General features: G+C 44.2%; 3 protein-coding genes across 4 annotated transcripts; 2 read left to right on the plus strand and 1 right to left on the minus strand.

Moving 5' to 3' along the window:
• The first annotated feature begins 35,400 nt into the window (after nt 1–35,400).
• ZDHHC15 (zinc finger DHHC-type palmitoyltransferase 15) lies at nt 35,401–51,898 on the plus strand. 2 transcript variants are annotated; one of them, XR_009115094.1, is made up of 13 exons: nt 35,401–35,542; nt 38,400–38,426; nt 40,516–40,610; nt 41,262–41,382; nt 42,380–42,449; nt 42,806–42,838; nt 43,910–44,030; nt 45,176–45,308; nt 46,476–46,602; nt 47,153–47,262; nt 48,386–48,468; nt 49,387–50,435; nt 50,778–51,898. XR_009115094.1 is itself a non-coding variant. In XM_058032344.1 (12 exons), exons 1-11 carry the CDS (start codon nt 35,401–35,403, stop codon nt 48,427–48,429), a joined length of 1,023 nt encoding a protein of 340 aa, XP_057888327.1. In that variant the 3' UTR covers nt 48,430–48,468; nt 49,387–51,898. The 2 variants fall into 2 exon arrangements, 1 of the variants encoding a protein (XP_057888327.1); XM_058032344.1 differs by having other exon boundaries at nt 49,387–51,898.
• Nucleotides 51,899–56,372: 4,474 nt separating this feature from the next.
• Nucleotides 56,373–70,176, minus strand: UPRT (uracil phosphoribosyltransferase homolog). The gene is made up of 7 exons (XM_058032345.1): nt 69,887–70,176; nt 63,720–63,762; nt 60,398–60,467; nt 59,294–59,356; nt 58,113–58,274; nt 57,504–57,602; nt 56,373–56,768 (listed from the first exon to the last, which is right to left on the minus strand). Exons 1-7 carry the CDS (start codon nt 70,174–70,176, stop codon nt 56,662–56,664), a joined length of 834 nt encoding a protein of 277 aa, XP_057888328.1. The 3' UTR covers nt 56,373–56,661.
• Nucleotides 70,177–76,903: 6,727 nt separating this feature from the next.
• Nucleotides 76,904–113,999, plus strand: ABCB7 (ATP binding cassette subfamily B member 7). Its single transcript, XM_058032613.1, has 16 exons — nt 76,904–77,077; nt 83,141–83,218; nt 84,621–84,707; nt 89,704–89,823; nt 96,939–97,071; nt 98,324–98,592; nt 99,753–99,841; nt 100,638–100,725; nt 101,349–101,523; nt 102,918–103,075; nt 103,603–103,766; nt 103,918–104,047; nt 105,014–105,185; nt 108,693–108,796; nt 110,334–110,441; nt 113,007–113,999. The coding sequence occupies exons 1-16, from the start codon at nt 76,904–76,906 to the stop codon at nt 113,223–113,225; spliced, it is 2,268 nt and encodes a 755-aa protein (XP_057888596.1). The 3' UTR covers nt 113,226–113,999.
• The last annotated feature ends 7,897 nt before the right edge of the window (nt 114,000–121,896 follow it).

The raw sequence follows: 121,896 nt of genomic DNA on the forward strand, positions 1-121,896 counted from the left end.
AGAAGAAAATGTCACGCAGACTGCCAAGAAATATCAGATTTTCCATCCCAGCTGTTTTCTGATTAAATGGCTGCACCATGAATTTAAGTGGGCTGTTCAGCTGCACTTGGGGATGGTTTGCCTTTTGTTTATCCCTCTAATGTCATCTCAAGCAGAACCTCCACTTTTCCTCCCTCTCAGCAGAGGATTTTTTGGTGGGTAGGTGCAGCTGAAATGACACACTTGCTTTTCCCTTTCTGCACCCCAGAATGTTGCTGTGCTCACTCCAGGGGAAGGGGACACAAACACAGTAATACTCACACTATGTACTGGGCAAAGGAACAGTGAAATTCTTTCTTTTTTTCTTTTTTCTATTTAAAGACAGAACAAAACTGTTCAGAAAACTTTGGAAAGGGTTTAGATGGCTAAAGGAGATGGTGGTGCTCCTGTTCCTAATTTCCCAGGTCTTTTCAAAAGCACAGAGACTTAATCCTTGACACTGCAGTTCACAAACACCCTCAGGTCTCTTCCAATGCCCTTGAGAGCATTTTGGAGCCATGAGCAGCAGAGTTACCATTGCCTGTGTGAAAAATAAACCCTGGGTTTGGTGCTGCTCTGGGGGAGGTGTGAGGGGCAGGTTTGGTCACAGGGCTCTTTCTGACACTACATTCCAGAGTAAAAGAAGATGCAGTTTGGAGAATTGATGACCCCTGGGCTGCTGGGGTGGACAAGGACTTCCAATAAATTCAAAATAGTGATGGAGAACTTGCAGGTCCCTAACAAAGCATGAAGTAAAGACAGAAAAGATGATAGTAGGACACTGTTTTGTGCAAGTTGAATGATCTTTAGTCTATTGCAAGAATGGAGCAGATTAAACTGGGGGTTTATCAACAGCAGAGCCATTTAATAGACATGCAACAGGGTTACTGCTGTTTTGACATTTGTCTCTGGCAAAGAACTGTCATAAATATGAAAAATATCCATGACAAAAAGAAAAATTAGGTACCAGCAAGTGAGCTGAGAAGAGCACAGGTCAGAAATGTGGGTGTGAGTGAGCTCTGAGGAGCTGCTGAATCCCTGTGGGATGTGTGGTTTAGAGAGTGATGGCTCAGGAGAGGCAGTGCTGGGGTGGAGGAAGGCTGGGAACACATTGCTCTAGGCAAAGAAACAGAATGAAAACCAGCAGGTAAGAGAATTCCAGAGTTAGACATTAGTGAAACTTGTTAAAATGCTGATAATTGTTCACTAGAAGAGATTCTTTAAGGAGAGTCTCTGTTGTTGTAGATTGCAAAATCCTGTTGGGATAAACACCTGTTAAAATTGTGTGGAGCTGTTCTAGCACCACATCTGGGGCTGAGCTCCATTTTCTGGGCACTATATAAAGAGTCTGTGCAGAAATGAAACATCCTATTTCCATTACAAGGCAACATGAAGAAAGTTTTCATTTTTGTCCAGCTGTGCTTTATAGGAAATTTAATAGCCCAGAATGATGTTCACTTTGTCTTAGGTCAGGAAACAAAGACTATTGTTAGAGCTGTGCTATATCCATTAGGAAGTCACTGCCCTTTGTAATTTAGGCTGTGCAGTAGGAGTGGATATCTTAAAGGTATCAAAAACAGAAGGACACCTGATTTAATAAGAAAAATACAATTGCTTCTAGCAAATGTCTCTCTACTCTTTGTCTACAGCTAGAATTTTGGCCTTTCCCCTTGTCCATACATGCATGTGTGCTAAGAAGATTTCAAGCCACTGCAGTGTCTTGTTTGGAGGATTTAATACAGAGCTGTGTTTGAGATGAGGTTCTTCCACTGTCAAAGGGTCATCATCAACATGGCTCTCCTGGGAGAAAAACCAAAACATCCCACCAAGCAGCTAGTCTGGTCCACATATTTTATTTACTTATTTATTTGAATTTTCCCCCTGCTCCTTGAAATGTGCCCTGGACAAAGTGAGTTATTTAGGGGTTTAGATCCAAAATTTTTGTTGCTATTCACTAAATATGCCAATTCCTAATCTGTTCTATGTGCTGCCATGTTTATTCATCTTGCCAAGCACCTTCTTTCTTCTATTCAAATCTGATAAAGTCTTCTAGAAAAATCTTTTATCAGTACTTCAGAATGAGCTTTACTCACGGGTATCACTGTTAGCAGGAGAGTTGTGTTTGCCATGAGAGAGGAGAAACCTTCTGCCGCTCACTGCAAAACATTAAATTCTCCTATTTCTGCACTTTAAAATATCAAAATTTTCAGTGTTGACCCCAGTACTTGTCCTTAAGCACCTGCCCTTGCCCTGCAACTTGTTTTGAATTCAGCCACTCTGACAGTACAGCACCAGCACTAATGGAACACACTTGGACTTGTCAGCACAGGGAGTTGTTATTCCTGAGTGGAGAGCAAACACAGATAAATAAACTGCTTCATTTCAGAATTAATCCAAAGGGGAATGGATCCCTGCAATGAATCCCCACTGGCACAGGTGGTTGCTGTTGTTCTGTTTGACCAGTCTGTTCACCTCAGAGTGCTGCTAAAACGATTTTGTTACAACACCCTCACTTTTTTTTCTTTTAAAATATTTATGCAACATTTTCTTCTTGAAAAAAACAGTATTTTTGCATTAAAGGATTTGAAATTGACCTGTTCCCCAGACATATGAGCAACAGGCTCGTGGTTTCTTCCCCAAAACTTAATCCTGCAAGCACAGCTCAGATGGAGCGAGCCCTTAGTCACAGAGCAGTTTGTTTTGACAGTCCTAAATGATCCATACAAGTCACCCTTGCTGTACAAGAATTAAGTAATGTCTCCATGTCAACACTTTGTAGAGAGCATGCTGAAGTTAATTTGCACCCCAGGTCAGAGCCCAGATTCTTTCAGAGGAGTGACATTGAGCATGACTGGTTGGATTTGTGTAGCCCTTGGCAGCGGGGTTGGTGTGAGTGTCCCGCGCAGGACCTGTGTGAAACCAGAGCACAGAGCTGCTCACAGCCTTGGCCTTGACTCATGACTAGTCCCAGAAATTGTCCAAATTCATTTCACTGCTGTGCACATCAGCAAGTGAAGAGCTGTGAAATTGCCAGTGGTAATTGCCATCACTTGTTTGTGATATTTTGTGTTTGAAAGATAAATATAAGTCCCCCCAAACATCCTTGGTTTCAGTGTGCTGCCTATGGCAAAGGAGATCCACAGCTCTTCCTGCACTTCCCTGCTTTTGCTGTCAAAGTATGCAGCCAGAAACTTTATGCAATCACAACTCTGTAGAGAGAGTAAAAATCAATGACAAACATCACTGTAACCTTAATTTTCCTGTCATTTACCCATTTAAAATGATGCTTAGAATTAGCATGCAATCAAGTATTATCTTCAAGAGAAAAAATAATTGTGCAGAGTCAGATCTTTCTTTTTTTATGTGAATCATCCTTAATTGCCTGCATTCAACAAAGGACAATTCAGTTTGTATGGAAATGGAGGAGATTTCCAAGGGAGAATAGTGTTAGCTATAAACAGTTCCTTCTTGATGGAGCTGTGATGGACCAATATCAACAGAGCCACCCCCAGCTGCTAATTATTTCAAATTTATCTAGCAAAACAGAAAAGACCTGGAAAGGGACCCATTAATACCCATCCTGTTATGCTTTGCATGGAATTTTTGATGCAGAAAAAAATTGATTGTAATTGTGATTTTGCTCAGCCATTGTTCCTCTGTTCCCAATAAAACTGGCATTTTTTCCTTTATTTTGTTATAGCAATAGCATGGCAGTTATCTGAAGTTTTTGTAACTCAGCCCAGTGATTTAGATTGGGAACCTGCTGGTGAGATTAGCCACAAATTTTTTTCTTACTGCATTTTCATCAATGAAGAGTTTCATGCTGTAGGGATTGGAACCATATTCCATGGGGATGGAACCCAAACTCACAATTGTAAATATCTTCTGTAGTGTTTGCAATCTTGCTGCTGCCAGCTGCTGACACACAAAGTGTGGGATTGGGATTTCCCAAGCCCATGTGGTTCATGGCAGAGATGTTCATCAGGGCTTTCATCCTTTCAGAAATTCTCTTTGTTTTTTTCCTTTGTATGTAAAAGTCATCATGAGCAGAAAATGATGCCACTATGAGATGGGAGTAGATTAAAAAAAAATACTGGAAACTGTGCTTGAGAAAAGGGATTAAGGAACATCCCCTGTGCCATCTGTGAGGTGGGAGGGTTGACCCTAAAATCAGCACTGCTAATGTTGCTGCTTGCTAGGGCTGCAGGTGGGCTGTGGTGCTTTTCTTTTGTGGGCATCCAAGAGCTGCAATTCCCTGGGGAAAGGGAGGCTTTGTTATGAGAAGCAATCCCATAAAAGGGACTCACTTTTTCCAAAAGGTGCCTTGTACTTGCTCTAAGATTGTTGCACTGTGTGGTGATGAATAACACTTGGAAGCAGATGTCAAAGGCATCAGTGCTCAGTGGAAATAGTACATTTTTTCCATTTTATGTCTAGTTTAGACTATATTAAGGAGGAGGGAAAAAATTTAAAAGCTGAAAACATGTTGAAACAAGTTATGGTTGTAACAGAACTGACGACAGCCAGGAAATTCCAAGTTAGGGTCCTCACTCCATCTTCTCTGGGCACTCAGAATAAAAGTTCAACATCCAAGCCCTTGGGTTAGTGTTGGTCCCAACAGCTCCAGCCTTGTTATTTGCTATGATGTCTGTGCCTGTTTGGTGCTGGCTGTTTTCCTCTTTTCTTTTGATCTTGCACAAAAACGTCTGAAGTCCCTGTTCTGCACCATGTGCCTTCATCCCAGCTCAAAGCTGTTAGGTAACTATGAACTTTGTAAACACTGCTCTAAAATGCTCTGCATCTCAGAAAGGTCACAGAAGGTTTGTTCTAGAGACAAGAATGAACACAAATATGAACTTCTATCACTGTTTATTAAAGCATGTGATATTCACATAAACATTGCAATATTTTCTTTGCATGTGTTAGTAATAAAAACATTCCGCATTACTAAAATATGAATATTTAAATCATGTCATGTTGTTTTTTCTTGAAGGTAATATCAAATTTTGCTCAAATGTTGACAATAAAAACTGCTCTGAATGGGTTTGCTTTGATGGCACAGAGCAGTTCCATGTAGACATGGGGAGGCCCAGGCCAGGTTACACATCAATAAATGCAGTATGAGCATGCCAGCCTTGGTGCCTCTGCCCTGTTTACCCTGCTCCTCTGATGTGGCTGGATTGTGCATTTCTGCCATTTGTTAGATTTGGGAAGGTGATATTATCTGGGGACTTGCAGGTCATAAAGATTGTAGTCAGAAGTGAACTCCTGTGGTCACGTACAGCAGTTATGGATCACCAGGCTTAATCCCTGTTCAACAGGAAGAATCCTGATCTTACAGTTTCCACTGATTCATCATAGTCTGTCTTCACTTATTCCAATAGTTGGTAACCAGTGTGTCTAAATTTGCTCCTTAACTCCTACTCTGTGTTTGTGCCCACTGGACTTAAAAGCATTCTTGTCTCTAGACTGAAATGTTCCTCTTCTTGGATTTCTTCTATTTTTTTAGGTACCTAAAAAGTTAGCACAGAATTCTCTCCTTAATAAGTTAAACCAGTGTTGCTCCTGGGCTTCTTTACCCAGAACAAATTTTGTTTTTAATCCTGAACCAAATCAAATCAAGATCAAGGCAGATTTTGTTGATACCAAATGTTGCGGTGGTACCTGCACCAGTACCATACCCAGAGATGATGTAAACCCACTTCCCATGTGGGATATTCCACCTTTGGGAGTTCTTGATTACTGGGTTATGCAGTGTGATCCCTGCAGAGGATCTGGAGGGGCTGTGGAGCAGAGGGAAGTGGCTGCAGCAGGGCTGGGGCTGAGGCTGACACAGGGTTTGGCTGCTCTGGGGGTGCTGCTGTTGCTGAGCTTCCCACGTGCTGCAGATCACAATCAGTGACCAATCTCTTCCTGCTTCCTCCTCCCACCACGTTCTTTGTACCCATCTTTGGTCTGTGTTCATTGTTTGTTTCTTCCAGTTAACAATAGAATGTGTTCATGCATTCTCACAATTACTCTGGGATTGAGTAGGCAGGTACACTTCTGACTCCCATTTAAATGCAGACAAATGCCATTTAACCTATTTGAATCCTCTTAATATCTACCATGTTGATTTTGTCTTTCTCCCTTCTCAATAAGCAGTTGATGTTCAGCCAAACCAGTTTTCTGTACACCTCCATTGATTTGGATTAATTAGGAATCCTCTTTGAGCTGCATGGGTTGAAGCACTGTTATCCCTATATTTTTTGCCTGGGAAGTGAGGCTGACCAGGCTGTCTTTGCCAGACTGTCCAACCTACCCTTTTTGGAAAACTGGCACACCACCAGCTTTCTTTTAGTCCTCTGGAAATTCCACTGTCTTTCAAGAATTCCAAGTATTCCAAGACTTACGATGTCGTGCGATCCTGGATCCAAACTCCCCACCACATTTCCCTTCACAAAAATAACTATGAACTTTCTAAATTAAATTTATTTCTTTAAAGCATTTCCAAAGGTATAATGTTTTGTCTTCTATTGCAAAACCTAAATTTGAAGCCGAAAAGTTAGTTGGCTTTATCTTAAAAAACATGTTTTTTAAAAGATTCTCATTGTTCTACCCAAGCAATTCCTGTCTGTGGTATAAATAATTGTTTTAGTGTCTATTATGCTTAAGTACACTGTGTGAAGAAAGTGAAATTCCAGCTGGACATGTGTAGATAATTAATTTTGGGAGCAAGTTGTATCTCAAAGTATACAGGGTTTGAATTTTCTGTTTGAAGTAAAATCATTGTTTATCTACACACAAGGCACTAGTGTGTACTTGCTGAAGGAATACCATCCAAAATACACTTCAGAACAGGTGAATTTTAAATAAACAGAGAAGCTGGACTCCCATGAGATGTTTAGGGCAGGGAAAGCCATAAATTATCAAAGTGCCTAAAGAGAAAGGAAGGCTTTAAAGGACAAGTGTCAGAAGGGCTCTGGGATCACTTGGAGTTATTTGTTAGACTGAGAGCAGGGGTTTGAGACTTCAGGGTTCTGAGGAGGAGATCCCAGCATGGAAAGAGCAGGGTCAGCAGTGAGGACATCCTGGTGGTGCAGTCTGGGGTCCCACTCATGGGAAGGGATGATCACAGCTCCTGTGGGTTTTGAAGACACGTTCTAAAGCTCAAAAATCTCTTGTCTGCAGCTGCTCCTCTTCTCTTGACCTCTTGATGTGAGTGGGAAACCTTTTAGCACATGAGCAGGTCCTTCAAAGGTCTTTGAGGAGCAGAAGCTGCAAACAGGACCTGGGCCATCGCTTGTCTGAGCAAGCTGAAGGATCCATGTGAATTACAGCCACACAACTGTATTCTCCTCATATAACTGTGTTCTCCTTTGATAAAACTATTTGTTCTCAGAAAACCCTACCAATGGAGCAGATGTTTGCTCTCAATAGATGTTGAGAGGCCAGATGTTTATTCCCAATTGCACCGGTTCGTGCTAGAAGCTTTTAGTTTCCCTCAAGGCTCGATGCCTTCAGTGGTTTGGTTTCTCTAAAATGCCATTGCAAATTGTCACACATGAAATTAATGTCAGTTATTGTCTATTTAAAACTGAAAGTGCCTCAGTGGTGTATGTACATGGCTTACAAGTTTAAAGCATTTTAAACCCTGTAACCTATTAAATGCAGAACAGTTTTGTAGCATGAGAACCACTCTGTGTTTTACAGCTGAGGGAAACTGATGAATAAAAAACACCAGTGGCAGAGCTGGTGGGAAAACTCTCAAGTGTTGAACATCAGGGCACCTTCAAGGACCCTGATTTTTTAACCTCAGCTCATATGGCTTCTATTATTTATTGCATTTCACTTTTTTTAATATTAAAAGATGTTATCCTTGGTGAACTTCTGTTCAGCAAATGTGCTTTCTGCCTTTAATCTGTTACATGCAACCCAGATTTCCCAAGGTTACTGCCAAATAATAAACCCCTATGAAAATGGGCAAAACAACCAAAATGAACCAAAAGGAGATCCAAGATGAGTTTCCCTCATCCCAGTTTTGTTGTCAGGGAACATGAGGACTGATGTGACCTCAATGGCCTAAATGGAATATTTGGAAGTGCTGCCTTTTGAGAGCACAGCAAATCTCCAGCCTCCCTGCCAGCTCATGCTGCTGGTTACGTGTGGCATTTGTGGGTGAGAATGAGTTTTTGATGCTACCTTTTATTAAACTGGAAACAAAAATCAGCTCCAGTCTCACGCAAGCTGCTTCCCATCCAAGGATCTGAGCAGGCAGTCCCATGGGATATTTGGGGTTGGGTGATGGTGGACATTGTTTTGTGATGTCCATCCAAAGGCTGTGATATCTGCTCCTGGTTGGGAATTCAGCCCTGATTCATCAGGCAGCCAGAGGAGGCTGCAAAACATCACTTGGCCCTGCAAGTGCTCATGGTGCTTTTTTAGGTTAGGGGTTTCTGTCCCTTTTCTTCCCCACACAGTTTCAGAGACATTTCTAAAACTTGATAAACTAAAAATAGTATTAACAATCCAGATGAAAATTCATGATCTTAACTGAGATCTGGTTTAGGTTTTAGGCTTTGTTAAAAATCTGCAAATCAAAACCTGCCTATTTGTGGTTTTGCAGGGACCTCACAGTGAAATCCTGGCTGCCAGGGCAGCACCCAGAGCCCTGTGACCCTTCTGCAGGGCCACTGCCACCCTTCCCCAGCCCTCCACACCCCACACCATCAAACCTTGGGAAAATTTGGTACTTACAGGTCTAGCACAGGAGTTGAGGATTTCAGCTACTCCTCTGTATGTTTGGGTCTTCAGTTTTGGTGGGAAATCTTTATTCTGCCAATATGCTGCTCACACAGCAGGATACCAAGTGTTCTCACTTCTGAAAGTCTTTGTAGCTGGAGCATGAATTTATTGTCTCTGAAAACAGAGTTGATCTTAAATTGGGATGCTTTCAGCTTTGCCAACCTGAAGCTCATCAAGTAATTAACGCACAGAGTTAGTGAGTCTTTGTTGTCATTATCTGTAGATGGTTCCCAAAATGACTTTGCTCCCTACCAGAGCAATAAGTCTTCCCTTGTACTTCTGTGAACATCTGCAGTCCCACAGGAAAAGATCCTGCACAATTACAGTGATGCCTTTTTCCAGGAAATATCTGCAAATTGTGTCAGTCAATCAATAAACAAAACTCCCTCTTGTTTTTATCTTTGGTTCTTGTAAATGCTACGGTCAGAGCACTGCCTCTATTGGAAACTTCTTTTCCAAGTGCTGTAAGAGTTTGGGAAATGTGTCAAACATCCTGAGCAGCTGCTGAGCAGAGCCCTCGATCCCTGTGTGCTTTGGCACCGGGGGGATGCACAGGAGCAGCGAGTGACTGGAGGAGCAGGGCTTTGAAGTCTGCCTGGTGATGTTATATTATTCTTGGCTCTCTGCACTCTGGAAAATCCACTGCAGAGAGTTCTCAGTGCTGCTGCAGCACACAGCTTCTCTGGAGCCTGGGGAAGGGTGGTTTCAGCATTGCGTGCCCTATGAAACACCTCGGGCCTTTTGCTGCTGAGATTGGGTTCTTTTATTCCATTCCCATTAGGAATGGAATAAAATAACGTTAGGAATAAAATAACATTTTCAATTCTCATTAGGAATTGAATAAAATTCCCAAAGGAATTCCCATTTTTCCCTTTATGATTGGAACAGTTTCCCGGTTTGTTTCTTGGGGTGTTTCGACCCCTCCTCTGCATTTGCAGTAGGGTTTGTAATGACTTAATCACAGCTGAATTTTCTGCTTTGTAATTGGATTCACCTACACCTCACACTTGAAAAATAGAATTACTTCACCTTCTATTGCATCTTCCATCTACAGCTGGAAAAGCTCTTTACAACCTGTAATGTACTCAAGCTCAAAAGACAAAACCACAGTTCTGGGGAACTTAATAATTGGAACATGGGGTGTTTTCATGGTTATCTGAGTGGTGGCCTCTGAGAGATGGATGGGAGGCAGTGAACTCTGGCTGAGGAAGGTGCTGTGCTACAATAACTCCTTGTGAGGCAGCAGCCACCTGTGCTTTGAGCAGGAGTGTGTGTAAGGCACTGCAACTCTCTGAGTGGCCAAGTGACAGCTGGGCTAAGCTGTATCTCAAATTCACTCCAGTGCTCTCCCTTTAGCCAGGAGAAAATTAAGAGTAGAGAAGATTCAGGGAAGGGGCAGTGGCAGGAGAGGGGACATGAGATGATTTAAGACACAGGAAAATGCTTTTTTCTCAAGGCAGACTTGAAAACCCATAGGGCTGTTCAGGAGAGTCTGAGTCTCCCTCCAGCTGCATCCCAAGGAGTCATCCCCCTCTGGTACAAATAGTGTAGTTTGCACTCTTAACTAGAAAAGCTTGTTGAGTCCAAAGTGCCAAATTCTGCTTGCCAAATATTGCTACAGATCTAGAGCTTTTTTTCTTCTTCTGTTTCAAATTTTTGGGTTGCTACTTCATGGCTTGGTAATGTTTTCCTACATGCACCCTGGCATTCCCATTTCTGTCCTTCTTCTTATTATTATTGTTTGTTATTATTAGTGGTCCTGTTGTTATTTCAGTGAATGCCTCACAGCTGCATTTTTCTCATCTTTAAATTGCAGTACAACATTTTTAAACCCATTACATTATAATCATAACCTTCCTGACTTGAATGAAGTATTTCCTTCAGAGCCTTCTTTATAGCTCCATGTCTGAAAACACCCACATGGCTCAAACCCCAAACCAAGCTGTAGATAAACAGTGCATCTCAAACTGACCTTTGGTTGTACTTCAAGACAAGTAGAAACAATAAAGGACAAAGGAATTCTCATGGACTTGTAAACCATGGTGAGCCTTTGGTATGGGCACAATGCATGAATTCATTCAAAATTTGTAGCAGAACCCAAAAATATTTTTTTATTTTGCAAAGAGTCAAACTTTATAAAGAGCTTCACAACCTGACTGCTTAACCATGTCAAGTATTATTGCAAATGAGTCCCAAGCCATGTGAGCAAAGGGTATTGAAGCAGGCTCTGAAATACTACTGATCCACATTGCTGCTTTTCTCTCTCTTATTTCAGATGTTTTTGTCTTGTTGTGCACATTAAAGGGATGTGAAGGATTTTTTCTGGACTACTGTCAATTAAAGATAAATATTATTATTGATAAGATGCACAAAGAATGGAAAAGAGCTCAGTTGTTCTCAGTGTGGGCATTAATCATTGTCAGAGGGGGTTCAGCACTTGCTGCTTTGACTTGTGACCTTCCAGTGGGAGCAGTTGCTGCATTTCTGCCTTTGTGCAGCTCAGGGGAGCTGGCTCAGATGGGGTTAAAGATCTGGGACTGGCACATCAGGCACATGTAGCTCATAGGTGAGGAAAAAAGGAAGGAAAATAGGAACAATAGCAGGAATGGATGTAGGAGAAGTTAAAAGCTTCTCCTTGAGTTTGTAAGTAAAGTATTTCTGTAGTTCACCAAAATCTAATTCATTATTTTCTTTTCCTGAAGCAGTAGGGGCAGAAGAGCACTGAAAAGGGGCTCCTAGGCCTTTAGGAAAAAGGAAATGTTTAAAAAAGCAATAGACTAATGCCAGGAAGGTGCCAATGGCTGCAGATGGGTCTGAGCATCCCAGAGCTGCCATTAGGGACAGTGGGGAGCTATTGGGACACTAATTTAATGTACTTGTGCACTATCTCCAGTCAATGTGGCTGGATCTATTCCTTCTTTTTTAGTCATCAGAGTTCTGGGATCTCAAGTACTGAGATTTCACAGAAACAAGAAAACCTCAATGTAGAGGCTCACAGAAAATAATTTATTGCCACACTCCTAAAATGGTTTTATCAGCCTATGGTTTGTTACTTGAAAGACAAACAGGAGTTTAAATGTAGGACAGATATAAATTCACAAAGCAGAAAAGTTGCTTCACCTTCTACTCATCAATTTTAACATTCTCTTGTGTCACTGCCTGTTTTCCTTCTTGACATGGAAGTCACCCTGTTGGCCTGCAGGAGGTGCTGAGCCACGAGCAGAGGGCACATTTTACTGTGTGACAACAGAAAATCAATGAGGCAGCACTTCAGTGAGGAAACAGGGCTGTGAGTGTGTCACAAGCATTGACAGGGCTGCTCTGGCTCTGCAGATCTTCTCTGGCCCCCTCTGCACTAAAGTTTTGCTGCTTTCACAGCAAGAGGTGATGGCCAGGTGTCCTCAGAAGCTCCTGGTGCCAAGACAGCTCCTCTGGGCTCCCAGCACAGCCAGCTCAGCTCTGAGGTGTGACCGTGCTCACAGGGGGACCAGGATGAGGGAAGAGACAAGAATCTGACTCCATGTTTCCAGAAGGCTGATTTATTATTTTATGATATATATTACATTAAAACTATACTAAAAGAATAGAAGAAAGGATTTCATCAGAAGGCTAGCTAAGAATAAAATGGCAAAGAATGATAACAAAGGCTTGTGGCTCAGACACAGTCCAAACCAGCTGACTGTGATTGGCCATTAATTAGAAACAACCACATGAGCCAATCCCAGATGCACCTGTTGCATTCCACAGCAGCAGATAACCATTGTTTACATTTTGTTCCTGAGGCCTCCCAGCTTCTCAGGAGGAAAAATCCTAAGGAAAGGATTTTTCAGAAAATATCATGGGTACATTGTGGGTCTTGTTTGGTGTCAGAGACACCCTCCTTCCATCCTGCTCTCGTCTGGCAGCACTCCCACTCCTCTGCTCCTGGGAAATGCAGCATCTCCCCAGAGCCTGGGGTTGTTTCCGAAGGATCCTTGCAGCTGCTGAAGGCACCAGGGGTGCAGGGCAGGCTTTAATTGCCCGTGCAGCAGCACCTCTCCAAGCACGTGCTCCAGACAGCCAAAGCCCCAGAAATTTGATGCTCCATGTGAAGAACACAATGTTCACCTGGTGCTGGCTGCCAAGACTTAAAGGATGATTTTTGAGACCAGGGCAGCCTATAAACTCACACATTAGGCTGAGTCACTGTTCTGGCAGGATAGCTCTAATTTCTCTTTATATAAACTTATCTCCAAAGTACTTTATCATCCAGCAACTGCTCCAACACAACAGCCTCTGAATGGCTGAGCATTGCAGAAGCAATTATTTACATCAGGTGGGGGAAATAACTCTGTGGTAGGTCTTCCAAAGAAATGAAGCAAACCCAGATATTTTATTTTTGTGCTTTGTTTTAGTACCCAACTCCCCTTTGGATGATTCAGATCTCTCAGTTTTCCACGCCAATTTGTCTTATCCTTCCCAAGAGCATTGGGTCGGTCCATGCAGCTTTTCAGAAAGGCTCCATCTCTTCCACAAACATAAACACACTGACACCACTCAGAGATGGCCCCTGGTAAACAAGAATGGTAATTGCTGGTAATTATAGGCCACGAGGAGGAGGGAGGCACTTAAAAGAAGCTGCAGACGTTAGAAGAACAATTTGTAGCTGGATTAAGCTGGAATAAACCCAGGTCCCAGGAGTGAAAAAACAGCATTTCTAAGCCTAAAGCAACACTTGTCTGCCAGTTAGCTTGGAGTGTGCAGTGCCCAGTTGTAGTTCCAGGCTCACTGGAAGCATTTAACAACCAAACATTAAAGGGACAGGAGCTTAACCCTTACATGCTGGAGGCCTGAGTTGTTTAGGGTTTTCTACTTGTATGTATGAGTCTAGGAGGGTGTTTAATAATTTTTTAACTTAAACATAAACAATTTTTTTTTTCCATAGTATCTCATGAACATTACTTGCTTAAACAGCCACTTGAACAGTTAAAAGAACTAAGCTGAAATTCTTGGATTTCACTGGAAGGGCATCCTGTCCCTATCCATCAAGGTCTTGTTGCCAACAGTTTTGCCAGAGATTTTGTTCTGAAGAGTGATGGATGGGCAAATGTTTGTTAAAGTGTTTATTGGAGAGATTTTGTTCTGAAGAGTGATGGATGGGTAAATGTTTGTAAAAGTGTTTATTGGAGACTTTTCTAACTCCAAGAGCACATTGGCCATGATGCTTATCTTGACAGACATTGAAAGCAGCCATGCAGGACAGGTATATTGTGATTTTGGGCTGTGAATGCTTTGCAGAACTTTTCTCTCCTGGAGTGTTGGTATTTCCAGACCTGAGGGGATTGTCAGAGGTCAGAGTTTTGAAGAAATTAATCCCTGTTTTGGACTATCCCAGAGTCTTTATGTCAAACAGCACAGACAGTTTGTAGCGCATGGTTTGTGCACTTGGGTAGTTTTTCCTTTTCCCCCTTTTCTGGCTATGAATGCAAAGAGCAGATGCAAACCTGAGGTTTTACAGAAAAGTACTCACAGGAAAAAAATTGTCCTCACAAAACCTGGGCAAACTTTAAAGGGGGCTGGAAAATGATTGGCTTCATCAGCATAACTCACGACTTTAGATAAATATACACAGCAGAAGCATAGTTTAAAATTATTTTCCTCTGCAGATCCCTGCAGAACTCCCTTGCAGGAGCTGATGCCATCAGGGGTTCTGGAAGGAAAATACTCTGTCCAAGGCTGGGTTTTAGCAGAGTGCCTCAGAGGTGAGCTGCAGGACAAGGGCATGCAGGGTGTGAAGGGGAGGATGGTGTGGGGTCCATCAGGATCTTTTTTAGGTGCTACAGAAAATACTCATGGAACTGCATCCTCAAGTTCTAATTGTAACCTCCTAGAGCATTCTTTAAGGCATGCAAACAGATTAAAGACTTGGCAGTCTTTATATAATAACCATTTGTCTATATGAAGTATTCAGTGTCTTTTTAAATATTCACTTTCTAAGAAAACAAATGGAGCAAAGAGGAAAATGGAGCAGAAGAAATCATTTCAGGCTTAACGTATTTTGGGTTGTTTTTCAGTCGTTGCAGTTACATTTTCTGAAGTTTTCCTTTACAAATGCCAAGCAGATTAGTCCAGCTAGCTGCTTTCCCAGCCTAGCAGCCTCTTGCAGGGTTAAAGTAAAAAAGCAACAATTGCTAAATCTTTTAATTTCTGGGCCTCTCTGAACGTGCTGCTTGTTAACCCCTGAGGACTGCTGAAACATTTGTGCTCTGCAGGCTCATGGCCAAGCTTAGCATGCCACAGATGAAGTAATGCCATACCTGTCCATCTGTTTGGCCTATTGCTTTACAATATTTGGAATAAAAATTGAATTTCATCTCATTTTCTCTGACGTTGTTTAGAAATAGACCATTCTGACATGTCAGAATGAAATGCAAATCACCCCTTTAGCAAACCAAAGTGTGATTTCTGACTGATATTTTGCAAGGCCTGACTGTTATGATTGCTACCCAGTTGCATATCCTCCCCTTCCTCCAGCAGAAAATGTAATGGAAAACGTAACCCTGACAATTACATACAGATGGCATCATCCCATGATTTCAGCTCTGTGTGGTGGCTTAGATTTCTGTGCTACAACTGGTGTAAATTAAATTGTAGTCATCCCCTGCACATGGATTATATTGTATCTGCAGCAGCAGTGAGAGCTGCACATCTGCTGGGTGAGAGGCCGTGCTGGCATTATTCAATTTATTTGCTTGGGACACATTGCAAGTGCCAGTGAGGGCCCAGGGGTCCAGCTGAATTTGCTGGAGAAATGTCTGGGATCACCCCAGCCAGGATTTATCATCTCTGTGTGGTGACAGAGCAGGCTGGGCTGTCATTTTTTCTTCATCTTCTCCCATGCTGGGAACAGCAGCCTTTTCCAACTGGGGCTGTGGGATCTGTTATGGGATTGTTCACGGGGAGAGAGGTTGGGTTTGTCAAAGCAGAGGAGGGCAGGGAGGGAAACAAAGAGTCTGCACCCTGCCCACCCTTGAAAAATCAATTTTCTCTCTTTTTCTGTCTCACAAATGCTTAATTCTTCTTTGAAAACAATCAGAGTAAGGAAGGCCATGGTGTCCCTGAGCCACACAGGGACAGCCACCTTGGCCAGCACTGCTGTCACTTGTCCAGTTCTGCAGCCTCAGGAGACTTGGTCTGAACTGGGGGAGAACATCTTTTAGAGGCAAGATGAAATGATTTTGGGGCTCGTCAGAAGAGCCAAAACATCAGCACTAGAGCTTGATCCACCAGTGTTCCCAGGGCTCTTCTGCAGGGATTCAGCTAATTAAAATGACTTTTGCCTACATTTTCCTTTACTGCTTCAGGTGGTTATAAGAACCTTCATTTCATGTCCCCAGCTATTCTAATGTGTAAACCAGATGCTCTGTTCCACTCCAAAGTGGCAGCATTTCAACACTGGATCAAATGATCCTCCTGCACAAGATCTGTTACTGGCTTGTGCCTTCGAAGATTGTGGCAAGAATTTTAATGAAAAGTCTAAGAATAACATGAAATTTTAAGATTATAAGCCTTTGTGCAGTATGAAGTGCTGGTTTTATTTGATTTTACCTTCTTTCCATTCCATGGGTATGTGTGTGTTTATGTGTGTATATATATCTCAATAAATTAAATTAGGAACTCTTTCTAAAGACCAGGCTGTGTGATTCATGCATGGGAAAAGGGACAATACCAAACATGTGAGTTGTTACTGTAAGATTATGAGCCCAGTCTTATTCCCAGGGAAATTGGTTTAAAGCAAGGCCTACATCCTTAATGTTTTCTACAGAAAAGCCTGAGACAGTAACCTTAGGAGAATGAAATGTGAAACCCCCGGGGCAATTTAAGTAGGGCCACAGTTGAAAAGCAGCAAGAACAGGTTCCCTTTGTACTTGTCTGAGCTGCACTTGGCATCCCTTGGGGCAAATTGGGAGAATTTCAGCCTTCAGTGTCTACACAATCCCTCATTTTTCAGGAGGGAGGCTGTTACAGAGGAATGCGCTCTGTTCTTGAGAGCCTGGACTGGAAGGTGATCACTGATTAAAGCAGAGGCTTTTGATTAAATGATGAGGCTACTTTAGTGATTAAACACACACAAAAAGGTATTTTGGAGGGAGCCTTCTGCAGAGCTTGGGTAGGAGCTGAAGTAGAAGGCTCAGTGGTGGTTTTGGTGGTTGGGAAGGTGCACGGCTTAGAAGGGGAAATTACAGTTTCAGGATGATGCCAGTATTCATCTGTAAGTGGATCCCTGTTTATTTTTGTTTCCTGATATGCTGTCACAGGCCTGTATTGTATTTACCTTCCTGACTGCAGACACACTGCTGCGTCACTCATCACAGATAAAAGGCTCCAGTGTCCTCAGGTAATTACAGAAGTTTTATTAGCTGTGGTGAAACAATGATAAAAGGTATCAGGCCTTTGATTCCATCTTTTGGAAGGCAGCCTATTTTTTTGTCCACATTTTCCTTTTATTGGAGCAATTTTTTTAAGGACTGGTAATTTTTTAGGAGTCAAACTACCCATTTTCATGAAGCTTTTACCCACATTGTCAAGGCACTGACTTCTGCAATCACCATAATTAGCACTGCACACAGAGCCACTGTTGCAGAATGATTCATTAGTGGGACTGCACTGAAATCTCCTACCCAGGACTCTCAGTGCACAGGATCACAGAGGTTTTGTTCACCAGGACAGGAACTCCAGTTCATGTGTAACTCTGCTCTGGTTTGTGTGTGCAATCCCAGCTCTGTGGAACTCCTATAAAATCGTGGAAAAAGGCTGTGTTCTGCTCACATTTGTTTCTATGTATTTTGCTGAGTTGCTATGCTTGCATTTTTTAGTGTTTACATGCTGCAGTGATGTAAAAAGCACAATGTTATGGGGGAAAGGGCAGGGCTTGCTTCAAATTATCATTGAAAGAAAGAAAAAAAAATGCAGAGAAATGTCAGGAGATCTTGATGAACATGTTTCTGCGGGAACTGGAAAAGAGACCAAGCCACAAAATTGAGAACTAGATCCAGATTCCATATCCTTCAGCCTCACCCCTAAGGGGATGAGAAATTCTGAGCTCAAATACCACAAGTTTGGATGGAGTTTCTTGACTTCAACCCCTCTCTCCACAGCCTGGTTCCACTGATAACCTCTCAGAAATGTCAATGGAGCACCACCTCTATCTGATTGTTGTATCTGAGCAGAACAAGAAGGTTTGCAATCAGATTAGGCATAAATGTGATTTCTTCCTATTTTTTCCATCACATGAATGCATTGTTTGAAACAAGCAGTTAGGCTAAATATTACTGAGTTGCCTACAAAAACATTGTGAGATGTTTTCTGCTTTTAAATTCAAACTAAAAAAAATCATTGAACTTGTTTACACTCTGGCCCTTTAACCGATAAAACATAAATTAGTGGTTGTAAAAGATGGGCAAACATGTCAGCTTTTGGACTGAAACTTAGAGGGTTTTTAAATCTGAAAAATGAATTTGATTCCAAGCCAAACCAACCCACAAGCCAATACCAGAAGCTGCATTTAACAAAATAATCCAGCCTTTCCTCTCAACTATTTAGATAAATGAATATTTATGTCAGAAATTTGTGATAATGCTTTTTATTTCTAAATATCTCGATGACATTAAGTGAGAACTAGTTGTAACATATCTTTGGGTACCACAGAATTTCCCCTCCCTGCATAGCAACATTTAAGACAAATCAGAAAAAAAAATCTTCCTGTGAATTTTAAGGTCCACATGAGTGTTGTTCTAATAATTAAATGGAAGTGGGGTTTGGTGTCTCGGGTTGGCAAGAAGGGATCAGAGGATGTGCTGGTGCCAGAGGTTCATGACCCAGCTCCAGGTACCTGCTGGGATCCCCCAGGTGTGATCCAAGCACAGAGATTGATGCATTTTGTCCTTCAGTGTTGAACAGAAAATGGTCTGTCCCTGAGCCTTTGCTATTCTGCTGCCTTACCCCAGCTGAGACTTTCAGGAGCTTTAGTCATTTAATTTATTATGGAAAACTCTGCTAATTATCTTCACAGGCAGAACGTTCTCTTTCCCATTTTCTTCTTCTGGCTGAACTCAGCACTGGTGAGGCCTCACCTGGAGTATTGTATCCAGTTCTGGGCCCCTCAGTTTAGGAGGAACGTTGAGATGCTTGAGAGTGTCCAGAGGAGGGCAACGAGGCTGGTGAGGGGCTTGGAGCACAAGCCATGTGAAGAACGACTGAGGGAGCTGGGGTTGTTCAGCCTGGAGAAAAGGAGACTCAGGGGTGACCTCATCGCTCTCTACAGCTTCCTGAAGGGTGGCTGTGGTGAGCTGGGGGTCGGGCTCTTTCTCCGGGCAACAACAGACAGAACAAGAGGACACAGTCTCAAGCTGCACCAAGGGAGATACAGGCTAGAATTAAGGAGGAAGTATTTTACAGAAAGAGTGGTCAAATACTGGAATCATCTACCCAGGGAGGTGGTAGAGTCACCATCCCTCGAAGAGTTTAAAAAAGACTGGATGTGGCACTTGGTGCCATGATCTAGTTGAGGTGTTAGAACATGGGTTGGACTCGATGATCTTAAAGGTCTCTTCCAGCCTTGAATTTCTGTGATTCTGTGAATTCCTCTGATCAAATAGAAATGACACTGTACAACAATGGGAAGGAGGAACCACATTTCTTACTAAGGGTAGCCAAGACATAAAAGATGAGATAAAGAGACTCAGGAACAAGAAACATCACATCAGCCTGATCCTGGCTGTCTGCCTGTGCCTTTTATCCTCTATCACAATGGTACCTGCTTGTCAGAGGTTCTGTATCACTGGTCTGCTGCCAGATCAGCTATGACAAAAGGGAGTTTCCTTTCTGTAAAGAGAAAATAACAGCTGAACAGGCAAAACTACATCTTTTGGGGGGGGAAATTATAGAATTATAATTACAGAATTATTATAGAATATTTTAATCAGAATTACATATGAGTCAGCCATACCTGCTCATTAGAACTGGCCATATCTGGGCATAGAATTGGCTTTCAATAATAATAATGTGTTTACAACTAATCCTAGTTCAATACCTTGACTTAGGTCAATTAGTTTATTGGTTAGGACTAGGAATATTAAAACCTTTGAGTAGAAGTCTCATTTCTTTCACTGTTTTACTCTTTTTACATGTTGCAATTCATTTAAAAAGACATCTAGTAGATAAGCGTGATATTCAGGTAAATTTAATCTGATCTGAGTTCTGCAGAGCTACCTTGTCTTCACCTGAGGATCTCTGGTCATTGCACCAGAGCAGCAGCAACTGAGCTCTGAACCATGGGAGGATGATAATTATCTTCAGCCTCTCTCCAGAGATTCTGTCCTTTGACAGGACTTCCACTAATGTCCAAAACGTTGCCCTAGTAATGACAATTACCTGATTTGTAAGGAGTTTTTGGTTTTTAAGGCTGTCTGTCCCGGGTTTGTGCTCTGTTCTGCCCAGGAAGGGGCGGTGGGAGCCCAGGGGACCGGGCAGGAGGCGGCTGCAGGAGGAGGAGGAGGAGAAGGAGGTCAGGAGGAGGAGGAGGAGGAGAAGGAGGTCAGGAGGAGGAGGAGGAGGAAGGTGCTGGAGGAGGTCAGGAGGAGCCGGGGTTCCCCCTCCCAGCCCTGCCAAGAGCCAGGGCCGGTTGGTGGGGCACAGGAAGGGAAGGGGCTGAAGGTGTTTGGAGACTTAAATCATCACAGCTGCCTTTTTCCACCCGGTTTTGTTCTGCCTCCTCTGAATTCCGACACCTACACAGTGCTCTGTCTTTTCAAAACAATGTTGGAGTTCCTGACATTGAACTCTGCAAACAAGTGTGTTCTCAATTAAGGGAAGAACTCCTGCCCCCCCTGCTCCATCCCAGCCTTGGCTCAGATGTGCTGGCCTCCAGAGGAATCACACCAGCACATTTTTCACAAGGTTTCCCCCTCCCAAAATCCCATCGAATGGCTGTTTCTTATAAACCAATGGAGATAATTTCATGGCTTTTCCCTTTCATGGCCACCCACCTCCTTTCCCCAGCTAGCTTTGATATAAAAAGACAAATCCTTTCCCATTCACATCAAAAGCAGGAGGGTCGCCCTGTGTCACCTACCCTGGGATTTTGACTCAAGCTTTTGGAACAAAATTAATGGAAAGAGCAACTTGGTTTTAACTCCACCACAGTGTGTGTCACCGAGAGTTTTCAGGGTCATTGACAGATCAGTTTCATAGACCAAACAGATAAATAGGCACAAGTTATTCTTTATTATTATTGTTCATAATTTGTTCATGCCATAAGTGTGCTGAGAGCACTGCAGGGATACCAGCCCTTCCTCAGGGAACACAGGGTCTAAGTTGGACATATGTTTTGTATATTTTCAGTGTGTATTCAGGCACCTCCAGCACTGGATAGGCACTTTTAAAAACAAATTTGAAGTAATAACAATAACATGCTGAGTGATAACAACAGGCATGAGGGTGAGAGGAGGACGAGGGTTACAAAAATAAAGATCATGTGAATTGTTTGCTTTATGTCACACATGAGGCTTGGGATCTCTCTGTTTTTCTTTGAATGCTTTTGTCATTCCTTTCTCTGTGGCAAGAGAAGCTGACAGACTTCAGAGGCAGAGGAATTGCTGCTGGAGTGAAGGAGCAACGAGGCAGAGGAAAGGGGCTGCTCCTGCTGATACCTGAGAAACCTCTGGCCTTGCTGCAGGCTGAGGGCTGACATAGAAAACAGGAAAAAAAGTCTGAACACAATTTCTACCATCTCTGGTGCATGAGGGTGTCCCTGGTACGAGGCTTAACACTGATTTTTTGAGGATCAAAACTAGAAATACCTTTCTTCTTTCTTATTCCAGCTGCCTCTAACAACAGTGAAAGTTTGTGAAAGCAAGAGAAAAACTGAGTGAAGTTCCCAGGACTCAGCACTGATAGTTCAGTGCTCATTCTCTACACATACCTGGTGCCTTTCCCTGAATCTGCTCAGTGCTTGGAGCAATCCCTGCATATGGTGGATGTTTCTAAGACACCTTTAGCCCCAGACAACTGCTGGACACTCTGCTCTTCTGAGTGGTTTAGTCTTTCTCAGATCCATCCTTGAGCATCCTTCCTGGGGCATGATCCCAGGACCTCTGGGTAAAGCCCTTGCTGTTGCTGTTTGCTCCTCTGGGGCCTCTGAAGAGCTGTTTACACACTGGAGGATCTCCTGAGGAGCACAGACAAGTCCCAGCTCCACACCACCCTCCCTGCCCTGGGCAGAGGGGACAGCCCAGCCCCAGCACAGATCTGTGTTTCCATCTGCCCTGGTTGCTGGGCCAGCCCTTGGACAGAAGCAGGAGTCATTTGGACTCTTGGTGGGGGTCACTGGCTCTTACTTTGTCTCAAAAAGTGGGGTGTAAATTTACTGCTTTCTTTGACAAGATTGCCATTACACAAATGCCTTTTTGCCTGTGCCTTACATCCTGCAAATCCCTTCTATTTCAGCACATTCCCACCGCTGCATTCCCAGTGCCAAGGTCTGTGCCTGCCAGGAGATGTGGGCTATTTCTGCTTTTGTTTCCAGTTAAGTCTATTTTTTTCCCTCATCAGTGCTTGAGAAATGCTGTGGCCTGTAGAGATAGAACACATCTCTGCATTTTCTCCATTGTGTGAAGGAGTTAGCTGCTAATAAAGCCAATTCCTTTATCAGATGCTGTTTGCAAAAATATTTGTAACACAGGCTGGAACTAATTTTTTTATCAGCTATTTGCTTCATGTGGGGATTACAATGGGCTGTGCTTCATCTGATAACTTTTGCAGCTTATTAGATGTGAATTTACTAGCTGTGAACAGTTGAATAATATAAAACTCACAGAAGAAACAAGCTGCACCATCACAAGTGTAACGATCTCTCTTAAATTAGCTCTGGCTGAAGTTGATATTTCACAATCCACTAAATAGCTTTCTTATGGATCATAAGATGAAGATACTCTGAGTGAGGGTTTGTAATAGCTTTGGTATAAGGTGAACACTTTCTAACAGATCATGACATTATCAAAGTGCTATTTGAAATTGACTCCATATGCTGCAGCAATGCTGTGCGATTTCACCCAGAATTTCATTTTCAAATGTTTTCCATTCAAGTTCACTGAGGGTAAATTGGAAACACTTGGGTATATCCCACTTATGGACCTGTTAAGTCCCACTTAATTTTAACATGTGGATGTGCAGAGAGAGAGGAAGGAGAGGGGAGCTGTAGGATGGGGTGAGCAGGAATGACTCTATCTACTGATGGCTTTGGAAAATCTGAACAATGTGGGTTGGGCAGGGGTTGCACAAGCACTGCTGTGAACACCCCTCACCAGGGCATGACTTGTGGGAAGGATGGGATTTTACTCTGGAGGGGTGAGATTCAGCCTTTGGCTCTGCCTGCTGCAGCTGGAGCAGGCACCAAGGAAGAGCCAAGGTAGAGCTGCACTGGAGCTGTGCTGGGGCTGGCAGGCTCTGGTCTGGCTGCAAACCTGCCCTGCCAGAGCAGGATCTGCTCAGGGTGTTCTGAACCTGCCCTGCCACAGCAGGATCTGCTCAGGGTGCTCTGAACCTGCCCTGCCAGAGCAGGATCTGCTCAGGGTGTTCTGAACCTGCCCTGCCACAGCAGGATCTGCTCAGGGTGCTCTGAACCAGCCCTGCCACAGCAGGATCTGCTCAGGGTGCTCTGAACCAGCCCTGCCACAGCAGGATCTGCTCAGGGTGCTCTGGGCTGGCTGCAAACCTGCCCTGCCACAGCAGGATCTGCTCAGGGTGTTCTGAACCTGCCCTGCCAGAGCAGGATCTGCTCAGGGTGCTCTGAACCTGCCCTGCCAGAGCAGGATCTGCTCAGGGTGTTCTGAACCTGCCCTGCCACAGCAGGATCTGCTCAGGATGATTTGGGAGCAGGGCCGGGAGTTGCTCACTCTGCTTTGTCAGGCTCTGCAAGGCAAACATGGTGATCTCAGTATAATTTTTTTGGTGATTGTTGGACAACAGATGCATCATTGGGTTTAAATTATTTCCTTTCTTTAGAAGAAACTGTATGAGGGACTTTATTTTGCAAAGAAGGGTTCAAGTTTCTTATTTCACCAACGAGAGGAGCTGAGGACGGGACCAAAGTGCTTCAGTGGCCACTGGCTACAGAGATGAGGAGCTTTGTTACACTTGTAGCTAATGGCAATCCTTTTGTGAACATTCTGCATCTGCTGCCAGCAATGGGTATAAAAAATGGGACTTGGTAGTAGTACTAAAGAATCTTTTTAGCTATTTGTGTAAGATATTATAAAGTACTTTAATTTGGATCCCTGGGGCTGGACTCGATGATCCTTGTGGGTCCCTTCCAACTCAGGATTCTATGGATCATGATAATTAATTCAATTTAACAGGTTATTTGGAATAATGCCTGAAGGGGAAAAGTGCAATTTTCTTAGTGCTAGTTCAGTTCTGCATTTACATTTATCTGTGATATTTAATTATGGGCAGAAACACTGACTATTATTTGCATTAAGTATCTCAGTACCCGTCTGGTCCTATTAAATATATTCCATTTTTCTGGCGCTGATAGTTGTTTTTGTAGGTTAACCACATTCTCTAAACGTGTGGGTTTTTATCACACTATTTCTAGCAGGTTTTCAGTGCCAGACAGGACATCTTTTCCCTAAGGGGAAAATTTGAAGAGAGCTAACTGGGAGATGGGAAGCAACAGCATCACAGCTCCACCACATCACCCAGCAGAACCCACGGCAGGGGAGGTGATTGCACAGCTTATCCATGGCTGCAAGGGTATGGTTCTCATTTGGAAACTGCTGTTCATCTAAAATCTCCAATTCTTCTGCCCTCAGCCTGAGTGTTTCTGAGTTTTGCAGCAGGGCCTGGAGTGGAGCCGCACACGTGCGCACCTTTACATCTGGTGTTTTATGGATCGTTTGGAGGAGCTGTTACTAAGCAGCAGCTATATCAGGGCTCCATTTTATAAAGAGGAAGGGCTGTGTTACTCATTTTGTTTCCAAAAAATTCATTTGTTTTGCATTCCCAGAAGGTACTTTTATTCTCCCAGAAAGGTCAAGCAGAAACATTGATGTAAGTCCTGTTTATGGCAATTTTGTTAGATTTCCAGCAACTGCAATGGAACATATTTATAACAAGTGTGTTTCTCTCTAGGGTGATACCATTAGTCAAAATATGCTTTCTCATATTTCCTCTACATAAACACAAATATGTTTTAAGATTCAAACTCACTGGTCTTGAGGATTCCCACAGCCACATCTCATTAGAGGTTCAGAAGGCTGCACTAGCCATGGTTTCAATTTGGGATGAAAAAGTTTTGTTAGGAGAAAGAACTTCAAGCAAACTAGAAGGGTAAAAAACAGGATAATATTCCATGTGTGGGCTGTGGTCCTGAACAGCACAGCAAGCTTGAGAAGTCCAGTGCTTTAAACACACAAGTTGTGATTTGATGTGCTGAGGATCCAGGTCTGGGCTGGGATTTGTGCTGTTTCTATGTGAGCAGCATCTCACAAACTTGCACTCAGCGTGCTCAGGATCCAGCTGCCATCTGTGGTGCAGTGCAGCCACGGCCTCTGCTCTCTTCAGGTATCCCAAAATACGTGGGGTCCTAGCAGAAAGTGTAAGGAAGCAAACTGTGCCCTGCCACAAATGTCAGGAACACACTTGACAAGTAAAATTGATGGCTGGGAAGGAGATCAGGGGTTGAGAAGATCAGAAGTTGGGACTGACAACCATGGGGATAAAATGAGTTCTGTATCTCCACTTCCATCTCATTTCTTCACTCACAGAGCTTCTCTTTCAATAACCCTAGTGTTAATCTGGAAAGAGTCCAGAAAACAAGGTAAAAATCAGTCTGAATCAAGCTGAAATGACGTTTTAGATTTCAATGTAATAATGAGCTGGCCACAAATTAATTATTGAAAGCAAAGCCTTCTGTGATGCCTTAGGAGGATGTGTCTGCAGTGTGTGTCAGCTACATTCCTCCATGTACATCTCAGTCTGAGCAGAGCTTGGTACAGACACAAAAAGACACATTTATGGGAATTTTAGAACTCTGGTACCTTGAACTCTACATTTAAATGCAATTCTCACTGATGTATGTGGAACAAAAGTGAATAAAACTGGAAAGTGCAAAACCTCTTTTTTCCCCTCTCCTCCTGCTCCAGTTGAAGAGCAGCTGTTTGAAATGCAGAGGCCCCCCTTCCTGGGGTCTACCAGCACATGCATTAACTATTTTTTGGCAGCAATATCTCCAGCTGATCTCCATGTCCTAGGACCTCAGTGAGTTGAAGCAGGATTTCAGGCCCAAGTTCCAAGGAACAGCATTAAGGGCGTTGTTATGTATCGCTGTGTTAAAAACACTCACTCCAATTCAGCAGGAAAAAAGCTGGCAGAGCCCTGCCTCCCCTGCTCTGCCAATATTTATGAGCACTCTGGGGGCTCATCGGCGCTGCGAGGGAAGAGCGAAGCGAGTGCTCAGATTATGTTCCGAATCTTTGGGGCCAAAACTTGTTTTTTTTCACACAGCATTTCAAGAAAATGATTTTGTTTTTCCCACAGATTAGAATGGACAATTGACAATAAATTGCATTTTTCTGAGGGTCATCAGCTATCCTTCCCAACACCCATCACATCCCTTGCAGTCACAGTTTAGAGGGGTTGGAGCTCGGATAAGGCAAGAGAAAAGGGATGTGGGCTGTCAAAGGTGGGTTTGACCAGCAGCAGCCACTGCACTATTGTTATATCTTTTTGTACATTGAAGGCTAAAAGTGACAATGTCAGGTATTTGAAAGTGTCCTAGTTTTGTGTGAAATAGATTTATTGGAGATTCATAACAATGAGAACAAAACATTCATCACTGATGGACTCAGCTGTATCACAGTGAATAGGATTTGCTGAAGCTAAGACAGACCCCATGGCAGCTCAGAAGAGAGAAATAATGTGCTAGGAATAGAGAACAATTTAAATTACACAATCCTCACCAAATCTTCTTTAGGATCTCATTAATGGAATAAGAACAGGGGAAAAAAAAGTGATGGAGAAACAGAGCTGAAGAATTAAATAAGGGTTTGGGAATCACTTTCTGTGCAACCAACTTTCTGACAGCTAAAAATAAGTTTAGAAATAAAGCCGTGTGGATAACGTGGTCTTTTCTTCTGATTGCATTAGTTGCACCCCATCATTGTGGATTTCTCTACACCTCCAGCTTCTCTACCCCAAAGTCTCTATCAGACAATGAAAGCAAAGGAAATGTATTGGAACTGAAGACAAAATACTAATGAAGAAAATGGATGTTATCTCTAAAGTGTAGTAAAATTCAACCATTGGAATACTATGGACAGAGCAATGCAGAGTCTGCTGTGCACAGCTGAGAAGACACATTCTGAGATGATTCCCACTAGAAAATGTTTCCCTGTGTGTACCACAATCATGCTGGGGTCTGTCTCTCACTGCTGGGGTGGTTGAACATTGTGAAAAGAAAAACAGAGGGGAAGATTGTCATGATTGACAAGAGATTAAAGGATTAAACAATAATAACTTGGATAAATGACAATTAAGGATGAGAAAACTTTCGGAAAGTAATTGAAGTTGAGCTCTGCAGAGCAAGTAGAACTGCTCAGGGTTTTTCATGGGGCCACAGGTGGAAACTGAGAAAAAGAACTTGGTAAAACTGAGAGTAAGCACTGAACTTTGGAACAGTTTCTCTGGTTCAGGGGGTACAAGCTCCATCACCAAGTCCTTTATATTTCAATGTTCTAAATCTTTTTATGCTGTGGGGGATGATGTTACTGTCAGATGTGCAAGCTAAATCTAACATTGTTAATAGATATTAATTGTCTTCTGTGTGTCCTTGCTGCTCGGGTAGGGCAGCAGAGGAAAAAGGTCATGGAATTAACAATTCATCAGCTCTAATTTGTTTCTCTTTAGGACTATATCTTACACATGTAGTAGTAGATTCTTGTGGGCTTTTCCATATGTTTTCTGAGTCAGGAGTTAATATATTATAAATGAAAGCACTAAAAAATTTTCACAGCTAAACTTTTGTATATCTTGGATTCATAGCTTTAGACAGGCAAATATTTGAATAGATCTTTTTTCCAAAAAATCAATTCCAGTGTCCTAGCAACAGTTCCATAGTTGATTACAAATATCAGACTTCCCAGGGTATTGTGGAATTCATTCTAGCAATCCAATTTAATTAATTCTCTCTTCCAACAGATCACCAGACTGACACAAGTTCTGAAGCTTGGAAGAAATCTCAGATGTGAATGAGAGTGGAACATCCTCCAGGAGATGGCCATGGATCTGTGAAAAAAGGAGCAAGAAAATCCATTGCTAGTAGTGATGGCATTGATTTTTAAAAGGTGCCTAAAGCCAAAGCTTATTTCTCTTTCATGCTGGTGGAGGAGTAGCAGGCTGTTCAAGAGATTTCTGCAGGACTTATTGTACTAAAGGAATGGACACTGCTGCTCCAGGGGAAACTGTGCCTTGGGAAGTGCAAAACCTGAGAAATCAGCTCAGAAGGTTCAGTTTGTGTTTTACTTTCAGAGGCTGAAGAGCAGTGAACTGCTGGAGTCACACCACCTCTGTCCCGTGGGGCATGGAGGGAGTTATCAGTGTGAAACCCTTTAGAGAAAAAAGAAAATTTCAGTAAGATAAGGCAAAATTACATAAATAGGAAAAGACAGCTGCTTTTTCCATATGAGTGGTTCTGTAGGCAGAGAGAAATTGAGTCAAATGCTGACAATGCCTCCCTTGGTTCATTAAGGTTGGCTCCTCTTCACCCTGATTAATCCAAATGAGGGAGTTCTGTGCCAGGGACTCAGCAGCAGGACCACGGGGTTGGATTTCTGCTGTCCTGATCCTGTGCAGGCTCTTCCTCAGGCTCTGCCTGGCAAACCCAGCTCTGGGGCTGAGCTTTCAGTCACAGAGTGCAGGTTCTCCTCTCTGAAATTCATTCATGTTTCATTATTTTGCAGAGGACAGCCCTGCAAGGACCACGAGTGGGGTTTTCAAGTCTATACCCTGAGCAGAAACTCAAAGCCACATTGTTCTCCCGATTTCCTTGAGATTTTTCCTCCTTCAGTGCCTGGGGGATGAAACCAGTAATTTGAAATTTGCATCCATATTATCTGCTGCCTTCCCCATCCATATGCACTGTCTCCAAGAGCCCAGGGCAAAGATGCCATTATGCTCAGTCACTGCCCAGCCAGGTGCACTCAGGAGATCTAACAATGTTAATAAAAGGCTTGATGAAGAACAAAAAATAAACAAACCTGCTATTGTGCCTGTAAGAATTGCTGCTACCAGGAAATTAAAAAATTACACGTGGCATATGCTGCCTGGCTGCACTCAGCACTGCTGTTCAACTCTGAAATCATGGCCACCAGGTACACAGAAAACCAAGATTTGCAAAAAAATATATCAATTTACAAAACATGCTGAGGTTACAAAAATGTCTTTTTATTTTCTGCATCTCTGAGACTGCATATTTATTTTTATGGCTTAAAACACAACTCTAAGAAGTCACATTACTGTGTACATCTCATTCTTGAAACATGGCCTAGACTTAAATTTAAAAAAAAGTTTTGCTGAAGCTTTACCGCACTCAGAGGACTACAAGCTCCACAGTGTGTTATTTTAAAAGATAAGGAAATAAAGAATTGGCTGGGAGTGTGTTTATCTGCTTTCAAAAGTCAGTAATGTGAGGGGAAAAGGATATCAGAGAGTATTTGAAAAAGACACAGATTAAAAAAAAACTAATTATAGAAGGGAGCTATTTCAGAAACCAGGTATCTGGGTATCCTGCTGTAGTGCTCACAGACCTGAAAGGATGGGAAGCATGGAGGAATTGAGTCAAAAAGACCAGATTTCTGTCAGATTTATTCCTTCAGACACTGCCCCCACTCCTGTGGGACCAAAGTCAGGGTTTGCAGCCCTGCAGGTGTTGCAGGGCTCTGGGCTGGTGGAGCCCTGGGACTTGGGAGATGCTCCTGCTTTTTTTGGAGAGCTGCAGATTGAAAGCCCTGGAAAGCAGCATTTTCTCTTGTTTGTGTTCCCCTCGTGGGGTTTTCTGTGCACAAACATTTCAGGGACAGGGGATGGTGCAGCCCCAGAGGAGCAGCAGCACACACTCACCTGGGACTGGTGGGACTCAACAGCCTTAAAGGTCTTTCCCAACCTAAAATCTGGGATTCCAAGGCTGTTTTAACCACTGCAGCAACTCAGGGTTTGTCCCAGCATTCATCCCATCCCTTCCCTTGAGGGAGTCAAGTGGGACAAGGACATCTTTGGCTGAAAAGACATCACAGAGGAACCTCCCTGGATGTTTCTCTCCATATCTCTCCTTCTTTAAGAGCACTGTGTGAGGAAAACCTTTTTTCTTCACAGAGTCAAGGGAAAAAGGCCCCTCTATCAGGGCAGTAGAGTCAGTCAGTGCCCATACTGTGGTTAATCCAATGTCAAATAGCAAATGGCTGTGAGGAAAATTCAGGATTCACTTGGTCATCCCAGGAGAAGAGGAGGGATGAGTAAGACAGGTTGGCTGCAGGGCTGTAGAATGATATTTGTTTTAATGTTTTGCCTTTAAAAGGTATGAAAATACACATATCTGCTGTCTTATTAAAGGATGTTATCTAGGGTGCAAAATGAAGAATTTAGAAAATAGGAAATGTCAGGTTAATGGCATTTCATGGCAATTTTTACCTAAATCTACCTTATAAGTGCATTTCTCAGACATGAATCTTTGTGGAGTCTGTGAAGACAATAGATGTGGGGAAATATTTCAGTCGATATTTGGGCAAGGTTTATACACGTGACAAAACAAGATTATGGTTTTTCATCCCCAGATTTGTCTTCCTGGAACTCTGCTGTCCCTGAGGAGACCGAGCAGCTCTGGAGCTGGATGGAGCTGGATGTGAATTCGGATTGTGTGGACTCCAGCACCCTCTAATGGTGCCAGCACTCGCTCCCTGTGCGTCCCTAAATCCTTACAAATCCTTTCAAACTGTGGAATAATGAGAACAATTCTGCTGCAAATGGCCAATTTTTCACTCGGTGGCAATTAACAGTTTTGTGCTATTTTAAACAGCTTTAATTGCAATCTGTGCTGTCAGACCCTGTTGCACACTCCATATATCCTGCCTGTATTTCCACGGTAAATTAGGATAAAATGTTCCAGTGGGGGATGGGACAAATGAGGAATCAGAGTCAGCAGATGCAGGTGATGACTAAGAGCAAACAACACCCCGTGTGCAGCTTGGCAGGGCTGGGACTGCTGGGTAGGACAAAAAAATCTGAGAAACCTGAAGGGGAAAAGTCAATCCACTTTGGTTTAATATTAATGGGAAGATAATTGTCTAAATCTAATAGACAATTAGGTTTAATATTGTCAAATAGACAATAGGTTTAATATTATTGGAAGTTAATTGTCTAAATCTAATTTTTCTCTGACAGCTGAAGAGAAATCTTAATACTGAATAAACAAACAAAGCCTCCACCTGCTTCATTAGAGCCCTGCTGATTTACATGAGTATGTTCTAGCAGTTTCCTGATTTGCTTTCTCCACTGCAAAGCAGCATCCATGGGTTATGTGGATAAAGGAATGGTGGGACCATTGTGTGTGTGCACAAACTCCTGTGAAATGGAGGAGTCCCAGTACAGAGCTGCAAAATCCTGCTGCAATAACAAAAACTGGCTTTTCCTGGGGTTTCTGGGAAGGTGTTAATGTGTAAATGTGGTGGCTTATCCCACAGAGTGGAGAGTTCTTAATGCTTGTAACAAAAATACAACTTGCTCGTAGCTCAGTCCCAATGCTCAGTGCATGCCCTAGGAAAGCTTTGCCTGCTCCCCTGCACGAGCTGGCTGCAGCAATCCTGAGAGAAAGCCCAAATCTGATATGATAACATTGAGCATTCAGATTAGATTTATCTCCTTACCTACAAGTACAGCGTGGGGAAGGCCAAGATGGGTCTGAGATAGGGAGGGTTGCTGTGTTTTCCTACAATAAAGGACAGAAATGGGCCAGCCTTGGGGCTCACAAGCTTTTTTAGCTCAGCAGAAGCTCAGGAGCCAGCCAGGGTTGGGTTTAGTTCCCATTTTAGCTCATGGATTATCAAATCTTCTTGGATCTCTGTCACTGATAAGCAAAACCACGTGGAACCTACCCAGATAAAAATATGTCTGACAATTGGGTCACTCCTTCATTTTACATGCCCTGGCTTCAGAGTAGTTGGAAAAGTTGGCTCTGCCCAAGGTTTGGCTCCGTGCAGCTTGCAGGGGTTGTAGCTGACTTTGCCCACAGCTCCAAGGCTCATGTGTTACCAGCTTAAGCAAGATTTGGAAATGAACACTGGGGAAGTAACTTGTGCAACTTTGGGTTTTGAATCAGAATATCATTTTGAAATTCGGACATTAAGCCAGGCACAGTTTCACATTCAGCCCTGCAAAGACAAACTGCATTTTCCAGTTGTGGTTTTTTTACAGGACAATTGAGCATTTTCTACCATGAGTGACTTTTTTAAAGCATTTTCTCACAGGAAAGAGCATCTCAGGGAAATTGGTACATGTGGGGTTTTCTGCAATTATTGTAAAAATTGGCATTTCTTCCCTGATTTCTACTGTTTCCTGACTTCTTTTAGCTGGTTTGGACCAGTGCCAGAGCCATCTTAGCTGCTGTCAGCCTTGCTCTTGGGGATGACGTGTTCCCTGATGCCCTGAGTGCCACTGGTGAGTCACCACCATCTTCCTTTCTTTAAGCACCCAACACTTCGTTTCTCCAGAAGAACCGGTGATGATGAGCCTTCTTTAAATTACCTTAAAGCTGCTGGCACCCGGGGCTTTGTCTGCAGTCTGTGGCAGTGGTTTTGAACAGTGTTGTTACAGCATGGTGCAACCACAGCTTGCTGAGCTCTGCAGAAGTTCCTCTCCCTGTTGAAAGCTGGTGAAATGTGTTTTAGCAGGAAACTGCTCGTGGTCAGGGTTGAATTTAAGGATAGGGATCTTATTTAGGATAATCCCACTGTTGTATTTCCTGTGGGGCCCAATCAGGCTGCACATCCAGAGGGGTTTTTCTCTCCTTTTGCAACTGGCTGAAGGTCAATTTAGATTTAATATTTACTTGGAATAACACATGCAGTATTGATTTCTGGAAAGGGCACGAGGAGCCTTATCTCACTTATATCTCACTCCAGCTGTTTCAAATGGGGAGCTACAGCAGAACCACAAGTGCAGAAACACACCCTCAGAGTCACAAGATTTAATGTCACCTGGTTGTTTTGTTTCAAAGAGCTGTGTTTGGGAATCTCACCTCAGATGAGCTCATGTTTATATAACTAAGTGTCCCCTGGAAGCCCAGGAAAAAAGAATTTTGAGGATGATCCATGTGACCCTTAGAGCACGAAGAAAAACTGGCTGTTGAACAAAAGAAAAAGCCTGAACTTTATTTGCAGAGGCTTTACCTGACACAATCTGCTCACTGCTGCCTGTTCCTTTGCTGTCTGTGGAGAAGGTGCCCTCCTGCTTCAAAGGAACATGCAGGAAAAATGTCCCATGGATGTGCTGTTGATCCCATCTGCCTCAGGAGAGGAGATTCTCTGAGCTGCTTCAGGGAGTGATCTAACTCACAAAAGTGATTTTTAAATCTTAGTGATTATAAAATGTATTGCTGGCAAAAATATTCCTCATCAGCACTTACACTGTGGGGGAAGGAGGGAAACAAGGGGGCACTCACATCTTCTTCTCCTAAATCCTCAGATCTTGGGGTGTTTGTGTTCTAGATGCCCTTCCTGAATCTCCTGGGAGGAGATTTTTCATATGTGTGTGTATATATAAAAAAAAATATCAATTTCTAGTTAAGCTCTGGCCAACCTATGTTATCCTGTCTGCAAGGCACTTTGGTACAGCAGGGGCTCCCCAAAATCTTGGTTAAGTTCAAACCCACACAGAAAATTAAAACAGGTGCCAAATGTTCAGGTTTTATATTAAAGGAAGAATTGAGTAGCTGGAGAAGAAGATAATACTGATTGTAAAGCCTGAGTAGGGTAGAGGACAGGTTAATAGAACCGTCACCTCAGTTGTGAATAGATTTTTTGAAAAAAACAGAGGTTGTAGATCATATCCCTCTTCAACTAGTGGGAGAACTAAATATGGAATTACAGGTGTGGTCTGAGGATTTGTGACTGATGTCTTAATTCATTGATCTGGGCAGGACAATGGCAAATGTGGTGCCTGTACCCAAAAACAGAAAAGGGCTGGTGGAGGCAGCACAGCTCCGAGTGTGATCCCAATAAGGGAAGTTTTAGAACAAATTCTGAGGGGAAAAAAACCTTGCTGAACAAAGAGGTGACCAGAAAGTGTCATAAATTACACCAGAGGTTTGTCAGAAGAACATTCTGTCAGATAAGTCATTCTCTTGATGAGAAAACTAATTTCCTTACCAGACATGATAGAGTGGAGTTAATTACCTGGAGCTGCAACTCAAATCACGGAGTGAGAATGAGGAGATTCCCACCAGAATTCCAAGGGGTTTGTGGAGCAGTCTGGGGCAGGGGGGTTATTTTTGTTTTCTGTTTTATACATTAAATGCCATGTTGAGATGGCACTCCTTTTGTTCCACAAGTTGTCTGGAATATGATCCTCCCATGGATATTCCATAGTAGTAAGTGAATATTACATATATATTCACTTGTATATGAAGTGTGTTTGTATATTTGTATATATATATATATATTTAATTTTTTTTACATACTCCTAGGTGTGTGCTGAGGAAATTGAAGGCAATGCCAAGCTCTTGTCTGTGCAGAGGACAGGACAGTGCTGCAAGGTCCCAGGATGGGTCAGAGGGGAGGCACCACAGTGAGTCCGTCTGGTGCCACTTCCCTGCTCCAGCAGAGCCATCCCAGAGCACCGGGCACAGGATCGTGTCCAGTCAGCTCCGGAATATCCCCAGGGAGGAGACACCACAGACTCTCTGCTCTCTGCTCAGGGCTGGGCACTGCCAGGGAACTTATTCCTCATGTCCAGCTAAAACTTCCCAAGCATCAGTTCCGCTGGTGCCATTGCTGGGCCCCCGGAGCGGAGCCTGGTGCACGCTCTGACACCTCCTCTTAGATATTTATGGATCAGCCGTCTCCTCCTGAAGCTGCCGAGCCCCAGCTCCCTCAGCTTTCCCCTCAGGGACGCTCCAGCCCCGCCATCACCTCGGCAGCCGCGGGTGTGCTGAGCTGCGGAGCCCGGAGGGGCGCACAGCGCCCCGGGTGTGCCCACAGGGCTGGGCAGAGGAGCAGCACCGCGACCCTGCCGTCCCCAGCACACAGAGCCGGCACGGGCGGGCTGTGAGGGGACAGCGCGGCCAGAGCAAAGCTCCCTCAGCCGGGCTCGGCACGGGCGGGCTGTAAAGGGACGGTGCAGCCGGAGCAAAGCTCCTTCAGCCGGGCTGTGAGGTGAACGCGGCCGCGGCGCCGCTCCCTCAGCCCGAGCGCCACTGCCCGCCCGCCCCGCTAGGGGGCGCCGCTGCCCGCAGGCCGCTCAGCCGAGCGCCGAGCGCGCCGGCCCCGGGGCAGCCCGCGCAGCCGCGCGCCGATGCGCGGCGCTGAGGGCGGCGGGATGGCGCTGTGGCGGGGGCTGCGCTGCTGCCGCCGCGCCTTCGCCTGGGTGCCCGTGCTGCTCATCGCGCTGCTCCTGCTCTGGTCCTACTACGCGTACGTCTGCGAGCTCTGCCTCGGTGAGCGCCGCCCGTGCCCAGCGGGGTCCCCGCTCCGGGCCGCCCCTCGGTGCCGCCGGGGCCCCCGCGGAGCTGCGGGCGGGGGGCGCGGCGGGCCGGGGGCTTCGGCTGTTCCCCTTCTCCTTCTCCTCTTCCTCTTTCCCTTCTCCTTCTTCTCCTCTTCCTCTTTCTCTCCTCCTCCTCCTCCTCCTCTTCCTCGCCTTCTCCACTTCCTCCTCGCTCTCCTCATCCTCTCTTCCTCCTCCTGCCGTGCCCGCGGTGTGAGCGGGGCCGCGGTGTCCCTCGGTGTCCCTCGGTGTCCCGAGGCTCCGATGCCGGCAGCGATTCGTGCACAGGGACAAACACTTCAGTAGGAGCCGAGCCCTGCTCGGGATCAGTGGGGTTTAGGATGTGCTGCCCTGCTTTCCGCAGGGTTTGTGCCCGGCCGGGCGGGCTGCGGGCTAGGGGTGCTGTCTGTCGGTCCTGGGCCCTGGTTCTGTCCGTCCCTGGAGCAGGGAGGTGGCGTTTGAGAGGGCTGGGACGGTGATCCCACCGTGAAAGGCGGCGTTGTTGTGATTTGATAACGTCCAGATGTGATTTATGAGCTAAACAGTAACAAACATCAGTCTGTGCCCTGCCTTACAATGGTTTTATGTTTGTATTCTGAAAAGGAAAGAAATAGGTTACATGGGATCACACTCAGGCGTGGAATTGTTACAGTATCACAGAAAACACTGCATTTGAGAAGAGGAAGTTTTATGCTGGCTAGTAATTGTATATTTAATGTAACAACTTAAATGTGTAGTAAGTTGGAAACTTTCTTATGTTTGTTATATTTGTTATATCTGGTTTAGTGTGCTATTGGAAAAAAGAGTTGTGGAGAGAAGAGCTGGAAGCCTGGAATTGTGAAATTGTGAGAAGGAGCTGTGACTCCTCAGGACAGAGTAAGGCAGACAAGTGAAACCAGACGTCCCAGAAAGGATAGACTGAGATGTGTCTGGGGCAGGAGCTGCCTGCTGGCGCTGCACAGCAAACATAAATCAGGTGTTTGTTAGGGTTGGCAGTGCAGTGAGACCTGCTGGTGTTTTCTCCATGGGAGCTAGAATGAAATGCAGCTTCTTTGGTCTGTTTTAATCAGCAGCTTGGCAAAGCCCCCAAACACTTCATCACATTTATCCCATCTCTGAGACTGTGGGCTGTTTCTTTCAAGAATTCACATAGGATGATATCTCTGAGGTGCATGGAACTGTCATTAGAACATGTGACAAAAAATGTGGAGCATTTTCCTGGAACACTGTCAGTGTTTTGAGATGTGCTGTGCAAATTCAGTAATCCTGGGCAGGGGCTGATCCCAGGTGCCAGTGCAGCTGCTGGAGGAGGCTCAGGTGGTTTCAGTGAGGTTTGGGTTGGGCTGTGCTGCTCCCCAAGTGCAGGTTCAGCTGGCAGGAGCTCAGCTTGCTGTGTGGAATCACAGCTTAAATTCATTCATTTGCCCACACCCACCTGTTTTTTTTTTGCCTCGTTTCTCTCTCATCTCTTTTATTTGTGTGTGGAGGAGTTTATCTATGCAGAAGTTGCACTGGTTGAATTATTTCAGGATTGGAGCATGAACTGTTGGCCTGTGCTGTTACTTGCCAAGCAGGATGTTGTCTCTCTCTAATTTCTAACCCAGCAAGGCTTGCTGAGCTGGCTGCCTCTTCTCAGCTGCTGGGAGCCTGTCAATAGTGAATGCTTTGTCTGGAACCTGGATTTGCATTTTCAGCTGTGCTGAGCTGGGGGGATGTCTGGGAGGCACCTCCTGATGCTCTCTGGGCTCTCAGTGCTGGGCTGGCCAGTGAGTCACAGGAGGAGGCCTCAGTTCTTGTGTGCCACGGTGACAGCAGGGATCCTCCCAGAACCTTTTGTATCTCCGTGTTCTTGTCTCAGGTCAAGCCTTAGCCAGGCCCTGCTGCAGGAGGGAGCCAGGCACTGCTTGTGAACAGCTCATCGTGGCTTGATTGGCAGCAAAGCAAAGGGAAAACTGAAGGTTTCCTAACAGTCTTGTTTACCTCGAATTGAGTGGGCAGAGAAACAACAAAGATTTGGTTTCTTTTTTCATCTCCATTGCTGTGTGGCACAAAGCTTTGTCTTCCAAGCAATGCTTTATCAAAATATCACAGAACTCCCTGTTTTCAGTTCAAAAAGCTGTCCTTGTCTCTTCTGTTAAACTTGCATGCTGGCTTTTCAGATAATGGATGGATTTTCAAATAGTCACTGCAAGAAGGCACTGAACAATGCACCTTCTGCTGCTTGCTCAGAGGCTTCTGTTAGGAGGGCCTTTTCTCTCATTGTGAATTAAGAAGGGGTTGTACAATTTCTGCTGGTAGGTGGTGTAAAAAAACAATGAACTCACTGCAGTTGCTGACTTGGCCAAAGCTGAGAAATTTAGAAGTTTTTAATCCTGCTGATGCAGAAATGCTTTGGGGCAGTGCTTACAATGAAGAGTCAAGACCACCTTGAGATCAGTAGAAAGCAGCTGCAAGTGTGTGGTAAATACAGAGACACAGGTGCTAGAGGAGCCCTGGTGATCTTCTCCCTGTCACCACAGGATTGCTTTTATCATATTTCTAATGCAAAATATACAGAATATATTTTATAAGCAGGGAAAAGACAGCACAAGTGAGAGTGAGTGAACATCTTGCTGTGGGTGTGTGCGTGAGTGAAGAGTTCTTATGGATACTTTTGGTTTGATGCTGAGCTGTGGGCTCTCTCTTTGCCTCTTGAATGTGAACATTTTTCCTAAAATGGCTGTATTTCACACAGAAATGTTAATTCTCACAAACTTCTCTGGGATTCATATTTCCTCTGTGGACACTTGTTTTTTTTTTTTCTTTTCCAGTGACTGTGAGCAACCCTGTGGAGAAAGGTATGTGTGATAATTTATTATTTGCCATGCAACCCTCATGTAAAAGGGCTCACAAATGTTCTGGCTGAGATATCAGAAATATCTGCTGTCATATTTTTAAGGTCCATCCTCTTTCAGTGTTTCCTTCCTGTGACTGCACCTTCCTGAGGCACTCAGCATGCTGAGCTGCTGGGTGCCCTGGGAAATGCTCTGTCTGGGCAGAGCATGGGAAGGCTCTGATCCCTCTGACTCCTTCAGGAAAAGCTCTGTGTGTATCTGTGCACACCCACACCCCTCTTCTCCCTTTCCCTTTCACATTTCCAGAGCTGATTTTACAAGCCAAACAGAAAATACTAGTTCCCATCTGCAGCCCACCTGGCTTTTTTTTTGCTGTTCTGGTTGATCTTTCAGTGAAAGCTATTTTTGCTAAGTTTTCTCCCTCAGTTCTGGTGCCCACTAACAGATCCTGAGTCACAGCACAGTAGGATTGCTCAGTGACACTCTTGAGGTGTGTTGGTGGAGGTAATGGCCATGTTCTAAGAGTAAGGACTCAGTGGCTATTTTAATATTTTTCTCCTTCTTTGGATGCTTTTGGCTAATCCAGGTGTTCTCTTGGTGACTTTGTTCTTCAGGGGTTGTGAAGGACAGGAGTAGGTGTAGTGTGAGCTGTTCCATGAAGAGCAGTGCCAGCTGACATTTAAAGATCCTCCAGATTGCTGCATCCAGTAAATTCCTCTATAAAGCAGCTCAAATGTTTGAAATTGCTACAGAGAAACTGCAGAAAGCAGGATGGTAATGACTGAAAGGTGTTAATGGCTGCTCTGCAGAAGAAAGTTAATTGTTGCCTAATCTGTTAGTGCATCTCCAGGTCAGCTTCCTCTAATGTGCTGCTAGGCTGATCAACAAAATTAAACCTGTTGCAAGATTTATCTCCCTCTATATTAATTAAAAATGGCTCAGCTCCACCTGTAGTGTGAGGATAACATCTCAAACCAGCTTGGAGCATGAGAATACTTAGCTGTGATTCACAGCTCCTTCCCACAGTCCATCACATCCTTGGGAGATGTGTCCCATCGTTTGCTGTCTCATTAGGAGCTCTCACTGATGCATTTGGCCTTTTGTACCAATTTTCACACAGGAAAAGAAGTGTTTTGAAATAGTTAAGAAGTGTTTGGATTTTAGATTTCTCTTTCCAACTAGTTATTTTAATCTTATTTTCTGGAATTTGAAGCTTATATGAAAAAGGGAAATGAGATAGTTTTATTTAAACACATTATTTCATTGCAATAACAGTCTTGTAACTTTGATAATGTCTTAATGAGCTGAGTTAAAGAAATGGCAAATAGTCTGTGCAGCTGAAGGACAGCTCCTTTGGCTCCCTGTCCATGGAAAGCCTGCAAATGCCAAAGGAGTCAGGTTTGCACATTGAACTGAGACTGTTCTGACATGGGCTGGTTTGCAATTCTCCCTCAGTAATCACAAGCCCTGTTTTGATCAAATTCAGGGAAGTTTTCCTGATTTATTGTATCAATTGTAGCAAATGTAAAAGATGTTTAATAAGAAATTAGGCTTTTTCTGGTGATGTAAAGCTCATATTATTTCTGCTCTCACAAGAGGATCATGGTGCAGGGGTGGGCAGTGCACACTCTGCTTCCCACTGCTTTTAGCAACAACTGAACCCCAATACTGGGAGGTGCAAAATTCACCTTTGCACTGCTCAGCACCAGCCAGATGTGCTGGGCTTGTGCCTGGGATGTGGGGAAGAGACAGGAATCCTGTTATTGCCAGGGATATGGGGCTGTCACCTGCCCTGTGGGACAATTCTCTGACAGCTGCATCTTCCTCTCCCCCAGAATGGGATCAGGTGGAGCAGGGGAGGCTCTGAGTTTGGTCAATCCTGAGCTCTGGGTGCTGCTGACCCTCAGCCATGAGGTTTAGCTGGACTGCAATAATGGGTGGCACTGGATGGACATCTGTCCTTTCCTTTCTTCCTTTTTTTTTTTTTTTACTTTGTTGTGCAAAATTTGAATTATGCCCATTGTGGATGAAACCTTTGCTTAAGAAGTCATTACTCTGTTTCTGTTTTTTTCTTTTCTCGTTTTGTTTTTAGTGGCCTATCTTGTAGTATTCCATATTCTCTTTGTGCTCTTTGTGTGGACATACTGGAAGTCTGTTTTCACTCTCCCAATACAGCCAGGCAAAAAGGTAAGAGAGCCAACACCTTTCATTCCTTGCAAAAGAAAACCACAGATGTTAAAGAGAACTCAAAAATCCTTCAGTCTTCAGTTGATCTGAAGAGGAGAGTCAGAGGCAAATGTCTCTTAATTCTTTTCAACCAAATATTTACTTTGTCATGTTGCTTGGGTTACTAGATTTACCTTTTTTTCACATTTTATCTCTCTATGAAATACTAATAAAACACTCAGACTGAGGCAGCAAAATGAGGTCAGTATTTGTGTGGCACTCCAAATATACTCAGCCTTGCTCTGATCCTGATTACAAGAATGTAAATTTATAAATAACAACTAATCCCAGTTTTAAATATTAAAAAAGGTTCTTGCTCACTAGAGAGGTGCTGAATGTGTTATAAAGGTGAGTAATGGCATTCATCTAGGGCAGCAATAGGAGTAATTCTAGTAAGTTGTTTTATGAGCCTTAATTTCACTTTTTCATTTCTTTTTGCTGTCTCTCGGTATTCTGGCTCTCCAGCACTCACTGCCTCCCTTTGTCTTCTTAACAACCACATTTCCCCGCCGAATTAACCTCAGGAGCGGGAGGTAAAAGCGTTCCCAAGCTCCGCTGGATGTGAAAGGCTCAGCTGTGTGTGAAATGCTCTGTGGTGCCCTCTGCTTGCAGTTCCACATGTCCTACGCTGATCAGGAGCGCTACGAGAACGAGGAGCGGCCCGAGGTGCAGCGCCAGATCCTCGCCGAGATCGCCAGGAAGCTGCCGGTGTACACGAGGACAGGGAACGGAGGTCAGCCCGGCACGGAGCCCCAACCCCCCAGTCACAGCCAGAGCATCCTGCTGAGCAGCAGCACTGCCAGGCACCCACTGACTCCTGCCCTCCCTTGCTCACAGGAAAAACAAAAAAACCCTTGAGCCCTTTCATTCAATGCAGTTCCAGGTGCTGCCTTTGAGGAGCAAGATGTCACCCTTTGGATTTACAATCCAATAGCCCACATGTGCTGTCTGCATTTACAAATAGAATAATCAAATCTGTCATAATTTTTACTTAAAATGGACTCTGGCTTAGGGATGCAGCACATACTTCTGTGACCAGTTTTCTGTATTGTGTTCAGTGGTTAAATGCCTGCTGCACTCCCTTCACAGCTTAAAGAAATTTGTGTTCATATTGGAGGCTCTGACCTGCTTGTTTCTGTCAGGCAAGCCATTTTGAAGCAGAGAACTGGAATAAATAGAGAATTATCAAAATGAAGTGTAGGTAGTTGAGTAAATGTGGATGCAAGTGTGCAGCTTTGGTTTGTCACTTTTGAGCTGGCTGTATGAGTTAGATGAGGGTTAGATTTGGGATAGATGTTAGGAAGGAATTCCTTCCTGTGAGGGTGGTGAGGCCCTGAAACAGCTTCACAGAGGAGCTGTGGCTGCCCCTGGATCTCTGGCAGTGCCCAAGGCCAGGCTGGACAGGGCTTGGAGCACCCTGGGACGGTGGGAGGTGTCCCTGCCATGGCAGGGAATGGAACATGATGGACTTTAGAGTCCCTGCCAACCCAAAGCACTCCATGGTTCTGTGACTTTGTGCTTTCACTCATTGTTGCCCCATCTGCAAGTCTCCATCAGAGTTATGAGTGTTGCTTACCTGATTGTGACCTGCAGCAATCACCAGGTCACCTGCTGAAGTGATAGAGGAAAGAAAAAGAATAGTTAGGAAATGAGCACAGTATCAACTAACAGAGAAAAAAAAAAAAAAACCAAAACACTTTTCCATTGTTTTAATTTGTCTCTGACTGCAGGGATTCGGTTCTGTGACAGATGCCAGCTGATCAAACCTGACCGTTGTCACCACTGCTCTGTTTGTGCCATGTAAGTCATGGGCTGCTGTCATCACAAGTTTTGGGAGTGGGCTGCTCCTTCAGGTGTCTTTGTACACAAAAAGGTTCCCCAGGGTCTTTGTCCCAGCTGCAGCTCTTCTGCTCTAGGGCAGAAATCATTCTTGTGTCTCTTTATCTCCACAAGGACCAAGGACATTGGTTGGTCTTCAAACACTAAGAAATGTTCCATCTTAAAATTATATCTACCTCAAAAAACTTAGAGACAGCATCATTTTGAGTATCTATTGTGTCGAAACCTCACAAAAATCAAAGTTTTGCTGTTGATCTGCAGTTGGTAATGAAGTACCAATTAAAAATCTTCCATTTTTCTTTTTTGTCTTTTTGCAGGTGTGTGCTAAAAATGGATCATCACTGTCCATGGTATGTCCTAGATAACTGGTTTGTGGTTTTCTGAAAGGAAAGGTTACTTAGATATATTTCTTATGCCTCTCATGTCTGTATGCCTCTCACATTTTAGGCCATCCATCTCTTTAGTTTGGGAAACTTATAAAATAATTGCACTTTGAGTTTGCCTGAAATTAAATTTTAACAAATCATTCACATTTGCTCCATAACCCATGTGTAAAAATGCTATAATATTGATAAAGTTTAAACCCCAACTGCTAATTCACTCATTAACTATTATTCAAATTTGAAAGGAACTCCAGCTTAGCCTTTCCTTTGGGCTCTCTCAGTGTTTCAGCTGCACTTGGGGTAATCCCAATAACAACAATTGCACATGGATTGTTTCTGGACTGATGATGGTCAGAGACAGTCTGTGCAGAAAGCTGCATGGAATAATTGAGCTTTACACCTTCCAAAATTGCTGCCACTAAATTTCTTAAATTCCTCCTTTTTTTAAAAAAAAAAAAAGGAAGATTTAAGAATTCAGAAACAACCCAAACATTTCCCTACCTGAACCTTCCTGGTGATCAAAATTGTAGAAGATTTTCCAAACCTGAGTTCTGACACAAACACCCACTGGGGTTTTTTGTACATCCCCGTGTTCCTTTCCAGAGCTCTCCTGTGCATGGACAATTGTAACCAGGGTGGAGTGAATTGGGCTGTGTGTAACAAACAGGCAGGGCTGAGGTGGCTCCTGAGCTTTGCAGAGGAATAAAGCAGCACAGAACTCCCGGCTCTGATTTCCTTGGCAGACAAGAGGCAGACAGGAGGAACGAGTTGCTGCCTCTGTGACCCATTTCCCTGTGGTACCAACCTCAAAACAATTCCAAAAATCGGAACTGTGCTTCTCCTGGGCCCAGGGAAGGGTTGGAGGGAAAGCAGAGCCACCGGTTCTGTTCCCTTGCGGCCACTAAGGGGAGCCGCTCGTTGGCAAATTGGGTTGTGTGACCCAGGGGTTCCAAACCCCCAAAACTGGTTCGTGCTCTTTGTGTTACACCCACTGTGTGCTGCACCAATCCTGATTTCAACTTTGCTTTTGTCCTCCAGGGTGAATAACTGCATTGGATTTTCTAACTACAAATTCTTTCTACTGTTCTTAGCCTATTCTTTGTTGTATTGCTTGTATATTGCTGCAACAGTCTTCAAGTATTTCATTAAGTATTGGACAGTAAGTCATGAAATCCGGTTACTTTTTCATCTGCTCTCAGTCTCGTGGGCTTTGGTGACTCTCGGTGCTCTGTTGCTCTCAGGCAGTGGAGGGGCTGCATTTTCCTGGGAGGTGTTTCCTGGGCCCTTTGGGACTCCACCTCCTGTTACATGTTCATCATGCACAGAGCAAGAAGCCAGGAATTTCAGATTGTAGATTATTTTCTGGCAGAGAGGTGCTGTCCCTTCCCTGTCCTTGTGTTTGCATGGGTGTACCTTGGAATGTTTGGCACTGATGTGTAAGATCCTGGCAATGATTTGTACATATTTACTTAAGAGAAAAAGATGGGTAAAAACCCATGTTCATTTTCTAACCCCCACAGGCCTCCTTTCTCAGTTTAAAACCAGTGACCCAAAGGAGGCTTTTACTCAGTTAGTGCTGATTGTTTCTGTGAAAGCAAGGCCAGCTGACAGCTCCAGCAGGACACTGGCCCTTGGTCTCTATTTCTGTCCCCTCTCCTCAGTACCTGTGTATGTTTGTGTTTAGGTACCTTGGCTGTGCACTAATTGTTCCCCACGCCCAGCAAGGCACAGCCCTGAGCCCTGGATGTCCCCAGAGCCTGCCTGTGTCCCTGCTGGACACCTCTGGCACCTGGCTCTCCTGCTGCAGAGGGAAAGGAGCCTTTCTTCTGCTTGGAGTGTCCCCCTTGGCTTTTAACCCTTCCCTATCCATCTGTGCTCAGTTCTAACCCTCCCCAATAGCTGCAGATATGCAGGGCAGGTTTCTCTGGGCTTACCTTGAGCAAGGTGCAGGATTTTAATGTGTGCACAGGAAACTCAGCAGAACTTAATCAGGGCTTCAAGAGCTCCTGCCTGCTCATTTCCCCAGGCACAGGGTGCTCCTCATGCCCACCTGGGCAGCTGTGCTGGGCTGGCTCAGAGCCATGCCAAGGGTTAATAACACCCCCCACTCTTTGTGCTGTGGTACAGGAGGGGAAATGAACCACATTCATTTCTTTGTCTCTTTTTGCTTTATTTAGTAATATTCACTTTTGCCTGTAAATTTTGAGACTCCCAATAGGAGTTTTAGAATTATATTTCTAAGTACAAATAATTTCCATCTTTAATTTGTTCCCATCACTTGTTCTGTGTTGCTTTCCTTTCCAGGGTGAGCTGACCAATGCACGCTCCAAATTCCACATCCTTTTCCTTCTCTTTGTGGCAATCATGTTCTTTGTGAGCCTCATGTTCCTGTTTGGCTACCACTGCTGGCTGGTCAGCAGGAACAGATCCACTCTGGGTAAGGCTCTTCTGTCTCTTCCTTCTGGTAAGACACACCAAAGGTGCTGTAAGAAGAAAAAAATAAAAGAAAAAATGCATTTGTTCTATTTCTATACATTCCTGCTGGTTTATGAGGAGAGGAAGATTTAAGATCTTGGTACAAGCTGCAGAAATTTGTCACTGCAAATGAGCTGCATTTATTAGCTGGTGTGACAAAAGCTTTGTTAGGGAAACCAGAGCCTAAAAGTGTAGAAGTCCAATTATAAAAGTGTTATGCATATGTGAAACTGTATTTGCTGTGAAATGAGTGCAGCTTTTCAGGAATAATGGTTTATTCTTGTACTGGGGTGCACCCCAATCAGCTTGGTGAGCTTGGGAAACAGTGTCCATCTTTACTGATAAAGACAAATAAGTTGTGACTGTAAAATCAAAGAAATTATCATCTAAAATAGTATCATTTTGCCAAAGTTTCTTTGCTTTTCCTCAGATAAATGTTCAACTTTCAAAGCTTTTGGGATAAAGTTTTGTAACAAAACAGACACTGTCAAGAAAGAGCAAACATTCTGATTTTATCAAGTTATTTACTTCAAAAGTCATTTCATGGGGCACTGAAGCTCATCTATCCCAAAACATCAGACCTGTGCAGCAGCTGAGCAGGGAGATCAAACTGTTCCTAAGGCACTCAAGGTTCTTCTCTCCTCCCTTTTTTTAATTTTATGCCCCACCAGAGCCCAGAGTTTATTTGCATTTATTTGTCCCTAGTGCTTTTTCATTCTAACATTAACAAATGAGGTGATTTAAAACTGCAGTGCCACTTCTGGAATATGCACTGAGCACCAACCTACTTCATCCTGCATGCAGAGTTTTTTACCTAGAAACTTTTACTCTCTGAATTCCATCAAGTCCCACAGGAAGATCTTTTAATTCCATTCTCTGGATGAAACAACCCCTTGTGGCTTCTTTGACTGTTGTCTGGGTTCAGTTGCACAACCAAATTCTGCCTTCAGCTGGAAAGTCTTTACAGGCTGTGCAAAATGGGAAAACCATTATTTTGAAACTCTGTATTGCTGTGTATCTATAATCTGTTAAATCATGTTGTCTTTAGATGGTTATAAAATGCACAACCCTGTTTCAGTGTTTGCCATTGATTTTCATTTTTTTCCACCAAAATTGTCTCTGTTTGCAGAGGCTTTCTCAGCTCCAGTGTTTCAAAATGGCCCAGATAAAAATGGATTCAATCTTGGCTTTGTGAAGAACCTCCAGCAAGTGTTTGGGGAAGAAAAAAAGCTCTGGTTGCTGCCTATTGCCTCTAGGTAAGTAACCCTGCTAAAAGTTGATGTAATTACAGTTTCTCACATTTTGTGTCCAGGTTTAGGTCACAGGAAAGTGGGGGTTTTATGTGTCTTTGAGTAAGAGTGGGGCCATTTCCTGTTGGGTGTCACCCAAACACAAGTGAGATTTCTGCCCTGAAGAATCTGTGGGATAAATTGATAAAATTTATACCTATTAATGGCTTAATTTTCATAAATGTTTTCCTTAGTTCCCCTGTCACTTCTAACTGTCCACATTTTTCCAGGCCTTTTTTCTGTATTCAAATTACTTGACCAAATTATCACATTTACCTTCTGCTAAAAATTACTTGAATCCAGGCCTCAAATTTCAACTTTTCTACTGCAGAGACCTTGAAAAAATTGAGAACCAAAATGAAAGACAAACACAGTGCTTTTCAAGCTTAAAGATGATTTTAAGTAAACGTCGGAAATACTGGCAACAGAAAACTTTGCAGAAAAAATGTAGAGAAATTGTCATTTTTTAGAGTTTCTTGCTGCTTTTGCAGTGTCCCTCTATCCCTTTTCCATGCAGCCAGGGGGATGGACATTTTTTCCCCATGAGAACCTTGAGTGAAGCTCGGAACCCTCTTCTGGCAAATGAGGAGCAGTGGGAAGAGGATGGAATAGATGAAGAGCCTCAGGGTAAGGAATTAGTGAAATGGCTTGTCCTGATCTACAGTAGCCAATAAATGAACTATAAGAGATAATCAAATAAAAAAAACTGTGTTGGTGAAGTCCCTGAGCAGCTGGGACTTGATTAATGAGCACAGACTAAAATAAGCTCTGCTTTGGAAACAATTCTTTTTTTAATAACTTTCTACTTGCAGGTGAATGAACTTAAAAGGTGTTTCAAGGCTTAGAGAAAGTGAAGCTGCCACAAACTGAGAGCATTTACATGTAAATGTTGCTGCATGCAGCCCAGTTATTTGGGATATAAAGTGGTGCCTGCAAGGAGGAGAATATTTAGATTTTTTTAAAGTGTATTTATCCTGTGGCAGTGTGTGAAATCAGGCATGCAAACACCTGAGTTCAGGGATGCATTTAGGAGGCTGCTTTATACTTTGTCCAGCTTTATTTCCAGTGTAAATTTACCTGCTCTCCCAGGGGGTTTCTATACATATTGGTACTTACACAAGGTAACACAAATGAGTTTTTAAACCAACAAAATTTGCTTTAAAATAGCAAACTATGGCATTTCTGTGAATTTTTAGTGATGTTTAAAATAACTCCTTTAGGAATGAGTCAGAGCTTCTTCCAATTTTTACAAACTTTAAATTCCATGAATAAATAATTAAATCTTCCATATGAAAACAGTGGCAGTGAGGTGATTTTTGGCTAGATCAGACCCCAGACTATGGTCTGGAGCTTATATGAAATCTCCCAATTTATAGAGCTTATAAAATAACTGACATTTCCAGGCAGTTGAACTGGATGATCACTGTGGGTCCTTTACACTGAAATATTCAAATTCTCTCTTACACAGCAGAGGTAAAAGTGTCTAACCAGAAAGACCTGAAATGTTCCATTAGAACTGCAAGACCTTTATTTATCTTTGTGGCTTTAAAGCTTGTGACTTGGTTATGAAATAAATAAAGCCAATAATAGAGTAATCTCAGTTAAAAACAGCTGCTCAGTTCTCTCTGACAAGTGGTTGTCTATTTTTGTTTGTAATTATCCTTAAAAACACAGTCCCATGCTTAGTGAAAAATGTATTCTCAGTGAGAAAATCAGATTTGTTTGTCTCTAACTGCTTTGGTTTTCACAGGTTCTGGTGAGGCCCCATCCCTTGCCATAGAAAGGGAGACATAGCAGTGTGAGCACACAGTGGTGGAAAGCTGCATCAGAAAGGTCAGTGTTTCTTTCTTTATCTCCCTCAACACCACTGCTCTGCAGGGACTGGGGAGGTGATGTTGAAAAGGTTTGGGCTTTAGCAGGAAAATATTTCTCCAGCTTGCCCAGCAATCCCTTATTCAAGGGGCCCTGGAGGGCAGCAGAGGCTCTCAGAGGCCCTGGGCTGGGTGGCACAGGTGACAACAGAGCCCAGCACTCTGTGAAGGGGAGGACACCAATCCTGCAGCTCCTGTGGAAAACAGGGCTGGGACAGTGGCAGGATGGAAATTCTGGGGTCTGTGGGAGGTGTGGGAAGGGGCAGGTGAGGTGTTAAACTGAGCACAGCCAAGGTGCAGCTGGGGACACAAGGAAGTGCCCTGTAATGTCACATCAGCTGTCACTCCTCTCCAGGCTTTCCCTCCCCCTGGGAAAGGTGGGTCTGACACCAGCTGGGGCAGGTGCTGCTTCCAGAACATTCCCTGCTCTGCCTTGGAGAATGGTGGAGATGCCCCACCCACACCCTGCCCCAGGAGCTGCAGGCAGTGAGGAGGGCACAGTGTCCTGCTGTCCAGGGGAATGGAACTGATGAGATTCCAGCAGCATCCCCTGCTGTCCCTCTGGCAGGAGGTGGAGTGGCCAGCTGGGCTTTGCCTCTCTCAGTTGCAGGGCAGGCAGTGACTGCTGAGGCAGAGCCCTGCAATCCCTGCCTGGCTCCCTTCCACACTGCTGTCAGTGGGTGTGGGACTCTGCCTTGTTCCCCAGAGTGTTTTCTGTCAGCAGTGAGGACTGCATCCTGCCATCCCACCAGGCCAAGCAAAATCAGCATTTTCCTCTTGTTCTTCATGGCTTTAAAATGACTCCCAAAGCCCAGATCAGCCCTCAGTCCCTCATAACAGCAGTGCTATGGTTGCACATTTGTATTTCTTTAAATTTCAGCTTCTCTCTCAGGAGCCAACATCCCTTCTCTTGGCAAGGACTTCAGTTTTGAGGGGCAGAAAACAGGTGGATCTTCAAGATGAGAAAACATCCTGAAGTGTTGTCTGATGGGAATCTGCATTCCAGAGTGCTTCTCCAGGAATCCTGCTGTCCAGATGTCCCAAGGCTTTATAAATTTAAGTTACAGAGTTAACAGAACAATTTTACAGAGTGATTGTGGCCAATCTTTGGCCTGCTCTCTTTATTTTATAAAGACTATCTATTTTTTATTCAGAACAGGTACAGATGTTGATGCGAGTGCATTCCGAAGGCCTTTTCATTTTGCAAACATCAGGGACTCGAGCTCTTGAAATTCTTCCAAGCCATAATATTCTTGGGGATGGTTATTTATTTTGAGGCTGATTCTCCAACCTTCTCTGACAAGTGGCATTTTCTCATGTATTTAAATTCTGAGTGAGTTCAGCTCAATGCAAGACAGACCCAGTTAAATCTGGCACTAAATTGGGAGCTGAATGTAAAAGTGTTGAAAGCAAAAGTGCTGAACATGCACATGTACATGTGCAGCTGTGAGTGAAAATAAAATATTCACATTGCCAGTATCAAGATTCAAGAATATTGTGGCCATAGATTTTTTAAAACATTTTAATGAGGGTGTTATTTTCCTGGTGTTTGGGTTATAGTGCTCTTGCATCCCACTTGCAGTCTTCTAAAATGCAAAAGGGAACTTCAGACAGTCCAGTTTGCATTAATTCCTAGGGTTAAAATATCATCTCATTCCTGGATCAGTGTTTGATGGAGATTTGTGTGTTCATGGAGTCAGAAAGGAAGATGGGAATTTGAAATATGCACTGAAAGTTTGGCTCCAAGAGTCATGTTTGGAGTTTCACTCCACAGGGGTGGCTTTAGCCCCAAAATGCTGAAGACACAACTGATATATTGAATTTTTTCAGACTTCTTCCCAGCTCAGTGCACTGAGTGGCTTCAGGGGTTTCTGCACTAAGAGGTGATCAGATTTGTTTCTGCATTTTGCTGCATTTACAGTCAAAGAGGTGAATCCCTGTTTCTGTTCTGGGGCATGGAACTGAGACTTGGCTGGCTAGATTATGGATATTTTTCTAGACCTGAGTCCTTTTTTTTAAAATCTGCATGATTCAGCCCAGTCCATCATTCTTGTTTGAATTAGGTGCATGCTAAAAGTATTGGTGTACTGCCTCTAAGATCATTTAGTACCATTTTCTATCCCATTTTTGTGTTTGTTATCAGCCCACTGGTGTTGGCAGTGACTACAGGAGCAGCTGTGCATGACAGGAGAAAGGAGCTGATGAGTGAGGTTGGTGATGGAGGCTTTGCCTACAGAATAAACCCCTTTTTCCTCTGTTCCTCTGCTGCAGGGATGTGTTTGTGAGCCAGGAGAGCCTTGCAGAGGTTCCTTCCTTAAGAGAAGGTGTTTCACTCCTGCCTGATCCGTGCCCTGCGATGGAATTTTGTCCCTCAGCCTCTGCAGTGTGTGTGGAGCAGTGCTGACCTCCCTGGGATGTGTCACTGCTGAATTTGGTTGTGAGGGGCCCAGGTGGGCTGGCCCAGGCTCCTGTGGGTTTGTCTCTCCTCAGGGGGGCCCTGAACACTGAAAATGTTCCTATTCAGCCACCTGAGCCCCATCTGTTGAGTGGCCCTGTCACCAAACGACTGCTGAGTGCTGGAAGGGTTTTCCCTGTCAATCTAAAGCTGCATTTCTGATGTAAATCTGGTGTTGGACCTTGTGCTGTGTGTGATGCAAGGTGGCAGCTGAATTAATCCCCTCATTCCTGGCAAAATGTGCTCTGGAGGGGGAGCTTGAGAGGATGATGGCAGCTAAACACAGCCAGAATGTAGCACCTACAGAGGTGCTATTTGTGCCTTTAAAAACTTGAAATTCTTTGTATATAAAACCAGGAAGGTGATTTGGTGACTTTGTTTCATCCTGCCAGCTGAAGTGTATTTTCCCAGAGCTTGTGTGGATTTACAGGAGTTTTCTGAGCAGGCTCTTGTGCCCTTCCTGGCTTTGGCTCTGGTTCCAGCCCTGCCATTGTTTGAGTTGTTTCTGTGCCAGGCAGGAACAGGGAGCTGTGCAGGAGCTCCTCTGTCTGCTCCTGCTGCTGCTCTGAAAATCAGGGTTTGTCTTCTCATACTAAGGCAGATATCTTTGTGATGGCACAGGTACCAAGCTCAGATTGAGAAAGGGTTTTAAATGTTTCCAAGGAACTTTTATTCACTTTTCTTGTAATTAATTGTGGTCATCTCTTCCCTTTCCTTCAAAGCAGCTCAGCCTCCCATGGTTGGAACAAACTCTTGTTAGAACAACACAAAGTTTATCTCTTCAGAGCCACTTCTCAATGTCCACACATCAGGTGCTGGAAAGTTTAATGAAATGTGAAACAAACCCAAAAGTTGTGTAAAATGAGGCAGAACAAAATGGGAAAACCCACATGTCTGAGTGAGCAGCTTCATTTTATTCCCTTCTGCCCACTTAAGGTGGTATTTTACCCCTGGCCTTTGTCCTTTTAATGCTGAGTAAATGCACTGGAAAACAGAAATTCCTCAGGCTGCTGTGGTCACTCTGCAGGTGACAAAAGAGAAAATATTCAGCCCAGTGTGTGGTAGGCTTTTTTAACCTGCAAATGGCTCTTCAGGGGTTACTCACTGCAGCACCTCCTTTGTTTTCCATGCCCTGATCCTCATGCAGAGGCTCTCCCCCACCATCACTGACTGTAAGGGCTGTGTCAGCAAAGCTCTGTCCTGCCTGCCCCCTCCATCCCAGCATTCCAGGGGTGGGATTCATCCCCCAGTCCCATCAACACCAAGGGCACTGCAGCTCTGGGAGCTGCCCATGATTCCATGTGAATGTTGGGCCATCTCATGCTGCCTGTGCTGGTGCCCAGCATTCCAGGTACCCCTGAGCCCTCTGTGTGCCAGGAGCAGCCCAAGTGTCCCCACTGGGATTGCCACCAGTGTCACTGTCACCCTCTGGGTGTGTGCTGCAGGTGCAGCTCCATCCAGGGAACCTGGAGAATGAAGAGCCTCAGTCGTGGTGCTGCTGTCAGTGTGGCTGTCAGGCTGCAGGGGCTGCTGCAGGTGTTCTCTGCAGCCTGGAGCAGTGTGCAGGCAGCATGGGAACTGTCCCCACCCCTGCAGGAGCTGCTTTCTCTGCTTAGCACTGGATCTGCACTACAGCTTTCTCAGCCTGGAGCAGCTTTTCCAAGTGATCTCACCTTGGGAAAGGAGGGAACTTTTTGGTTGGACTTTACTGTGCTGCCTCCATTTTTACCCCTCTGCTCCTGGATTCATCCTCTACAATAACTGACCCCTAACAGCCACTCCTCACCTCCCCCCTTCTCTCCATTTCCATTCAGGTACAAACCCCAGACAGAGCATCACAGTGATGTTTCTCTGTGTGCAATTGTCCTAAATCCAGCCCTGGGCCAGCAAGTCCTGCCCAAGGAACCTGGACTTGGTTTTTTTTGCTGATTGGAAGTTTTTGGAGTAGGATAATCTTGTTTTCCTTCAAGCAGGGAGCACTCTGTATGTTTGAGGAGGCTGTACCCACTGTGAGGGGTGCAGCCACTGGTGAGAGTCAGGAAGCTTCCAAATCCCACTATGCAATGAATGTTTGCTTCCTGGGCCAAACAGGAATGGATTCAGCAAAATCCACACCAGCTGCAGCTCTGTAGTTCTGGATGCTGGTCTGGACTGAAAGCACAACTTGATGCATAAAGTCTGTCATGTGATATGAATGTAAAATGTAAAAGGGGAAAAAATTACTAATTTTTTCCCTGAATTTAGCTATGAAGAATGATGTACTGAGCAGTTACTCTGTGCAGTTACTCTGCTGAGCAGTTACTCTGTGCAGAGCTGAGGCACTCATGGGAGGGTTTAATTAGCAGGGGAAGGAGCCACTGCTGACCTTGTTTATTAAGGCAGAACTAATTAACTCAAAAGGGTCATGTTTCCATTTCAGTGACTCCTGTGGTACAGATTTCTGAAATGGATCCATAGTACTTGAAAATACCTCAATTTTATTGATATTTTTCCAATTCTATCAGCTTCTGCTTTATTACAGAACACTTGCAAAGCTAAACTCACCTGAACTGATCAGATCCCTCAGGTCACTGAAGGTGTTTGCATGGCAGAGGGGCTCTGGTGTGGCAGACCCTGCACTGGCTCTGCCATGGGCTGCATTCCCTGCCCTGGTCACACACACTGAGCTCACACCCACTGCTGCAGGGTTTTGTTCTCTTGTGCTTTTTCCATCCCACTTGGAGTATTCCCTCTTCCTCCTGAACATGCAGATAAATATTTTCAGCTTTGAGCTGCTTGTGCTGGTTTTTTTGGATACTGTGAAGGTGAGTAGGTGTCATTTTATGCAATTGTGCCATGTATTTTATTTGTAATTATTCTCTGTTTGTCAGGTATTGGTTTGTGGTTCCCCTCATCAGGCTTTGCTTAGAGCAGGATCCCACTTTCCTGCATTTTTCTCTTTCCTAAAGCCTCATTTCTTCATTCTCCAGCTTCCATTTGGGATGTAAACCTTGTGAAATAAAATGTAAGTTTACATTTCAAATACAAGCCTGTAAGTTGCTCATGCCTGCATGCTCCTTACAATACTATTTTTTTCTGTATGAGGTTTTAAGATTTACAGCAGCATTTGTAAAACTTTAGTGGGTAACAGCCATTGTTAAAACAATAAGAAATTATGCTAAGGAGGGGGGAAAAAACCACAACCCTCAAAAAATCCAACAAAAAGGACAAAGGGATCATCTCTGCTTCTTATTCCAGCTGTGCTTGAAAAGAAATGCTGCTTGCATGCAGTGCTGTCAGACAGCCCTGAGACAGGCAGGTACCTCACCTGAGGGCTTCCCTGCTGTTTCAGTACTTCCTGAAGCACTTCCTTGGGTTAAACCTTGCACTAAATCCCATGGAAACCCAACAAAATCAGCCTCCCCCTCTCCCTTCTAACCTGGGGAAGGTGAGTGCAGCCCTTCTCAGCACTTCCCTCTGTAAGAGAAGCAGAAGCCCAAAGTGAAAGTGTTGGTTTATTATTCCCCCACCTTTTTCTGAAGGATCTGGGAGCCTCCAGGATGTGTCCCAGAATTCCCTCAGCACATGGAACTCTGCTGCTGTCCTGAACTGCTGGGCTGGTGCAGCTGCCCCTCCCTGGGAGGGACCAGGCTGTGCCTGAGAGCTGGGGGGTGGAGGTGGAGCTGTGGTTCCTCTGCTCTGCTGGAGCTCCATCCTTCTTTGGAGTTAACTTCACTATGGAATGGCTTTCTGCTCTACTCATGGAGCTACTCCAGAGTGACTCCAGATCCACTGCTGCAGCAGGGAGCTTTGGGTTAGGAACACAGCAAGTAGGAAAGGTCTTGTTATTTTATAAATGTATAATCTGCCTGCTCAGATGGCTGTTCCTCAGCTGAAAATGCTGTTTGTGGTGCAAAGGGGTCCCTCAAAGATAGAATTGAGCTGGATCTCAGCATCAGAGAATGGCAGAGGCGTGGTGCTGTCAGTGTATCAGCAGGGTTTAATGTCATCCAGAAAAGCCAGGGGGTTTCACACACTGGAAAATGGGGCTGGAGCAAACCCCACTGCAGGGGGAGCCCTTTTGGGGGCTCCCTTTGGGGCAGGATCAGCTCTGCCATCCCCGTGGAGCTGCCAGAACTGGGACACAGCAGCACCCCCTGAGTGGGAGCTGCACCCAGCTGCTCTTATGGCCCAGCATGGACTGGGGCTGGCAGAACTGCTGGTTTAATACACATCCCTCCCCCCAGTTCAATGGGAAGTCATTATTTTGCAAGGAATGTCACAGCAGGACTGCTGCCCATCTTTGGGGTGTTGTGTTCAGGAGTTTAATGCTGCTGCTGCTGCTGGCATTGAGACTTTTGATATCAAATGGGTTTTTACAAAAGCCTTGGATACTCGTTTTTACTGTCAGACCAATGCTCTGACTATGCTGATGCTCTGTGGAGTTTCACTGGCATTTTCCAAGTGTTTGTACAGTTTCTACAGCTGAATATCCTGTATGTTCTGCTTTGTTGTTTTTTATTATGGTTTATACTGCACTGCAGGCAAGGACTGCATTAAAACCATTTTTGTCTAATTTAATAGACTTGTGAATGGTTATTTCCTATGCTTGGGCTAAACACTGTCTCTCTGGCAGTGTTATACAACTTTAATTAATTGGAATTACTGCTTGGACCAGGGAAGGTTCTTCATCTGTGACAAAAAGATTCATTGGTGTGGGCAGCCCAGACCTCAGCACTCCACTCACCTGATGAGAGGTAAGGACATTACTTGAGACAACATTCCCTAATCCTGCAATTGTAGAATATGGATATATTTAAAAATAATAATGGTTTCTATTGTATTCCTGAATTTCCCCAGAGTTACAGTAAGGGGAGGTACTGGCCAGCTGGGTATGGTGTGTTTGATGCCAGATAAAGAAAGAAGGGATTTGGCTGCAGATTGATGTTTAATGTGACCCAAACAATGAGTGCCCTGAGGCTTTGGAAAGGCTGCTGAGCCCTGAGGGCCACACTTGTCTTCTGGCTCTGGTGCTCCTGAACAGGACTAGAAATTGAGCTCCAGCTTTTTGCTGCAGTTTTCCTGTCATTTAAAGGGTTGGGAGACTGATACAGCCACAAGTTTTGTCTCTCAGAACTCTCAAGTTCTGTGTGTGCAGAATTTCCACAGGCAGTGCTGCTCCCACCCCCAGTTCCCACCCAGTTTGCACCTCTGCTGCAACAGGAATCGTCTTGACTCAGATGCCCTGAGCAAGACAACCAGGGCTGTTTCACTATTTGAGAATAATGTTTGCACAGCAAAATCCCAAGAATTGTGTCTTTTATAGCAGCCAGACCAAAAATGGCTGCTCAGGAGGACCCTGAGATTTGGAAGCACTGGGAGTGGCTGTGGCTGGAGTGATGCAGGTGACCCTAGAAATGAAGGACACTCCCTGGGGGTTTAGTTGGGTTTATTTTGCTCTTGCATGAGGCCACAGACAGGCTGGAGAAGAATAAATAGGTAAAAGCAGAGTGTGGCAATGACAGAGCCCCAACATGGAGATGCTTGACCGTGTAACCAGAGTGCTTTGTCACTGTGCCTGATCCCTGTTCAGGCCAGCACTAACCTAAGCTAGTTGGCCAAAAAGCTTTTTAAACACGCCCTCAGCCAACTCAATAGTAATAAAATGTAAAAAAAACCTCTTGTAATGCCATAGAGTCATATCCAGTTGTTCCAAGACTGTCAGTCTGTCCCAAAGTACTTCTGTCCAAAGTGTGTTGGTGCAACAGGGTGCACTTCTGTAGTTAAAATGGTGATTTCTGGGAATTCCTGGATGATGGATTTGGCACCTTGGAAGAGACAGCAAAGGCAATAATGACTACAGTGCTCCGGCCCGTGTCAAATCATGATCAGCAAAAGTAAGTCAGGCTATGTGCTTCTGTCTTCCTGTTCCTGCCTTAGCTAACCATCTATGAGGAAAACTGCCTGACTTAGGGGATTGCTGTTTCGGGGTTTTCTTCTTTGGAATTGCCTTTCCCATACACCCATACTCCCAATTAAAGTGGTTACAGGCTGTTCTGCAGTTCAGCTGAGTTTTCTGATAGCAATTTCTGCCAGGGCCAATTTCTAAGACAACACACAAGATCCTCTTTCCTCCCAAAGAAGCAAATGTTCCTCATTTAGATCCCCTTTTACCTTTAGCCTGCAGCCAGACCAGTTCTGTAGCTCCATTCAGCTCCCACTCCTGTGTTGCTCTGGTGCTGGAGCAGCCCCCACATTCCATGGTCCAGACCAGCAGTTGGCCTGGCACTGCTCTGTGAGCCATGCACTGGCAGTGCTGAAACTCCTGCTTTTAGGAACACTCTCCCATTTGCAGTTTTGCCACTCAGTCCCCTCCTCACTGCCCACACCAAACACGGCGCCGTCTTTGCTCAGTCTTAAAATTCAGCCAAAAAAACCCCAAACCTGCTCTGAGCAAAGCAATGCTGCCATGGCAGAGGCACAGCTGTGCCCTGCCTGTCCCCTGTGTGACTGATGGCACTGTCCCCACAGACACAGCTGTGCTCACCCTGTGCCCCACTCACCGTGAGGTGTGGAGAAGAGGCTGAGCAGGATGATGACGCTGGGCTGGACCCCGTGTTCCACCAGCACTTTGACAGCCTCGATCACCGTGTTCCCAGTACCTGGGAGCAAGAGGGGGACAGGCTTTAGGGGTTTTTGTGGTTGGTGAACTTGTCCTAAGCTGTCTGAGAATACCTGTGGTACTGCTGGTGTGACTGAATGGTGACTCTGTCCTTTCTCATGGGAAAGGCATCACCTCTGCGTGTACTCCTTGTTCTCCTAATTGTCAGAGTGGACGAGTAACCTCATCCCAACAAACTCCTTATTATATTAATCTAGAAATGTCTCATAATAGAATAAGAAAAATACTGTTTGAGTCTTTTCCCATGGCAAAATTCATATAATTAAATTTATGTCAAATCTTAATCTCAGCCTTTCTCCCAAAAGCAGCCACGCCCAAACGATTTGCTCTGCATTCACACTGGTGCAGCTGAGCAATGTGTGTCCTGGCACAGCCTGATCAGTTCCCTGCTCTGTCCCTAAACCAAGCAGAAACTCCAAGCAGAGCCCAGTGAGAACATTTTCAGTCCATGCCAGCTCAGAGGAGCCTGGCTGTGGGTGCTGGCACTCACTCAGGATCGGGTACATGAGCAGCACTTTCCTCCTGTAGATGTCAGGGGGGAACTTGGCGTAGTACACCTTGGCTCGCTGCGTCTCCTCGTCGCTCTGGATCAGGATCTTCCCGATGCGGATGGAGCGGCAGCAATCCCGCAGGCCCTGCTCCATTGCCTCCCCTGCAGGGCAGCACAGACACAGCAGCACAGGGTGACACTGGGAAAGGGGCTGCAGGGACAGGCCCAAAGGAACAGTCCCCAAATGGACAGTCCCAAAGGAATAGTGTCAAAGGGACAGTCTCCAAAGGACAGGTCCAAAATGGACAGTCCCAAAGGACAGTCCGAAAGGAACAGTCCCCAAAATTAGAGTTCCAAAGGAACAGTTCCAAACAGACAGCCCTCAAAGGAACAGTCCCTGGATGGACAGTCCCCAGAAGGACAGTCCCAAATGGACAGTTCCCAAAAGAACCATCCCAAAGGAATAGTCCCAGACAGCCCCCAAAAGGACAGTCCCAAATGGACAGTTCCCACAGGGACAGTCACAAGTGCACAGTCCCTAAATGGACAGTCTCTGAAAGGACAGTCTCAAACAGACAGCCCCCAAAGGGACGGTCCCAAAGGAACAGTCCCTGAAAGAACAGTCGCCCCCCTGTGCTGGTGCACAGCTCCAAGCATTAAAACCCCTGAACTCTTCCCCTTCTCCCCTGTTTACAGCAAGCTGAGTCTCCTCAGTGCTCCCCAGCCCTGGGTTTGGTGCTCCCAGCTGTGCTGAGCTCTCACAGGACACAGCTGGAAAGGTCAGAGGGGTGGGTGGGGTTTGGGGACACCCCGGTGACAGAGGGGGGGCAGGGTGTGGGGCCAGAGCTGCTTTGCCAGCACAGATGCCAAGGTTTGCCCAGCACTGGGCACTGACAGGGACTCTGCCCCACGGAGCGTGGCTGGGGTGGGGCCCTGGCTCTGGGCACAGGAGGGAAACAGGGGAGGGCACTGGGCCCCTGACAGGGAACAGGGCCAGGGAAGGGCCACAGGAGAGCTGTGCCAGCCATTTGCCTCCTTAAGGGTAATGGGAGATAGTCCTGGACATTCTCTTATCAAGGATAGCTAAGAAAGAATTTGAATAAACCTCTTGTTGCACATCTTTGAAAGGAAGTTGCTTCAGGTTTCCAAAGCATTTAAAGTGTTCCTTCAGCAGCACCTACCACTTCTCATGATGCTGACCCCGCAGTTTCCCTTCTCGAATCGCACTCCTTCGTACTTGTGTCCTGTGAGGAAAGGAACCAGGGCTCAGTGGCTGCTCCCTTCTGCCCTCTCTGACAGAGAGGAGATGGTCCTGGGTCTGTCACAGACTGATGGGAACAGAGGTGACACCAATCTCAAAGGTGAAGCCACTGCTGTTTGATGTAAAGATTAGCACAGGTAAGGGATGCTGCTCCTGGGTGTGTGTCTGAACTCTGCGTCCACAGCTGAGGGTTTGCAGTTCATCATTTCTCTAAGTGTAACAAAGCCACACCAATGCTTTCCTGCAGAGTGGGAGTGTCACCCTGCAGGAATGCCAGTGGAGTTCCCAAGGGGAACAGGACTCAGCTGGTGTCCATCTCACAGGGGGCTGTGGGTCACACCATGGAGCTGAGCACTCCCCCCAAGCTGCTGATGCACTCAGCTGCTGCCTGAGCACTGCACACCTGAGGATCTGTAACCTTACAGGAGGAACCACAACTCCTGCATTGGTTTTCTCCAGTGCCACTTTGCATTTCCTGCCCATCCTCACTCCCAGCTGGCCTCAGCTGCAGAGCCAGATTGAGGCTGGCAAAGCAAAGCTGTTTGTGCCAAGCACTTTTTCCTTGATGGGCATGTGAAATGTCACCAGTTTTAGTTCCAGGCTGTGTTCTGGGCAGGAGAACTGATCCTGCACATGCACTGGTACATTTTCATCATGGTTTTGCAAGGCCACTGTAATCCTCAGTGAAATGACAGTGCTGACTGTTTTGCTCAGTTGTGTTGATCTGTGCCTTGTAGCTTTCTAAAGCAGCAGGGACAGACACTCTGCCCTGCTCAGAGCTCCCCAGGGAGGTGCTTGTGGCACCAATAATCTAATATACACCAAGTCTGTCAGAGTTCAAAGACCATCTGGATGTTGCAGGGTTCAGTTTCAGGCTGTTCTCTGAGGAGCAGGGAGTTGGACTCAATGATCCTCTGAGTCCCTTCCAGCTCAGGATAGTCTGTAACTCTTGGAATAATTCTCTGTATTTTGATACCAGTTCCAGCTCCAGTCCTCCCCAGGCCAGGGGTGGTTTCCCACTTACCTGTGGGAGTGGTCACAGTACATTCTGTGTAGGGCAGTTGGTTCAGTCCCTCTTCAACCACGAGTCTGATCTGTGGAACCAAGGACATGGCTCAGCTTAAAGGGGTTGTTATCTCTGGAGATAAGGCACTACATGGCAGTAGGAGTTACAAGGACTGGGTGAGGCCAAAGGGTCTAAAAGGGTCTCTAACAGCAATTAGGGACTGCATTTAGAGACTTTTTGGGGGAGAGGCCTATGTTTTGGCCACAAATCAAACAAAGGAATTGCAGAACAAAACTGGGAGAAGAGTTCATAAGCAATCATAAAACTGATTTTATTTACATCTGGTAGGCAGAGGCTTCACAGACAAATTATTCTCAACAGATGAATGAGGCACCAATGTAACTCCCTTTGCTGACAGGAAATCCTGGGGAGGGAAAGGTGAAGCTCCCCCTCAGTCAGGCTCTATTTTCACATCCCTGTTTGTAGGACTGAACTGCAGCTGGGCTGCCAGAACAGCCCCAGAGGCTGCAGCAATGCACACACACCAGCAGTGCCCAAAGACAAGTCAGACTCTCTTTATCACCTTTATCTCCCAGCTCCTCCCAGCTCTGGTTTCCAGGTGGTGCTGCCAATCCCTGCACTTTTGGATGGTCCAGGTGGAGGGGCAGCTCATGAGCCCCCAGCCCTCCCCTGGTGCTGCCCTGCAAAGCACCAAACAGCCACCTGCAGCCAGAATGGGTGACCTGGAGGGTGCTCTGGGGATTAAAGATGTGAGAATTCTCTCTGTTCATGAGCCAAAGATTCACAGCCAGAACTGCTCAAGCAAAGCTACTGCCAAGCAAGAGCTTTCATTAAAACTCACTGATTATTCAAAATTCACTGTGGGATGGAGAGAGAGGCAATGCTCCTGGGATGGAGCAGGTGTACTGCTCACCTCAGGCAGTTCTAATTGCAGAGGGCAGCCTGGAAGGTTTCCCTGTCCTTCCATTCTGCCCCAGCTCCTGGCACACAAGCAGCCTCTGCTAGAAATGGTCCCTTACATTTATAATCTCTCTTTCAAGGTATTTTTAGTCATTTTTATACAACTTTTCCTTCCTAGAGCTGTGTTTGTGGCAGCCATACTCAGAAGTTGTGGTCAGTTTCTGGGACATTTGTACCCAATTTTATTTTATGTTTTTGAACTTAATTCACAAAAAGAAAGCCAACCTATTTGCCAGGTTTGGAAGAAAAGCCTTTTTCATCTTGCTGTAGTGCTGACATTGCTCCACATAATCTGCCAAAAGTTTGGAGTAACCCAGCAAAGGTCTTATGGTCAAATAATCTCTGTGATCTCCCTGCACTTATCAGTGCTATACACAGAGGCTGGAAGGATTCTTTGTAAACTTGTCAGTGTTGATAAAACATTTATTTTTGCACTGTGCTTCCTGCCACCTCCACAGTCAGGGATTAATTTCCTCCTCTTTTCTCTCATGCCCCAAGAACCAGCTGCTCCTCTCCCAAAGGGTGGCTGCCATTGCTTAGAAGATCAAACCAGTGTTATTACAGCCCCTCATGAAACAGGAAGTAAAGCTTTGGTCCCAAGGTAGAAAATCCTCTAACCCATTATGTGTGGCTTTTCTTGGAAGCTCAAGAGGAGGCAGAACATCCTCTGCATCTGTACAGCTCTTTGCACTCAGCATTTCAAACCATTTTGAAATGACTCCTCCTCATGACTTTAACCTCACTTCCTTCAGCTTCAGGATCACAGCCCTGGCAGTGCCATTCAGACACTCCCTGCCAACTTCCACTGTCCATTAACTCCTTTTTCTCACAAGTATCTTCAAACATTTCCTTTGTGTCATCCCCTTTTGTGTGAAACAAACTGCCAGAAAAAACTGCACCTCCAGAAATCCATCACCTTTAGAATCCTTCCTTAAGGCCTCTCCCTCTGGTGACCTCAGGAGACACTGCCCCTAACAGTTTAACTTCATTCTCCTCATTCTCCTTCCCAAGTTTAACTTCATTCTCATTTCCTCACTGCAACAAGGTGCATTTCCTTCTCCTATAATCCCACACTTTTCTCCATGCATTGCCTCTTGCCATTAAACTCTGTTTGCTCTCTGGGTGGAAAACAAGGCAAGTCATAACTGTTTGCACCTTGCCAAGTTTAGTAGAGAGCAAATTCCACATGAAATTATAACTGTTCTTTGTCACACCTAGGAAAAATATTCAGAAAATGAGAGTGCTACATATTCTTTTGTGCAAAATTCCTCCCACAAGATGGAAACCAGAGCAGCAGGTTCTGTGGCAAGGAGCTGCAGCACACAGAGGCTCCCTGGCTGTGCTGGCCACCCACAGAGGACACTGCTGCAAGGACCTGAACTCACTGCCTGGATCTGCAGCTTCCAGCAATGAGAGGAGAGGAAAAAAATCAGTGTTTGCCTCAGAACAGGGCAGGACACCCAAGAAAGGTGAGAAGGTACATGGAGAAAGGTCCTTCACACTGACAGTAAGGTACTGGAATGCAGGAAACATCCTCAAGAAGGGGAAAGTAGGGGAAAGTGGAAAGCCATGAAGATAAACAGCACTGCAGTCACAATCTTAGCTTGTGGTCATATCTAAGCCTGAGCAAGCCTGGATTAAGGCTGGGCTCAGCACAGGAGAGCTGCCTGCTGTGCTGTCACTGTGAATGGTCTCTGACTGTGCTGGAAGGGGAAAAACACCTCCCTCTGTTAATGAGAGTGGATTTGCAAAAAGCAAACACCCTTGTGGACACAAGCAAGTGTGTGTAGTAGCAAGTGCTGGGGCTTTCTTTAAGCTTGTAATTTAAATGAGATAAAAGCTACACTCCCAGCAGTCTTTGTTCTGACTCACTAAAACATGTGAAAACTTCAAACTGCTTTGTCCCTGCCAGTAACCACCATATGGCTAAAGACAAATTCTCCACGTGGATGCACCCAGAGCTGATAATCTAATCCACACCAAGTGCCAGGAGGCACTGCTGCATGCAAGCCACTGGTAACATCCAGGCTGTAAGAAATTGTACTGCTTTGTTCACAAGATCAAAAGTGCTGCTTCAAACTCAAACTCAATTATCTGCAGCCTCTGTGTATCTGTTTTTGAACAGAATTTTCTTATTACTGCAGGTCTCTGTCCTCAAGTGGCTGTGGCTGGTAACACCATGGTTTCTGGAACCTGTTGAGATGAAACAGTGAACAGAAGTCCCTATATAGAAAGTTGCAGTCACACAGCAATTTCCTTTGGATAGAAAAGTTGCTGTCACACTACCATTCTTCTGTCCTGAAAGACCCATTTCATGGAAGAGTTACAGTATAATATTAAGAAGAAATTCTTCACCTACCAGACGATCAGCAGAAAATACGAAGTCTCCTCTACTGGATTTCCTGGAAAAGGTAAAATTTACATTTTAAACTGGGAAATAACTTTAAGAACATTGCTTAAACACAACATTAAATACTATATTCCAAGGCAGATCAGAGAAAAGTCTCCTGTCATATACAGAATTTATCCCAGAGGTTCTGGGTTTCCTGGCTGGTGGCAGAGATGCAGTGACCCAGCACTGGGGTTTGGCTCTGTACCAGCAGCAATCAAACACAGGAGGATGATGTTCTCTGGGTTTCCCATGGTGCTGCTGCTCCAGCTCAGCTCCCAAACCCCTCCTGAGCTCAGATATTCCTGCACTCCCTGCAGCTCTGAGCAGGTGAGCTTTGCTTGCCTGTCCTCCTGTCAGACAGAAGCTGTGGGGCAATGACCATGCAGATCCTTAACCCAGGGCTGACAACACACCTGATAAGCAGGAGACACATCCTATCTTATCTGGAACTCACTGAGTGTGATGAGATCAGTGAATGTGAGGTTAAACTGAGCAGGGATTAATGAGCATTCCCATGAAAACACCTCTCTGCCTCTTATTATTTTGGGTACAACCTTTTGCTGGTGTGCCTGTGTGGCTTTTGGCCCCTTCAGAAGGCAAAATGAAAGGTTGAAAGCCTGAATTCTAAAAGCAGCTTTAACACCTTGCTTCCCATGCCAAGAGCAACTCCCACTACACCAGAACAGGACACACTTCTGATCAAGGAAGTGGCTTTGAAAACCCAACATGGTAAGAGTACTTTTAAATGAAATGTTCTATTAATCCCTCTCATGTTTTCAAACCCTAATACTCTGCATGTCTCCTTAAATACCATTTTCATTTAATCCCCAAGGTTCTGAGACACCTCATGCTTACATGAATGAAAGTCAAAAGGTTTGCCTGCTCATTGCCTAGGAACCAGTCACTGATTCCCACTTTAAAAAAGAGCAATAACTTAATCTAGTTTCATTCCTTGCATTAATAACACACTGTTAAAATACTGTTTGCCTTTTTTCCCCCTTCTTTCTGGTACTGACAGGATATTCCTAACTTTCTGCTATTTTGACATTAACTAGACAGGCAATGCTCAAAAAGACCCCAAAAACTTGAAAAAAAAAAACGCAATCCCAAACCTATACAATTATATGACCTGATTTTATTAAGGTTTTTGGAAAGTTTCATTTTTCTATCTGTGGTATAGATAAGTATTTTTAAAAGTTGAAGTAGCTAAGTGGCCTATCTAGGTTCTTCCAGAACCTAGAAATTTCAGAACATTTAGCTGAATTTCACATATAGGTGTAAGACAGACCCAACAATGTCCAGACCACAGTTTTGACTGCAAAGTGCTAACGTGTTCTGAGTGAATACTCTGAGATATTAATGCAGATTGTGAGGCTTTGAACCAACTCCTCTGTGGAGACACAGATGTTCCTCTGCACAGTTCACTGAACACCCCTCATTGGTCACACCTGCTTTTTGAGAAGGGAGGGCAATGGAAAATGACAGTGCACACAAATAACAGTAATACAGAAAATGTCAGACCACGTGCACAGGGGCAGCTGGAAAGCTGAGACCACATCTCAAACCCCACATCCTGCCAGAATTGCCAGGGGCAGAAAAAAAAGGGTTTAAGTGAAAACACTGTAACTGTTCTTCCTAAATACCAGCTAAAATACATAAAGCAACAATTCATGTCAGACTAGAAACTGTTTCAGCAGTTTCATCAAGTAACAAGACAACATCTAAAAATATGAGGCATTAAAACCTAACTTGTAGCAGGAACAGTGTGTTACACAATATAAATGAATTTCACTTTGTTTCTGAAGGCAGGGGAGTGTGGCTGACATCACAGTGCCTGTCTTGGGAGGTGGGAAGAAATGGGTTTTTTGGGACTGCATTGTCATATAAAGTAGCTGCAGGGTTTCTTCCTGCCTTAGCACTTGGTACCAGTGACAAACACTGCCAGGTCTGCAGGTATTGGGGCTTCAGTAACTCCTGTTTCTCCCATTACCTCACAGAACTCGTTGAGAGACACCAGGGTGAGGGCCAGGCTGGAAAAAAGCCACTTCCCTACAGAGGATCTGTGAAAGGCTTTTAAGAAAACTGAAGGCACTGGATGAGCTGCTGGCACTCAGGGAGATGAGGTAGCTGGGAACAGGCCCATGTTCCACCTGCAGCACTTCAGTCCTTAATGGACTGCAGTGTTTAATTCTTTCCATGCAGGGGCTGGGGTGCAGAGGGATCTCACCCTCCCTGCCTGCAGCACAGGTGAGTTACACACTCAGCCTCCCTCCCTGCAGCACAGGTGAGTTACACACTCACCCTCCCTGCCTGCAGCACAGGTGAGTTACACACTCACCCTCCCTGCCTGCAGCACAGGTGAGTTACACACTCAGACACCCTCCCTGCCTGCAGCACAAGTGAGTTACACACTCACCCTGCCTGCAGCACAGGTGAGTTACACACTCAGCCTCCCTCCCTGCCTGCAGCACAGGTGAGTTACACACTCAGACACCCTCCCTGCCTGCAGCACAGGTGAGTTACACACTCACCCTCCCTGCAGCACAGGTGAGTTACACACTCAGCCTCCTTCCCTGCCTGCAGCACAGATGAGTTACACACTCAGACACCCTCCCTGCCTGCAGCACAGGTGAGTTACACACTCACCCTCCCTGCAGCACAGGTGAGTTACACACTCACCCTCCCTGCCTGCAGCACAGGTGAGTTACACACTCACCCTCCCTGCCTGCAGCACAGGTGAGTTACACACTCAGCCTCCCTCCCTGCAGCACAGGTGAGTTACACACTCAGCCACCCTCCCTGCCTGCAGCACAGGTGAGTTACACACTCAGCCTCCCTCCCTGCAGCACAGGTGAGTTACACACTCAGCCACCCTCCCTGCCTGCAGCACAGGTGAGTTACACACTCACCCTCCCTGCAGCACAGGTGAGTTACACACTCAGCCTCCCTGCCTGCAGCACAGGTGAGTTACACACTGCTGAGCCCCTGCCCTGTGCAGCAGCCAGGGCTGCACATCCAGCCACTCTGCCATCTGCATTTCTATGTTATGACTCTGCTCCTTAGGGAATAAGAAGCTTTAGCAGAATGCCACAGAATTATCTCACCCAACAGACACAGGAACCTCAAAGTACCTGGATTTAAATCGTAGATCCTGTTAAATCATGAGTTAAAATGACACTGCCAGCCTGAGCTAATGAATTTTCTTCTATATAAACACATCACTGCACTATTCATTTCAGTTTCCAGATCCCTGGTTCACATCTGAGGCTGGAAATTACCTTGAGATCATTCTCTCCTTGTAAAGAGACTGTAACTGTTCTAGAATGTTCAGTAGCTCCCATCCCATCAGAGCACTCAAGGTCCATATCCCACTCAGTATGAAAGGCAGCCATTCAGCACTTGCTGAGCAGAAGAGTGACAAGGCTGAGGGAAATGAGGAAACCCAGGCACAGTGAAGTTGAGGTGATCTCCATCTCCCCGACTCTGGCACACAGACACAGTTCTTGTTAATTTTAAAGAAGCAAAAGTGCCATTTCAGTCTGCCAGGAGGACATCCCTGTCCCAGCCAGCCACCTCTGAATCCCATGGGACACCATCACCAGCCAAGGTGGGTTTTTCTTTACAGCAATACCAATTGAGAGGCCACGATTTCTTTCTCTGAGTCCTCTCAGGAACAAGGAAAGAGCTTTCCACTTCTCTGAGCAGCTCATGCTATGGACAAAATAGAATCCTAAAAGCCTTCTGCACCTGGCTGACCAGACCTCAGCTCCATCCCAGCTCACTGGGATTATCTATCTGAATATTTACCCCTTCCTCACTAACAGTAATAGCCCAAATTGACTGGGTTTTTTCCCTACTTTTGTTCCATTTCTCACTCCCCAGGAGATTGCCTTTTAATGTCTGCCATTTCCAGGTATTCCTGTACTTGGAACATCCATCCTCTGCAGCATTGAGGATTCTAAATATTCTCCTTGAGTTAAGGTGTTACCTGTTCTTATTTAGTCCAGAAAGTCTAAGTGACAGGGCTCTATCTGCCTGTAGATGAAGCTTCTCCTTCTTCCCAAGCACTGTATGCCAACATACCTCTCTATCAGCTTAAACTGGATTTTTGACCAGTAGCTGCTCTGAGCCACACTGCTGCCAGTTCACAAACACAGTTTGAGGAGTTTCTTTTAGCACCTGGTTTGAATGCTATAGTAGATACACAGTTGTCTTAGGGCAGACTGCAGCTGCCCAGGGAAAGGTTCATGAACAGTGCCTAAAAAATCCTTTCCTCCCTTCAGCATCTTTCTGAATGACAGGCACGAAAATAGGCCAGTTCAAGGTCTCTTAATGAGATGCAGCTGAATTCCTGGGACAGAACACAAAAATAATATTTCCCTACTGTCCTTACCTACAAACCCAACCTTTCTGAGCAGGCTGCCACCCCATTTTCCTCACTGGTTGGGAAGGGAGCTTGGAAGTGACAGTTCCATCCCCACTTCCAGGGCAACATCAGAATAAAGCATAGCCTGCAATTGCTGCAGCTGCTCTGAGTAATTCACTGTTTACAAGCCCTATTCTAGACTTCCTCTTCCAAGTCTTGTGCAATAAAGCAGATGTAATTCCAAAGAATGTCCTTCAAGTTAAAATTGCAGCTGCTGCTTTCTGGATAAGCTCACTGTAACCAGAAACCTCTCAAATGTATTTGAAAGTGGTCAAAACCCATGTACAACAAAGTAATAATAATAAAACCCATGAGTAAAGTAATTACATTGCTAGTATTTGTCTAGACATCAAAATTATATGGTTTTCACTAACCTCAAAACCCTTCAGAGGCTATCACCAAGCCTAGTTTGGATTCCCTCTCTGTCTCTCTCTGCTTAGCCCTCTCCCAGATTCCTTTTCTGCTCCACAGAGAAGCTGCCAGGTGGGTGATCTGTGTGGTCTTGCCCTCCTTACATCAAGACTGCACTGCCTCTGGTGTTCCTGCTGCCAGGTTTTGTTTTTCCCACAATGCTTTGAAAATTAAGGAAAAGCCTCCCCAAACTAGTTTAAGGCAACAAGGCTCAACTAAGTAAATAAAATTAATGGAGGTACTGTGTTTGAGAAATGGTGATCAGTTTTGCATTAAAAAATTAATTATTGTTAGCTACAAAGTTGAGCCTCAAGAGCCAGAAAATAGCAAAACATGGACTGTGCAGATAGTGAAACACAGCAAGGAACAGTGTCTCTGCAATGACTTACTGCAGATGTCAGAAAGCCACCGTGTCACAGGAAGAGAAGGTTTTATTCCGAACCTGATCATTCTATTAATAGACTTGATTTCACACCTCTTTGCTGGTGGTTCCTGCAAACCAGTAGTTTTTAATAGATGGATGCTACTGAAGTTTGTCTTATGTTGTAAGCTATATTTAATACCTTCCACTATCACCTTCCCAGTGCTGAACAATCACAGCTACAGTGATCAGTGGGAGGGAGGGACGTGTTCAACACCTGAGCTGTGTTGTGGAACATGGTGCTCAGAGGTATCTCCAGGTAGAGCCTGGGAAGGGCTCCGTGCCCCATGCTGCCCGCAGGATGCGATCTCAGAGAGCGGTAATGAGCCCCAGCTGCTGCCGGTCCCTAAGGTAGAGCCTGCTTTCCCCAGGGCTTACACACATCGTACTGCGAGCTCCTTGCGCCGATGATGTGGCACGCAGGCTCCGAGCCGCCCGCAGGGCGGAGGTGAGCAAACAGCGCCATCAGAGACCGTCCGAGTGTGTGAGGGGTTTAAAGCCCGGCCGAGCCGCTCGGTCCCCGGCAGCCCCGCGGCGGGGTGGGCAGGGGCGCCGGGAGCTCTGCCTGCCGTGCCCTGGGGCCCGCCTCACCAGCAGACATGGCCGCGCCGCCGGCCCGGGCGCTCCAGCCGGCACACGCGGCACGGCAGCGCGTCCCGCCGGCCTGGGGCTGGGCGCTCGGGCCGCCGGGACACCGCAGGCAGCGCCGAGCCGGGCAGCCGGTACTAGGGCCCGCCTGAGAGCGGCTCGGCGGGGCTGCGGCTCCCTGAAGAGCGAAGGATGGAGCGAGCGACAGGCGACGATCCCCCTCTGTCTCCCCGGCCCGCCGCGGCTCCTCCCCAGCCCACACGGCCCGGCCCGGCCCGGCGCGCTCACTTGTCCCTGATGATGGTCTGCAGCTCCCGCAGTTGGTCGTTCATGGGCAGCAGCTTCAGCTGCGGCCCGATGGCCGGCGCGCCGCCCTCCCCGGCGGGGACCGGCGCCACCGCCACCACCCCGTTACTGCTGCTGCTGCTGCTGTCCGGGCTGGGGCAGCCGCTGTCCTCGCTGGGCTCGGCGAAGCGGATCAGCCGGGAGCCGCCGCTCGCCGTGGCCGTGGCGGCCGCCGGCGGCTCATCCTGCGGCCGCGGGCCGAGGCGCTGGTTCTGGCAGGGCATCGCCTCCATGCGCCGGGGCCGCGCCCCCGTGCGCGCCGCCGGGGCGGGGGAAGCGCGCCCGCCGCCCGCGCTCCATTGGCGGCCGGAGCCGCCGCTCAGCCCCGCGGCGGGAGCGCAGCGCGGGGCGGGACCGGCACCGGGCGGGCACCTCCTGCCCCGCACCAGCCCAGCCCAGCCCCGACCCTGCCCCGGTCCAGTCCCAGCCCGGCCCTGCCCCGCACCAGCCCGGCCCTGCCCCGGCCCTGCCCGCGCTGCGCGCTCCGGGACAGCCCCCGGGAGCTGAATAAAAGCCTCCTTTAAGTCGCTGTTTTTAAATCGAGAAAAAAGGCCTGTGGGGGTTAGAAAATGAACATGGGTTTTTACCCATCTTTTTCTCTTAAGTAAATATGTACAAATCATTGCCAGGATCTTACACATCAGTGCCAAACATTCCAAGGTACACCCATGCAAACACAAGGACAGGGAAGGGACAGCACCTCTCTGCCAGAAAATAATCTACAGTCTGAAATTCCTGGCTTCTTGCTCTGTGCATGATGAACATGTAACAGGAGGTGGAGTCCCAAAGGGCCCAGGAAACACCTCCCAGGAAAATGCAGCCCCTCCACTGCCTGAGAGCAACAGAGCACCGAGAGTCACCAAAGCCCACGAGACTGAGAGCAGATGAAAAAGTAACCGGATTTCATGACTTACTGTCCAATACTTAATGAAATACTTGAAGACTGTTGCAGCAATATACAAGCAATACGACAAAGAATAGGCTAAGAACAGTAGAAAGAATTTGTAGTTAGAAAATCCAATGCAGTTATTCACCCTGGAGGACAAAAGCAAAGTTGAAATCAGGATTGGTGCAGCACACAGTGGGTGTAACACAAAGAGCACGAACCAGTTTTGGGGGTTTGGAACCCCTGGGTCACACAACCCAATTTGCCAACGAGCGGCTCCCCTTAGTGGCCGCAAGGGAACAGAACCGGTGGCTCTGCTTTCCCTCCAACCCTTCCCTGGGCCCAGGAGAAGCACAGTTCCGATTTTTGGAATTGTTTTGAGGTTGGTACCACAGGGAAATGGGTCACAGAGGCAGCAGCTCGTTCCTCCTGTCTGCCTCTTGTCTGCCAAGGAAATCAGAGCCGGGAGTTCTGTGCTGCTTTATTCCTTTGCAAAGCTCAGGAGCCACCTCAGCCCTGCCTGTTTGTTACACACAGCCCAATTCACTCCACCCTGGTTACAATTGTCCATGCACAGGACAGCTCTGGAAAGGAACACGGGGATGTACAAAAAACCCCAGTGGGTGTTTGTGTCAGAACTCAGGTTTGGAAAATCTTCTACAATTTTGATCACCAGGAAGGTTCAGGTAGGGAAATGTTTGGGTTGTTTCTGAATTCTTAAATCTTCCTGGGTTTTTTTAAAGAAATAAAAGGAGGAATTTAAGAAATTTAGTGGCAGCAATTTTGGAAGGTGTAAAGCTCAATTATTCCATGCAGCTTTCTGCACAGACAGACATATAGATGTATAGCAGTAATACATATAAAGAAGGCTTTCTTTTCCAAAAAGTGCCTTTAAAAAGAGAAACTGATTGAGAAAAGGAAGGCAGGGACTCACCCTCTCTCCTCCTCCTTCCTTCCCAGATCATGGCATGCCATTCAAAAGCAACAGTGTGCCGTGGGAAATAACACTGAGCCTGCAAACAGTGAGTCCTTACTGAGCCCAAAGCCATTCCTGGAGAAGAAAACTGGAATCATGAGCTGCACACACTGAATTTCTCCTTTCCTCTCTGGCACACCTGTCAAGCCTCACAGCTTTGTCAGAAAACCATCCCTGCCCACCCAAACCAGCAGTGCAGGCTGAGCCCCTGCTGCAGACAGACTGCCCCTGCATTCCTGGCCGTTTGCATCCCCCTGAGCTCTGTCCCAGAGCAGCTGCAGGAGCAGAGCTGATGTTCAGCCCACACCTTCTCTTTGCCCCCAGGCTCCAGACACACCCAGCAGATGCTCAAGGCTGTCACTGACCTTGAGGGAAAGACGAATTTCCAAGGTGCCTGGCAGAGCTGCGGAGGGACTGAAGGTGAGGAGGGTCCCTGAGGAGTTTCCAGGCTTCTCCATTCCTTGACAGGCTCCTTGCTCCACCAAACACCCCAAAGACACCCAACCCTGCCTCACAAGGCTAAAAAGCTCCTTATTCAAGTCAGGCAGTTCCAGCAGGGTCACAGCCTCTGAGGCTCCCCTGGCTGTGCTGCTCATGGGCTCTGAGCCCCCAAATCTGTCCCTGCCTATTCCTTCCTTTCTCCCACCTTCCTTCCAACATCTCAACTTTAGATTGCAAATCTTCCTTTACATTGTGCATTTCTCTTACCAGTTCCCATGGCCAAAGCCCTCCCTGGTGGTGCCCTCTGAGCAGGAGGAAAGGAAAGCAAAGCTCCCATTTGTGCCTGGGCCAAGGCGAGCGCTCTGGGCACAGAGGGCTCTGTGTGCCCTCGTTCCCTTGGCAGCAATAACAACCTCGGCCACTTCAGGGGAGGTGACTGCATTAGCAGGGCACAAAGGGAAAAAGGGCAGAAGAAAAGCAGCCAGTAACAGCCAAAAAGTCTCAGGCATGGCCTGGTGGATTTGCAGTGAGCCAGAGCACAGGCTGGAACAAAACCTGGAGAAGGCAAAGGGATCAGGGCATCACAGAGCCACAAACTGCTGGGGATTCACTGCAGGTTTGATCTTCCCACAGGCACGAAATCCATGACCTGGGCAAGGCTGGATGCCTCTGCTCTGTGCTGGGCTGATGTGCCCCTTCAGTTGTTTCTTGAGCACTTCAAGGGATGATAACTCCACCTCTGCCCTAGGGGACTCCTTCCAATTCCTAACCACATTTTCAGTGAAAACAACTGGATATGTCACTTTTGTAACACAATCAAACACATTTTAATATACAGCTCTTTTATGCTACTTATTTAACTGGCTGTGAGATATAACTCACACTGCATTTCCAAAGTGTGTGCAGCTGCTCAGTTCTTAAATGCAGGGTCTAAGGATTAATAGTTCATATTTTTCTAGAAATAAGTGCATTAGTTGCTAAATCCAAAAGAGTGCTGTGCCTTTCAGCATGCATTCTATTTGCCAAAATCGTTTTACACCTCAGAAAAAGGGCTTCCATCTGCCCTTAACCTTGTCCTCTTTTTCTATTTTTATTTTCTTTGCATTACTTTGTTCTCATTAATTTTCCCTCTTGCTTCATATACTTCCTTGAAGCATTCATCCCCTTCCAATATCATTGATTCTAAAAGATGTTTGAATATTGATGCTTTCCTTTTTCCTCTAGCCTGACTCCTGAATTGATTTGGATTCCCACAGCCCTGGGGGATTTTCCTTTAGGCTGATGCCTGCCACAGCTGGAACTGTCAATGTTACCATACAGAACAGAGGGTTCAGTCTCCCTTTGGAATACTGATTATCTGGAATTCAGTGTTGATTCTTTCCATTTTATAGGAATGTTATTAATTATAAATCTTACTTCTAGAAGATATAATTCTTATTGTTAGAAGTGAAATTCATTACAGTGCTAGAATCATATTAAGCACCTTTAATGAGAAAGAAGAACTTGAAGAAACTCTAAATAAAATGTTATTTCATCTCCACAAGATTGGTGTTATATTTGTGTTGCTGAGCTGCTTCTATAAACTTTTCTAGCCAAAAACCTAACATGTTCTCATTTAGTACACTGACCTTGGTCTCAAGCCCTGGTTTGTCGTCTACACAGCTCCTGGAAAAAGGCCAGATTAGATATCTTTTAGGATTCTATTCACAAATCTCTTTTGTGGTGAGTTATTTCCATTACTGGAGCTTCTATTTCTTCAACTGAGCTGCTTCTGTCATCTTTTCAGAGTGCCAGCTCTGGAGCAGGCATTGATTTGTCTGTCTCCAAGGAGATCCTCTGCTTCCACAGCTAAATCTGCAGAGAAATAGATATTTATTTTGTGGTGAGCTACTTTAAACAGTGTAAGTTCATAAAACTCCTCTGTTGGCTTTCTGTGTCTCTATCATGAGCTCTGTTCCCCTGGTTCAGTCACTCTGGGATAGAGGTCGTTACTTCTACAGGAATTTGGGCTCTTTTCACCCTGGGTGTCTCTCAGGCTTTGAGCAGTGCCTTGTGCAGGTATCAGTAATCTGAGGCCACATAAATAAAGTGGTACCAAAAGGAGAAAGAGAAGAACAGAAGTGGAAACAAGACTGAAATATTAGCAGGAGGAAATAGAGCCAGTAGCGTGGGGGAGTTATTTAAGAACAAGGAACAGCTAAAGTAAAATTTGCAGGGAGATGTATAGCAGTAATATCAAATATATTACATTTGGAAAAAATAAAATGGTACATTATCTAACAATGACAAGGTTGAGATGATGCAGGGGTTGTGTGGTTTGACAATAAATGTTTGCTGAGGGATGTGTAAGTTTCCCTTAGAGGCATTGGAGCTGTGAGATCCTGTGACACCACAGTGCAGCTGCTGTTATCCCTGTGCAGGATGTTCCATGCAGCAGTGTCCAAAGAGCCTGACATGGTCAAACCACTGGACACATTTCACAGGGCTGAGAGCCTGTGCTGCATGTTGGATTGACCCAAAAAGCACTGCCTGTGCACACAAACACTGCATGAAACCATTGCAGCAGTGCATGTGGGGAAATTGCAGAAACATTTGAAATCACTCCAGAGATGCTGCCATGCTGGCCAGCCTGTCTGTCCAGGCCATCCCAGACAGAGCTGTGATTATCCCATTTTGCCTGGTCAAACTTCCCTGCAGAGCAGAGCAAAAGGAAGGAAGGGGATGCATGGAAGCCAGAGGCCCAGAATTCCTGTTTATCCCTCTGAATCCCTATCCCTATCCATATCCCTATCCTGTTTATCCCTGCCACGGGGCGGCACTGTTCAGAGCCAGCTCTGCCAAATGCAATTATGATGAGGAATCAGATTAGTGCCAGAGAAATGTCGCCTTTGTCATTTGAAGTGGATCCTGGTCAGGAGCAAAGTTGTGTATCAAAGTACAGACTAGAGAAATCCGGCCTTATTAAAAATCGACTTTAAGCCAATTGTCCTCTTCCTTCCTGTCTGTCTGTCTGTCTTTCTCCCCTGCAAATGAGCTTACAACTCTCCCTCAAGGCAAGAGCATCAGCAGTCAAGCTCTGGTAGCTTTGAAGAAATCTTTGTGTGATTAGAAGTGCCACACAGAGCTCCAGCCTTCTGACAGCTCTGCATGCCGATCACATGGGAGTATATAGGCCACTGGAAATGTAATCCATGGCACAGCTCTATCTTCCTAAGTGGGTGTTTAATTAGGAACTGTACTATTGCTGCATTATTCTGGCTCAAAGGAACTACAACTAAGCTGTGTGGGCAGGAAGAGGCCTCTGAGGTAGCTCAGAATTTAACCCTAGGTAGGGTGTGCAATACAGGATTAGGTGTGTATGGAGATGCATCATCTCACGTGCCATCCACACCTTCCCCTCCGGCCTGAGCTCCCTCATGGTGCTGGAGCCAGGGCTTTTCTGTGCCCCAGGCAAGGAAACTGCCTGGGCAGCTGCTCTGTGGGGGACCCAAAATCCAGAGAGACTGTGTGCCAACATGAGCATCTCTTTCTGTGCGCAGTGATGACAGTGTCCAGCTGCACCAGGACAAAGTGTGGGAGTGCTAGCAGCAGCTTGGAATGAGCAGCCTGCGTGAAGTACTGACAGAGCTGCTGACCAACATGAGCCGTGCTTGCAACTGTGCAGTTGGTGCTGAGGACACCCATATTCCAACAGTGCAGTGCCTCAAAGAGCAGGCTTTTATCTGCACAGTCAGAACAGAAAGGTTTCTGAGAAGGGCATGAAAGCCCTTCATTCATTCCCTTGTTCATTCCGGCTTAGAAGGGCCTGGTTAATTCCCAGCTCGGCAGGGGTGTGCCTGTCCCCCTCAGGGTGCCATGGCAAGACTGAGAGCAGCCCCTTTCTGGGGATGTTGTGGGACTGAGGGCAGCCCCTCTCACTGCATGCTTTGCTAGGGCTGTGGGCTGCTCCTCTGGGAGGTGCTGTGGTGGCACTCAGGGACACTTGAGACACCATAGTGGGGCAAAGGGCTGCTCATCTCTGGGCTCCATGATGGGGCAGTAGGCAGCCCCTCTCAGAGTGCAATGGCAGGACTCAGGGCTGCTCCTGAGTCCAGTCGTGGGGCTGAGGGCTGCCTCTCTTTGGGTGCCATGGTGGGGCTGAGGGCTGCTCTGCTCTGGGTGCCATGGTGGGGCTGAGGGCTGCCTCTCTTTGGGTGCCATGGTGGGGCTGAGGGCTGCCCTGCTCTGGGTGCCATGGTGGTACTCTGGGCTGCTCCCTCAGGGCACCGTGGCTCGGGATATCTCCTTTCGTGGCACCATGGGGAATGAGGGCAGCTCCTCTCAGGGTACCATGGCAGGGCTGAGGGCTGCCCTTCTCAAGGTGCCATGGTGGAGCCGAGGGCAGCCCCTGTCAGAGTGCTATGGTGGTGCTCAAAGCTGCCCATCTTGGGCCACCATGGGGCAGCTCCTCTCACAGAATACCAGGAGGAGGCCCAGGGCAGCCCCTCTCTGCCCGCCGTGGTGGCTCTGAGGGCAGCCGAGCCCGGCTCCCGCCATAGCACCGCGAGCCACCCTCCCCTCAGGGCGGCCAGACCCGCCCCGCTCCGCCCCGCCCCGGCCCACCCCTCCCGCGGGTCCGCCGCCGTCCCACAATCCCCTGCGCCCCGGCCCTCGCAAGATGGCGGTGCTGGGGGCACCGCGGGGCCTGGCGGCCGCAGCCTCCCGCAAGCGGCGGCTGCTGCTCGCCCTGGCCCTGCTGCGCCCGCCGCCCGCCGCCACCCTCGCTTGCTTCGCCGGAGGAGCCGTGGGGAGCGGACGGCGAGGCCCTCGAGCCGCCCCGGGAGGAGTACAGGTGGGTGGGGGCGCCGGGGCGGGCGGTGAGGGGCTGAGGGGACGCTGGGGGCTGAGAAGGATGAGGGGCGGGCGGTGAGCGGTGAGGGCTGAGGGTTGGGCATGAGGGGGTGAGGGTTGGGCGCTGAGGGGCCCCGGTGCCCGCAGCGCTGTTCCGCCCGCTCTGCGAGCACCGCCCGGTTCGTCCTTGCCTGGCCGGTACCGGCGCCCGCCGGGCCGGTATCGGTGCCCGCCGCGCGGGGTCCGGGGCTCCCGGGGACACTCGTGCGGAGCTGCCGGGGGTGCCGTGGGCTCTCTTTGTGACCAGCATTAAAGCCCTCAGTGTCTCTGGGCGGATACTGAACACTGTGTAGTGCCCGACTCGTGATTCCGCCGCTACGTGCGGACCGGCAGGTGGACATAGAATCCCTTTTGGAACGCTGTAATATGCCCTAGCGAAATATTTTTTATTCCAAGTAAAGTATTGAGTACTTTATCTCAAACTAAATCCAGCTTTTGGTAATTCACGTGCATTTTTCAAAGTGACTTATCTTTGGTATCCCAAAGACTGAGGGAATGAACTTTCATAAACTCTCAGCTTGTAACTCTGTTTGATAATAAACTTCTTTATCCTCTCAGATTGCTGCTGTTTATGAGTAACTTTCCTTTGTCACCCGCCTTGATTAGTTTTTCCCGACAGGCAGAATTTTGTTAGGGACTATGGTTAACTTTATGGTACTAAATGAGATGAGCAGGACTGAAAGGGCAAATTTTGGAGTTTTTAATTTTGAAACTTGTGTAAGAGGCTGAGAGCTAAAGTGGATGCAGATCAAATATTTTCCCCATGTATTTGCATGCATTTAAATACACCTGAACACTCGGTATTGTCTGGTGTTCCTGGAGATGAATTTCAGCTGTTAGGGAACAAACAGCAATGTTATCATGGTGATGAATAGAAGTATTAATTATATTCCTGCTTTCCTTTTGAATGACTTTATTTTCATGTGAGAAATGCCAGTCCCTGCTGAGCAGTTTTAATTGCCACGTGTCACTAAATGTGGATTTGCTGAACTAGAAAGTAAATATTACATCTGTGGGATATATATATATATATATTTATATATGTGTGTGTGTGTGTTCCTCTCTTTGGCTTTTCAATTTCTAGGCATTTTTGTGTTAGAAAGTGCTCAATGAATGCATTTTTTGATGATCTTTCACTTTTGAATTTTCACTTTTGCATCAAGCTCTATTTGGCTGAATATTAGATTTCATGAAATGCAAGAGCATTTATTTTATTAAACAAAAACTCTAACAGGAGGCTCAAACTTAAGTGTCCTGGGCTTTTTGGTTATAATGCCTTTCAGAATTCTGGGACGTGGTTTTTCAAGCATTTAGATAAATTTGCTGACAGAGGAAGATGTGTTTTCCTGACAGGAAGGACTTTCCCTGCTGTGGTTACAGCAGAGCTCCTCAGTGCTGGGGTAAAACCCCATTGGGAGTGAACTCCACAGCCACAGTTCTGCTTTAATTATATATATATAAATTATATATTTTTAAAAATTAAATAACAGAGGTTTGTGGCACCAGAGCCAGGTCAGTCAAGAGCTGTGCCTGTTTCAGCTCAAGCTGGTGGACAGCACAGCCATAGCTGAACTCCTGAGGAAAAATGGGATTAAAGACAGGAAGGAGCTCTGTGAAATGGCTGTAAGAGCAAAGTTGTAACCATTCTTTTTGAAAAAGTTAATTTCAAAGACTTGGCTCTCATCCTTCTGCTCTGCTTTGCATTCATGTGGTGCTTGGTCTCCTGTCCTCATAGTTTCATGTCCATTGTAGATTTTTTTAAGCTTACAGTTAATTGTAAGCGTAATTGTATACAAAATATATATTTTCTATGGGACTTAGTACCATGAGAGTCAAATACAATAGAGTTGTTTGGGTGTTATTACAATACAGATTCCAGTATTTTTTCCCCCCTCACATTTATATTTTTCAGTAGTTTTGATTAGATTCTGAATACTAAGCCACATAACATTTGTATGCTGGAGAGGAAAAAAATCTAAATTTATGAAGGGGAAAAACAGGTTTCAGGAGCTGGGATCAGGCCTCATTTTTTACTATTGAGATCAGCTTGAATTTCCATAACCACAGTTCCTTCAGTTCACCCTCCTGTGGCTGGAGCAGGCAGGGCCTCATCATGTCAAAACTTGTGTTTGGAATTTGGGATCTCTGCTCAGTACAGAACTGGAACATTGGCTGGATAACTTTATGAGTAACTGAACAATTGCTGTTGGGTTTTTTTCTAGGAAACTTCTGGGGATTTTTGTTGTTTGTTTGGTTGGTTTTTGTAGAACTTCGCCCTATACTCAAAATAAAAGCAATGACAAATTCTGTTCAGTGTAAATATGGAAATTAAATGAATCTAAAAATTAGTTAAATTAGCCAAATGGAAAGAAAACAGCTTTTGACTGGAAGGGTCAAACAGCCTTTAAGTAAGGATAATTATTTTGCTAGGAATCTTTATAAGCAGAGAAATACATTGAGAAGTTTGTTTGAGGGAGAGCTTTGGCAGTTGTAGGAAGCAGGGCTGTGTAAATTATTGTAACTGTAACAGAACAGAATAGAGGCTTTTCCCTTCCATTATCTTGCCCTTCCAGCTGCTGGTGATAAAGAGCTTGTCCTTCTGCATAACTTAATAATATCCATGGCTCTGGCAGGGCTTGCAAGAGAACTTTCAGGTATTTTTGTTAACATTTATTTCTATTTTTCTTCAGTTATTTACTTATTTTCACTTGGAGCTTGGTCTGTTCTGTAAAATGGCACTGATGTTTGCTGTGCTGACACTTCATGTGTTTGTGTGCATCGCTGAATTCTCTTCTCTGGCCTCTGAAGGTGCAGTTGGACAGTCCCTGGCACACCTGCTTTGTGTGGGGCTGTTGGAAATCCCCTGAGTTGTAAAACCCCTTTAGAGAGGAGTTGCTGCTGAGCAGGGCAGCAATCTCTATAAAAATGGACACCTGGAATTGCTGTGGGGAAGGATGCTCCATCCTGGGAGGGTTCCATATGACCGCGCCTGAGTGGGTCACAGCTGGTGAGAGAGAGACGGTGAATCTTGTTTCTTGAATCAGAAGGCTTGATTTATTAAGATATTATATAGAATACATTAAGACTATACTAAAAGAATAAAGAGAGAGGTTTGCAGAGCAGCTAGGCTAGCCTAAGAATAGATAGAAAGAATCTACAACAAAGTTGTGTTCAAGGACTCAGTCCCCTGGCTTGCACTGGTGATTGGCCCTTAATTATAAACATAGGAAATGAGCCAGTCAAGGTGTTCCTGTTGCATTCCACAGCATCTGATAATAATTGTTTACCTTGTCTTCTGAAGCCTCTGGCCTCCCAAAGACACAGAAATCGGAAAGAAAGGATTTCTGTGGAGAAATGTCTGCGACAGTTCCAGGCCAGGCTGGACGGGCTTGGAGCAGCCTGATGTCCCTGCCCGTGGAGAGGGTGACACTGGGTCAGCTTCAAGGTCCCTTCCTTTATCCATCCAAGTGCCCAGAGCAATTGCACATTGGCCACTGGTAAATGCAGCTCCAGTTAAGTTTGCATTGTTCATTCTGGTGACACTTTAGCCTATCTTCATACCAGAATATTTTCACCTTTTTCTCTCGTTTTCCTCCATTTTCTTTCCTATGCATCATTTCTTTTCTTGCCCTGTAAACTCAGCAGGATTAACTGTGGGACTCAAATGCTGCAGAGGAACCTGAATCCCACCTTCAGTTATCTTTTCTGTTACAGTTAGTTAAAAAAAGTCCCCATGAGATGAGTGCAGCATGTCTGGAACACAACATAGCATATTCCAGAGAGAAGCTTCTAAGTGTGGGTTTGACCTTGCACAAATGTGTTTAATCCCTGTTGTTTGTTTGCATTTGTAGCATTTAAACTACTACCCACAGTCATGACACTCTAACAACATGACTTTTATGTGCAATCAGTACTAGACATCTGTTTCATCCTTTAGAGTTTAGAGAATCATATCCAAAAATACATGAAAAGAACATAATGGTGCAGAGTCAGGCATTCAGGAGGTAGGAAATGCCAGAATTTCAGTTGCCTGCATTATTTGTTAAATTCTGCAATAAGCAGGACTTGCTCCTGGTTCTTTAAAGCAATAACCTGCTTCTTTTATGTGTTGTGATTAGATTAAAGGATGGCTTTGCTTTGTAGTCTTAAAGCTCTTGGGAGCCCTGGTGAGGGAAAGTGGAGTGCTCAGGAAGTGTGGAGAGGCAGGGGAAGCTGCAGCCCCTCTCATTTGGGCTCTCTGTGCTGTGATGGTCAGGAATTACCACAAAGGAAAGTGTTCACCTTGTTTAACTCTTTGCTTCTCTGCTCAGATTTGTTTTTAGCAGGAGCTTGAGAGAGGATCGAAACCTCCACTCTTCCAGGCTCAAGACTGAAAATAAGAACAGGTTTTTCTGTGTATCTTGTGCAAAACCTTTCATGTTTTTGCTGACTTAACCCCATGACAGTTCATAGCATCAGTCAAGAAATCAGACTATTTATATAATGCAGTAATTGAGACCAAATCTGCTGCTGTTTCAGTTTCTGTGATGTTGTTTGCTTCATCTTTCAGTCAGAAGTGAACTCTGAGAACTTTAGTGAAACATTTCTCTGCTGTCCTGTGTATACATACCAGAAAACAGTATTTAGCTACTTTCCAAAACTGCTGAAGCATATTTTTTCCATTATATTTTCTGTTCATGGCACTGTCAACATTCCTGTGGGAAATGTCTTGCTGTAGATGGAATCCTCTGTGCTGACACAGAGCTGGAATGCATCTACAGGGAAATGCTTTAGAAATGCAGCTCCTTTGTTTAAGCCAGGTCTTGGAAGGATCAGGATGGTTCACCCAGGCCAGTTAGCTCTGCTAAATGCAGAATATATAATGATAATGTTCACTCTTTCTCTATATAATGTCATAGAAATATTTGGAATAGCAGGTGCATGTGATAAGTTGTGGAGAAATGGTTTTAATTTTCTTTGAAATGACTCATGAAATTATTAACTGAGATATGTGTGAGGAAGAAAAGGATGTTTAAGGCAAAGTATAAAATATATGATGGTGCTGCTCTTTGATAAGGTTAAAATTACCTTTTTTATGATCAAGTCCCTCTTTTTTTATTTTCTTTTTTTTCTGTTTGTCCTTTGCCATGGGCTGGACAAACACCTCTTGGTGTGATTGTTATACCTTGGAGTGAGGTTAATTCTGTCCCAGAGCAGTGGAATGGAATCCTGAGTGTCAGGGCTGATGTGCACCCTCCGTGCTGACCAGGAGAGGTCCCTGTGCTTTGCCATGGGGAAGGACTCCCAGCCACTCCCTCTGAGGAAAACAAATGCTCCTTTTGAACTATTTTAGCCCTTTAAAACACAAAAATATGGATTGCTTGGCAAGGTAACATGTGGAGCATGGTGCAGTTCTGCCAGCTGTGTATTACAGGTTAAGTGCATTGCAGGGTCTGTGAATATTGCATTTATTGTGTGCTGCTAACCCAGAACTTGCTGCCAGCCCTGCTCCACTTCTCTCATGGTCCCAGGGTTGCCAGGCAAAGCTGGAGCTTGGATTTGCCTTCTGGAGACAAGCATGGCATGAGCTGAGCTGAGAGCAGTTGGGAATGGCAGAAGCTATAAGCATAAAAAGAACATTTCTTAATGAAAAACAGGACAAAAGACTGTTTGAAAGAATTCAGGAGACAACCTGGGAGAAAATGAAAATGAGAGGAAAGGGAAAGCTGGGCTTTTGTTGTACAGAAGAAACAAAGTCTGATGAGAGTGGGGATTCAGGGAAGGGAAATGCAGTTCATTGTCACTGAGCAGTTCTGATGTGTGAATGTAATTTATTTTACAGCTGCTCCCCACCAATTCTCTTTTTCTATGGTCAGTTGTTAAAAAACAAAGCCATCTGCCTTTTTTCATGTTCTGCTTGTTTACATAAACTAGATGAATATTCTCTGAATATGAAGTGCATGTTCTGCATGACTCTGTTTTCATTTCTTTTTTTTTTCTTTTTTCTTCCTGTTTTATTCTGTAGATTCCACCAGTCTGCAGGCAAGGATCATGGCACAGCCTGGGAGGGAATTATTCAAGACCATTATTGGAGCATTCAGAGGTGGGTATAAATTGTTCTTCCAACTTGCAGGTCATGAGAAACTTAAGCCTTTGCAGCATCTTTCAGTTTAGATTCTTGTTGCTTTTATTTTTTTTTAATTTCACTATTCACAGTTCTGAAGTTAAATGGCAACTTATGTTTCTGCCCCTAGAAATCTTTTTGAATCTCTGCAAACTAATGGTAACACAGTAACTTCAAAAAAGAGATCTTAAAAGTGTGGGTTTTGTGGTGATATTTAGATTCATTTATTAAGCACAGAAAATATCCAGTTAGGAAACTGAGTTTTCCTTCAATATGTAGGGCTTTATTCCTTCAAAATTCTGCTTAGATTGTAGAATATTCTCATCAGGATGTCAGGCTCTTACTCCTATGAGGTCTGCTTGCCTTAAAACCACTGCAAACACAGGGCAGCTGCAATTTTTCCTGTTTGTGGAAGAATTGACACATTTCTGAGTAACAGACTTGTTAGAATGAAGCTGAGAAATGTGTTTGTCTTGCCTGTTTTTTTTTGTTTGTTTTTAATTATAAAATCACCACTCACAGCTGACTTAAGTAGCTAAAATCTTTTGAGGGTCATTGTGACTTCAGAGCATGAAATCTACTTAGATTTGGTTTTTTGATGCTTTACTTTAAAATGTGAAAAGTGACATTTTGATTTGGGAAACCCTGGGGTCTGCTATCAACCAACATACATAAAATAAGATTGCTAATGAGCTTTTACATAACTTAAACTTAGAAATTGCCAACATGTAGCAAATCTTTTAAACAAAAAGCAGATTCTTTTTTGAAAAGCTTTAACAGGTCCATTCTTTGTGGCAGGCACTTTGAACTTGGAAAAATGCCTGGTGGTAGTGATTGTTATTTTTTAATACATCTACATGCATAAATAAATTCAGAAATTTTCCCCAGGGCATCTTGGCCACATGCTAAGAGAAGTGAATTTGTTTTTAACAAGCAGGTTCTTTTCCAAACAATGGGATAACATTCCCATTCCCATCCTGGGAGCAAAGACAAGTGGGAAGCAGATTTATCTCATTTTTTGCCCTCAAGTAAAGCTACCCTTACATACATGGAGGGAGTATTATTGCTTAAATGTGTTCCACTTTACATTAATGTGCCTGAGTATGGTTATCCTCCAAAACCTCAAGGTTTTCCTGTGTTCAGTTCATTTTCAATATTTAAGGATCTGTTATCTTTCCCTCCTGGCTGCTGGGATTATTATATCCCTTTTTTATTACTGTTTTCTTAAGCAAGGTTTTTAGAGGGAGGTGAGATCTTTTATTAAAACAAGTTTAAACTGTTTGATGATGAGGGAGGTAAAACAAGCCAGTAGTTCTTTCTGCTGCCTTTTATGTGCCTGTTTCCTGAGGTTCTTGCAAATTGACTTTTCATTTTCACACAGATCCTGCCCAGGTGGCAGCTGATGGAGAAGAGGATGTGTTGGCATGGCCATGCTGGTGGAGGGCTTCACACAGATCCAAAGGAAGGGGTAAAACTTGCTCAATTATTATTGCTTTTTAAATAAAAAATGCTATCAGCTTCCCCAAAAAACCTGAACCTAAAAACTGAAGACCTCAAGCAGCAATTTGTCCAAAATTCTCTTGGCAGATACATAAATATTGTAGTAGATACTGTTAAATTGTCAGTGTAGACTTGCTAGCTCTTAAATCACCAAATGTGTGATAATGGTGTTGAAGGGCTTTATTTATTTTTTAAAAATACCATTTTACTGTTACACCCTTGAAATTGCCCTGGATTGGATTCTTTGGATGGAAAATGTTTCCTTGTCATTCACTGGTGTGTTGATCTGGTTTGTGACTGATATTTGCCTGTGACTTGGCAGACAGGATGGTGGAAATCAGCTCCTGGGTTGTTGCATCACTTGATAAAATCACACTTGAAATAGGAGGGGAGAGAAGCAATTAAACTGTGTTCATTTTTACTTGGAATTAATGGTAATACCTCTGGTATGTTTTGACTGTGTTTCTATTCAGGAAGCACATTAAAGTAATGATGATGGTATATGAGGAGAAGCAGGATCTTTTATTAGACCAAATGATTACAATCAGAAAATGAGGCAAACTTTTGGTTAAAACAGGACAGTATCAACTATGTGATTAAAATTGCCAAATCAAAGCTTCTGAGTGTACAGAACTTCCATCCTCTCATTTCCTGGGCACACTTATTTCTGATGCTTTGTGTGTTTGCAGAATCATTCTGTGTCAATGGTTATAACTTGTTCAAACCTGGGTGGAATCCACTCTAAAATTCATGAAGACCACATTGATGACAAACAATTTTCAGTTTCAGAATCCAGGTCTTCCAACTTGTTCAGACCTGGGTGGAATCTTCTCTAAAATTAATGGAGATCTCATTGATGACAAACAACTTTCAATTTCAGAATCCAGGTCTTCCAGGGCTGCTCTGCTGGTTTAACTGTTCTGATGATGTCTCTCCTACAATTCTTCAGTTGTAAAGAAATTGAAGATTTCAATTTAGGATTTTCTTTCAAGTTGTTATCTGAGAGTTGCCCTTCATTGAATCCAGACCTGTTTGTGCTACAGGCAGAAGTCAGGAGATGTGTGTGTTTTATAGTGAGAGGGAATTTCCTAACCTGAGGTGTAGCCAGCTTGTTTTAGTAAACATCTCTGATCTTTTCTGCATGAGGCACAGGGGAAACAAAATAATTTCCTGTCTCCAGTCATAGGTACCAGGGCTGTGCATGTAACATTAACTTCAGACTCACTTTTAAACCCTCCTTGCAACAGGTGTAAGAGATTTTCAGAGATTTCCTGAGCAAAACAGACTTCAAACCTGAGTCTCCTTCCCTGTTTGACATATTTAAATTCCAGGGTTTTCTCTGGTCAGAAAGGAAATTGAGGGTTCTGTTTACCACAACACAAATAACCTTAAGGGATGTGGGATGTTCCTTAATGCTAAAACTCACTAGCAATATGTTATCCAAAAATTTTGATGCCAGATGATATTTTTTAAATTTGCTGGCAGTGTAAAATTCCATTGGCATTCTCCCTTCAGCCTCCACTTGCAGCTATTCCTGTGGAAATCAATCTCTTAACTTCTTTATTGCAATAAATGCAGCTGAAACTGTTTAATACAGGCCATGGTCAGTTAAGGCTGTTGTCTAACCAAACAAATACCAGCTGTTCAGGGGAAAGCAGCAAGGACCAGCTGTGGAGAAGTTGAAATGTGTGAGGAGTGGAAAATAACAGGTAATGTTGGCTTTGCCAGGAATTTCTCAGCAAAACTGAAGGGAAGGAGAAGCTCTGCTGCTCCAAGTGCAGCTCCTGTATCTCCTGTGTGCTTGCACTTGTATTCAGTGGGTACAAATACTGGCACCCCATTCACTGCATTTTTTCTCCTAGGATTATACTTTTAGGAGAACTGCAGGTGAGATATCTGTCAGCTCTATTACACCTTTCCCTGTTGCAGATATTTTCTGAAACACCAGGCTGTTTATTCTGACTTTGGAAGTGACATTTTAAATTGCCCCTTTTACAGCACTGAGCACAGAGTGCAGGGCACATTACCTTCACTACTAAAGAAACTTTCACTTTTTAAAATTCCAAAATCTGCTTACAGCAGTGGCTGCTGTGCTGAGTGCTGGGATTAGAACTGATCTTTACCAGCTTTGGGGGATTTTTTGGTGCTGGTTGGGAGAATAACCTCATGCAAGGGGAGAAAGTTGTGCTGGTGCAATGGAAGGGATGATAGAGCTGCCTGAGGGAGCACACAGGGAGCCAGAATTGTGTCTTTCTCTCTTCATCAGCTCTGACAGCTTAAATTCCAGTCAAACTACCCCTTTCTTGTATCCCACTTGTGACAGCTCATCATCCTGGCACAGCCTTTATCCACCAAGTGACAGGGTCAGCCCAGTGAGTGCCTTGCAGTGCTCAATAACCATGGAGATGGTGAAGAGGAATTATGGCTTTCTTTTTTTTTTCCCCCTCTTTAGGTATTTTAAAAGGTCCAGAACCTGGATGGGATGGGTAGAAGGGGCAGGAAGTTGGTCCATGGTCATTCTTTTGCAAATAACCTTCAGTATTGCACAGAGTGTTTTAGAGCCATGCTGCATTCAAGAAGAGGAAGAGGCTTTCCTTCTTTGCTCCTTGCTGTATAATGTTTTTCCTTCCATTCCTGTAGAAATAGACCTGTAAAGAAAATGCTAAATATTACTACCATTTAAAAGGAGGTGAAATAAATTCATCTCTTAACCTTTATGTACCTCAGAGAATCAAAAAAGGGCCTGAGTCCATTGAACAGATTGCTCATTTGAATTCTTAATGTTGCCACTTGCATATTTAAACAGTTTTTTAACTCATGTTTCTGTACAACAGTAACATTTATTTCATGGTAAACTTTGATGTAATATGTGTGCATTTTGCACCCTTTGATATTTCTTCTTGTTCCTTTGCAAGGCCTTTGGCAAGTGAGTGGCTGCCTCCTGACTTTTTTCTAAATGGATTTGCTTCTGTCACCCTTCAGAGCCATGAAAAAAGGAAATAGATTCCTTGTTTGCAGCCAATATATTTTGTTCCTTTTAATAGGTTTTCTGTGCAAAGTCTGCCTAGCCAATAGCAACATATAATTAGAACTGCTCTGATTGCACTTTTGTATCTTTTGTGTTAATGTGGTACCAATTTTTTTTAACTTCCTTTTAACCTGTAAGTGGTGATCAAAGATATTTTCCACATGTTTGAACTGCTTTTTATGCATATCCTGGGCTCAAATGGAAAGATTAATGTATATGCTGCAGCAGATATCTCCATTTTTAAGAGGGTAGGACACAACAGAGGCACTTTTGCATCCTCTCTCCACTGACAAATCTTCCATATACCCATTTTTTAAAAGTCCTTTGAAATGTGCTTATCCTGTGTAATGTTCCAATACATTTGCAGTGACATTTGATGACAAAATGCCTTGGTTTTGCTTGAAGCTGTGACTGGAAAAACTGAGATGAATTTCCTGGTGCTTTTAAAAGCTTACCTTTATAGGATTGGCTTCCCTGGTTGCCTCAGCAATTTTACCTTTTAACAGACCTCTCCTTTCTTACTTATTCACCCCAGACCTTAACAGAGAATTTCTTTTCTAATTTGGTTTATCCTCAAACAGGAAGATTTATTATAACACTCCCCCTTCCTACTGACTTCTGTCACAAGAGTCATCTTTGAAAGGTGTGCACTAACTTTTTGTTTCTCTCCCTCCTCCCCACTACAAAATATTGCCTGAAATGGGGAGATTAGCTGCCCTTGCTGCCCTCCTTTCTCCCTTAGATAACCCTTGTGTCTTTCAAGTTAACCCCAGTGTAGCCAGCCCAGAAAAATGAGTTGTTGGTACTTGTTGTCAATTAGGAAACATGGTTTAGGCTGCAGATAATTTAGCTTGGGAGTTCAGTGTTATTATCAGAAGTGTCAGTGATAAACATCTTTTCATCTGGAAAATAATACAGCAAAAAAACCCCCAACAAAATAAAAAAATACAGCAACCAAACCCAACAACAGAAAAATAATCCCAAAGGAAAACTTAAACACAAAAAGAAAAAGTAATGTTTTTCAAGCTGTCTTGTTGAATGGATTGTGCTCTTACTTAGAGCAAAATTTGAGATTTGGAGGAGAAGCTATTTTAAGAATTCAGTTAAAATTGACAGCATCATTTAAAGGTGAAAACTTGAGGTTGTGTCTAGATCTTGTTCTGTTTCTTGCAAATACAAGTTTTTCTCACGTTGTTTTTGTCACACTTTGTTAGAGTGCAAAAACCTGAGCATGAAATGTGTGCAGATTCTCCAACTTCTTAATGTAACTCTAGGAGTTCAAGCTAGGGCTGCCTGTAGCAGATATTGCTGAATCCCCTCACAAAAAACAAACCTTAAACACTGCTCAGTGATATTGAGCATTGTGCTTATCCTGGGTAATGTTCCAATACATCTGCAGTGATATTTGGTGACAAAATGCCAGCACGTGGCCATGTACATCATCTGCCTTGTTAGCCTGATTAGCCATGGCAGGGAATGTTCTCCAAACTATTTATGTTTATTGTGGACCTTTCAGGCTTCCTTCTTGCCTTATTTTGTTAATTTGTTAATTTTTTTGCATTTCTCTCCTGCTATTTTAAAACATCTTCCAAAAAAAGAAGTAGCAAGCCCTTGACTTTTGTACAGCAGTCTTGAGGAGAAAGAAGAGAAGGGTCAGTGAAGTGTTTAAAGATGGGGAATTGTGGTTTTCTCTATGTTCCAGTTGCAGCCAGCCAGGTGCTCTGGAGAACATGGAACATTTTAATGGCATGTCATGGACATAAACCCAAAACTTCCACCTTGAAATGTTCATAGGCAGTCGTGGTGTCGGGCATCGTCACGTCTGTTTCCTACCAAATAAAATACAGAAGTGATCCAAGTGTATGAAATTCATTATTTACAGTTGTTTTACTTGCCAAGTCTGTGTGTAAGCAGTGCTCTGTTTGTGCCCCCCCAGCTGAAGGAGATTGATGCCAAGAAGATCATCAGGGCCATGCTGTCCTACGTGTGGCCCAGGGACCGGCCCGACCTGCGCGCCAGGGTCGCCCTTTCCCTGGGCTTCCTGGCCAGTGCCAAGGTAAGGGCAGAAACTCCCACAGCTGCTGTTCATCTGTGCAAGGAATCATTTGCTTTTCTGGTATTTAAAGGCTTTTATGCTACTAAGATTTTTCACAGGAACATATATGAGAAATTATAGATTGGATTTTGGAACAGGGTATATCTGCAGGGAATACCCATGTGCATGTTTAGGGAGGTGATGATGACAGCTAGAACTTTTGTTTCCCTTGATTTCATTAGTTTAGCCCAGGATTTTCCATTTCTGGTTAATTTTTTTACCCCAGAAATTAGAGGAAACGGGAGTTAAAGGCTGTTCTTCTCTCCCTGTGTGGTGCTGTCAGGCAGGGCCCATTCTGAACCCTGAATGTGATCAATGTGGTGGTGCCTATTCACAGGTCTTGCTGTGCTGTGGAAAGGGATTTGAGCTCCACTCTGTTGATATTTCTCTATGAGATAACAGAGAATTAATTATTCTAGGGACTCCCCTGGTGTCCTAATATGAGAGAAGCTGTATAACCTTTTGTATTTAACAACCCTGCTCTCATTCAAATGATTTTCATGTAGTCTTTGATTATGAAATGGAAGATTGCTCTTACTTTTATTTCATTATGTGAGAGGATCTATATTCTTACCTGCAACAACATTAGTGTTTATTTGTTCTTTCAAAAAATTTGGAATGCAAAACTGTTCTGCAGATTAAAAGGGGATATGATTCAAATTCTATGCAAACCTTGCAGAAATAGTTCAGAAGAGCAAATGTTAGCTTCCTTTTGCTTTAAATAAAAAAAAAGAAATATTTGATTGCAAAACACTGGGAGGAAGTTTTGTGAATTCCATTGAGACATACAGCTCAGCTGGGTTGCTTTTAAGTACAGCAATTTTAACCAAACATAAAGCTAATATTAGCACTCAGCACCATTGCCATGTTATGAAAAGAGAGAAGAGACAAATTTCAGCTCTGTAGGTGTTAAAAGAGGAGTGCTTGGGAGAGAAATGTGCTCATTTCTGTGAGCTGGAGCTGATCTACAGTGCTTTCTCAAGGGGTTTTTATCTCTCAGGTACTTGTGGGTACTGTCTCCAGCAGATACTTGGGTTGTGCTGCAGCTCAGGATGTTGCTGATAATGCAGGTGATGACATGCAGAATATGGCTGGACTGTGCAAGTGAGCTTCCCCCTTTGGGCAAAACACACAGCATTGCTTTCCACTGCATTTTAAAACTCTCCTCAAAATGCAGATGCCTTGAGGTTTTGTGATGTGGATCTACCAGGTGGAAATGAAAATTATTCTCACTCACTTCCTTTTTAAAGACTTTTATTAGTAATGTTAATAATAATCTGAAGGCAATTTTTTAAATGTTTGAAGGATTTTTTCCTGTTCTTCTCCCCCATTCCCTGTTCCCTAATTTGTAGTGTTGTATGGATATGATGGAGAATGTGTATCCAGCCTCTAATCCTGCATGTGGCAGCACTGTACCTTGCCTTTAAGAAGTCTTATTAATGTTTCAAGCAGCTTTTTGGGATGTTAAGAAAACAAAATTGGTGACCAGGATACCTTGACTCTTGCAAATAGCTCTGTATTTGGTGTAAAAAAGAGCCATTATATTTCTACTGGGAGAGAGAGATGTTTCCCCATCAGAAAATCATTTAACTCTTTGGGGAAGTAATTGATGTTTGGATCTCAAGTGTTCTCTTAAGTTTCCCACTCTGTATTTCTACAAGGCAGCCCAGAAGCCCTGATGTCCAGAGCAGAGTCTCAGAAGAAAAGCAGAAAACCTGGTGAGCTTTGCCCAGGTTTTAGGAGATGTTTGTTAAAGCAGAAGTGTTTTGTGAGAATGTTTGTTTGGGCAAACAAGGATTTCATTGGGAAAACACACAGCAAACTCTCCATGGAAAATAAATATCATAACTGGCAGGGGTGGAAAATTTTATGGATGTCTCCTAGCTGTTCTTTGTTTTGTTCTGTCATTGCAAAGCTGTGTTGGGTAATTGCAAATTAAGGAGTTACCCCTCATCTTAGGAGCTGTGCTCACTCTTCCTTTGTGGGAAGAACTTTTCTTGAATTGCTTCATGCTTTACACATTCTGTGTGTGTGTGTGTGTCAGTGTGACACAAGTGATGTGCAATAGTTTATTCCAGAGCTGTGGCGAGTCTGTCACATCTTTGAGCCCTGAACATCTGCTGCCCTTGCAGAGCACACAAAAGGTCACTTTGTCCTGGAGAAAATGCAGTACAAAGTGGTTTACCTGTGTCTTTCCTGCACCATGTGTAATTGTGTGTGCTTTCCTCATTATCCCATTTGGGAGCCCTTTGTTCTGCCTGCCTGTGAGGTTAATTACAATGCACTCCACAGACCACACAAGCTGTTTGGTAAAGTTTTTCTGCTATATCATTGTGTCAGCACAGGAACACCAGCCTGTCTTTTTCCTCACTGCAGTCCTGATTTCTTTGTTCACTATGGAACAAAGTGAATTCTGTGTCTGAAGGATTTACGTCCTTAGTGTGGATTTTGTCTAAAGGCCCCTCGTTCTGAGGGGGTTTGCATAGAGAACTGGATGTTCATGATGGCTGCTGCAAGTCACCTTCCCCCAAAAGGAACACTTCTGTCAACCCTGTGCCCAATTCCTTCTGAGTTTGACAAAAGATTTTCAGATTTTATGAATTTACAGCAATAGATTTCCAGTTAAAATACTGTGGATGTAAGGTGGCTTCAGTTTTATTCTGTGAGAACTCCAAGGAATCACAGAGGACAGGTAGGTTATGAAATTCTCAGCTGTGGGGGAAAAATGTAAGGAATATACCCCCAGTTTAATTTGGTTACTTACTCACAAAACAGCTGCAGTTCATTTCTCCTTGTGCTGCTGCTTGAGAAATAATTTGTCTCTTTAAATCTTGCAGTTCAGTAAAATTCACTTTCAAAACAAAAGCCAGTTTGTGTGCAGTTACTGAAGAGCCTGCAGTTACAATCTGTCTTGACTACTTTTGTGGGGCCCAGTTGCCTGTCATTGAACAAATTATTGTGATTTTTGGTTCCTTTTTGTCTCCACATAACTGCCCGTGGTATTGTGAGCCTTCAAAGCAAGCTGTTAGGATGGCTCTTTATGACAGGATGGAGTCTGCTCCAGGGCTAGTGAGGTCTTTTCTTCCTTGCAAGATGTGTTGTATTATTATGACACACTTGAAATTTTTACCTTAAATATTTATAGCCTATCTAGATGTGTGTACATGATCTGAAGGATGCAAGAGGAAGGCAGGTGAGAGGAGTACACAGGGAAAATCTGTGTTTTCAGACATTGCTCAGCTTCTGCATATCTGCATTTTCTTTTTCCATGTTTTCCCACCTTTTTTTGGCTTCTCTACTGGTGATTGTATAGCAAATGCTTCCTAACTTTTCTGGTTTTTTTCCCTTTTTCTTCTGTGGCACAAGGAGAAAAGTGCTGAGGCTTCTGAGGAGCTGGATTAAACACATGAATATGACAAAATCACTTGTCACCTCTGTCAGCCTGCAATGGGTTTTGGCCTCCTGGTCACAGAGCAGGCATGTGTTATTCATGAGCCAAAGAATTCTTTCAGACTCTCTGCATTTCTACTGACTGCTAATTCCATCAGTTTCAGAGCAGGAATGGCTGGCTGAGGAGGCAGGACACAAGGGTTGAATTGCAAATTCTGCCTGCACACGAAGATAACGATATCCAGCTGATCAGTGAAGCATGTTCCTGTGATCTTGGTGTTTGAGCTCTTTCTGGGGGCTCAGATGGAGTTAGATAATTGCAATAAACCTTTAGAAATTGGTGGCTTTTTGAGGAGTTTCAGGTGAAAAGTGTTTAAATTGGTTTGAGTTTTTTTTCCCCTACTGGAAAAAGTGTAGTTCAGGTGATCATTAAATTTGAAGAAGCCACAAAGGCAGGTGCTTCTTCCCTCATCTGGAGAACATTTTGGAGCTTCTTTAGCAGTCTTGCCTCCACAAGGGATGGAGATTTCTGTGTGATCTCCACAAATGTGTATGTTTATATTGGTCCAGAGATAAATTCAGTCATCCTCATGCCAACATTTCTCACTGAATTATTGGCAAAGAACAGTTCACTGTGGACCAGTTTTATCTTGTTGGGGCTCAGGCTGTCATTAATTCATCATCTTTATTAAACAAAAAATGCTGGGAAGAGCAAAATGAAAGATAAGGCTGTTTGCCTTAAATGTAGTGTAGTCCCATGGGGGAATAAAGATGATACTGCACTGTCAGCTTAAAACAGTGCAGTCATTAAAAAAATGTTTAAACTCATTTACTCATGATTCATTCCAGGGCAACCTGCTGTTAAATGTGGGCAATTGAGTTGGGATGATTTCATGGGATGCTGTATTTGCTTTCCAATAAATTCAAGCAAGGATAAGCTATTAATTCAAACCCAGAAATAGAAAATGGACAAATTCATATTGAAAGAGTCTTTTTAATGGGAATTGTTATCAAGCTTTCAGGCATTAGGCAGAGGAGGGAAGCCTGTGCAGATATATTGTGTAAGACAATTGTTTTTCATGGTAGATTTTCATGGTCTACCAAGGTGTGCTTAAAGCTTTTTGTTCTGTGCCAGCAAATACAAAGAGAGAATGTGAATTTTTGCAGAAGGATGAAATTTTGTTTCCATTACTGTGAACGTGATCTCATTGACTTAACAAATTGAGTAGGAAAGGCCTGTTTCTAATAATGGCCTCTCATCTCTTGCTATAAACTTTGTAAGATTAACTTTTTTCTTTTTAAATTACTGGAAAGCAGACTGTCTTGATTGCTAATGAAATGCAATACTGTGCTGCCTTGTTCTTATTCAAGCTTTACCCTCCAGGAGTCAGAACAACTATAACCTGAGACCAGGCTTTAAATTTCATTTAAAACTCTATTGGGAAGAATTATATTGATGTAAAAGAAGACATTTCTACAAAATTGTAGGCTGTTACCAGTTAAATTAATTGTGAGTGGAGAACAGCAGTTTAAAGAATACATCTCTTTTCTTTAAATGGACTTTAAATATATCTGTGGTTCTATTTCAAAACTACCTGTAGTGTAGCACAGTCTAGTGAGGAATAAAATCCCTGCAGAGAGATTTGTGAGAATCTGCAGCAAATGAGGACCATCTGCATGGCAATATTCTTATTTTCTCCTGAGAGGTGTCTCCCAGGAAAACCTGCACTTTGTCATGTTGGTTGTCACTGGAACTCACATGGCAGTGGATTCATCTTTATCAAGAACAAAATGCCACCCCAGAATGGAGTTTCAGTATCTCTGAAGGCAAAGTGGAGTTGTTTGGTTGTACTGGGGAAGGGATTTGAGATTTCCACAGTTCCCATCTGTTAGGGGAGCTGTGGCTGAAGGACTCTCAGGCTGCTCTGGACAAGTTTCAGAGAAATACTTGGTGTAACACCTGATCTTTCAGCTGCTTTCTCTTTTCAGTCACTAACAAACCAGCACTAACCTCACCCAGGTGCCCTCAGATCTCATGTATCTCCTCTCAGAGTTACCTAAATCATGCTGTGTTGAGAATTTTGATGTGTTTTTTATAATGTATTTCATAGGGAACACATGGGGGAAGAGGAGAAAATTAATTCCTTCCTCATTTGCATTTAAATCTTTAGCCTAAAACACTGTCTGAAAAAACTAACAGCACAGATTCAAAAAATTAATTTACATTATATTCTTTAAATCTGTAGTTTACAAAAATATTTTCAAAACCCAATTACTCTGCTTGGTGAAGTTTGTACCTTCCACTATTTGCCATAACTTGTAAAACTGGAAATATTGGATCCTGGGACAGTCATTAGAACTTCTGGAACTCTGTCTTCCCCCTTGAATTTGGACTGAACTTAAGAATGACTTTATCACTCTTTTGTCTCAAAATCTGGTTTTATCCAATTTATCTACAGTTTTTTTCCCTGGGCTTTCAGCTCTGACAGATGTCCCTAAATACAATTGAGATCTAAGTGGGTATCCAAAACATTTGGTGGAGAGAGCTGAAATATCTGTATCAATCTGGTTTCTGTTTCTTGTTTCTTCTCATGTAAAATTATTTGTCATCTCCTCACAAGTTTTTCCCAAATACTAAAAAAAAGCCCAACCTTAAGCTAACTCAACTTGCTGTAAAGTATTTTAACATCTGCTGTGATTGTAAGATTGTAGGTCATAACTTACTTGTTCAACTGCTAAAAAAGTTGTGTCCTTATTTTCAAATCTCAACAGTTAGGAGCAGTTTGAATTAAGAAATTCTATTAATTTTATGAAGTTTGTTTGTAAATTGCCTTTCTTGTTGGTATAAGTGAGCAATGTAACAGTGGTGCATTAACAAGGAATTTTAGGTTTTCTGTGAGATTTTCCATTTTTTCTTGTGCTGCAGTTGTGCAAATAAAAAACTGCTGAAGTTGATGTGTTTACATATCCATCTGTTTGGGGTTTCACATCTAGAGGGGCACACTGGGTGATAGGTGGTGGATGTGACTTTTTGTTTGAAAACTAATATTTGTACAGTAATTTGTAGTGTCTTATACACTGTACAGACAATCTTTTGTGCTGCTGTGCCAAACCCCAGGGTTTATAATATTTGGAGTGATGTTGCAAATGAGAAGCATTATTTAAATTTTAGGGGAGTATTAACAGAGACAAAGGAGGGGTTGGTTTATTTTCTTTGACTTCCTTGGAGCTTTGGTTGAATCCATGCCAGTGTTAGCAAAGTGCAGGTGAGTGTTTCCTGTGGAACTGAGCTTCTTCACACTGAATACTGCCAGCACCACAAAGAGCAAACAGCTCCAAATGATGGCACAATTTAGTAGCACTGTGTGTGCCATGCAGTGGCTGCTGCTTGATTCATTTCCTGGGCTTGCCATGCTGTCCTGAGAGCTCAGCTCACTTCCAGGGCCTTTGCAGTGTGGTTTGTTGAGGACAGAAATCCATATTTAAAAGAAGACAGTGAGAGAGACAAAGTAACCCTGCAGTGCCAGCAGCAAGGGTTTAACATCCTGCTTGAAGTCAAGAGCAAACTCACCTGCACTTAAGTGCTCAAGGACTAAATATAACAGCAGAGCAATTTCAGACAATAATAGTCATGCTGCAGAGATGTTTTAATGCAAATGGTCTAACTGGTGTGCTCCTGCTTTCAGGCCATGAATATTCTGGTTCCCTTCATGTTCAAGTTTGCAGTGGACAGCCTGAACGAGGTGTCTGGGAACGTGCTCAACCTGGGCGATGCCCCGAGCACCGCGGCCACCCTGGCCACTGCTGTCCTCGTGGGCTGTGAGTGCCTCCAGACCCTGCCTGGGACCTCAGGGGCTGCAGGGAGGGAGGGAGGGCTTCAGCAGAGCTCCTGCCCCTTGCTCTGCTGGCCATCACAGCTGCTTGTGAATCACAGAATCACAGAGGGGTTTGGGCTGGAAGGGACCTTCAAGGTCATCTGTGGGCAGGGACACCTTCCACTGTCCCAGGCTGCTCCAAGCCCCAGTGTCCAGCCTGGCCTTGGACATTTCAGGGATCCAGGGGCAGCCACAGCTGCTCTGGACACCCTGTGCCAGGGCCTGCCCACCCTTCCTAATTCCCAATATCCCATCCATCCCTGCCCTCTGGCAGTGGGAGCTGTTCTGTGTGTCCAAGGGCACAAGCTGTGCTCCAAGCCCTGTCCAGCCTGACCTTGGACATTTCAGGGATCCAGGGGCAGCCCCAGCTGCTCTGGGCACCCTGAGCCAGGGCCTGCCCACCCTCACAGGGAACAGTTTTTTCCCAATATCAAATGTAAACCATCTCCCTTTCAGTTTAAAACCAAGTTTGGGTAGGAAGGGATTTTAAGATTCCTTGAGCAGGGACACCTCCCACCATCCCAGGCTGCTCCAAGCTCCAAGCAACCTTGGACACTTCAGGAATCCAGGGGCAGCCCCATCTGCTCTGGGCACCCTGTGCCAGGGCCTGCCCACCCTCCCAGGGAACAATTCCTAATTCCCAATATCCCATCCATCCCTGCCCTCTGGCACTGGGAGCCATTCCCTGTGTCCTGTCCCTCCATCTCCTGTCCCCAGTCTCACTCCAGCTCTCCTGGAGCCCCTTCAGGTGCTGAAAGGGCTCTGAGCTCTCCCTGGAGCTGCTGCTGTCCAGGTGAGCACCCCCAGCTCTGCCAGAGCCCCCAGAGCAGAGGAGCTCCAGCCCTCAGAGTGTTGTAACAATTTCATTGTTACACTTTGTTGATGTCTATTCCTAATATTCTCTGACCTTGCTTCTGGTATTCCAATTAAAAAATGAAATAATGCTTATAGAAATTATTCTTGATTATAAATCCTGCCCTTTCTTATAACCAGCTATAAAAAGAAACTGATTTAAATGTGTGCACAATGGTTTATAAATGAAAAATTGCATAAAGCTTGGGCCAATTAAGTATAAATTACCTTTGAACTAAAATTGTTGAAAATATATAAAGAATGAGTCTAGTGTAATTTCATGCATGAAGGGAAGTTGAAAATATAATTATTTTCATTTTGTAAACTTTTTCATTCCTTTTTAGATGGTATCTCAAGAGCTGGGGCAGCATTATTTAATGAAGCAAGAAATGCAGTGTTTGGGAAGGTAGCTCAAAATTCAATCAGGAGGATTGCCAAGAATGTTTTCCTGCACCTTCACAACCTGGACCTGGCCTTCCATCTGAGCAGGCAAACAGGAGCTCTGTCAAAAACCATCGACAGGGGCACCAGGGGCATCAGCTTTGTTCTCAGTGCTTTAGTGTTTAACCTGGGCCCCACAATGTTTGAGGTGGCTCTGGTCAGTGGAATTCTGGTAAGTGTGCTTTAGTTGGAATTGTCTCATTTAGGAATAATGCTCTTACCAAATTCTACTAATTATAATAATAATAATTGAATTTACAATGTGAAAGCGACTACTTCAAAAGAGAGCAACCTATAGTGTTCAAATATCTGTTGTTTTAAGTAAGCTTATTTGAAGTGGTTTTCACATTTAAAGCCTCTCTTCAGCCAGTTGCATTTATGTGGACAGTTTTTAATGTTTTTCTTCAGAATTGTTGGAAAAATGAAATCAGAAAAGTAAACTGTGCACACAAGTGTCAAATATACCCAGGTGAATAGTGAGGAAGCAGAATAAAAATGTTGTGGTTCAGTGTATTCAGAACAGAGGAGGGAGTGATTGTTGGCTCTTTCCTGAATACTGATCTGGACTTATCCAGAACTTAAAAGTGAAAATGAGCTTTTGGAAAACAGGCTTCTCCTGGCAGGTTTTAAGCTCAATGCCCTGAAATTTAAACTTCTACAAAATAAATCACACATTCTGTCTTTGAAGTCAGGATCTTTGGGTGTTACTTGGGTGCAAAAATCTGAGTCATGATTATGTATCTCGGTTTAAATTAAAAACAAGAATCTTGTTCTGTTTATTGGTCTTTTTGGAGAGACTTAATCAAGTTTGAATGGAACAGTGAAATGCCTGTTGGGTTCCATTTTCTAACCAGTGGAAATTGCAGACCAGGCTGGCTGTCAGCCAACCCTCCTTAGGGCTTTTCTCTCCTGATGTGCCCTGAAGTACAGAAAATGCTTCCTAAGTTGTTTTGCAAGGCCATTTATTTCTTCTTCTACAGTCCAGCTTTCTTTCAAAATCTGAAAAAGCATAGAAACAAATACTTATTTGTGAAAACAGCACAAGCATCAGCAGCATTTATATGTTTTATAATTTGAAAAATAACTTTGCAGTATTATATACACTAGCTCTTGGTTATTGCCTCCAATCTTTTCATCTAAATCCTTCTTGCTGCTTTCCTTTTGAGTTTAAGCCTTTATTTAGCCTTAAGCTGTTCAGAGCAGGGATTGTGTTGGGAGGGACCATCATTTCTTGTCTTAAAATTAGAATAGCCTAGCTGGAGACATCAGTGAAGTTTTGAGAACAATAATGATTCTTTTATTATTATTATTATTTGATTTGAAATCTTGCAGTATTACAAATGTGGTGCTGAGTTTGCTTTGGTCACTCTGGGGACCCTGGGAGCCTACGCAGCGTTCACCATAGGAATCACACAGTGGAGGTAAGGCAGGCCCTGCCCTCATCTTCCTCAGCTTGGCATGGTGCCTTCAGTGGCTGCCTGGAATTAAGAATAAGAGATATTAGGATTAAGAGAATAAAGTGGGAATTTATTAAAGGCCTTCAGTGGGTTCACCTTGGGCAGTGCAGAAACCACCAAGGACACACCCTGGATGGACAATGGTCATGAGTTTTTCAGACAATTATAAGTTTGGTCCATTTACATATCAGGGGTTAATCCTCCAATTCCAGCTTCAGGCAGTGAAGTCATATTCCCCTGTTGTTGTTATATAGCAAAGGTTTCATATTGTTGTCTCCTTACTCAAGAGTTTTGTACCTCCTCAATGTTGCTCATAGGCAGCTCCTCTAGGCACTGACTCTTCCTGGTCCTCACAGCAGCCATCTGACTCCAGATGCCACCAATCCACTCTTTTATAACACTGTTCTTATTTGCTGCACATGTGGCCTGTTAACATCAGGCCTGCTCCTAATCTTTAGTAATTGGTCCAGCTGCAACTCTTTAGGGGATGAGATTACATTCTATACCACCTTCATTCACCCATGCTGTGTCCCCTTACATTCCCCCATTTTGCTCCCCCACAATTCACTTTTAGAGGCTGAGGCAGTAGAGTACCCTTGAATCTCAGGCCTAGAAGAACTGTTTAGTCTGACCAAAATGAGAAGACAGTTAACTGACACTCTATAAGGAATTTAGAGTTATACACTAATGCAGGTTTGAAAAATATAAAAGCTAAAATAAAAGCATCAGTGATGGATGAAGCCTTCCTTTCCTTTCCCAGGACAAAGTTTCGGATAGAAATGAACAAAGCTGACAACGATGCCGGTAACGCTGCCATTGACTCGCTCCTGAATTATGAGACTGTGAAGGTAAGGCCAGTCTTTACTACCAGGCTCTTTGTCTTGCTTCTGTCAGCCTTAGGGAAGTGAGTCATAAGATTCATCTTTAAAGGGCTGCATATTTGGAGCAATAGCATATTTTTAAGCAGTATTCATTTGAAGAGGAGTGCGTGGCACTGACAGAGTAGCAGGAAGGTTGTTAGTGGGGGTGGGAAAAATCTCTTTGTTAATAAAGAATGAGAAGTTTCTTTCATGGCTGAATCACCTTGACCATCAATTTCTGCAGAGAGTAAACTTAGTCTTGAAGAGGAGGTTTAGGTTGGATATTGGGGGAAGGTTCTTCACCCAGAGGATGGTGGGCACTGAGCAGGCTCCCAGGGAATGGGCATGGCCCTGAGGCTGCCAGGGCTCCAGGAGTGTTCAGACAGCTCTGTCAGGCACAGGGTGGGATTATTGGTGTGTCTGTGCAGGAGCTGGGCTGCATGATCCTTGTGGGTTCCTTCTAGCTCAAGATATTCTGTGATTCTTTCCTTCAGCTGTTAGAGAGGAGCTGTGTGTGTGTCACTGCACTCTGTTCATGCTGGATTTTACAGCCACTTTAACACTCCAACATGTTTGTACTGTCACATTTCCCATTTTTGTTTATATTCTAGTATTTCAATAATGAAAAATACGAAGCCCAACGGTATGATGAGTTCCTGAAGACCTATGAGAGAGCCTCCCTGAAGACTACCTCCACTTTAGCTCTCCTCAACTTTGGCCAGAGTGCCATATTTAGTGTGGGTTTAACAGCCATCATGGTGCTCGCCAGCCAGGGCATTATTGCAGGTAACTCACCTGTCTGTGAGCCTGAAATGAGTCTCCTTTACCTCAGTTCATCCACAACAGAGGTGTTAGTCTTCATTAACTGAGGGTTGATGTGATAGTTCATTTTGAGAGTTTTTGGTTGAGAGTTTTTTGCTTAAGTTTTGTCTATATATTTCTGCTTCTTGGAGTATTATTAATTCCATTTTATCTCTCTCTCAATGGCTCTCTCAATCATACTATGATTTTATCAAAAGCATTATAAAAGTTTAGCAGTTAAAGAAAGATCCCAAGAAAATGTCACTTTAGGAAATTTTTCTTAAAGGTTTTTGAAAGGCACTTCTATAGATAAAAATATTTCTGTGGACATTGTACAAAGATCCTTTCTTTTTGCCCTTCTCCCTTCCCATTTTGGCAAGACTCCATGTATTTATACCCCTGTGCTTTGTCTCCAACAGTTTTGTTACCAATAATTCACTTTCCTTCCATTAATAAGGGCACATTATTAAAAGAATTGCTTCCATCTGTTCTGCACTTGTCTAATTTACTACATAAAATAAAGCCTGCTTGATTAGGAAGACAGAGTACAAGCTTCAAATACAGAATTGGGATGAAGCTCTGCTAAAGCAAGGTGGCTTTAGAGTAAAAATAATGATGCTTTAAAGACTGTTAACATCCAGAAGTGTTTGAAGGGCAGACCTTTATACCATGTGCTCTCTCTTGCATCTGCTTTGCCCTTTTTAAAGATGCCAGGCCAGGGAAGGGTTACACTGAAGAGATCAGTCAGTAGGTGCAGTTTATAGCTGTTCTTAGCAAGATTTAGAATAGCTTGAAGCAGGATGGTAGACATATGGCTTTAAATCATCTTTCTGGGCCTGTTTCAGCTGAACTGACCTGCCACTTACCTTTAGCTGCTGTGACATCCTGAGCTTTCCCTTGATCAGCCTGTTTGAAACGAGCTGCCCAGAGCTGCTCAGTGTGTTTCAGCAGCTCTGGGGTACATGCAGTGAGAAAGCTCTCTCTTGATCATGACAGAATCTATCATTTGCATTTGTCTGTAATTGTACTTAAGATTGTCTTTCCTGATTTGTGCTTCCATATATTATTTCCTTCCCTTTTAACTTCCTTAGGCCTCTCTATGGATTTTACAGTCTGATGTTGTATGTGCTGCTTGCCTTATTTGCCAGTGCTATTACATCTTTTTAAAGTGAAATCCACACAAACATTGCCATTCCTCTCAGGCACCCCTATATAAAATCAGAGAATGGATTCTGTGGTTTTGTTTGTTATTTAAAAATCTGGGTTTAGAAATGAGATAAAAGCAATTAGGTTTGATGGACTTGATCAATTCTTTTGGTGCATCCTAAAAGGAAAACCCTTCAAGTCTCCTTATTCTCTCACACCCCTTTTGTCTTAAGGCAGCCTTTCTGTTGGAGATCTGGTAATGGTGAATGGATTGCTGTTCCAGCTTTCTCTGCCCCTGAACTTCCTGGGAACAGTGTACAGAGAGACAAGACAAGCACTGATAGATATGAATACCTTGTTTACACTTCTCAGTGTAGATACCAAAATCAAAGTAAGTAGTAGCTTATTTCCCTGAAGTATCTGGGCATTTAACAGGGCAATGCCATCATTTTACCATGTTCTCATCTTCCAGGTTTAATTTCTATTCATGAAAGAGTTGTTGTGTGTGAGGTTGCTGTTCTGCCTCTTCTTAAGTGCAGTTACTGCAATAAGTTAATTTTCTTTTTCTTGCAGAGAAGCAAAAATTGCTTCATGGAAGCTGTGTTTGTATTGAGACTTTTTTATTTAAGTAATTCATGCCTTGTGCTTGAATTTTTATTGGTAATTAATGATGCAGAATATATTGCAAAAGAAGTTATGAGGCAGAGTGTTTACAGCAGGAATTTTTACCTCCTTTGGGGAAAAGGGGGAGCAAACCAATGTCACTTGTGCAGCAAATTATGATTATTTTCCACATATCTGAGCTGGAGTGTCTGTTTGCCTGTTTCTGAGGTGGGAGAGGGACTGTTGAGCTTGTTGAAGTGTTGGAGATAATTTCTGAGCAGGGCAGCAGATAAAGTGGAATTCTTCTTTTCATAGGACAAAGAGCTGGCTCCACCCCTGCAGATCACCCCCCAGACTGCTTCCATTGCCTTTGACAATGTGCATTTTGAATACCTGAAGGGGCAGAAAGTCCTTGCTGGAGTGTCCTTTGAAGTCCCTGCAGGAAAGAAAGTGGCCATTGTAGGAGGTAGTGGGTCAGGGTGGGTAAATGGACTAAATATGCCAATCAATGCAGAATTTAGTTTCTTAAATGTGGTGCTGCTTGTGTTTGCTTTTTATTGTTTGTACATCATTGGAGATTGTAAATGGCAACCAGGATGTAACATTCACTTCAATTCTTTTCAATTCCAGGAAAAGCACCATTGTGAGGTTATTATTTCGTTTCTATGAACCTCAGAAAGGAAACATTTATATTGCTGGACAGAACATCCAAGATGTCAGTTTGGAAAGTCTGAGAAAGGCAATAGGAGTTGTGCCTCAGGTATTCCATGTTTCCTTCTCCCCAGACACTCCATTGGAACAGTAATTCTAATAGTGATTCTCAGTATCTGGCACTGTTCAGTGAAGGCCACTCCTAATGCAGTGGTGTTGCATGGTGACTTTCAAAGGAACTAGAGATTTTTCCCCCAGGAAATATTATGTTTTTATATGCATCATCATATAGATCCAATTTCTGAAATGTGTTTAAGCCTCCCCATGAGAAGCTGCCTCCAGCTTTAAGTGATTTAGCTCTATAGTTGATTACCACCCGTAATGAGTTAGCAAAGTGGTGAAACTATGCATGACATACATATTTAGGACACAAAATATATTAATGCCTTTTTTGGGAAAAGAAATGTCCCCAAACACTTTTACCTTCAGGCTGTGTAAAGAAAAATACAAACCATTCTGTGTTGATTCTTTCACGGGCTGGGGACTGTAGCATGCCCTGGTTTTGCAAGGGCCCCGTGGTGTGCAGAATTCTAAAGATAGGAAATGCCAAGCCATGGTGAATGGGCTAGAAAGACCCTGTTCCACCTTTGGACCCCTGTTTATCTCTCCATTTCTGATCCCCTGTACCCTATAAAAAGGGCTGGTTTAGCCTAGTTCTGGTGGAAGAGCTGTCACTGGAACCCTTCTCAGAAGAATCAATAAAGACATCACTGTGGAACCCCACACAGCCTCCTCTCTCTCCCTGTGTCTGCCTGCCTGGGCACCTAGCAGGCTGAAGGGCTGGAATCACAAAGAGCTGATAATCACTAAAGAGCTGAAATCACAAAGAGCTGGTATCACTGAAGCTTGCTAAGGTTGCCTGTGGCTGAGAGCTCCTTGGGAACTCAGTCTGTCCCATAAAGGACTGTGCTATCTGGACCCTGCAGCTTGCTGGGGACACCCTGAACCCAGCAAGGCTGATTTAGGGGACAGTTCTGAAGCTGTTGTTCATCATTTCTTCTTCCCACCAATGCAGGATGCTGTTCTCTTCCACAACACCATCTACTACAACCTGCTCTATGGCAACACAGAGGCCACAGCAGAGGAGGTGTATGCAGTGGCCAAGCTGGCAGGGATCCACGATGCCATCCTGAGGATGCCCAATGGCTACAACACCCAGGTTGGGGAGCGAGGACTCAAACTCTCAGGTGGGCTCCCAGCTTCTTTGTATCCCTTTTGCTGCCTCAAAGTTTCTTGCAGAGTTTAGTCCTCAGGTTTGCTTTTAGTTTATTTAGTTTATAACACAGAATCATTAAGGTGGGAGAGGATCTACAAGATCAAGTCCAACCTCTGAGTAAATCCTACCATGCTCATTAAACTGCATCACCAAGTGCCACATCTATTCCTTTTTGGAACACTTCTAGGGGTGGTGACTCCACCACTGCCCTGGGCAGCCTGATGCAATGCATGACCCTTCAGTGAAGAAATCTTTCCTATCATCTAGCCTAAACATCTCCTGTCCCAGCCTGAGGCTGTTCCCTCTCCTGTCCCTGTTCCCTGGGAGCACAGCCCAACCCCTCCAGCTGTCCTCTCCTGTCAGGAGTTGTGCAGAGCAAGAAGGTCCCACCTGAGCCTCTTTTCTCCAGGCTGAGTGAGCCCCTTCTCAGCTCCCTCAGCTGCTCCTCATAGGACTTATGTTCCAGACCCTTCCCCAGCTCCATTCTCTTCTCTGGACACTCTCCAACCCCTTCATGTCCTTGTAGAGAGGAGCCCAAAATAACTACCTGTAAGGCTGAATATTAATATGAAGGTGTGCAGTATAAGGCAGCTGTAGTCTGCAAGATGTTCAAAGGAATGTGTTTTCAGGGGATACTGTTAAATGAGGTTGTAAGTGAGGCTGGGAGTGCATTTAAGTAAAAATTATTTTTCTCATGATCTGTTTGGGTAGTGGACTAGAATTGGGAACTCTGTGTGTTTTGAGGGATGCAGTGGGTGCAGACAGAGGTGCTGCCTGTTGCAGAGACAGTTCTGAGGGGGATTTCTTTCTCTGCAGCTGCTGCTTTTGAAAAAGGGGGTCAGAGGGTGCAGGCTGTACCCAGAACGTGAGTGCAGGAGAAAGTGTGCATGCTGCAGAAGGGGATTATGCAGAGACCTAAAAGAGAAATAAAGTATGTGAAGCACAGATCTGGGTGAGGGAATAGAAGGTGCTAAATAGGTACTGGCAGAACTGAAGAGAATCGTGCTAACAATGAAAGATTTGTCTTGTGCTGCCTGTCTCCCCACACTCATAATTGCTGGAAAGAGGATTTGACTGACAATAGGTTTGAAATGTCTTGGTGTTGATAGAAGAATAGAATGGTTTCAGTTGGAGGGAATCTTCTAAAATTCATCTAAACCAACCCTCCTGCTGTGAGCAGGGGCATCTTTCACTGGACCTGGTTGCTCCATGCCTTAACCTTATGTTGAGGTTTAGATTGGATTTTAGGAGAAATTTCTTCACCCAAAGGTTTGATCAGGTTTCTCAGGGCAGTGGTGGACTCCTCATGCCTGGAGGGATTAAACAGCTGTGTGGATGTGGCACTTGGGGACATGGGTCAGTGGTGGCTGGGGGAGCAGTTGGGCTCCATGGTCTTGTGGGGCCTTTCCAACCTGCATGATTCTGTGTCCCTTTCTGAGTCTGGAGCATTGTGTGGGGGTGTGCTGGAGTTTCCTTCTGACCTCATGACTCCTGTAACAGAGCCTTTCAGAAAATGGTTCTGCCTTTCCTCCATCCTTCAGTTTGTGCTGCCACTGGGATGGTCATAAGCACCCACCTGCCAGTGCTCCCACAAAGGTGGTGTTGAGAAAGGTAAGGGAATTGTGTTCTTTTACTGCTTTGTTTGTATTTAAAGAAGAAAGAATATGTAAAATACCCAGGAGAAAGAAAATGGAATTCTTTTGAGCTCTGAATAAGCATCTGCCACTGAAAGAACAGCTTCAGTTTCTTATTTTCAACAATTAGGTGAATATTGACAAATACCAGTGGTAAAGAAGCTTCAGGAATGTGTGCAGCCAGGGTACAGGAGTCTCAGGCCAGTGCTCTCAGAACTGGTGTCATTGTGCAAAGGACTGGAGATATCAAATGGAAAGCTCCGAGTTCCTTCAGTGCTCTGTAAAATGCTACTGCTAATTGCAATCTATAGTTCTCTCAATAGTAGATTGGCTCCCTAAATTCTTATAAAGATATGTATTGATTCATTTCAGAATCAGTTTGTGGGGTTTTTTTTAAAGTTAGGTGAGGCTTCCTTAAGGAGAACACAAAGTCCTGCTTTGTTCTGTTACTTTGTGGCAGGAATAGGGTGAGTAAAAGGTGTATGAATTCAAGTGATTCTCTTTAAAATCCAGGGGTTTGTGTGCACAATGGAAAAACAAGATTTTAGCTGCAGTGACAGATTTGCCAATTTAAGTGGTGATGTAGCATTTTGTGCAGTTCTTACTGTTCTCAAGGATTGATTCATCAAGAGTAAAGAGTGAAAAACAAGTTGTTTGGGTTGTTCCAATTAGAACCCACATCAGTGTTGGCTAATAGATGTGTAACAGGCAGAGCTGTAAATCCCTGACTCTGTGAATGGAACCATTTCTGTGCTGCTGCCCTGGGTGTGAATGGGGAGCAACATTCCCTGAAAATATGGGGGATCTGGGTACTGAAATATGTCTTTCAAACATGGATATTGTCAAGCTGTGAGTTTTGAAGATGCTGTACAGGGGAGGGAGGGAGAGCACACTAAAACAGACTGAGTAAATCATACAGTTCTAATTGCTCCTCAATTCTGCCAAAGACAGTTTAAAATGTGAACTGCAGCATTACCACCAGCCTTTTAAATGGTTTATGAAAGCATGTTCTCTCCTGATAGGAATGGAACATTAACAAGAGTATAATGGTATTAAATGGAATGTTTTGAAGTCTTGCATAAAACAAAGGAGGACAAGTGCACAAATGTGACGTGTTTGCGTCGCGTACCAAATGTTTAGCAGATTTTAAGTTCTCAAATGCACCTGTTTTCCTGTCTGTAAAAGTTGCCCTGAGTTATTCTTGAGTAGATGTTGGCTGTAAGAATTGTTTAGGAAGGAAACTAGTCTGAAACTGGGTTACAGCAGAAACCAGCAGGCTGTAGATTGCAGGCTGATGGTGCTTTGCAGTACAATATTAACTGTTCTTGAGTGAAATTTGCCATTATGGGGTGGGAAGTTGGATGAATGTCAAGGACAGACCTGAAAGACACAATGTATGAGCAAAATGCCTGAAATCCAATACAGCAGGTGTGGACAGAGCAGTGGTGAGAGAAAACTGGATTTGTGTGTGCAGAGTTACTGGATGGAGCAGATCTTAGGCCAGGTGAATGGGCTCCTACTCCCAGGTGTACAGAGTGAGTAACTGTACAGCATTGTTACTCACCTGTGTCAGACTCTTGCCTTGGAGCAGATACAAAATAGTTCTCTGTCCTTTTCCAAAAGGATGAGCAATCTTGAATCACTAAATTTACCAGGGAGCAGGAACTTGTGTGCTATCTTATGTAACATGTCAGACATTTGTCAGCAGTGACTCTGATGTCTATTAAAAAAAGGAGAAAAAACCCAACAACCAACCCTTCAAAATCATGTCTGCTGTTGAATTTAGACTATCACAATTGTAACTTAATCTTTTTTCTTTTTTTCCCTCTTTCCCCCTCATTCAGGAGGAGAAAAGCAAAGAGTTGCAATTGCCAGAGCAATGTTAAAGGAGCCACTTATTTTTCTCTATGATGAAGCCACATCATCTTTAGATTCAATTACAGAAGAGGTAAATTGGGATAAAAAATCTAGAATTTAGGTGATACCATGATGTTTGATTCTGATGCTTTTCCTTGTTCTTTTCCTCTCAGAATTCTGGTTTTTTTTCAAGTGTTTTCTCAGTATTATTAAGACATGCTGTGTTGAAGCTGTTGTTCTAAAATGTGGAGCAGAGAAGCTCAGTCCATCTGTCTGGAGAGAGTGAGGGATATCAGCTGTCTCTGGGATATTTTCTGTTTCCACTCTTGACACATTTATCCCTTGAAGCTGGTGCAGGTAGCCATGAAAAAATCCCTCTAAATAATTGAGATCTAATGCAGGACAAGCCCTCCTGGTTCATTGTACAGATGCAGGTGTGACCTGCAGTGCTGCTGTTCATTTGTGCCCATTCCACAGGAAAAGCTGTGACATGAATGTGGTGGCACTGTGACAGGAGCTGCATCAGCCTTCATAACATCATCTTTGTTTAAGCACAAAACTCTCAGCACCAGCAGTAATTTCCCAAACTGATGTCATCAAAAATGAGCTAAGCTATGGCTCTGTTCACTTATGCAGATTGAGGGAATTTATTGACCTGTAATCACTAAATTACTTTCATTTTCCAGATGCAAAGAATCCAGAGGATGAACTGTACATCCATGTAGCACAGCTTCCTCATGGGCCAGAAATGTCCACATCACACTGAGTTCTCACATTTTTCCTCTCTTGTTTTGTTGTATCTGTGCAAAAGTCATAAGCAAAGCAGAAAGTTTCAGTGTAGAAATGCACTTGGAAGACAGCAAATGAAAATGAGGCTTTTCCACAAGAGTATGCCTGGAAATGGAAATGTTTTCTGACAAAAATTTTCAGAGAAATAAAGTGGACACTTCAATTATGGTAGTGAGGGCACAAATTCCCCATCAGTGCTCCTTGCAGAGGGAGGGTGTGGTTTGGAAGGTGCCATAGAGCTCACAAGGGAAACGATCGATGGATGGATGGATGGATGGATGGATGGATGGATGGATGGATGGATGGATGGATAGATAGATAGATAGATGGATAGATAGATAGATAGATAGATAGATAGATAGATAGATAGATAGTTCCCAGAATTGCTCTGCCTTTGTTCCACATTAGCATAATACTGAGAGGGATTTTTTCCTTTAACAATCATGGGAAAGCATTAATATTACAACCACGAGGAGTTCTTATTTTCAGATGCTTTTACTGCTGTTTGCTGCTTGTGTAGCATGGCTCCATGGGGAAGTTTTTTCCTGAAATGAAGTGACACTTCTCTTCCTGTGTCCCTGGGGATAGCTGTGTTTTTCTGTGAATACAAGGGTTTTTTTTCAGTTTGAGGCTTTAGCAAAACCACAGATATTTCATGTTTGGGACTCTTCTGTTTCTCCTGTACATACGCATGGCTGTTTGTTATTGGGAAGCTGTAGCAGTACCAGAGATGATTTTCAAAACTTATTTACAGTAATTTGCATATTTCCAGGAGCATTTTATCTCTCCTCATCTCACTCAGGAGTGTGTAAGTGTTTGTGTCTGTTCCACTCTTGCAGAACATTCTGAAAGCCATGAGGGACATGGTGAAGCACCGGACGTCGATTTTCATTGCGCACAGGTTGTCCACGGTGGTGGATGCAGATGAGATCATCGTGCTGGATCAGGTGAGGGCTCACCTGGTGCTGTGGGATATTCACACCATGGCAGGGTTTGCTTTAGGGCCCCTCTGTGTCCAGTTTGAATTGTAATTCACTCCCACCAAGCTGCTGGAAGTTTTTTCTTTGGAAATGAAGCATGTTTGAAAATTCCAACCCAAGCTTGGCATGTGTGACTGCCTTGTATGTTGTCATTTTTATGCCTTACTGTTGCATGTTTTTAATCTAATTTTTTGCATGCTTCTGTCATCTGAAGTTTCCTAATGTGTTCCCCCAATTTATGCTTCACTCTCATTGCTCAGGGTCTGTTTTTCACATACATCCATTTTTCCTCTCAGTGGAAGGAGAGAGGACAGTGTGTTCTGTTTCCATGCAGATAGAACTATTGCAGGATTGTTCAGCCTCATTATGTTTAAAATCTGAGCACCATTCTCTGTTGTACCTGTAGAAAAGTGTGATTGTTCCCTTTCTGTAGGCTTTTTTCCTGAGAAAAAACCAACATGTCTCAACATTTGATTCCCTAATATCAGCATTCAGCTGTTACCTCATACTCACCCAAAGTCCATTTTTTCTCTATTATCTGTATCTGGCAAGAGATTTAAAATAAACAAATGTCCTTAAGATAACTTCATAATTATTCTTTTAACTGATAATGCTGAAAGTACAGTGCTCTGATCTGCTGATAATAGATGTTAAATTTATCTCTGCATGCATTTTTATCAGTTGCTATTTATAAGCTTGTGCTCCTAGGTGTCTTTAGTGACTTAAAATACACATCTAAAAGCAAATAAATTATTCTTACACTACATTCAATGACTTCAGGGACAATTAGAACCATATCTTTGTGAAATAGTGACATTTGCTACACAAAACTCAGCTTTATATGAATCTGAAAAGGATGAAGTAGTGGAATAAATCACTTGCAGTGCTCCATGGAGTTTTTAGTTGTTTTTGATCTGCTTTGTTTTTTCAGCTTTTGCTGAAAAAGCCTCTCCTAAGGTGTATCCTTCCTACAAGTGCACGTTAAAACATCTCACAAACATTTTGTAACGTGTCACAAGGCAATTGGCAGCTTTTTGTTTTCCATGCAATTTTTCACAGCTTCCTGAGAGCGTGTTTTGTGTTGTAGTGTAACTGTTAAATTAAAAATAAAAGCACAGCCTCGAACTGTGAGGGAGCCAGGGTGCTTCCTTTGCTGAAGGATGGAATTGTGGATGAGGGAGGCAGCACTGCCTTGTGCCTCTGCCATCCAGCAGGATTGAGGTGTTAGCAGCCAGGGAAGTCAGGCTCAGGAGCAGGGAGGACACAGGGTGATTGTGGCTGCTTTTGCTTAGCAATGGTAATCAGGGAATCACAATTCCAGCACCTTTGCTGAGGTAAAATCAGAATCATTCCTGGGTGAGTAAATGTTGGAGTAATGATACAGATCCTGATGCTGTGGAGCTGAGCAGAGAAGTTCCATTTTTAGGATTGGTCAAGAGTTACTAAAAAAAGCCATAATTCAAAACCTGCTCTCTACTCCAAATGAATCACTTAAAGAATTAAGTAAATTCTGCACTTCTGTTGATCAAATGTATATTTGTTCAGATTCCACTGGCATAACTACTAATAGAAGTGCCAAGACACAAATTCTTTCCCAGCTTGTCCATCAGCAGATGTCACAAGGAGGTAGATTTAATTGTAGATCAGAATTTAGAACTGATATCAAATCCATGTAGTTGTCTGTATAATGAGAAGGAAAAGTAGCTGGAGAATGAATTAATGTATCAGTTTAATTTGAAGTCAGTGAATGTGTCTCTCAAAGTAGAAAATTAGTTTGCTTTTTTGAAGAGTGATGGTATTTCTCTGTAGGGTTGGAGTTCTCATGGGATTCTCCTCTCCAACTCTTCCTTTCCATGCTGATAGTCAATAAATCATCTCTGCTCTGAGAACAGCCCAGAGAACTGAACTGCTCACACAATTTCCATGGTGGTGACTGCAGTGACACAAGCCACAGAGCACCCATAAAAGCAGTTTACACTAATTGTTTTCAGGATTTGACCTTAGATGTGCATTGCTTGTCTAATATAAACCCCTCTCTGTCTGCTCCCCTCTTTTAGCTTCCTCCCCTGTGTTAGTTACTGAGCAAAGATAAATCTGTGTTTATTTTGGTACATTCATGTCACCTTTGCAGGAGTAATTGAACACCTTGCTGCTCATATAGAGGTCCACATTTACTTTAGATAATTCCTGCAGTTTAGATAGGAAACTTTACTTTAGATAACTCCTCCAGTTTAGATAGGAAACTTTAGATAACTCCTGCAGTTTAGATAGGAAGCTTTCCATGCTGTGAGTTTTAGATTTTGCCCAGATGGACAAAAGGCAGGTGCAGTGTGAGAAGGGCACAGCTCCTTGTTTTCAGCTGGCAGTGCCCACACAAGTGAGTGCACTGTGCAGTCAGTCCTTCCTTGCTGTTTCAAGCTCTTCCTCATGAATTCCTGCTCTAATCCATACTGTAAAACTCTGCTCCATAGGCTGGTTTATTGCTGAAGATCTGGGAATGTGGATTCCTGATTTCCTGCCCTTGTTTTGCAGGGTAAAGTGGCAGAACGTGGCAGGCACGCAGAGCTCCTGGCAAACCCCAGCAATCTCTACTATGAGATGTGGCACACCCAGAGCAGCAAAGTGCTGCACAGTCACAACCAGCCAGACTGGGAGGAGAGACCCAGCCACACATCCAAAGAGGAGGAAAGGAAGAAGCTAGAAGAAGAAATTATCAACAGTGTGAAAGGCTGTGGGAACTGTTCGTGCTGAATAGGATCCTGGATCTTGTATAGCAGGTTAAAAATGCACAAGAATACAGTGAAATACAGCTCTTGTTTTTAAGTCAGCATTCAAAAACTTCTGGATTTTGCAATTTTTGGATTTTACAGTTTCACAGAGGGACATAATTTCAACCAAAGGAGTTCTATTTTTGCATCTTTAGGAATCTCTAATATTCAGTGGCATCTGCAAGAGCTGAGCTTTTTTCAAAAACTTTAAACTTCCCAACCAAGGGTGTAATTTATGGCAATTTTTAGGCTTTGATAAATTCTCCTGGTAGTTGCCTGATGTGGATTATTAAATTGTAAACAGATTTGTCCCTGATTTACATTATTTCTCATCATTGATGGTTGATAAATGCGTCATGTTTTAATTGTAATTGGGCTAATTTGAACTCATTTGCTAGTGAGGAAGATGCCTTTTAAATTCTTCAGTGGTGTTCTGGTTTAAAAATCTTCCTTGTAGAGAGTAAGAACAGCCTCAACAAAATATTAGACTTCTAGTAGCAAACTAAATATTGGAATTACCCCTCTCACCTTTCAGAAGCACCTTTCACACTGCACTATCAGGAAATGGATTGGTATTATTCTAAAGGAAAACTAACAGCATTTTTAGGTGAAAAATGAACAAATCTGAGTTCAGGATTGTGTATCCTCACCATCTGCTGTAGTAGTCAAAGCAGAATGAAGTCGCTCTTTCTAGTTCAGTCATGGTCTTAGGGAGCAATTAAGATTCAATAAAGACTTCCATAAATTTCTATTATCTCATTAATGTATGAGAAAATGACCTGGATAATGCTGAAAGCATTGCTATAATAATGTCCTCATTTCAACAGCCAGAACTTCTCCAGTGGGAGGAAACCTCAGACTTTGGGATCTGCAGGACACTGGGGGTGTGTCAGGTTTGGGGGGGCTGCAGGGGGAGAAGTTTCCAGAAGCTTCCCCTGTGTCCAGCAGAGCCAAGGCTGAGCACATCACCAACAGGGCAATGCACTGCTGGGATCACAGATTTGGGAAGTGTAAGAGCAACTGCAGCCAGAGAGAGGCGTGGGAAATGGGAGAGGAGCAGGAGGAGCTCCAGGAGCTGGAGCTGAGATTCCCTGCAGCCCATGGGGGTCCACAATGGAGCAGAGATGCACCTGCAGCCTGGGAAGGAGAGCTGGGTGGAGCAGAGATGTACCAGGAGCCCTGGATGGAGCAGAGATGCACCAGGAGCCCTGGATGGAGCAGAGATGAACCTACAGCCTGGGAAGGAGTCCTGGATGGAGCAGGGATCCACCTGCAGCCTGGGAAGGAGGCCTGCATGGAGCAGGGATGCACCAGGAGCCTGAGAAGGAGTCCATGCTGGAGGCAGCAGGATGTTCCCAGAGGAGGCTCTGGCCCTGGGGAAGCCCACCCTGGATCAGGCCCCTGGCAGAAGCCATGGAGAGAGGAGCCTGTGGTGCAGCAGGTTTGCTGTGACCCCATGGGGGACCCACACTGGAGCAGCCTTGCCCTGAAGGACTGCACCCTGTGGCAAGAGGACACATGGGAAAAACACATTGGGGCAAGGGAAGAGAATGAGGAGGAGGAAGGAGCAGCAGGAACAACGTGATGAACTGACCACAGCCTCCATTCCCCAGGAGGAAGGGAATTCTGAAGTGAAGTTGAGCCTGGGAGGAAGGCAGGGATGGGAGGAAGGCGTTTTAAGATTTTATTTCATTTTCTCATTACCCAACTCACACTTGTAATTTGCAGTAAATGAAGTTACTTTCCCCAAGTGGAGTCTGTTTTGCCCAGGACAGTAATTCTGAGTGGTCTCTCCCTGTCCCTGCCTTTCCCACAAGCCCTTTGTTGTGTTCTCTCCCTGCCCAGCTGGGTGGGCACCCAGCATCCAGCCAGGCTCATCCCACCATAACAGGGTTGTGTTTTTAGGCCTTGTCTCTCCAGGGAAGTTCACCATCTCTTTAGCACAAGCTATCCTGGTGTAATTCTTCGTGTTAAATTTAAGAATTAAAATCTTTCTCTTGGATGCTGAAAAATAACTTTGTTATTTCTGAGGAATTACACCGGTATATTTACATTGATATAATTACATTTGTAAATCAGATGCAAGATTTCTCAGTGTGGGCACTAGGGAAGGGCTGAATTTGGTGCTTCTGGAAATTTAATTGCAAATAGCATTTATTTTTTTTGTTATACCCCTCCCCTACAACTCAAAATAGGAACATAACTTAAAAGGAGTGAAACCTTTTCTAGTTACTTGTTTTCACTCTCTTAAAATGATGGATGAAAAACCAACCTGGCATCAATCTCCTGTTAAAAATTATTCTAAAAGCACTTTCATTTTCATCCTTGGAGTGCAGAAGCAAAGTGAAGTCCAGTTAATGTAGTGGCAGTGCAGAATTCCAGCTCACAACCTTCCCTTTATTTTACCTAATTGTCTCCTGGTTGAGCTGCTGACAGCAGTGAGGGGACTGTAATGGTGCAGTTATCTCCCAGCTGCCAGAAATAGCAAAGGTTTATTGAAAATCTTATTTATGAGGGATCTCCTGCATTGTGGCAAACCTCAAACTATGGTTCTCCTCCTGCTCTGCAAGAGCTGATTTTTGGAATTAATCTGTCTGCTGTTCATGCAGCAGGTAACAGGCAAAAGCTGTAAATAGTAATATTGCAATGCTAAGATTGTTTTCCTTTTGGCACAAAGATGAGAAATTACTCTGGTCTGAAATGTGGAGGGAAAGGCCTTTTCTCTGTGAAAAGGTTTCCATGTTCCAGGGCTTGGACATCCCAGAAGGTCCCTACAGGCTGCACAGAATCAGGAATTGTCTGTGAAATGTCTGGAATCAAAACCCACTTTAATGCCAAGTCTGATTGTGTTTGTGAGGGACAATTTCAGATGAAAGCTGATGGATTTATCACTGTGGATGGACTTAGCAAGGACTGAGAGTCTTGGGCAGTACAGGTTTGGAATGAGGATGGTTTTCAGGTGGTAAATGCCAGGAATGATCAATAATTGTTTAAATCTGTAGGGTCTGCAGGTCTGAGGCCATTACCTGTCCCTGCCATCCCTTTGGTGCCAGTGGATGTGCTGCAGCTCTGGCCAACTTCACATGGAATGGCAGGAGGGAACTCTGGACAAAGGCAGTTCCTAAACCTGCTCATACACTAAAATAAGTATTTTAAAGAAGTGCACTGAGTTTCTGGAAATGACTGAAAACTTTCTCATGTCTTGGAATTGCTGGGTAAACTTTCCTGGCTTGGTGGTGGCTGTATTGTGGTGAATTGCTGTGGAGAAGCTGCAGCAATACTGGCTGAGTCTCCTGTCTGCTGCAGAGTCAAACTTGTGCTCTTTTTATTGTTTTTCATTTAAATTTTGAGGTTTTTATTCCTGTACTGTGACTCCAAAGTGTCACCACTGAAGCAGATTCTTAAAGCACTGAATGGGAGAGTGGTGGCTTTGGAGAGATTCAGTGACCCTTAGGACAATCTGCCTGGCACCTCTCAGAAAAGCCTTACAGTTCTCACAGAGATTGATTTGGGGCTCTCTCCCAGCCTCAGTGGATCTTGGTAATTCTGCTCTGCTGCAAACTCAAACATCCCTTTTCTGAACAGCAGCTTTTCATATTCTGGACTCGTAGCTGGTTGTTGTTCAAAACTCAAGTTATCTACTCCCATTATAAAATCTTTGCCTGCAATTTTAGAGTAGAAAAAGACTTCTTTTTTTTATCTTCACTTTCTGTTTTTAGAGGAAATGTGTTTGTAGAAAATGGACTTTAAAAATGGGCTGCTGCTTGCAATGTGTAGTGATCTGTTAACTGTGAACTTAGAGAAATCAATTCTAATTTCCATGTAAAAACTTTTTAAGCTCAGGATATCAAGTCACAAGACACAAAATTGGGGCTATTTTAACATCCAAGTTAGGAAACTTAACGAGTTACTGGCAGGGAGGTTGTGGATGTTCAAAGCTTACTCCTTGCAGATGATCCCTCAGGGTATCTCAGCTCTCCTGTTCCATGGAGGTGTGGTTACCTACATCTCTCAGCACTGAGATTTTGTTCAACTTTTCAGAATGGAAATGTAAAACTTACATTGTACAAGAAGGTGACATGTTCCAGAACAACACAAAGCTCAGCTGAGATGAGATTGTGTAACCTTTCTGCTGGAAGACTCCTTACCCCACTCCTGTCCTTCATCTGTGTGTAGATAATTCTTACTAAATAAAGGATTTATCTTTGTGAATAAAAATGGCTGTCCTGTCACAACAGCTCTTCCAGCTTTGCAGCAATTCCCAGAGGAAGCAGTCACTGCTGTGGAATGTGAGTCTTAATTCAGCAATTGTTTGTGGTGCTTGGTGGTGCCAGTGGAGCAGGTAACCAATCCTGGGGTGTGAATTGGCATAAAGTGTCTGAATTCCAGAGATCCATCAGGGGTGAGTTCATGGATCACACCTGGATTCTGCCCCCACTCAGCTTTCACACCCCCTACATTTGTGTGTGGAGCTGCAAAAGCAGGTGAGGTGTTGGCTGCATCCCCCTGATGGGAATGAACGTGGTGAAAAGCCTGACTGTATCTTGCTTTAAAACACTCAGTTTTTATAAATGTAAGCTCTTAACGTGTGCTCAGTCAAAGTAGAGCAGTTTTAAGAATCTACTTGAACCCTTGACATGACAGTGTAATCACTGACTGGACTTCTAATTGTAGCTATAGCTCATTATCAAAGCAGAATGCAGGAAACATTTATTATTATAATATTATTATTAATTAGTGCCCTGCACTGTATTGATCTGAGCCACAACAGCCACTGCCCTGCTGTCACTGAGCTCTGTGAGCTTGTGCACAGGGCATGGGGATGGATGGATGGATGGATGGATGGATGGATGGATGGATGGATGGATGGATGGATGGATGGATGGATGGATGGATGGATGGATGGATGGCAGATCCTAGAGCAGCCTGGGGTGTTTCAGGTCTGACTGGATGAACTTTCAGCTGCTGTTTTTAAGTGTTCATTTGTTCTACCTTTAAATCCTGTAATGGTACAGTGCAGGAGTGCTCCATAAATGTTACTGACATTAATGGAATGGCCACATCATGGATGGAAGGACAAGAGGCAAATCATAAACAGATATATATTAATGTCTAGAACAGACAGGATTAATCTACTTTTTGACTTTAGTGGATAAGTCTGATGTCTTTATAAGAAAATTCTTAAATGGTTAGTTCTTGAAAACTATCTTTTAAATTCCTCCCAGGTGACTTTTGACCCTTCTGCAGATGTTCAGGGAATAGTCTTACCCAGCCTGGAAAAGCAGCAGAAACCTTGAGAGAGGACTTCTCCAGAGGCAGGGCTGCAGGCTGGGGTGTGGGATCTCCTCCAGGTGAGAAGTGTCAGTTGTACTAAATGGCACAGTGGATTTATTAGTTAAAAGAAAAAGAGCCAAAATGCTTTACTGGTGTCTTTGGGCAGAATTTAAAACAGCATCCCTAAAGCTGAAAGAGTCATGTAACATCTCAGCTCCCCCACATTAATTTCCAGTTTCTAATGCCCTTTATAAAATTGTCACGTAAAGCATTTTAAGTCACACCAACATAAACTTGTAAAGCTCTCAGCTTTGTGCTGGAGAGAGGAAAGGAGACAAGTTCTTCCCCTCTATTATGGAGAAGAATAAAGAGCCTGGAGCAGAATAAATCAGTTGGTGGGGTGTCTTTGAGTGCCTTGTGCAAGTGTCAGCTGAAGATTTTACTGGCCTTGTACACACCAAGAAATATTTAGAAAAGTGAGGTTGAACAGATGAAAAGTTTCCATATTACACTTGTCAGAGAAAATGGAATTGAAGGTCAGTCTGTAGCTGGGAGGGAACCATTCAAGAACAGCAACAGAGGAATTATGGAACGGGCTCCGAGCTTTTAAAACATGGAAATGCATCTTCATGTGTTTGCTCACAGAGTTGTAAAAATCTTTATTTCTTCAGTGAATTGAAAATCTTCCTGGCTTTTGAAGAACACAGATAAAAGATTCAGCTTATTTACAATTAAAACCAGAGAATGTTCTCTGGGGAAAACAGTGTTTGCAGCATCTGTAAAAGGTGATGAGTGATAGCGCGTGTCGATGCCGCTACTTGCGATTGCAGGAACGTAGGATACTTGGCAGGATACAAGGGAGGGGGAAGAGCACAAGGCACAAGTATTTTAGGCTGGAGTTGTTCCTTCTGCCTTGTGGAAATTGCTTCACTTCAAAGCCCACACAAGGACTATGATGGTAACACACACACATAATGTTTCTGAAATCTACAGGGTAAAAATTAATGACCTGATGTTGTACAGTACAGAAACTTTTTTTGAAGAAAAACAATATTTTTTTACAGAAGTTAAATGTCAGAGGAAGGGAAATGCAGAGTACTGAGGTTGAGTTAGTGGAGAAGGAAGATTTTCTCCATTCAGTCCTTTCACTCCCAACAGTGAATGTTAATCTGGGCCCTGCATGACAGTGGCCACGTGCAGGGGTCTTGGCTTTGTGATCCTCCTTAGACATGACCTTACCTTGTGCCTCATCTTCCTCCCTCTCCCCTTATTGGGGCTGTAATTCCCTAATTCTCCCTGAAACACTTCCTGTCTATAAACTGGAGGGAGCATTTGCAGTTTCAGTCTTAGGGGTTTTATCCCACATGTTCTGTGAGAGGTGCTGCCTCCAGAGGTGCTCTCAGTGGAATGGGGCACAGCCTTGCAGGGAGAGGTTTGCTCAGTGAAATGCTGCTTGGGGAGCTGTGTCACAGCCTCTGCATGTTCCAGTTTGGCCTCCAGGTCACCTGAACCAGCAGCCTGCTCCAACAGCCTGCTCCAGGTGGTTCTTGCCTGCTGGGCTCAGGTGGTGCTGGGGTTCTCCAGGTGTCTCATTTTCAGCAGCATGTCTGGGTGAGGTAGCTGTGCTTCCAGAATGCTCAGGGAGCTTTGCAGACAGCAGCCTGTGCACACGATTCCCACAGCATGGAAAGATCCATTTGAATGCCACATCCACTAAAAATCAGTGTTTACAAGAACCCTGCTTAGTGCTGCTGCAGAGATCAAACCTGGCTGCTGAAGGTGTGTTTGGGTGCTGTGCTGTTGCAATATGTGAAGCAATTGCATTCAGTCTTCTACTTTCTTATCAATCCCTGGAATTTTTGATGTTAGGAATCTCCAGCTAACCACAGAAACCTTCTGTCACCAAATGTAGAACTCCATGGCTAAAATGTTACCTCCTGAAGAGCAGCATGAGCAAGATTGAGCCCATTAGGTGGGATTTTTAATAGTTGCTGTTGCCTGAGCTATGCTCTGAGCAAACTGGTAGCTGGAACTTTGACCAGTTAATGAATTCTCAAATCAAAATATGTTGTATCAAAAAAATGGCTAAAGTTGCTTAAATATTCCTAAGACTTTGTGCAACTTCTGTCTTAGGTTTGTACATGAATTACTTTAATTCTGCCAGATTTAGCTGGATATTTCCATAATGCAGTGGCATTGAAGCTGGGAAGAATTTATTGGCACAACAGCCATGTGTCCAGCATGTGCTGGTGTGGGGTGTTTCCAACACTCTTTGTATCTTCCCTCAGGAGGTGTGTGTGTGATTCACAGGTGAGTAATCTCTCAGCTCCTAGTTCATACAGGAAATGCCACACCATCAACCCCTGGTATGTATAAATGTACTGAGTATGTCCAGTGAGAAGGGAACAACAGAAGCTGGGCTGCAGCACTGAAATTATTTCCTGATTCCTGAAATGGTCCAGGAATCATTGATAGCTGGTCAAATGCAAATAACACTCATGAAAACAAAAAGGAGCCATAAAAAATACTTTTTAGTGGATGATCAGCTCTGGAAGCTGAAAATAAAGTGGGTTTTGTTGATTGTTTTGTGGGATTTGTTTAATATAATTGAAGGTCCTAAACTTTCTTACTATTATTTAGCCTGCTGGGAAGCAGTCAAGTTCCAGTAAATAAATGCCCATGTGATTCCAGTAGGTATCTAGAAAAGCAAATCCTCCAAAGGGATGTTTTCAGACTTGATAGCAGAGTCCCTGTGGAAATTCCTTCAGTGGATATAAGCTCACATCTAATGGCAGCCTCTGATTTAGGCCAAAGCTGCTTTACTGACACTCGAGCGGTCCTATGGAGATCCCGCTCTAGCTGAAAACCACACAGACTTTCACAGCCCATAAATCCCATGGAATACATCTCTTAAGTACTTTACTCAAAGGAATGTTAAGCTCTTTTACTAAATCTGCAAATTACAGCTCTGTGACAACTCTGAGTTTACAGTCTGACAGCTCACGTCATCAGTCGGAGCGGATGAGCGGAGTCAGAGGCAGCATCGCTGCTGCTGACTTGCAGGGATCTGGTAATAACAATCCACTGGAAAATGTTGGAAAGCTGTGACAGCCTGGGAACGGTTTGTGACATCTGTTAAACACACTTGTTTTTATTCCCACTGACTGCAGCAAGATCCAGTGATATTTCATGGAGAAGGAGTGGTTGTGTTCCAGAGCGGTTCCCTCAAGGACCCACGCCACCATCCAGTGAATTTCATGCAAATGGCCACATCCCAATACCTGAGCCAGATTAAAAGGAAGTTTCTCAACAGATTGTTCTTCCCTGACTGCAGGAGGTAATGAAGTGAAACCAGTGGCCAATGAACTCTGCAGGAGCAG

The sequence above is a fragment of the Melospiza georgiana genome, chromosome 12, assembly GCF_028018845.1.
Source record: "Melospiza georgiana isolate bMelGeo1 chromosome 12, bMelGeo1.pri, whole genome shotgun sequence".
Lineage (NCBI taxonomy): Eukaryota > Metazoa > Chordata > Aves > Passeriformes > Passerellidae > Melospiza > Melospiza georgiana.

Bases quoted from the DNA above. Each gene is read 5' to 3' on its own strand.
- ZDHHC15 (XM_058032344.1), top strand. From the start codon at position 35,401: ATGCGCGGCGCTGAGGGCGGCGGGATGGCGCTGTGGCGGGGGCTGCGC. The intron at 42,839-43,909 runs GTATGTCCTAGA...TTTGTCCTCCAG, and splicing joins ATGGATCATCACTGTCCATG to GGTGAATAACTGCATTGGAT. The intron at 47,263-48,385 runs GTAAGGAATTAG...TGGTTTTCACAG, and splicing joins AATAGATGAAGAGCCTCAGG to GTTCTGGTGAGGCCCCATCC.
- UPRT (XM_058032345.1), bottom strand. From the start codon at position 70,176: ATGGAGGCGATGCCCTGCCAGAACCAGCGCCTCGGCCCGCGGCCGCAG. The intron at 59,357-60,397 runs GTAAGTGGGAAA...CTTTCCTCACAG, and splicing joins TACTGTGACCACTCCCACAG to GACACAAGTACGAAGGAGTG. The intron at 56,769-57,503 runs GTGAGTGGGGCA...GTCTCTTCCAAG, and splicing joins CCTCTTCTCCACACCTCACG to GTGCCAAATCCATCATCCAG.
- ABCB7 (XM_058032613.1), top strand. From the start codon at position 76,904: ATGGCGGTGCTGGGGGCACCGCGGGGCCTGGCGGCCGCAGCCTCCCGC. The intron at 98,593-99,752 runs GTAAGTGTGCTT...GAAATCTTGCAG, and splicing joins CTCTGGTCAGTGGAATTCTG to TATTACAAATGTGGTGCTGA. The intron at 108,797-110,333 runs GTAAATTGGGAT...CCACTCTTGCAG, and splicing joins TAGATTCAATTACAGAAGAG to AACATTCTGAAAGCCATGAG.